The sequence below is a fragment of the Camelina sativa genome, chromosome 20 (genome assembly GCF_030686135.1).
Source record: "Camelina sativa cultivar CO46 ecotype springtype chromosome 20, ASM3068613v1".
Taxonomy (NCBI): domain Eukaryota; kingdom Viridiplantae; phylum Streptophyta; class Magnoliopsida; order Brassicales; family Brassicaceae; genus Camelina; species Camelina sativa.
Window position 1 is genome coordinate 15,897,621 of NC_141899.1, and position 142,606 is coordinate 16,040,226.

The 142,606-nt window shown below is 35.5% G+C and overlaps 11 protein-coding genes, 1 long non-coding RNA gene and 11 pseudogenes across 23 annotated transcripts; 12 read left to right on the forward strand and 11 right to left on the reverse strand.

The window, feature by feature from the left end:
• The first annotated feature begins 9,164 nt into the window (after positions 1-9,164).
• Positions 9,165-10,096, forward strand: LOC109131203 (F-box protein At5g25290 pseudogene; annotated as a pseudogene).
• A 1,018-nt stretch (positions 10,097-11,114) lies between these two features.
• Positions 11,115-18,601, forward strand: LOC104772588 (putative L-type lectin-domain containing receptor kinase V.1 pseudogene; annotated as a pseudogene).
• A 40-nt stretch (positions 18,602-18,641) lies between these two features.
• LOC147918953 (uncharacterized) lies at positions 18,642-19,815 on the reverse strand. The gene is made up of 4 exons (XM_087506646.1): positions 19,669-19,815; positions 19,160-19,585; positions 19,028-19,068; positions 18,642-18,935 (listed from the first exon to the last, which is right to left on the reverse strand). The coding sequence occupies exons 1-3, from the start codon at positions 19,684-19,686 to the stop codon at positions 19,042-19,044; spliced, it is 471 nt and encodes a 156-aa protein (XP_087362772.1). The 5' UTR covers positions 19,687-19,815; the 3' UTR covers positions 18,642-18,935; positions 19,028-19,041.
• A 233-nt stretch (positions 19,816-20,048) lies between these two features.
• LOC104772589 (rop guanine nucleotide exchange factor 5-like) lies at positions 20,049-22,770 on the reverse strand (annotated as a pseudogene). Its single transcript, XR_015592257.1, has 8 exons — positions 22,619-22,770; positions 22,284-22,549; positions 22,078-22,194; positions 21,835-21,989; positions 21,677-21,751; positions 21,318-21,588; positions 20,844-21,235; positions 20,049-20,755 (listed from the first exon to the last, which is right to left on the reverse strand). The product of XR_015592257.1 is annotated as a rop guanine nucleotide exchange factor 5-like (transcript).
• Positions 22,771-24,282: 1,512 nt separating this feature from the next.
• On the forward strand, positions 24,283-27,306 carry LOC147918954 (F-box protein At5g25290 pseudogene; annotated as a pseudogene).
• Positions 27,307-28,456: 1,150 nt separating this feature from the next.
• Positions 28,457-29,679, forward strand: LOC147918955 (F-box protein At5g25290 pseudogene; annotated as a pseudogene).
• A 1,035-nt stretch (positions 29,680-30,714) lies between these two features.
• On the forward strand, positions 30,715-40,256 carry LOC104772592 (F-box protein At5g25290-like; annotated as a pseudogene).
• Positions 40,257-42,273: 2,017 nt separating this feature from the next.
• LOC147918956 (putative F-box protein At3g10790 pseudogene) lies at positions 42,274-43,768 on the reverse strand (annotated as a pseudogene).
• A 3,853-nt stretch (positions 43,769-47,621) lies between these two features.
• Positions 47,622-48,941, forward strand: LOC104772594 (F-box protein At5g25290 pseudogene; annotated as a pseudogene).
• A 470-nt stretch (positions 48,942-49,411) lies between these two features.
• On the forward strand, positions 49,412-51,237 carry LOC147918957 (F-box protein At5g25290 pseudogene; annotated as a pseudogene). Its single transcript, XR_015592329.1, has 2 exons — positions 49,412-49,545; positions 49,943-51,237. The product of XR_015592329.1 is annotated as an F-box protein At5g25290 pseudogene (transcript).
• Positions 51,238-52,271: 1,034 nt separating this feature from the next.
• Positions 52,272-54,294, forward strand: LOC104771008 (uncharacterized). The gene is made up of 3 exons (XR_764697.2): positions 52,272-52,391; positions 52,770-52,858; positions 52,970-54,294. It is a non-coding gene; the product is annotated as an uncharacterized LOC104771008 (long non-coding RNA).
• A 655-nt stretch (positions 54,295-54,949) lies between these two features.
• LOC104771011 (putative glycosyltransferase At5g25310) lies at positions 54,950-58,216 on the forward strand. Of its 2 annotated transcripts, XM_010495484.2 has the most exons (5): positions 54,956-55,335; positions 55,505-55,674; positions 56,331-56,679; positions 56,771-57,372; positions 57,662-58,216. In XM_010495484.2, the coding sequence occupies exons 1-5, from the start codon at positions 55,060-55,062 to the stop codon at positions 57,663-57,665; spliced, it is 1,401 nt and encodes a 466-aa protein (XP_010493786.2). In that variant the 5' UTR covers positions 54,956-55,059; the 3' UTR covers positions 57,666-58,216. The 2 variants fall into 2 exon arrangements, with proteins under 2 accessions (XP_010493785.2, XP_010493786.2); XM_010495483.2 differs by lacking the exon at positions 57,662-58,216 and having other exon boundaries at positions 54,950-55,335; positions 56,771-57,592.
• LOC104771009 (ACT domain-containing protein ACR2-like) lies at positions 57,527-60,003 on the reverse strand. Of its 2 annotated transcripts, none has more exons than XM_087504234.1 (7): positions 59,785-60,003; positions 59,619-59,670; positions 59,378-59,492; positions 59,210-59,277; positions 58,402-59,121; positions 58,209-58,313; positions 57,527-58,135 (listed from the first exon to the last, which is right to left on the reverse strand). In XM_087504234.1, exons 1-7 carry the CDS (start codon positions 59,853-59,855, stop codon positions 58,121-58,123), a joined length of 1,146 nt encoding a protein of 381 aa, XP_087360360.1. In that variant the 5' UTR covers positions 59,856-60,003; the 3' UTR covers positions 57,527-58,120. The 2 variants fall into 2 exon arrangements, with proteins under 2 accessions (XP_087360360.1, XP_010493784.1); XM_010495482.3 differs by having other exon boundaries at positions 57,527-58,038; positions 59,785-60,000.
• Positions 60,004-64,083: 4,080 nt separating this feature from the next.
• On the forward strand, positions 64,084-65,401 carry LOC104772596 (glycosyltransferase BC10-like). Its single transcript, XM_010497194.3, has one exon. The coding sequence runs from the start codon at positions 64,129-64,131 to the stop codon at positions 65,275-65,277; it is 1,149 nt and encodes a 382-aa protein (XP_010495496.1). The 5' UTR covers positions 64,084-64,128; the 3' UTR covers positions 65,278-65,401.
• A 142-nt stretch (positions 65,402-65,543) lies between these two features.
• Positions 65,544-67,021, forward strand: LOC104771014 (U11/U12 small nuclear ribonucleoprotein 25 kDa protein-like). 3 transcript variants are annotated; one of them, XM_010495487.3, is made up of 5 exons: positions 65,544-65,937; positions 66,015-66,114; positions 66,193-66,292; positions 66,398-66,474; positions 66,611-67,021. In XM_010495487.3, the coding sequence occupies exons 1-5, from the start codon at positions 65,922-65,924 to the stop codon at positions 66,852-66,854; spliced, it is 537 nt and encodes a 178-aa protein (XP_010493789.1). In that variant the 5' UTR covers positions 65,544-65,921; the 3' UTR covers positions 66,855-67,021. The 3 variants fall into 3 exon arrangements, with proteins under 3 accessions (XP_010493789.1, XP_010493790.1, XP_087361749.1); XM_010495488.3 differs by having other exon boundaries at positions 65,594-65,917; XM_087505623.1 differs by having other exon boundaries at positions 65,680-65,917; positions 66,585-67,021.
• Positions 66,976-70,095, reverse strand: LOC104771013 (EIN3-binding F-box protein 2). The gene is made up of 2 exons (XM_087505622.1): positions 69,605-70,095; positions 66,976-69,346 (listed from the first exon to the last, which is right to left on the reverse strand). Exons 1-2 carry the CDS (start codon positions 69,627-69,629, stop codon positions 67,503-67,505), a joined length of 1,869 nt encoding a protein of 622 aa, XP_087361748.1. The 5' UTR covers positions 69,630-70,095; the 3' UTR covers positions 66,976-67,502.
• Positions 70,096-77,488: 7,393 nt separating this feature from the next.
• LOC104771015 (uncharacterized) lies at positions 77,489-80,823 on the reverse strand. Of its 3 annotated transcripts, none has more exons than XM_087505012.1 (6): positions 80,575-80,823; positions 80,333-80,455; positions 79,447-79,696; positions 78,751-78,838; positions 77,892-77,958; positions 77,489-77,806 (listed from the first exon to the last, which is right to left on the reverse strand). In XM_087505012.1, exons 3-6 carry the CDS (start codon positions 79,553-79,555, stop codon positions 77,753-77,755), a joined length of 318 nt encoding a protein of 105 aa, XP_087361138.1. In that variant the 5' UTR covers positions 79,556-79,696; positions 80,333-80,455; positions 80,575-80,823; the 3' UTR covers positions 77,489-77,752. The 3 variants fall into 3 exon arrangements, with proteins under 3 accessions (XP_087361138.1, XP_087361136.1, XP_087361139.1); XM_087505010.1 differs by having other exon boundaries at positions 79,447-79,691; positions 80,575-80,821; XM_087505013.1 differs by lacking the exon at positions 80,575-80,823 and having other exon boundaries at positions 80,194-80,335.
• A 3,848-nt stretch (positions 80,824-84,671) lies between these two features.
• On the reverse strand, positions 84,672-88,815 carry LOC104771016 (phospholipase D alpha 3). Of its 3 annotated transcripts, none has more exons than XM_087505014.1 (5): positions 88,775-88,815; positions 88,395-88,505; positions 86,339-87,551; positions 85,386-86,093; positions 84,672-85,269 (listed from the first exon to the last, which is right to left on the reverse strand). In XM_087505014.1, the coding sequence occupies exons 2-5, from the start codon at positions 88,488-88,490 to the stop codon at positions 84,824-84,826; spliced, it is 2,463 nt and encodes an 820-aa protein (XP_087361140.1). In that variant the 5' UTR covers positions 88,491-88,505; positions 88,775-88,815; the 3' UTR covers positions 84,672-84,823. The 3 variants fall into 3 exon arrangements, with proteins under 3 accessions (XP_087361140.1, XP_010493792.2, XP_010493794.2); XM_010495490.2 differs by having other exon boundaries at positions 88,395-88,498; positions 88,594-88,815; XM_010495492.2 differs by having other exon boundaries at positions 88,594-88,797.
• A 7,588-nt stretch (positions 88,816-96,403) lies between these two features.
• Positions 96,404-98,654, forward strand: LOC104771018 (ethylene-responsive transcription factor SHINE 3). Its single transcript, XM_010495493.3, has 2 exons — positions 96,404-96,856; positions 97,968-98,654. The coding sequence occupies exons 1-2, from the start codon at positions 96,777-96,779 to the stop codon at positions 98,455-98,457; spliced, it is 570 nt and encodes a 189-aa protein (XP_010493795.1). The 5' UTR covers positions 96,404-96,776; the 3' UTR covers positions 98,458-98,654.
• A 5,048-nt stretch (positions 98,655-103,702) lies between these two features.
• On the reverse strand, positions 103,703-105,050 carry LOC104771019 (putative sugar phosphate/phosphate translocator At5g25400). The gene has a single exon (XM_010495494.3). It carries the CDS (start codon positions 104,914-104,916, stop codon positions 103,867-103,869), a length of 1,050 nt encoding a protein of 349 aa, XP_010493796.2. The 5' UTR covers positions 104,917-105,050; the 3' UTR covers positions 103,703-103,866.
• A 242-nt stretch (positions 105,051-105,292) lies between these two features.
• On the reverse strand, positions 105,293-108,840 carry LOC104771020 (cyclin-A2-1-like). The gene is made up of 12 exons (XM_010495497.3): positions 108,574-108,840; positions 107,760-108,095; positions 107,507-107,660; positions 107,234-107,355; positions 107,046-107,138; positions 106,804-106,937; positions 106,522-106,597; positions 106,346-106,422; positions 106,209-106,242; positions 105,972-106,121; positions 105,755-105,889; positions 105,293-105,660 (listed from the first exon to the last, which is right to left on the reverse strand). Exons 2-12 carry the CDS (start codon positions 108,057-108,059, stop codon positions 105,601-105,603), a joined length of 1,335 nt encoding a protein of 444 aa, XP_010493799.1. The 5' UTR covers positions 108,060-108,095; positions 108,574-108,840; the 3' UTR covers positions 105,293-105,600.
• A 2,638-nt stretch (positions 108,841-111,478) lies between these two features.
• On the reverse strand, positions 111,479-113,363 carry LOC104771021 (protein neprosin-like; annotated as a pseudogene). The gene is made up of 7 exons (XR_015594105.1): positions 113,256-113,363; positions 112,999-113,085; positions 112,732-112,920; positions 112,469-112,627; positions 112,338-112,381; positions 112,096-112,240; positions 111,479-111,912 (listed from the first exon to the last, which is right to left on the reverse strand). The product of XR_015594105.1 is annotated as a protein neprosin-like (transcript).
• A 23,968-nt stretch (positions 113,364-137,331) lies between these two features.
• Positions 137,332-142,606, reverse strand: part of LOC104772598 (putative nucleobase-ascorbate transporter 10) — an 11,643-nt pseudogene continuing 6,368 nt past the window's right edge.

Sequence of the window (142,606 nt, forward strand, 5' to 3'; positions counted from 1 at the left end):
GATCTTCCTCGTCTACTGGTGGTATAGAGTCACGTTCGGTTCATGCGGAGTCGGAGCAGGACGAACTTGGTCCGTTTGATTCGATGGTGTTGTGATGCCGAGATGATTCAAGAGAAACCGTAGGTTGGTTGCACGATCGGAGTTGGATTGGGAGAGATCCTTGAGGCTGTCCCAGTCCTTTGTCGCATAGTATCCTTGGTGTTCAAGGAACTTCACGTCTCGGGAGATATGTAAGCGGCCAGTAGCTGGATCATAGCACTTATAGCCCTTATGACTCGTTGAGTAGCAAATGAACATACATTTGGTGCTTTTGGCGTCGAGCTTAGTCCGTTGTTCCCCTGGAACCAAAACAAATCACACACACCCGAAAACGCGTAAGTGGTCCAAAGAGGGTTTAAATTGGTTGTGTACCTCATATGGGGATTTTTCTTGTAAAACTTTAGTAGGAGTCCTATTGATCAGATAGCAAGCCATCATTACATCATCTCCCCAGAACCGTTTGGTGACATTGGTTTGGAACATCATCGACCTCGCCACTTCCATAAGGTGCCGGTTCTTCCTCTCGGCCACACCGTTTTGTTGGGGCGTATAGGGACAACTAGTTTGTTGGAGAATGCCATGTTTGGATAGATGAGCCTTAAGCTTGTGGCTTGTGTACTCTCCTCCATTGTCAGACCTTAGTACCTTTATTTTTGCATTGAAATGATTAGTGACATAATTCTGAAAATTAACAAATGCATCATAGACTCTATCCTTAGATGGTAACAAGGTAAGCCAAGTATACTTTGATTTTTCATCAATAAAAGTCACAAAATACTTGTTATTGTCTCTTGATAAGCATGGTGAAGTCCAAACATCAGAATGCACTAAATCAAAACAATGTTCATAAATAGTAGTTGATTTAGGAAAAATAGACTTGCAATGTTTACCAAGGATACAAGGTTCACAAGTTGAATTATCAAAAGAAACATTAGGCAACATTAATTCAAAAGCTCTAGAGTGAGGGTGGCCTAGTCTAGCATGCCACACATCACTTGAAATACTACTAAGATCCGATATAAAAGAAAACATATTAGGCGGACTCGATGAGGTTTTCTCTAGGACATAGAGATCTCCCTTAGCATCTCCTCCTCCAAGAACCTTTCCAGTCTCAATATCCTGAAAATGCACACTGTTAGGACCAAAGATAGTATAACAATTTAAATCAGTTGTAGCTCGCTTAACCGATAAGAGATTAGAGGTGAATGTGGGCATAAAGAAGGCTTTTGAGTTCTTATCAAACAATTTCAAGTCTCCTACACCCTTAACTGGTATTCTATCCCCATTTGCAATAATAACATTTCCTACAGCCGGTTTTATGTTGTGTATAAGGCTAGGGTTACTTATCATGTGATGAGAAGCACCCGAGTCTACAACAAGTGTTTTACTAGGCTGTGAGGCAAAGAAAGTGGTACCAGAATCCTTTAAAGCGGCAATGGATTTGATGAGGGCCTCCAAGTCGGATTTCCTCACAAGATCCCCAAACGAAGCCGCCATAGCCGTAGCCGCTGCACCGCCTTGGTTTGCCGCACCGGAACCTTGACCACTCGATCCTTCATGCGAGAGATGCGCCTTGAACTTAGCCGGCTTGAGGTGAGGGTGGAGAATCCAACACTTGTCCTTCATGTGTCCCTTCTTCTTGCATTGGTCGCACACCATCACTCTCCGGTCATCGTGCTTGTAGACACCTTTTTTTGCGGTAGCCAAGTCTTCCTTTCCACAAAAGAGACCAAGGGAGCCTTGTTCCTTTTGCACTTGAGAACACACGTCTTCAAGTGTAGGCAACTTGTCTCCACGGAGGATATGCTTGATCAGGTCATTGAACGTTGGGTTGAGGGTGAGCAAGAGGCCAAACACCTTGTCTTGCTCCTTTCGTTCGTTGAGGATAGCCGGATCGATTGTACTTGGTCGAAGCATCTTAAGCTCGGCCCATAACGACCTAAACTTCCTAAAATGCTTTGTGAACTCCAAATCTTCTTGATGGAGAATGTTAATCGCCTTCTTAACTTCAAACACACGAGTCAAGTTGGTCACGTTCCCATAAACGTTCGCCAGCGTCTCCCATAACTCCTTGGCCGTCTCACAATACGAGTAGGCCTCAAGGATAGGTGCGTCTAACAAATTTTGGAGAATGGCAAGCACGGTCTGATCTTCTTGGAACCACTTGACTTCCTTCTCTAGATCAGCCTCCTTGTCTTCTTCCGTTTCCACCTTACCGTCCTCCTTAGTGGCTTTCTTGGGGAGTTGGTCCGTTTTGACGTGGATCCAAAGTCCTCGGCCACTGAGTGCGGTCTTTGTGGTTCTCTTCCACAACAGGTAGTTGGCTCCCTTGAGCACCACCGGGGTCACAATAGGCTTGTTGTTGTCCATTGTCGAGTAGAGTAGAGTAGCGAATAGAATAAAGAGTAGAATAGCGAATAGAATGGTGAGCAGAGTAGATGAGTAGAATAAGGGAGTAGAATACTAAGTAGAATCAAAGAGAATGCTAGAAAAAGAAGAAGAGAAGGTTTATAGAATCATAGATCGATAAACATGCTCTGATACCATGTTGGTTTAAATTGTATAAGCGGAAGTTTGATAGAAGTAAAGAAGAGAGAGTGTGAGAAAATGTGAGATTTTACTAGAATAGATCTTTACATGGTCGGCTAAGAGCCTTAAATAGAAGGAAAACTAGGTCAACTACATAGTAAACTCGACAACTTGGTGAGAGTGACACAAAGAGAGAGAACAAGTGAATCCCAAGGGTGATAGCGACCCGTCTTGGTCTCCTAAACGGAAGCACACCCGTGACCTTATCCCCCAACGGCTATAAGGTGCCTTCGAGATCTTTCTTATGGGCTTCTTGATGGACTGGCCTCATCTCTACTCCTTATATCACTCGAACTCGGCCTTGTTGATCTCTTGTACGGACGTCCGTACGAACACTCGTACGGACGTGACTTAGGCTGAATGGAACATGGTCAGTAGACATAACTAACCCTATAGACTGACACTACTAGCTAGACTAGACAGACCTTCGAGAGTATATGCGAAAACTAACTGTATCTGAGTTGGTGGCGTTTTTCAACCTTGAACCGACTCATTGTTATACCTGTCGAGTTTACTCGGCCAGTTGGTGAACATGATGTCTTGAACCATCCGGATTTGTATGTAAACTTATACAGCAAGCATAACACAGCTTCGTTTTCTCGTAGAACGAGGTTCTCTATTGTGTTCATTGTGGCCTTGAACATGCCTGGTTAATCATGAGTGAACTTGGAGAGTATAGCCTCATATAATCTCCTAGAAACGGCCCGATTTCACACTCACAAGGTGATTTCATAAGCTGCTTGTATTTAAAGAAATATCCTGTAATTATTTCAAATATTTTACAAAGCTACATTTCAAATCATTAAAAGCATATGCTTAACCTCTAACATACAGGAAGCACTTTACATCACTCTAGGAACTGGGAAAAGACAAAAGTCTTCTAGTGCTTGTAGCAGATTCAGCTTGATTTAGTTGTCCCTTTGGACCTAGGTCATGGGGTCTCCAATCTGAGTAGGTGGGGTTACCATCAAACATCCTCTTAAGTCGTAGGCTTTAAACCCATTCCTCTTGATGATTTTATAACTTGATCTCGCGCCAAACCTTTTGTAAATGGATCCACTAGGTTTTCTTTCGTATTGATGTAATCAATCGTAACTACACCAGTTGAGATAAGTTGTCTAACAGTTTTATGTCTCCGTCTGATATGACGAGATTTGCCATTGTAATGGGTATTCCTTGCCCTGCCCAAAGCCGATTCGCTATCACAGTGTACACGTATTGCAGGCACAGGATTCCCCCACATTGGGATGTCTTCAAAGAAATTACGAAGTGATTCAGCTTCTGACATAGCTATCTCCAAAGCTATGAATTCAGATTCCATAGTTGATTTAGCTGCCAGAGTTTGTTTGGAAGACTTCCAGGACACTGCTGCACCTCCAAGTGTAAAAACATATCCACTTGTGGATTTTGAGTTTCTCGGGTCTGCGATCCAGTTGGCATCACTGTAACCTTCCAAAACTCCGGGTTCTCTACCATAGTGCAAGCCATGATCTTTGGTATAACGTAGATAGTCCAAAACTCTAGCTATAGCCATCCCATGCTTATGTCCTGGATTACTTGTGTGGCGACTAAGTACATTTACAGAGTGCGCTAAATCCGGTCTTGTACAGTTTGTCAAGTACATTAGACTGCCAATTACTCTTGCATACTCCACCTGTTGTACAGGTTCACCAGAATTTTTGGTTAAGTGAATTTGAGGATCCTCTGGAGTTTTTGCAGTCCCATTTGAGTAATGCTTGAATCGATCAAGCACTTTTTCCGCATAGTGGGTTTGAGAAAAGATAAGGTCCTCATCAGTTCTGATGATTTTTATCCCCAAAATTATATCTGCTAAACCCAAGTCCTTCATGTCAAAATTTCTTTTGAGCATGTTTTTCGTTTGAGTGATGATGTCTTTGTTACTGCCAATGATGAGCATATCATCTACATATAAGCATAATAAAATGTACCCTGATGGAGTAGTTTTGTAGTATATGCATTTGTCACATTCATTAATGCGAAAACCATTAGACATCATCATACTGTCAAACTTCTCATGCCACTGCTTAGGAGCCTGTTTGAGTCCATATAATGACTTCATAAGTTTACACACTTTGTGTTCTTGTCCTGGAATAACAAATCCCTCAGGTTGTTTCATGTAGATTTCCTCTTCTAAATCTCCATAAAGAAAAACAGTTTTTACATCCATTTGATGGATTTCAAGATTTCTCAAGGCTGCAATACCTATGAGCATCCTGATCGAAGATAGTCTTGTTACCGGTGAATAGGTATCAAAAAAAATCTAAACCTTCTTTTTGCCGAAATCCTTGCACTACAAGCCTAGCCTTGTACCGCTCAATATCGCCATTTGGTTTTCGTTTTATCGTAAAAATCCATTTACATCCCAAAGGCTTAAATCCTTGTGGTAGATCTGCCATCTCGTAAGTATGATGTTGCATGATAGAGTCTATTTCAGTTTGGACTGCTTCCTTCCAATAAGGTGCATCAGGTGTAGACATAGCTTCTGCGTATGTTCTCGGTAGATTTTCAGCTAGAAATGCCATCATCAGAAAATCATCACCAAACGATTTACTTTTGCGAGCTCGTTTGCTTCTTCTAGGTTCCAGTTCTGTTTCTACAGAAGTAGTACTCAAAGTATTGCCAGCTCCCAAAGTCGCTGCATCTCGTTGTTCACGAGTCCGTTTTTGAGTTTTCCTACAGGGAAAAATATCTTCAAAAAATGAAGCATTTCTTGACTCCATAACTGTATTCACATGGATATCTGGAATATCTGATTTATGAACCAGAAATCGATATGCACTACTGTTATGTGCATATCAGATGAAGATACAGTCTACGGTTTTAGGCCCAATTGTGACCTTTTAGGAGGTGGTACGGCCACTTTTGCTAGACACCCCCACACTTTGAGGTATTTGTACGAAGGTACTGTACCTTTCCAAAGTTCATATGGTGACTTGCCAGTAACCTTATGCTGTATCCTGTTGAGGATGTAATTAGTGGTAAGCAAAGCTTCCCCCCACATGTTCTGGGCTAACCCAGATTCCTGCAACAACGCATTCATCATCTCTTTCAGAATTCGATTCTTTCGTTCCGCTACTCCGTTAGATTCTGGCGAGTAGGGAGCGGTTGTCTGGTGTATAATGCATTTTTCTCTGCAAAATGCATTGAACGGCTCATTATATTCTCCTCCTCTATCACTTCGAACTACTTTTATAGTTTTCTGAAGCTGATTTTCTACTTCGAGGGTGAACTCTTTGAATTTTTCTAGTGCTTAATCTTTGCTATTCAAGAGATATACATAGCAATATCTTGTGCAATCATCAATGAAGGTAACAAAGTATTTCTTACCACCTCTACTTTGCACATACTTTAAATCACATAAGTCTGTGTTAATTAAACCTAGAGGTTCGGTTGTTCATTCAACGCGTGGTGAGGGAGTTTTAGTGAGTTTGGCCTGTACGCACACTTCACATTTTTCTTGGTTAGTTTTGAATTTCGGAATCAAATTCAAGTTTTGCATTTTTCGCATTGTTTTGTAATTGACATGTCCTAAACGTTCATGCCAAGTAGTAAACGACTCAACCAAGTAAGCAATAGGGTTTTCTTTCATTTCAGCAACAGAAGCAGAAGCTACAATTTTCGGATGGACTGTCGTTACAGACATTTTGATCAGTCCACCCTTAACAAAACCCTTTCCCAAATACATCCCATTTTTCTTAAGAACTAACTTATCAGCCTCAAAATTAATGGAAAAACCATGCTTGCTTAGCACTGTTCCAAAGATGAGATTCTTCCGCATGTCAGCTACGTGCTTCACGTTCTGCAAGGTGAGCTCACGATCAGAAGTTAGCTTCAGAACCACTTTGCCTTTACCTTCAATCTTGGACACCGCCGTGTTGCCCATAAAAAGCTGCTCATTTGACTTGTTCTGCACATAGGTGGTGAACATGGTCCTATCAGAGCATATGTGTGTGGTAGCACTAGTGTCGTAGTACCACTCCACTGGGTTGTCTTCCACCATGTTACATTCAGTAACCACCGCAACCATGTCTTCTTCAGTTAGGTTTGCTTGCAACTTGAGATCTTTTGCTTTGCTTTTGCAAACATCATCCTTGTGTCCAATCTTACCACAATGATGACACTTCCCTTTGAACTTCCTCTCAAGGTTGCTCTTCTTGAAGTTTGGTCCAGATGACACCTTCAACGGTTTATGAGGAATAGAGATCCCTTTACCCTTGCCTTTAAACTTGGCCTTATGCTCAGCTACATGAACATCATGCCCTTGGCTTTGAGCATCCGAATGAGCTCCACGATTGTTGTCCTCAACTCTCAACTGACGGATGAGATCATCAAGAGACATTGCCTTACGCTTGAAGTTAAGGTAATGCTTGAAATTCAACCAGCCTGGTGGTAGCTTCTCGATCAGGCAATTCGTCTTGAAGACATTGCAGATCGACATCCCTTCCAAATCGATCTCCTGAAAGATGCGTTGAAGAGCCTCCACTTGTTCCATAATTGGTTTGGAATCCACCATCTTGAAGTTCAGGAACTTCGTAGTTGAGAATTTCTGCATCCCAGACTCATCAGTCTTGTACTTGGTCTCCAAATCTAGCCACAATGCTTTTGAAGTCTTGTACATACTGTAGAGGTCATACAGATCATTGACCAAACGGTTCAGAATCTGACCTTTGCAACAGTAGTCTCCTTGATCCCAACTATCCATACTTCCAACCACATACACGTCAGTGTCACCTTGTGGAAGCGTTGGTGGATCCTCTGTGAGGTACCTTTCCATGTTCATGCTGGCCAAGTAGTAGTGCATCTTGTTTTGCCATGTTTTGAACCCAGCTTTGCCATCGAACTTATCTGGCATCATCCCTTGGGAAGCCGAAGGTGGTATTCCCATGTGGGTTGATCCATTACCGAACAGATTTCGGCGCACGTTTTCCATACCCGAATCGGTAAGCTTCGTCTTTTCAAGTTCTTTAGCAAGGCGTAAAGCCAACTCCGCAGGAGTTTCAACAGGGGTTGCAGGAACCCTAGCACCATCAACGTTGTTGGTGTTGTCTCCAGACATTTTTCTGTTTCACAATAAACAGATCTGATTAATATATTAATCAAACAATTCAAGTAATTAAATTACACTGAATAGTTTTGCAAACTCGCTTAACAAGCGTTCGCAGAAACTTGTTTCACAAACTCACTCCATTAAGAGCGTTCGTGGAAACCAGAGTGAGTAGAGAAGAAAGAATTAAATTAAAAGCGTTCTTCAAAAACTTTCCGTGTAAGCACCGAAAGATGAAAGCAAAAACAGTTTTTCAGAAGATTTTGAAATCGTTTTTAAAATAAAAAAAATTCGATAAATTCTCAATCCGTTTAAAGCGATAAGCAGAAAGCGGAGTTTTTTAATTAAGACTGTTAGGAGCGCAAAAATCGAATTGAGAAAATATGTGAATTATATTTAAATTAACGAAATCAGAAACGAATTACAACAGCATAATATAAAGCAGTAAATAAATCACGGAGGCAAGATATGATATCTCTTTCCTTAATTCAATAAATCGGCCGTAAGTGCTTTCGGACAATCACGATTTATGAATCCCAGGATACAACCGATCACGAACTATTACAGTAGCACACCAATAATAGAACTCAAGCGAACAGATCTACGTTATACTCTCGAGACTACTAAACTAAGAACTTACTTGGACTAAGCAAGGGAGAGGGAGAGAGAGATCTTCAGAGGAAGGAGTGTTTCTGTTTTTGTGTGTGAAAAATAATGAGAGGTTATGTCTCTATATATAGTGGAAGGAGGGAACTCTCAAGAAAATATTCAGTGAATATTCTCGGAGTGCTGTCCAAGTTTGCTTGGAGTTCACACCAAGTCTTTCCAAAAAATTAAATGGGCCTACATCAGTCTCAAGCGCCAAAAAGCCCAAAAATCCAAAAGCCCAAGAGACCACAGCCCGCGTCCGAGACCAGCCCGGCCGGGCCGGGCCCGGCCCGCGTCCAGCCCATCCCGCATCCATGCTCGGCCCGGTTCGGTTTGGTTCGCGTGTGGGAACCTTCCCTCTTCCTTCTACACACTTTTGAAACTAGAAGAGTGTGAAACTATATATATATATGAGTGAAAAATCAACCATATTTCCGATGTGGGATATTTCCCAAACCATCCCAAGTAGCTCACTTCACACTCTTATTTCTCATTCAAATCAACTCCGTTTTGGACGTATGAGTATACCATCTTGTAGTACTCGTTACCAGCTTTCCATTTCACTATTGACCAGACAATTCCGATCAGCCATTTGGCCGGAATTTGGCCGGAAAGTCTCCGGAAAGTCATTGTCCCAAAACCTGCAATTTTCTGAAACTTGTTTCTGAAAATTCAGTTCCAACAATTACATGTTAGAAGCTTGTATAGAGCGGTAGCGTTAGAACGAGTTTTTCTTGTCTGGTTGGAGTTGATAACGCAAAGCAGAAGTAATAACCCTATTTTACATTCTCTTGCTCATTTGCTTATTTTGTATGATAAAAGCATGAAGACTCCTAATTTTGCCTTCCGGTCGGACCTCCCTATGGACATCTTGACATCTGTGTTCAAACGTTTGAGTTTTGTTGATTTACACCGCGCTAAGATTGTGTGTCTCAATTGGTATTCGTGTTCAAAACAAACGTTGCTCTGTAAAAAAAGACATCCATGGCTGATTCTGTTTCCAGAGAACGATGTTTGTAGTCTGTATAACCCGGATGAAGGTAGGGTTTACAAAACAAAAAGAGACTTTTCAGGGATCAGATTCTTGGAAAACTCAGGTAACTGGTTCTTGGTTCTTGATTCCAAATCTAAGCTCTACATCATAAATTTGTTTAGCGAGAAACATATCGATCTTCCACCTTTAGAGTCGATGAAGAGGGATCACTATAGTCTTGAACGAGTCGGAGATAATGAATTCAAGGAGGTAGTAGTATTCGGATTTGGACGTCCCTCAGTTACCATCCTCAATGCGAAAGATCTAACAAGAATGATGATACCCTTATGCCATTTCGTCCGCGTGATTATGTTTATGAAACAATTAGCTATAACATTGCAGTTACAACATCAGGAGAGGTTTTGTTGGTTGAGATCTACTTTTACAAAACAACAATGCAGAGGAGGTTCAGTCTTTTCAAGAAGGATCCTAATCCAGACCCGGATGCTATTTTGAACAACCCGAACCCGCTTGTTGAGGTATATTCTCTAGGTGATGAGGCACTGCTTCTTGATTTGGGCATCACCGTGCCTGCTGACCATACCCTTGGCATCGAGCCAAACTCTATCTATTTTACCCGTCATGACCGTGCTTGTAAACGTGGCTTGGAACCTTCATGCCTTGACATATGTGTGTTCAACCTTGCAACAAAGAACCTCAAACGCTTCCCCGGTCTCTCCAACTTGTGGCTCACGGATGCTCGATGGTTTCTCCCGTCATGATCTTGATTTGTTTTACTTTTCTTGGAGAGATCACACTTTTTCTCTTCTGTTATATTTTAATTTTATGTGTATCGAATAAGCTTTGGAGACATATTCAACACTGGAAACTTTTTCTTTTTGCAGTTTTGTTTTTAACTGACATTAATCTAACCCATATATAACAACAATCTGAATAAATGCCACCAAAATTTATGTTTTTTTAATCGTATTTTTAGATAATTTTCCAAAAAAAATCTGTAAAAAATTCTGATTGTGTGTATTACGAAAAGTTGCAATTGTTCATTTGTTTTTTTTGTTGTAAAACATCAATTGTTCATTATAGAGTTGTGTATCTTCGAATATTCATATATTTTGAAATATATATATACTAGATTAGGACCCATCCGATGTGCGGCTTTAGAGTTTATAGAATAAAATTAAATTTAACAAAGAATATAAAGTAAATATTTTAGTAAATAAAAACTATCTATAAAAGTAAATAGATACACCGAGGTGTCTAATGTGATATTTGGTGTAAAAGGTGCGACTATGCGGTTGAGATTATTAATCACTTTTTTTTTGAATTCTCTCGGTCGTGTGAAGTTTGAGATTTATCTCCGACTCTAGTCTCGTTTGAGGGATTTCCATATGAGTTGGTGTAATCGAAGTTGAACAGGGTGATATTGATCAAGTTTTTCAATTACCATAGATTTTATGGGCAATCTGGAAGGCCATAAAAAGTTTTTCAAGGTTTAGAGATTGAGACAAATGATATAATTAGTCAGGCTTTTGGCGATAAGTTAGCCTGGGAAGAGGCGCTCTCTTTTGCGGCGGTCATGTCAGCTCCATCTCCGACTTTGGATGTCCAGGTTTTTTCACCTTGTTGTCAGATTGATGGTTCTTGGAAACCAACCAATGTGCATTCAGGATTGGGATGGTGGTGTTACGTTGGTGAGGAGCGAACCTTGTTGTTGGGGGCCAAGTGTCTAAGATAGAGCCCCTCTCCCTGCATTTGGAGTTAAAAGTGTTGTTGTGGGCAATGGAATGGATACGTGCTGCAGGGATTGCTTGTCAATATTTCGAGACTAATAGTGCTGAGTTACTCACTATGGTGCAGTACCTTGAAGACTGGTCGTCCTTCTCCAACCTGCTCAATGAGTTTAACTCACTGGAGTCCTTCCCACTATTCTCCATCTCTTGGATCCCGCGTGCATCAAATACGAAGGCAGATTGTCTTGTTCGTGCTTCGCATTCTCTTATCTCTATAGTTTCTTTTGTAAACCCCTTCTCTCTGGCTTGTGCAACTAACCGAGGAATTTCCTTTTAATTTATTGTTTGGTTGAAAAAAGAAAGTAATATAGATACACTTTTAGTTAAAGAAAATAGTTTTAGATGAGTTCAAAGTTATTAAAATTAAATTAAATTTAACAAAGAATATATGTTTAATTCTTTTCGTAAAGAAAAACAATATATAAAAGTAAAGAGATAAACTTTTAGTTATAGAAAATAGTTGTTTTTTTTTTGCTATAATACACTAATGTATAACCATTTACAAATCTACTATCTACATTACCACTAAAAAAGTATTTGTACAAACAAATATATTTTACTGTTAAAATATACTCTTTAGTCTTTACTACTACCAACAAATTATTTGTATGAACACATTAAATAACCTATTATATATCTCTTCACTTTAACATTTTTATAGTTACAAAAACGCATATGTATTCTTACATACTCTTATCTTATATATTACATTAGCAGTCTTTTTGAATAAATTATTTGATTGGTGAATAAAATATGAGACGATCTATTTTTTCTTTTTTTATTTTTCACTTCAACAATATTTTTCTTTATGTAAAGGTGAGTATTTACATTTTTTTAGAAACATTAATTAATTGTATAATTTTCACAGTCATTTTTTTATCTTATATAAAAAGTAATCATTTTTCTTATAAAATTAGCAACTTAAAATTAAAATAAGTAAACATATTATAATTTCAAATTTTGTGATATATATATATATATATTTATAATTTCCTTATAATGATCTTTTCTAAAATTTAAAGCTGTTTAAATTTTATAATTTTTTATAATTGCCTTTTAATATTTTTAGAACTGTTAAAAATAAAACTTTTGTTTTACATTTGGAAGTTTACAAAGGTTTTTTTCTTTAAAGGAATTTATATAAAATTAACTTTTCTTTTCTCTATTCTACTTTTATGTAAAACCTTTTTATGGTAGGTTTTGAATTTTAACATTTTTATTTTAAATTTTTCTAATAAATTTAGAATTGACATGTGTTAACATCTGATTGATACAATTGACACGTGTCACGATCTTATTTTGACATCAAGCTTTATATAATAAGATAGGTCTGTTTGAACTGTTTTTTTTTTTTTTGCCATGACTAAATGAAAATAATATAAATTTTCTAACTTATTCTCTAGAATTCATTCTTTTAAAAGCAAAGAAATTCCTCCTATTCTTAATTTAACAAAAGATTTTTGGAATGATGAATATGATTTATAACTTTTAGTTAATTTTAAATATAAAAATTTAAAAAAAAATACCTAGAGTTTTTTTTTCTAAGAGTTAGATGGATTATATAGTGAGTTTTTAGATTTGACTCTTGAGTCTTGTATAATATGACAAGTTTTTTTTTCAACTTTTCTTATCGATGTGACATTTGACGTTTTATTTTTGCGACACATGTATTTTACGTTAATTTGAAGTTTGATCCTTTAAATTTATTTACTTAGAAAAGTATTCATTTCTTTTATCTTCCTTTACCAAATCTTTAATTATTTTTGGTTTGTATTGTTTAGTATTATTTCATAGCAAGAATCTATATAGTTTACTTTGGTCCAAGAAAAAGTAATCCATCTTACAAGAATATATTTCATCTATTTTAATTTATACCATTTATAAATTCCTCACTAATTTCTCTTTAAATTTCTTTACGAAGAAAATTGTTCATTTATTTTCTTTTCGTCTACCAAATTTTTAATTATTTTTGGGTTTTTAATTTAGTATTACTTCATAGCAAGAATCTCTAAAGTTTACTTTTGTTAAAGAAAAAGTAATTTATTTTACAAGAATATTCTATTTTGTTTTTACAATTTATAAATTCCTCACTAATTTTTTTCTCACAACTTTAGCTTTATTACCAAACTATTTTTATCGGTTTCACTTGTCAATATTTACTATATATTAAACTATAATAAAGTATATTTAACTATATATGTCATTATGAGAAATTTTCGTTTGGCACCACTCAATTTTTTTAACATGTGTCAATTTTTTTCTTAATTAAATAAAAATACACATTATTGCTAAAACTAAATTGTCTACACACATTTATTTAGTTTGGGACATTTTATTTGTTCAGTTTCTTTAGGTTACATTTACTTCGCTCAATCAATTACCTTTAAGACATTATGCATATGACAAAATTAATTACAATTAATATGTTTTATAACTGTATTTATTGTCATGAATGTGTTTACTCAGAGTAATGTGTCAATGGAATTTTTTTTACAAACTGCAAACAATGTTTAGTATTTAGAGTATAAGATTAAAAGCTCGTGACAAAAAAAAAAGATTAAAAGCATGATGCTAATTTTAGAATTTTAGAAATGATGTGATAAATTTAAAAACAAAACTTATTTTTATGCAATTTGTGAAAATTGTCCATCTTTTAACACTCTTCTGTAACGCCCGTGTCTCCAAAAAAAAAAGAAAATTTGTGTGTATGTCGGGAATTGGAGTAAAGCTGGTTTAATTTTAGTTGGTTTATTAACTTGATTGAGTTATTAATTAAATTAGAACTGGTTTAATTAATTCTTAGTTTAGTTTAATTGTGGTTTAATCGATTTAAACCAAGAAACCCTATCGTTCCCTTTAGAAACGGTCTACGCCTATTTTCTTCTCGGGGGGGGGGGGGGGGGGGGGACGTTGGTCGATGGTCGCCACCAGAGAGATGAAAGGAGAGAGAAGCTCGATGGTGGTAAGAGGAAGAGAGGGGATGAGTTCGGTTTCGGGGTTAGAGAAAGAGCTAAACTATGGTTCGTGAGAGGAGAGAAGGGCGAGGTGGTGTTGGCGTGTGATGAAGAGGGGATCGAGACTGGACCCTCGTTGCGTACAGCTTGTGCCCTCGTGTGTAACGTTTTCACCGGAGAGTAAACCGGTGATGCCGAGAAAGGTAAATGGCTTAGCTCGATTGTGTTGCCGTTGTGGTTTGTTATGTTGTTCGTGTTGGTTGCCGCCGTTTGTGAACCACGAGACTCTCGTTGTGAACAACCTGTGTCTTCGCGTGTCACGTCTTCATCGGAGGGCAAACCATTGTTGTGAACAACCCCTTAACTCTCGTGTATGTTGTTGTGTTATGTGAGTCGCTGATTTGTGAGTTTGGTGGTCATGGGAGAGGATCGTATTTTCTTAGTGGTCTGAGTTCGCTGATTATTAAAGTGATTATGTAATCGTAAGAGAGAAAGTGTTTTGTCATGATTGTTCTAGTTGCCACCACCGTTGTTGTTGTGGCTGGCTCGTGTTTGTAATAGTCAGTGTATGTAATGGCTTACGTTGATCAATGTTTGGGTAAAGAGATAAAAGGCGTAGAGCCTGGTTTGGTGGTGATGTAAGGAGGAGAGGGATGAGCCGTGCGTGTATATCAGTATATGCATACATGTAAGCATCTCCTTCTCCATGGAGTTGTTTGTGTTCGTGTTGTCTTCCGACTCAAGAGGAGGAGAAGCAACGTGAGTCCTACAGCAAGGGATGTTGTTATCAAAAAGGAGAGAGAGACGCGATGGATGAGCCGTGCGTGTATATCAGTATATGCATACATGTAAGCATCTCCTTCTCCATGGAGTTGTTTGTGTTCGTGTTGTCTTCCGACTCAAGAGGAGGAGAAGCAACGTGAGTCCTACAGCAAGGGATGTTGTTATCAAAAAGGAGAGAGAGACGCGATGGAGTCATGACGCATATGAGAGAGAGAGACGCGGCGGAGGTGGGGAAGCCTCTTGTGGGTCTGGATAGTCATGTTATGGCTGTGTAAATCTTCTCTAGTGATGGGAGAACAGAGCAGAGTGAACAGAACTGAAGAGGAGAAAGAAAGTGAAAGAAGGTTGGAGATAAAGGCAGTGTGGAGTAGCACTTTGTAGGCTCGCCAGAGCCGGATCTTATATTGGTTTGGAAAGGTGATTATACTGGCGTGATCTCCATCATGCCAAGAGTCAACAGAATCTGAAATATTTTCATTTGGAGTTGATATCGTGGAGTTATGTTCGTGACTTCCTGGACAAGTAATTCGCTGAAACTGTGAAATCTGGGGCAAGTATGAACCTTAGAAACTGTTCCGAGATAGCTCTTTCTAGGCGGCATTTGGCGGTTCAAACCTTGTCTGATCGTGAAGAAATTTGGTAGAGAGACTCGTCATAGTCCGGGCTTCATATCCAACGGTGGAACTCCGATTTCAACGGTTAGTTTATGAATTATTCGAGTGTTTATATAAGCTTTTGTATGGATTGAATTGTGTGAAGTTGTGTTGTTGGTTGAACCAACAAGCTCGGTTCGAGCTAGAACCTCTGTAAGCTTATGGAGCAAGGTCATGGTGGTTGTAGAACCAAGTTAGAGCTCAGGAATGCCGGGTTAAAGCTAAGACGGTGAATCGATGGATTCGTCGGAGAAGTGTTTCCGTGGCTGGACGAAATAAAGTATTCCAGCCCACCTCTCTTGTTACTCGGTCGCTAGGGGTGGTTGGTTGTGCGACTCAGTAACTAGATGAGGTGGTGTTTGGGATACATGCTTAAGTGGCTTGTTCGGGTGGATCATGAAGTGGCCAGTTGGAGGAGTAATCAGAGTCTATAAATGTAAAATGCTTGTGGAGCTGAAGTACGTTTGTATGATTACTATTAGTAGCTGGAGAGTATGAAATAGTTTGCTTTAGCTAGTATTTGTGGAACTTTTAAGTAAGAAGCGGTTAACGCCGGTTGTCTTGTCAGAATTATGGGGTTCCGATGAGAATGTTTACCGTGTGTCCGGTGTAAGGATTGGGAATCCGGGTGCGGTTGTTTCACCTTCATAATTATAACTTATATATATTTAAATTATTTTCAAGGAATATATAAATAGTATAAGATTAAAAGCATGATGCTATTTTAAGAATTTTAGAAATGATGTGTTAAATTTTTTTGGGGTACGTTAGATTTAATTGGTATATTTAGTTGTAGTGTTGGTACACTTATGGTTAAAGTAGATTAATTAGATAGATATATGATTGCGTTAGATTAAGTTGGTAGAGGAACTGCCTTTGATGATAGACTTATGTGTTGAGCGGGTAGATCGATAGACTTAAAAGGTAGGGAAGATATTTATGGTAGACTAATGGCCCGTTGCAACAAATATATGTGACAGACTTAGTCCTTAACAGATATTTTTGGTATACTTTCTTTGTTTTTTGAAATAGTTTTAGTAGTGTAATGGTAGACTTCTAATTTGTGGTAGATTAAGTAGGCATTTGTGACAGCTGTAAGTCTTACCAGAATAATACGAATTTGTTTGATCAAGCAAAGACAGTATAAAGTTGCGATAGACTTATAGGAGGATCTATATAACTCACTTTTTATAGGTTTTTAAGTTAGAAATCAGATGTTGAGATGAAAATCTATAATAGTTGAGTAAAAATCCCACAAATGAAACAAAAAAAATAGACATAAGTCATGAAAAAATAAAGTGAGGCAGGAGAAATTAGGGTTTTCAGCCGTATGTTAGAAGTAGAAGACGAGGATATTCTGGTAATTTTGGGTTCATTAAACCTAAAATCGAACGTGTACGTACATATAAACGTGTACGTACATATGAACGCATACGTACACAAGTTATGAACGCATACATACATATGAACACACAAATTGTTTACAAACAAAACATTCAAAACATGTACGTACACAAGTTATTTTAATGTAACATTCAAAACAAGTACTTATGTGAGAAACGTGATAGCAATCATCATAAAGCGAACTATGTCATTCAATCTTGTTTGAGACTAATTAGGGAGATAAGTGAAACAATCACACATAAAGATATGTATAACTAAAAGGTGTATTATCACATTCTCTCACCATATTCTCACAATGACAATTAAATCCACCGTTGAGTATAGTTATAGAAGTGTCAAACCCACCATTGAACATAGTTATATAGGTGTCAAAAATATAAGATATGCATGTTGCAGTTTGGGTGTACGTACATAACGTTTTTTTGTTTAATGTATGTTGCAGTTTGGTGTATGTACAAACGTTCTTGAGATTAGTGTACGTACATAATCAGGAGTCATCATACTCATCATCTTCAGTCTCAGCTTATGGCTTTTCCTGAAGAGGAAGAAGCTACTAGAAGTTCTTGAAGACTGGGAGGTATAGTTTGGTCCTCATAGGTTTGCTTTTAAAGATCTACACACTGCAACAAAGGGTTTCAAGGATACTGAGATTCTCGGTAAAGGAGGATTTGGGAAAGTCTATAAAGATACCTTACCAGTTTACAACGTAGAGATTGCGGTGAAGATGGTTTCTCATGATTCAAGACAAGGAATGAGAAGTTCATTACTGAGATTGCAACCATTGGGCGTCTCAGACACCCTAACTTAGTTTGGCTACAGGGTTATTGCAGACACAAAGGTGAACTCTACTTGGTGTATGATTGTATGCCAAAAGGAAGCCTTGATAAGTTCCTCTACCACCGACAGATAATGAGTCTTGAATGGTCACAAAGATTCAAGATTATTAAAGACGTAGCTTCTGGACTTTGTTACTTGCACCAACAATGGGTGCAGGTGATTATCCACATGGATATTAAACCAGCCAATGTCCTCCTTGACGCTAATATGAAGGCAAAACTTGGTGACTTTGGTCTCGCAAAGCTCTGTGATCATGGGATTGATCCTCAGACCTCTCATGTGGCAGGTACCTTTTTGTATTTTGCTTATTTCTGTTAGTCTCAAAAAGGATCTTTCTTTCATAATGTTGTTGATTTGAAGGAACACTTGGGTATATTTCACCTGAGCTCTCAAGAACAGGAAAGGCAAGTACAAGTTCAGATGTATTTGCACTCGGTGTAGTGATGCTAGAGATTGCTTACGGGAGAAACCTATATTGCCACGAGCATCGCAAATCGAGATGGTACTTACTGATTGGGTGCTAGAGTGTTGGGAGAATGGAGATATCATGCAGGTTCTTGATCATAAGATTGGAGATGAGTGTGTTGAGGAGCAAGCAGCACTTATTCTGAAACTCGGCTTACTCTGTTCACATTCGGTAGCAGCCATCAGACTGAATATGTACAGCATCGTTAAATTCTTGGACAGTGTGGCTCAGCTTCCTGATAACTTACTTGACATTTTCTAAGCTCGAGAAGTTTATCCAGGTCTTGTTATCTCAGGTGAAACAACTGATTCTCCTGAGTCCAGTTCCATTGTTCCCTTGACCTTCACTGAATCTTTCGTCTCTCATGGACGCTAAAAGAAACCCATATGGTCTTGTAGGTTCTTGATTTATCTTGAATATGTAAGTCTTAAAACTGATTGTAATAATTTTTCTAGTGTGTAAGACAAATATATACAAAAAAGAATAACAGAACTCCCAGGAAAAAATCATATGATTGGTATATAAGTATGGTAATAACATCATCCTCACGTTTATTATATAAGAGGAAAAAGGTGGAGACAGTTTGGTATGGTCATGGTCATCAACATGTTACCTCCTTCTGTTTCTCTGTTGTCCTGTTGCTTTTTGATACAAAAGATGAAGAACGGTGAGAGTTGGAATCTTTTCTCTTTGTGCCATCTGATTTTGCAAGTCTGTTTCAGGACAAGAACACAAATTTAGGACTCAAAACAAGACATAGAAAAGTTCTAGAATGGTGATGCATGAGCAAAGTGAGTTTCAATACCTGCTATTTTCTGACTAGTAGTACATTTTTTTTGCAGGAACCTGGTTTAAACGTACGTTGGTAGCGTTGATCAACGTTTAGTTACTAATTAATAGAATCTTTACCACTTGATGAAACACTATTAGACTATACCTGCTTTGGAGATGTATTTTGTCCATCACCAGAAGGTTTAATTTGGTCAAACCTCTTCTGAAAAGACTTAAATGCACGTCTAACAATGTCCTTATCTCCCATTCGTTCCATGATCAAGGATTTTCTTGTTGTTGCAATGACAGTAGGATCAGAGCCTGGCTGATCTAGATTGAGAGAAATGGGCAATGACTTTGTAGCGGTGTGTCTCTTTCTCGGTAGAGTCGACACAGTTTCCTTCTTTACTGAAGGGCGAGAAGTAGATATTGAAGCTGGCTTGGACACTCTTAGAGTTGAAAACCCTGAAGCCTTTGAGACAGTTGATGCTGCTTTATTTACTTCCTTTGTCAGGCTTTTCTCCTTGCTTGGTTGATTTTTCCTAGTGGTTACAACCTTGCTCGTTCCCGGTTTCTTAGTCACCTGACTAGGCTGTAAGACACAAGACACAGTCATTTGAAGAAAATATGAGAAATCACTCATTCAATCATATAAGGAAGCTAATGGTATTTTACCTTAGGAGAGCCTCTCATATGGTTTGTTTGCACATTTTTATTTGTCTTCTTGATTGGATTATGATTTTTCTATTTCTTTGTCTCCTTCCTTGGATCGAATCAGTTTGAATCCACCAGTTAATATTCCAGATAAAAACACACATGTGCCTAACTCAGACATCAAAACTTAAATCAGAAGCCAAAACCAAAAAGATTTACAAGTACCATATCAAGCATAAGAATCATTCTCATTTCTCCATCACATCATCATACAAACATACCTAAATCCTAACTGTATCAAATTCATGGAACCAAAAAAACAAAACCATGTTTCTAACGAGTAAAAGCATATAACATAAGAGACACATAGATAAAAAGTGTAGAAGGGACCAGAATCAGAGTTGGTGAGAGTCTGTTACGGCTACTTCCATTCTTTAATCTGGTTTGGTTTGCAAAAGTAGACACACTTTACCATTGGAAATAAGACAAACACACTACAAGTAATAATAATATCAAACAAAACAAATCCATGTCTGCGTCTATTATACACTCGTCTCTATTGAGTTGCTAAAAGGTCTTAAGAGACGGTGTACTTTGGAGGACCTTTTTGATGTACTAATGTTGAGTTTCTTTTCTTCTCTTCTTCACCTTTGCTGATCTGGTTCATCACACTTGTATCTGAACTATCTGAAGGACTCACGCATATTTTCAGTTTTGATTCCATGCCAAGATAATTGTTCAAGACTCTTCTTATTCCAAATCCTCGAGAAGGAAGAAGACCTTTCTCACTGACTTTGTTAGTGTCCTTGCTGGAGTAAGGTGTCCTCCTCTCTCCTTTCTTGGTGCTAATCAATGAAGGTGAGAAGCCTGGTATTGTTGAGAAGCTTGTTCTGTATGGAGTTCCTAATGCGGATATTAGATAAGGGATTGGTACCACTTTCTTGTGAGCTATAATGCTGCTGACCGTTGGATTTGGCAACATATTGTTATCCTCTGATTGTTTTGTTAAGTCATCCACGTAGAGTAAATCATCGATTCGTGCTACGATGTTTGATGCTAAGCTTTCAACTGTCCTCGAGTAGCTTTCGAGGATTGATTTCCTAATATCCTGAAATATTTCAAACGACAGTTTATATAAGTAAGAACAAGCAAAGCCACTCTATAATGTAGACAGAGAAAATGATTGGTTTTTGGACCTTGTTCCATTGAATCTTGCTAATGTCTAGAGAAGTCTGAGTTAGAGATGGAAACCCCTGTTTCAAGCAACGTAAGAGAGTTTCAGATCTCTCCACAAGCAACCCCCTTTTGTCACCAGTAGCCATACGTTCTTTGACCATATCCCATGATAACCTTGGAGTAGTAGAGCCTGCAGTATTATTGTTGTTGTTGACTCCAAGTTTTGTTTCTACTCTTCTGCGCCAAACATATATCGAAGCTTCCACACGGTTTGCAATATCAAGAGAAATATGCTCAAAGGACAGATCAAGGCAGTCAAGTAGACACTCAGCAGAAAACTTCTCAGATGTTATGTACTTGTAAATAACATCCCCAAGACAGGACCTACCGTTCTGTGCCAAAAGTTTAATGTCAGAATACTAAATTTCTTCAAAAGATTGTTTAAAAAGGATGCTCTGAATGAAAGATATAGAACCTTTGGAAGGATTTCAATTATGATTCGGGAACATCCATTTCGGTTAAAACAAGGCTGTTAATTGCCATTGCAGCTTTAAGTATCTGCGTTGCACATTCCCTCTTGTGATTCAATTATGTTCTTGCTTCTTCAGTAAGACCATTAGGAGCTAAACGAGGGACAGACAACCACCATTTCTCCTCTTGACGCTGAATCTTTCTGCGGAAAGAAGCTGAGCCATCGTTTTCAGAAGCTACAATCCCTTGATCAACGTACCAGAACTCAGTTTTCTTGAAACTCGCCAATATATCCTATTGCAAACATAAATTTATATCTGAAATCAAGAAAAGGTTTCACTTGAGAAGATCATCTGTATAAGAAAGGTTGAGTGAAACTCACGAGAAGCATATTGTCCAGTTTACGAAGAGCAGGGAGGTTGATGAAAATATCAAATCTTGGTCGACAAGTCATGACCTGAAGAAGAAGATCCACATACTGAATCATTTAAAATTCCAGTAAATGCAATTGCAATAGTTTACAAAAATCAAATACTTTACCTCAAACTTTTTGCCGTCTTGGTAAGTTTGTGTTGAAGGTGTTAACTCAACGATGTGATCATTAACACTAAGTATCCACTCCATTTCTCTTCTCCACATCTCCTTCTTTTCCCTCGGTAGCGGCTCTAACCTCCATAGTTGCCCAAATATCGTAGCTAAAACAAGAAACATTTATTTCAACACTTTGAAATATCTTGAGTTCAAACAAACAAAGACAAGATAGTCTTTTTTTTTTTAACTTACCACAGAGATTAGTGATAGCGTTGGAGATGGCTAAAGCCGTACACACGCCTTTACTAGAACCTGACATATCTTCACCAAGCAACAACTTTGCAAATCTCTCCTTCATAATATCCACATCTAATTTCAAAATCAAGATCTTAAGAACATTCTCAACTAAAATTCTGAAAAGGAAAAAAGTTTCAATTTTTATTTTGTTCCACACTAACCTGTAACAGTCATGTCTTTCCCTTTAAAACCAGAATCATCGTGAATGGTCGATGTCTTATGATCTAATCTAACATTCTCCTTAAAATTCTTTCGAAACGAAGCTTTTCTAATAGGCCAACCAAGAATCTGCGACGGTGGTGGCGGAGAAGATGAAGCGACGGTGGTGCCGGAGGAGGAGGAGGAGGAGGAGGAGCTCTCGCAGCTCGTAGTGCTTCTCTCCTTTGACTATGTTGTTACTACATCTTCCACAACCGAGTGAGTCAAACTGAGTCAAACTGCTTCTTTTCTTCTAGAAGTGGAAATCTCGCAACGGGCTCTCTAGATCAGACCTCGCCTGTTCCTATTATTGTTCATGGGAAGATCACAAATCCCAATTACACCAAACGGCGCCGGAGAAGAAGAAGAAGATGATGATGATGGGTTAAGTTGATTCGATAACAAATACTCCAGCTTTGGGGTAACAGCAAAGGCGTTAGAAACCGCCATATATTCCGAGTTTATAAAGCAAGCAATCTCAGTTAATCGTGGTAATTGGTATACGGGTCCGCCTCCGAGTCGACTCCAGAGAACCGCCGCTCTGCAACACATGTCCCAGCCACCATGGATGCGTCACTGCCGCGTTGCTTGTCAGAAACCCACCGCTGCGCTGACGGGAGTGAAAGATTGCTCACTCTTGTTGTTGCTGCTCCGACGATAATTCAGGCAAAATAAAAACTAGATCCGAAACTTTGTTCTCGAGAGAGAAAGTGAACAGTGAACCCATGGAATATTTGTCAAGCTCTGATAATTTTGTTTCTTTTGCCATGATTTTATCAAATTAGAAGGAATCAATCTGGTGTTTTTTGCCAACCCAAATTTTAGAGAATCCCAAAAAAATCAGAAATCTATCCTTCAAGATTTTTGTGTTCCTTTCTCTTAACAATCAAAGACAATTTTAAATGTAAATGACATTACTGTAATAAAAGAAACAACCTTGGTTTAGAAGTAATAATCAAACTTTTCTGTATTGTTTTAGTAACTCGGTTTTCATAACGTGTTATTATTGTAATAAGACTACTTTTTAGTAATATTCTAGCTAATTTAGCTTTTTTTTTTTTTTTTTTGGGTAAACATTAAATTTTCGTAAAACTTTAGGAATCTCTTCTTTGAGTCAATTCTAAGTTCAACGAGGTTTCATTAATTCGTGTAATGATAATTGGGTTTGTTTGTTTCAAACAATAGCATAGGAATTATATATGAATCCCTTGGTTCTGAAATTACACGTTGTAGCTTACGTATATAACGATAGCGTTACATAATTTGCTACAACTCAAGCCATAGTTTGCTCCAGGAACAATAATAATAATGTCGGTTGATTTTATAATTCCCGGTTAAGTTGTAAACCCGGTTTAGTTTTGGTACAGTCAAGTGACATCAACCCACTAGGGTTATGGTGTGCGCCGTATCCTAAAATCAATCAAAGAAGTATTTTCTAAAATCTCTCTTTACTCTGTCACTCAACTACTACTATCCACCTTGAATCCAGTAGCCTCGAGGTGGTTTTCTTACTTCATATCATCTCGGTGAGGACCGATTCGGGATCTATCTTGCTGTTTCATAGTTGTACGACTCATGATTCAAATATGATTGTTGATTTTAATGGTTCCCTATCTAAGTTTTGAAGATTACTTTGAATCAGAGCTAATGAAGCTTATATAGAACGATTACATTCTCTTGCTCGTTTGCTTACTTTTGATCAATGCATATTTTTCGAGGAACAGATAATAACCCTATTTTACATTCTCTTGCTCATTTGCTTATTTTGTATGATAAAAGCATGAAGACTCCTAATTCTAGCCACTGGTCGGAGCTTCCTATGGACAAGAAGGTTTCAAAAATTTGCCATTTCCTCCGTCAAATCCTGGGCGTGATTTTTATGAAAAAACAATTACCTATAACATTGCTGTTACGACATCAGGAGAGGTTTTGTTGGTCGAGATCTACTTTTACGAAACAACAATGCGTAGGAGGTTCAGTCTCTTCAAGAAGGATCCTAATCCAGACCCTGATGCTATTAACAACGATCCGAACCCGCTTGTTGAGGTACATTCTCTAGGTAATGAGGCAATGCTTCTTGATTTGGGTATCACCGTGCCTGCTGACCATACCCTTGGTATCGAACCAAACTCTATCTATTTCACCCGTCATGACCGTACTTTTAAGCGAGGCAAAAAACCTTCATGCCTGGACATATGTGTGTTCAACCTTGCAACAAAGAACCTCAAACGCTTCCCTGGTCTCTACAACTTAAACTTCACAGATGCTCGATGGTTTCTCCCCTCATGATCTTGATTTGTTTTTCTTTTCTTGGAGAGTTCACACATTTTCTCTTCTGTTATAATTCTTTTTATATTCTATGTGTATCGAATAAGCTTTGAAAACATATTAAGGACTAAAAACATGATATACCTCCAACTTAAAGCTCATGGATGCTCGATGGTTTCTTCCGTCTTGATTTGTTTCTTTCTGCATTCCTTTGTAGTGTTCTTAAGAGATTTTTTACACCTTATGTTTTTAATGTCTAGTCGTCTTTTCTTTTTGATCTTCTCAAAACGTACAGGTGAATATTGAAACATTAGAAATCAAGATATTATAAACATTGACACTGAACCTTTTAGCTGCCGGAAATGTGTTTATTTTATTTTATTTTATTTGAACTTTAAAAACAATCAATTACTTTTCTTCTATAGACTATATAGACTTCCCATATTCGTATGAGTTAATTTAATTATACCACCGGTTCTGTATATTTATATTCTCTAAATCGGTTTAATTACTACCACCGGTTATGTATGTTTATATTCTCTTAACCGGAAGATCATCACGTATCCAGTATAAATATACTCTTTGTATAGATTATACCTAACAATATAGCATCTTTTTATCCTTTTTTTTTTGGCAAAACAAAACGCACCGTAATTACGCATCTGTCTCTCTTTCTACCAACCCAAAAAAAACCCATGAAGCATAGACAATTTTGAGTTCTTTGATCATCACTTCATTACAGTAATTGCGGATTCAGTATCTTCTGTGTTTTGAGGTTATTTTTTAGAATTCCAAGGTTTGTTCTTCTCCCAGCTTGTTTTGTTCCTTGGTTTCGATTGATATCTTAGGGTTCTCGATCGGTTTTTGCTCGTTTCACTCTGATTCGTGTTTTTGATATTTGGGTTTGGTTCGTGCCATTGGAATTATATGCATGTTAGAAGCTTATACATAGCTATATGAGGGTTTAGAGTATAGGGCCTCTAGGCTCATGCATAGCGATTTAAAGGTTTAAGGTTTATGCTAATCATAGCGAGCCCCTTCCTATTACATGTTAATTAGAACGATTTATTCTTGTCTGGTTGGAGTTGACAACGCAAAGCTGAAGTAATAACCCTTATTTACATTCTCTTGCTCGTTTGCTTATTTTGTATGATAAAAGCATGAAGACTCCTAATTTTGGCTTCTGGTCGGACCTCCCTATGGACATCTTGAGATCTGTGTTTGAACGTTTGAGTTTTGTGGACATCTTGAGATCTGTGTTCTTCTCCCAGCTTGTTTTGTTCCTTGGTTTCAATTGATATCTTAAGGTTCTCGATCGGTTTTTGCTCGTTTCACTCTGATTCGTGTTTTTGATATTTGGGTTTGGTTCGTGCCATTGGAATTATATGCATGTTAGAAGCTTATACATAGCTATATGAGGGTTTAGAGTATAGGGCCTCTAGGCTCATGCATAGCGATTTAAAGGTTTAAAGTTTAGGCTAATCATAGCGAGCCTAATTTTGGCTTACTTTGTATGATAAAAGCATAACTCCTAATTCTGGCTTCTGGTCGGAGCTCCCTATGGACATCTTGACATCTGTGTTTGAACGTTTGAGTTTTGTGGACTTACACCGCGCTAAGATTGTGTGTTTGAATTGGTATTCATGTTCGAAACAAACGGAACTCTGTAAAAGAAGATCTCCATGGCTGATTCTGTTTCCAGAGAACGATATTTGTGCTCTGTATAACCCGGATGAAGCTAGGGTTTACAAAACTAAACGTGACTTTTCAGGGATCCGATTCTTGGCAAATTCAGGTGAATGGTTCTTGGTTATAGATTCTAAATCCAAGCTCTATATCATAAAATTGTTTAGCGAGAAATAGATTGATCTTCCACCTCTAGAGTCAATGAAGAGTGACTACTATAGTCTTGAACGAGTCGGAGATAGTGAATTCAAGGATGTAAGATATTATTCCTCATCAGCTGTCATGCATTATAATGCGGAAGAGCTAAGAGGTCTTTTGTGGCTAGATGAGAAGAAAGACGAGTACATCGTAGTATGGTACTTCAATAAGAGTTACTTGCGTATGATTCACTATATAGCCGTTTGCAAGAACGGAGAAGATCATTACCGTGAGGTTTTAACAGGCATGTGGTTACCAGACTTTTGCCATATGGTGGTACTCGAGCGTGGTGGTGATAGTCTTTACGTTTCAATGAGTTATCATGTCATTCAAAAACTGGATTTGTTTGGACAAGAAGATTCCGAATATTCGAACGAGAAATATAGATTAGTACCATTTCATTCGCCAGGTCCTCTGAGTGGTGATAAAAAAACAGTTAGCATTAACATTGTTGTTACAATATCAGGAGAGGTTTTGTTGGTCGAGAACATCTTTTGTGGAAGAACAATGCATAGGATCTTCCGTCTATACAAAAAGGATCCTAATACAGACCCCGCTAGTATTATCGAAAACCGGATCCCGTTTTTTGAGGTTGATTCTCTAGGTGATGCGGCACTGCTTCTTGATTTGGGTATCACCGTGCCTGCTGACCATACTCTTGGCATCGAACCAAACTCCATCTATTTCACCCGTTATGACCGTACTTTTAAGCGAGGCAAAAAACCTTCATGCCTGGACATATGTGTGTTCAACCTTGCAACAAAGAACCTCAGATGCTTCCCTGGTCTCTCCAACTTAAAGCTCACGGATGCTCGTTGGTTTCTCCCCTCATGATCTTGATTTGCTTTCTTTTCTTGGAGAGTTTCACAATTTTTCTCTTCTGTTTATAATTCATTTTATTTTCTATGTATAAAATATGCTTTGAAAACATATTCTGGACATGGTGACTAAAAACATCAAAAATATCAATTCTTCATAGACACTGAAAACTTTTTTTGCAATTTTTTTTTAACTCGCATTACTTTAATTTAATCTTATACTCAATGTCTAATCTATCTAAAAACGTCGTCATTGCCCCTTTTTTTATGCGGAATCAGTAACTATGCACCGCGAACATGCATGGTGATACCAAGTGTGAGATCTTATGTATCGAGAGGTTAGTTGTTCAGCCAGCTTGTGCAATTCTAGGTACTGAAATATACATGTTAGAAGCTTATACATATAGCAACTATTCAATTTGATGATTACTTTGAATCAGAGGTTATAATGAAGGGATTGCATTTTCTTTAATCAGGGTTCTGAAATTACTGTGATTTTTTTTGGGATAGATTCTTGTTTTGATGTTATGCTGATTTTTTTTACTTTTGTCTGGTTTGATTTGAAAACGTACAGCAGAAATGGTGTAACCAGGGACACCTTCTCTTGCTCGTTTGATTCCTTCTGTTATATATTACCTCTGTCCAAATATGTAGCCTTTTGCAAGAACGGAGAAGATCATCACCGTCACATTCCAGCACGAAGCAATCTTGACTTGAACTTACAGAGCTTATCTGATATAGTACTCCATGATGGTGACAGTCTATATATATATATATATATATTAACTAAGTATCAGTTCATTCGAAGACTTGAATTTTTTTGGACAAGAAGGTTTCATGGACGTATCCAACAGACCAACAGTGATACATTTTCATTAAATATGGACACAATGGAATACATTTTAGCATGTGTTAGCAATCACATTGCTGTTACACCATCAGGAGAGGTTTTATTGGTTCAGAACTTTTTTTGCAGTGTAAGAAACAAACTGAGAGAGAGAGAGAAGTCTTAGTTTTATATATTGACTCTTTCATGCCGTACGTTGGGCTTGTTTACGAGAGGCCCAAATGCTTTACGCATTCTACAAAATCGCATATTGTTTGAAAAAACCCTAGTTCTGCATTTCTACTCAAGAACTCGATCTCAGCAGCAACACATTCTTCTACACCCCTTGTCTCCTTAACCCTAATTATGGCCGATGTTCGTTGGTTGGATCTTCCTATGGACATATTAAGATGTGTGTTGGGACGTTTGAGTTTTGTCTATTTCCACCGCGCTAAGATGGTATGTTCGAATTGGTATTTGTGTTCGAAACAAACCTCGCCTCGATTAAGCGGATCTCCATTGCTTATTATGTTTCTAGAGAGTGGTGATTGTCGTCTATACCACCCGGAGGAAGCTAGGGTTTATAAAACGAAGAGAGACTTACCAAATATTAAATTCTTGGCAAACTCAGGTAACTGGTTCTTGGTTATGGATTCTAAATCCAATCTCTATATTATAGATGTACTTAGCCAGAAAAAGATCGATCTTCCACCTCTAGAGTCGATCAAAGGTTGTCAATATAATCTTAAGAGGGTCGGAGATAAAACATTCAAGGAGGTAGGAACCCATCGCTGTGTTATCCAGAAAGCGAGAAATCTGAGAGGTCTTCTGTGGGTAGACAATAAGAAGGAAGAGTTCGTTGTTGTATGGTACTTCCATAAGAATATAGTCCGCAAGTATATGACTGAGTATTTAGCCTTTTGCAAGAATGGGGAAGATCATTACCATGAGATTCCAGCACGCTTTGCCTTACGAGATGTGTCTGATATGGTACTACTACCTCGTGGTGACAGTATTTACGTCTTAACGACTAGTAATCACATTCGAAAACTCACATTTGATTCGTCTGGACAAGACGGTTTCAAGAATATTTTATCACCATTTTGTTTACCAGGTCCTCCGATTGAATTAAATCATCATGATGATGAGTGTCGCTATAACATTGCTGTTAGACCATCAGGAGAAATTTTGGTTGTCATGAGCATCTTTTCCGAGTCTTCAAGGCCTTGGATGTTTCTTCTTTACAAGAAGAACCGTTATCTATTCCCGGGTAATAGTTTGTACAACATGCTTGTTGAGGTAGATTCTTTAGGTGACGAGGCTCTGCTTCTGGATTTGGGTATCACCGTGCCTGCTAATCCTGACCTTGGTATCCAACCAAACTCTATCTATTTCTCTCGCACTCGCCATGCTTGTTTCTCTTTCCAGAAACGTTCATGCCTTGACTTATGTGTGTTCAACATCGCAACAAAGACCCTCAAACGTTTCCCGGGTTTCTTCAACTTAAAGCTCAAGGATGCTCGATGGTTCCTTCCGTCTTGATGATTTGTTTCTTTCTGAAACATTAGCAATCCTCCTATTATTAAAATGGAAGTACTTAACATTTTATTTGCAAGCCTTTACCATTTTAATAAATATCACAACTTAAAGTTATTATTTGTAATATCATAATTTAAAATTTATCAAAAATGCCACAATGTATCAAAAATTTATCAAAAATGATGTATCAAAAATTTATAATGTATCAAAATTTATTTTAACATATAAAAATATTTAAAATATTATATTAAATAAAATTTAACCCTTGCTACAGCATGGGTATTAATCTAGTCAAAATATTATAAACATAGACACTGAACAATTAGCTGCCGGATTTTTTTTTTTTTTTTTATTTGAATCTAAAAACAATCAATTACTTTCTTCTATAGACTATAGACTTTCCCATGATCGTATGAGTTAATTATACCACCGGTTATGTATATTTATATTCTCTAAACCGGTTTAATTACTACCACTGGTTATGTATATTTATATTCTATTAACCGGTTGAATTACTATTCATAACCGGTGATATAATTAACTCCAATAGTTCAGCATCCAATATATACTTTTTGTATTCATTATTAACAATTTAACATCTTTTTTATCCTCTTTGTTTTTTTTGGCTGCTCTCTCTTTCTAGTTTCTACCAAAAAAAAAAAAAACATCTCTCTCTCTACTTAAGGACGAGAAGCATAGATAATTTTGAGTTCTTTGATCATCACTTCATTACAGTAATTGCGGATTCAGCATCTTCTGTGTTTTGAGGTTATTTTTAAGAATTTCAAGGTTTGTTCTTCTCCCAGCTTGTTTTGTTCCTTGGTTTCAATTGATATCTTAAGGTTCTCGATCGGTTTTTGCTCGTTTCACTCTGATTCGTGTTTTTGATATTTGGGTTTGGTTCGTGCCATTGGAATTATATGCATGTTAGAAGCTTATACATAGCTATATGAGGGTTTAGAGTATAGGGCCTCTAGGCTCATGCATAGCGATTTAAAGGTTTAAAGTTTAGGCTAATCATAGCGAGCCTAACTTTGGCTTACTTTGTATGATAAAAGCATGAAGACTCCTAATTCTGGCTTCTGGTCGGAGCTCCCTATGGACATCTTGACATCTGTGTTTGAACGTTTGAGTTTTGTGGACTTACACCGCGCTAAGATTGTGTGTTTGAATTGGTATTCATGTTCGAAACAAACGGTGCTCTGTAAAAGAAGATCTCCATGGCTGATTCTGTTTCTAGAGAACGATGTTTGTGCTCTGTATAACCCGGATGAAGCTAGGGTTTACAAAACTAAACGTGACTTTTCAGGGATCCGATTCTTGGCAAATTCAGGTGAATGGTTCCTTGTTATTGATTCTAAATCCAAGCTCTATATCATAAATTTGTTTAGCGAGAAACAGATCGATCTTCCTGAAAGTGCATCAGAGCTCTGAAGGTGACAGGAGCTTGCGAAGTGTCTCAGAGTGCTGGTATGCTGACATGGCAGATTGGCTGACGTGGAAGAAGATTATGGAAGTCGTGATAAGAAGCGTGAGAAGGAATGAAGAAGAAGATCAAGATATACACGAAGATATTGAGGGTATATTTGATCGAGAGAGTTAAGGGAGGATATTTCTTAGGATAAGGAATATTTCCTTTTTGTTAGGGATTCACAAAGATCTAGGTTAGAGATCGTGTGTGAAGGGTTTAAAGAGACGAGGGCTAGCTGCAAAAAGAGTTAGCACTCGTGGATAAAAGTTGTGAGATTTTGTAAACCTTCACACAATCAGAAAAAACTTTGAAGGTGAGTGTGTTCATTTTACTCTCTTAGATCTACACAGGGTGTTGTGATAGATAGACAAGAGAGTAGGTTTAGATTCATAACTTGTAAAAGGGAGTTTTTATAAGTTTGAATAAAAGCGTTTGCTTGGCGCGTTTCCAAGCAGTTTGAGTGATTTGTTGTCCTCTATACCTTTACAATTGGTATCAGAGCAAGCACCTGATAAAAAGTTCTGATATCCTTTTTCAACAGGTGAGATCTTGCGGCAAGGGTATGGAGAAATCACTGGATTTTGTTGCGGTTCAATCACCATTGAAACTCGATCCTGAGTGCTTTGGTTTTTGGAAAGTGTCAATCAAGCAGGCCATCTCAAGCATCGACATGGAAGCTTGGTTTGCGGTGGAAGATGGTTGGTCACATCCGACGGAAAAAAATGAGAAGGGAGACATGGTGCCTAAGCACAAGAAGAAATGGACAGCCGAAGAAAAAGCGGAGTCCAAACATAACTCACAGGCTCTGTCAGTTATCTTCAAGTCGCTGCCTAGGGACATTTTCAATAAAGTTCAAGGGTGTGAAGCTGCCAAAGAAGCATGGGACATTCTGGTAGTCACGTTTGAAGGCACAAGTAGGGTCAAACATACAAGGCTGGACAATCTCGCTTCAGATTTTGAAAACTTGCACATGACAGAAACTGAGTCAGTTGCTGATTACAGCAGTCGTCTGAGTGGTATTGCACAAGAAGCTGTAGTTTTGGGTAAACGCTACAAGGACAAGAAGCTGGTGAAGAAATTCCTCAGGAGTCTGCCGGATAAGTTTTATCCACACAGGTCTGCTATTGATGCTTCACTGAATTCTGATGAGCTCAAGTACAATCAAGTGGTTGGGATGATGCAGGCATTTGAGATACAGCTGAAGAAGAAGGAAAAGATAAATGAGAAATCATTTGCCCTTAAAGCCATTGAGGAACAGAAGATTGCAGAGTCTCAAGAAGTTGCAGATGAAGAAAAAGTCGGCTTGTTGGTTAAGAAATACTTTCGCAAGATGGAAAGAGGTCAGCGGAAGGGAACATCATCGGTCTTGAAATACGATACTGATAAGGAGATCAGGAAGGGTGACAAGCAAGAACGACAGTGTGCTGAATGTGAGGGTTTTGGGCATTACAAGTCTGAATGTCCAAACAACAAACGAAAGAATTCTTTGCAATGCTATGGATGTAAGGGCTACGGTCACACTAAGTTTGATTGTCCTTCACGAGAAAACAAGCAGAAGTCCTACATCACTTGGAGCGAAAGCGACTCAGATGAAGAGGTCAGCAAAGGAGAGGTTCTTAACAGCTTCCTGGCACTGCTTGGTGTCATTGAGGAAGATGAAGAAGACGATGTGGTGCTGGAAACCAAGGACGTAGATGAGAAGGTGAATTCTGATTCAGATGGAGAAGAGGCTGATTTGTCAGTAGAAGATCAGATAGAGCTTCTCATCAAGACGGTGGTTCAGAAGACTCAAGACAACACACAATTAACTTCTGAGAGTGATACCTTACAGCTTCATGTTGCAATGATCTCTAAAGAATTAAGTGAAGAAAAGGCAAAGACTTTGCAACTTGAGAAGCAGTTAGATGAACAGCTGAAGAATATTAGGATGCTGAATAAAGGAACCAAAGATCTGGATACACTGCTTAGCACTGGAAGATCCAGCAATCTGAAATGGGGTCTGGGTTACCAAGGAACAAACACCAACCCAACCACTCAATTTGTCAAAGGAGTGGAGTCTGAACCAGAGCTGAAGGAGAGGAAGTTCTCTCAGACGACTAGAATGTATGATCAGGTTCCTGTGAATCCGAATTCAAGAAACCCAAGGATGGTGGTGTTCCCTGAGGTAAATACTAGGCCGCCATATGCCTCTAGTGGGTTTCGGCAGACGACTCAAAGACCTGTTCAGCGTAGTAGACGGAGAGGATGTTGGTATTGTGGGCATCTAAATCACTACGAAGCCCAATGTTATCAGTTCCAGAATCGTGTGTCTAACCTTATGCAACGTGGTGAGTTTTATCCAGCTGTAAGAAGAAACACACAGGGGTATGTCAGGAAAGATGATCTCTACTGTCATGTGGCTTTCACAGCAGAAAAAACAGAGGTTGATCAGGCCAAGTGGTATTTTGACAGTGGATGCTCCAGGCATATGACTGGTGCCCGTGATAATCTATAACATCTAGAAGGTGTTGCTGGAGGAAGAGTTACTTTTGGTGATGGAGAAAAGGGTACAATCCTAGGAAAAGGCACAACCGGTGGTGATTCTCAACCATGTGTTAAGGATGTCTTCTTGGTTGAAGGGTTGAAGGCAAATCTGATAAGTATCAGCCAGTTGTGTGATGAAGGTCTGGATGTCACATTCACCAAGAAGGGGTGCAAGGCTGTGGATCAACAAGGGTCAATACGACTTAGAGGCAGGAGATCTGGTAACAACTGTTACATGTGGAAATCATCAATACAATGCTTTAACACGACTGCTGAGTTGGATACAGAACTGTGGCATCAGAAGCTTGGTCATCTCAACATTCGCACAATGATGAAATTGGCTAATCAAGAGGTTGTGCGTGGAATTCCTAAGCTGAAAGGTGATCCACATTTCATATGTGGTCCTTGCAACAAAGGCAAGCAAGTCAAGACGTCTCATGGGCCTGTGACAGATGTTCGCACTAGCCATGCACTCCAGTTGGTACATATGGATCTGATGGGTCCAATTCAAGTTCAGAGCATTTCTGGGCGACGGTTCATCTTTGTCATGGTGGATGATTTCACTCGCTACACCTGGGTGCGATTTCTTCGTGAAAAAGCTGATGCTCTTGAATGCTTTCGCATTCTTGCCCTGCAGATTAAAAGTGAAAAATGTTCCATCCAAGCTATTAGGAGTGATCATGGAGGAGAGTTTCAGAATGACAAGTTTGATCAATTCTGCGGAAATCAGGGCATTGTTCATCAGTACTCTGCTCCGAGAACCCCAAAGCAGAATGGTGTTGTTGAACGAAAGAACAGAACACTGCAAGAGATGGCGAGAGCTATGCTGCATGGGAATCAAGTGCCACATCGGTTTTGGGATGAAGCTGTCAACACTGCTTGCTACATTATCAATCGGGTGTATGTCCGACCAGGGACCAGCAAGACTCCCTATGAGTTATGGAAAGGAAAGTCCCCAACTGTAAGCTACTTTCATGTGTTTGGCTGTCTATGCTACATTCTGAATGACAAGGATCAGTTGGGTAAATTTGACTCAAAGAGTGATGAAGGGATCTTTCTTGGTTACTCCGGACACAGCACTGCCTTTCGTGTCTACAACAAACGCACAAGATCAGTTCAGGAAATGGTAAATGTTGTTTTTGATGATACTTCGTTTCAACGAGTTGATATGGTGCCTGTTCTCTCTGACAAGGATCTGGTAACTGATGATGAGAAGTCTGAGCAAGCCTCTGAGAGTCTTAGTGATCATGCCAGCCCTGGACTATCAACAGACGAGCTTCCTCCATCTTCTCAGGTTCATCAGAATCACTCCTCAGGCGATGTTATCGGTGCGATTCAGGGGGGTAGAGTTACCAGGGGCAAACAGATTGACTTTGCTCAACTGGCTGGAAGGAAACAGAAGACTGTAGTTCTAGACACTGTCTCTCAGGACTCTGAGATCGTTCAATTTGCCTGTTTTGTTTCCACTATGGAACCAAAGAATCACAAAGAGGCTCTTCGGGATGAGTTCTGGGTTGCTGCAATGTAAGATGAGCTGGAACAATTTGAGCGCAGCAATGTGTGGGAACTCACTAAACGGCCAGCTAATGTCAATATAGTGGGAACGAAGTGGATCTTCAAGAATAAGAGTGATGCCAGTGGATGCATTGTGAGGAATAAAGCAAGACTTGTGGCTCAAGGTTACTCTCAAGTCGAAGGAGTTGACTTTGATGAAACCTTTGCTCCGGTAGCAAGGCTAGAATCCATCAGGTTCATGTTTGGTATGTCATGTGCTCTCAAGTTTACATTACATCAGATGGATGTTAAAAGTGCATTTCTGAATGAGATTTTACAAGAAGAAGTGTTTGTAGAACAACCAAAAGGCTTTGAGAATCCACACCATCCTGAGCATGTGTACCGTCTGAAGAAAGCACTATATGGTCTCAAGCAGGCTCCAAGAGCATGGTATGAGAGGTTAACTACGTTTCTTCTGGATCAAGGATATGTTCGTGGAAGTGTAGACAAGACACTGTTTGTTCTCAACAGCAACAATGCCTTGATGTTTGTTCAGATCTATGTGGACGACATTATTTTTGGTTCTACCTGTCAATCTCTGGTGCAAAGGTTTGTGAAAAACATGTCACAGGAGTTTGAGATGAGTATGGTGGGAGAGCTGAAATACTTCCTGGGTCTGCAAGTAGAACAATCAGCTGATGGGATCTTTGTGTCTCAAAGCACCTATGCCAAAGAATTGGTACAGCGGTTTGGTTTAGGGAAGAGTAAAGAAGCTAAGGTACCTATGGGAGTCAATGACAAGCTTTCAAAAGATGAGGAAGGAGAGGATGTGGATGAACGACTATATAGAAGTATGATTGGGAGTTTGCTCTACCTGACAGCGAGTAGGCCTGACATTTGTCTGTCAGTAGGGATATGCGCACGGTACCAGGCCAAGCCCAAGATGTCTCACTTACTAGCAGTCAAGAAGATCATCAAATACATCAAGGGGACAGTGAACTTTGGTATTTTCTTCACCAAGGATACCAACACCAGTCTGAGCGGATACTGCGATGCTGATTGGGCAGGTTCTGTGGATGATCGCCAAAGTACAAGTGGAGGATGCTTCTTTATGGGCAACAACCTAATTTCATGACACAGCAAGAAGCAGAACAGTGTTTCACTGTCAACCGCTGAGGCAGAATACATTGCCTTGGGCAGCTGTTGTACACAGCTCCTGTGGATGCGTCAAATGTCCTCTGACTATGGTATGAATTCTGACATTTTGTTAATTCATTGTGATAATTTGAGTGCTATAAACATCTCTAAGAATCCTGTCCAGCATTCTAGAACAAAACACATAGATATTAGACACCACTTTGTTCGTGAACTTGTTGAGGCGAAACTGATTGAGATAGACCATGTGAGAACTGATTTTCAACTGGCTGATTTGTTTACTAAGCCTCTAGACTTCAACAGATTCATAAATCTGAGGAAGTCCATTGGTGTCTGTGAACTCTAACTATTTCTCTGAGTTGTGTTGGTCTAAGGCAGGAACTGGAGCTAGAACAGATCATAGAAATCCTGGAATATATAGAAGATCAACATCTGAAAGAGTGTGGGAAATAGCTGCCTGTCATGCCGGTCTGTCCGTCCTGTTAAACGTTGTCATGATTAAGGAGGTCAAAGAGCTGTGAAGAGACATGCACAGTCATTCGAAGGTTTAATAACCTAAGAAATGATGAGTTCCGAATCAGTGGCTGACACAATCAAATGATGTCATTGAAGCTCAAGATGCTGAAGCAGTCATCATAAGGCTGTTTGGAGAAATAAAAAAAATAAAAATAAAAAAACAAAAACAAAAAATATTTTGTGCTCTTCAAAGAGATGAACTCCAGCTGCCTTAACATGTTGGGATGGACTGAAGACTAAAGGCATGCCAGTGTGAAAGACTACCCACATGCAACAGTCCTCTGATCTTCGACAATTCAAGAGGTTGTGATAGTTTCTAGTGAAGGTTCTGAACAAGTGGCTGATACGACAAAAGTCTGGTTAGTGTTCGGACTTCTACACTGTTTAATATTTTTACAAAAAAAAAAAAAAAAAAAAATTAATGCTCATGTGTGTCCCTCAGAATCTGTCATTAGTGGCTGTGTGTATATGTGTGTTTGATTCATGAATCTGTTAATTTGGATTGAAAAAGAGGAAGAATGAGATTTATTAATGCACTAATATTAATTTTGATTGAATGAATTAACGATTGTCCGACTCAGGTGGATCAAGTTCCCTCGCCTTCTCACGGGAACCAAGAGACCTGCGACTCCTCGTCTTCTCCGCCGAGAGAGGTGACTTCTTGATTTCCGGTAGTAGATCTTACCGGGGATGCGCCTGTACCTGTCCTGCCATCTCAAGGAGTCTCATCCCCTTTACGCAAAAGACAACCGCCTGCTGATCTAGACAGTCGTGACTCCAAGCGCCCATCTCTCCACAGAGATAAGGGCACGTCCACCACATCTCGAGGAGCCTCGTCAAAGGATTTCGATGCCAAACGGTTCATCTCCTCAGAAGCTGTTCGACGATATGGGTTCTTTGCCTCTCGAACGCTCGCTCCAGAGGTCTGTTATCCACTCGATGCTGCAGACAAGACTAGAGAGTTCATAGACAAAGTTGGGCTGCTTAAAACCGTTACTCAGATTGACTCGTACGACTCGGTGGTGGTCTATGAATTCTGGGCGAATCTTCCAACGGTCAAGATTGAGGGGGAGTCTGTCGACGTGCTCGTCCGAGACTGGGTCTATGAGTTCTCTCCAAGCCGTATCAATGCCCTGTTTGGTCTGAAGTCTGTGGATGTGCGCGAACAGAGATTGCAGACGGCTGCAATTCTGGAGGAGGATCTGGCTCTGTTTCTCTCTGATGGAAGAGTCAAATCCTGCAAGCAGCTGGTGTCCACTGCAATTAAGAACCCGGTGATCAAGGATCTGCATCGGATATGCTGTAGCAACTGGTCTCCCACGGTGAACACGGGATACATCTCGACGAATAGGGCTTTGGTGATCTACATGATCATGCATGGGATTTCGTTCGATTTTGGACGGATGATCTACGACCAGGTCATTCAACTGGGGTTGCAAGCTCAGTCTGGCTTCCGGTTGCCGTTTCCCAGTCTCATCTATCAGTTGCAGACTGCTCAGAGACCTGTCGCGGGTTTGTCATCAAAAGATACAAAGAAGGCAAAGGGGAAGAAGACAGCATCCGTCCCTGTTGACCCTGTTTCTCCAAAAGGGTCATCTGCAGAGCGCAAAGCCATCCGGTTGGCAATCAAGATTCTGCAAGATGCTTTGGACGCTGGTAAGTAGCTTCTCACTTTGATGTTCGTCCCAATGTCTGGTTTAGGTTCTTGGTATTTTTGACTAAACTGTGCCAAACAAGCAGGGGGAGATGAGTCTGTTTCAGAGGCCTGAGGGGGAGATTAAGCTATGGGGGAGCAGTTGTTATTGTTGCTCACAGTTTTTGTTGTTTTTATGTGTTTCTCCCCTGTTTAAAACTTGAGACTTGTTTTATTTTGTTTCTGTTTTGGCTTTGAACAATTTATTTTAACAAGTCTTTATTGGTTAACCGTCTTGTGTTGATTGCTGGAATATTTTGCTAGTACGGTTGTTTTCTTGTCTTGGCTGTGTTGTCTGTGCGTTTTCAGGTTTGGTGCTGCGGTTGCTTGTGTGGCAAGATTCAGTCAAAAAGGGGGAGATTGAAAGTGCATCAGAGCTCTGAAGGTGACAGGAGCTTGCGAAGTGTCTCAGAGTGCTGGTATGCTGACATGGCAGATTGGCTGACGTGGAAGAAGATTATGGAAGTTGTGATAAGAAGCGTGAGAAGGAATGAAGAAGAAGATCAAGATATACACGAAGATATTGAGGGTGTATTTGATCGAGAGAGTTAAGGGAGGATATTTCTTAGGATAAGGAATATTTCCTTTTAGTTAGGGATTCACAAAGATCTAGGTTAAAGATCGTGTGTGAAGGGTTTAAAGAGACGAGGGCTAGCCGCAAAAAGAGTTAGCACTCGTGGATAAAAGTTGTGAGATTTCGTAAACCTTCAAACAATCAGAAAAAGCTTTGAAGGTGAGTGTGTTCATTTTACTCTCTTAGATCTACACAGGGTGTTGTGATAGATAGACAAGAGAGTAGGTTTAGATTCATAACTTGTAAAAGGGAGTTTTTATAAGTTTGAATAAAAGCGTTTGCTTGGCGCGTTTCCAAGCAGTTTGAGTGATTTGTTGTCCTCTATACCTTTACACTTCCACCTCTAGAGTCAATGAAGAGTGACTACTATAGTCTTGAACGAGTCGGAGATAGTGAATTCAAGGAGGTAAGATATTATTCCTCATCAGCTGTCATGCATTATAATGTGGACGAGCTAAGAGGTCTTTTGTGGCTAGATGAGAAGAAAGACGAGTACGTCGTAGTGTGGTACTTCAATAAGAGTTACTTGTGTATGATTCACTATATAGCCGTTTGCAAGAACGGAGAAGATCATTACCGTGAGGTTTTAACAGGTGTGTGGTTACCAGACTTTTGTCATATGGTGGTACTCGAGCGTGGTGGTGATAGTCTTTACGTTTCAATGAGTTATCATGTCATTCAAAAACTGGATTTGTTTGGACAAGAAGATTCCAACTAGAAATATAGATTAGTACCATTTCATTCGCCAGGTCCTCTGAGTGGTGATAAAAAAAACAGTTAGCATTAACATTGTTGTTACAATATCAGGAGAGGTTTTGTTGGTCAAGAACATCTTTTGTGGAAGAACAATGCATAGGATCTTCCGTCTATACAAAAAGGATCCTAATCCAGACCCCGCTAGTATTATCAAAAACCGGATCCCGTTTTTTGAGGTTGATTCTCTAGGTGATGAGGCACTGCTTCTTGATTTGGGTATCACCGTGCCTGCTGACCATACTCTTGGCATCAAACCAAACTCCATTTATTTCACCCGTTATGACCGTACTTTTAAGCGAGGCAAAAAACCTTCATGCCTGGACATATGTGTGTTCAACCTTGCAACAAAGAACCTCAGACACTTCCCTGGTCTCTCCAACTTAAAGCTCACATATGCTCATTGGTTTCTCCCCTCGTGATCTTGATTTGTTTTCCTTTCTTGGAGAGTTCACACTTTTTCTCTTCTGTTTATAATTCTTAATATTTTCTATGTATTTAATATGCTTTGAAAACGTATTCTGGACATGGTGACTAAGAACATCATAAATCAAGTCAATTCTTCATAGACACTGATAACACTGAAAACTATTTTTTGCAATTTTTTTTTAATTTTATACTCAATGTCTAATCTATCTAAAAAAGTCGTCATTACCCTTTTTTTTGCGGAATCAGTAACTATGCACCGCGAACATGCATGGTGATACCAAGTGTGAGATCTTATATATCGAGAGGGTAGTTGTTCAGCCAGCTTGTGCAATTCTAGGTACTGAAACATACATGTTAGAAGCTTATACATATAGCAATTATCCAATTTGATGATTACTTTGAATTAGAGGTATAATGAAGGGATTGCATTTTCTTTAATCAGGGTTCTGAAATCACAGTGATCTCTTTTTGGACAGATTCTTGTTTTGATGTTATGCTGCAATTTTTTTACTTTGTCTGGTTTGAATTGAAAACGTACAGCAGAAATGGTGTAACCAGGGACACCTTCTCTTGCTCGTTTAGATTCTCAATCATTACTAGATTATAAACATTTAGACAGCAAATCAAGCCACGTACAGGTGGAGAAAACTCATGATACCGGTTACAACTGACAGTATGATGATCAGAAGTTAGATCCTCCTGAGAGAAAGAGTGGAAGACCTGCTTCTCCCTGTCTCCACGGTCGATTAGTGAGAGAAGAATTGGCTGAGCCAAAGATCGATTCAGGTACAAGTTGGTGAAAACTTTGCTCCGTACTATCGATGACCAGGATTTAGAAACGCTGATTTACTTGGAGATGTATTTTCCTTCAATTTCATGAGAATCTCCTCTTTCATTTCTAGAGGCATACTTTCCAATGGATAGGTTTGGGACCTTGTCAAAGGTGGTGAAGTGTTAGACCTCCTCTCTTTCGAACCAAGCCGGATCATGGCTGTTTTCAGCTCCGCTCACTCTTTTGGTTGTTGAAACCCTAATCTCTTTACAGATTTTGGAGATTTGCATGTAGATAGACCTCTCACTTTTCTTTTGTATGGTGGACAACAACACCTTAGCACCTAATCATAGATGCGGACGCGTTGACGGATATACCGATAATATTTATTAGATTCTCATTACGCGTGGCCAGATCTAGACCGATAATTTGATTAGATTCTTATTTTGAAAGTTTGAAAATATATATAACGACTGATAGAAATTTTTAAGTTTTAGGACAACACCTTAGCATCTAATCATATACGCGGACGCGTGGACGAATATACCGATGATATTTATTAGATTATTATTACGCGTGGAGGGATCTAAACAGATAATTTGATTAGATTCTTACTTTGAATGTTTAAAAATATGACTGATAGAAATTTTAGTTTTAGGGAACAAAAAACTTAAAATGAAAAATCTCAAAAATTAGATTCAATTATCTAACTTTTCAATTGCTAAAATATAGATTTTCAAACGTAGACTGACTTCAATTGATAAGACTAGATTTAGATCAAATTAAACGTAGTATAAATTTTATGCGGAGAAAGATTTGATTTAATTAACTTTCTAGAATGGCCAAAATGTAGATTTTCACATGTAGAATTGATTTCTAACAATAGGTTAAATAAAAACATAATGTAAAGTTACATAAAATCATCGAGCACAAATGTGTGTGATGGTTTAGTCAAACATAATTAAAAAAGATTTAAAGTAATTATTGAGGTAATTTTGCTCTTACGCAAAAGATTTATAAGATGGGTTATAAAAAACATCTAGCCAAAGGTAAGTCCTTAATGCACAAGGCACCATCACACCAGAGATCGAGTCCTGCTCCCTACATTCGTAGGAATTAGGCTAATGGGCCGGCCTGTTGTGGCCCAATGGTTGACAAAAAAAAAACATCTAGCCAACAACACTAAATTCATCATTCTCGCCAAAATAAATCAAATTAAAAGAACCGAAGCAGTATAAGCTCCACAAAAAATCATAAATTATTTTAAACAAGTCATAAACATTGCAATTGCATAAGCATACAGTTGATCATATTCCAATAAGGATTAGTCTTAAACAAACAATATCCGACAACTTAATTCAAAAACTTGAAAGAAAAAGAAAAAAAAAGAAAGAAAAAGAGAGAGATTAGTTCAGCAGACAACAACACCAAAGAACTAGTCATCAACAGATGATTACCTTACAGTTCCAGAAACATAGGACTCTCAACATGATCAAGATAGATATGTATATGCGTTAAGTGAGTCCCAATTCCTTCGATCTGGATTTTTCTAGCTCTGTTTTCCTTGAGATCGTAACATAGTATATAGAACGGGTCTGTGACAAAGACCGGTGCAAATACAAGCTCGCCAGTGCCAAGTCTACCCCTTAACGTGAAACAATCAAACTGATCATATGAATCTGTCCAAGAAGGAATCACGATTGAAACTTGTGACCAATGTGATTTGCTGGCATCTTCAAGAACCCACATGTCAAATGTACCGGTGACTAATATATTCGCCGCAGCTATCTTTTCGCCGTAGTGCGACAGATATTGGACATACCCGTCACTGGGTAACTTAATGACACTAAACTTTTCAGAACCAACATCAAATCACATCAGAGAAGGAACTTTCCCTATCCAAGCTATATAATACACAACCCCATTGCTGCATAGCCATTGAGTTCTAATATGAGCAAAATGGGGATGCTTACATTCGATCTTTCTCCATTTCTTTCTCCTAGCTCCTAGAGTGAAAACTTGATGCTCCTGCAACACAAGATCGCTTGATGTACTATTACCTGGCACCGTCATGACAACACTTTGTATTCACCATTAATAGGATCATATCCAAAGGAGTAGCTTATGTCTTCCCTCACAGTTTGGACTCTCGGCAAAGTAATAAATTGACAAGTAGTAGGATTCCCAGTCATCACTCTATTATTATCATTCAGACAACACAGCAAGCCGCGGACAGGTGGATAAAATTCAAACCAGTCATCGTGATTCAGAGGGTGACAACTGACCGTTTGATGATCAGAAGATGGATCCTCCTGAGAGCAAGAGTAGAAGAGCTGCATCTCATTGTCTCCACGGACGGTCAATGAGAAAAGGATATGTGGTGGAGCCATAGATTGATTCAGGTACAAGTTGGTGAAACGTTTGCTACAGACTATTGATGACCAGGATTTAGAAATGCTGATGAACTTCGAGATGCATTTTCCCTTCAATTTCATGAGAATCTCCTCTTTCATTTCTAGACGAATCCTCTCCAACGGGTAGGTTTGGGACCTTGTCAAAGGTGGAGGTGGTGAAGTGTAACACCTCTTCTCTTTCGATCCAAGCCGGATCATGGCTGTTTTCAGCTCTGCTCACTCTTTTGGTTGTTGTTTACTCTGAAACCCTAATCTCTTCACAGGTTTTGGAGATCTGAAGATAGACCTCTCACTTCTTTTTTTATGGTGGACAAGACCTTAGCACCAAATCGTATACGCAGACGTGTGGATGAATTTAGACCGATGATACTTATTAGATTCTCAATAGCGTGGACAGATCTAGACCGATAATTTGATTAATTCTTAGTTTTGAAATATGACTCACATCAATTTTAGTTTTAGGAAACAAAAAGTAAAGTAAAATGTCAGATTTTGGAACTTTGTATCACATCTTTTTTAATTTAATGGTCGACAAGCGCTTATAGCATCTAATCGTATATGCGGACGCGTGGACGGATGTAGACCAATGAATTTACTAGATTCTTAGTTTGAAAGTTTGAATATATAAGCTAGTGACATAAATTTTTGTTTTAGAAAAAAATTAAGATTATATTTAATCAACTTTCTAAATGGCTAAAATGAAGGTTTTCAAATGTAAAAATGATTTGAAACTATAAGTAAAAAAATAAAAATAACCTCACAAATTAAGATGTAATTTTGGATTAAAAAATAATGTTTAGACATTATTTTGAAATGCATAAGATTTCAACTTATAAAATTAAAATAAATACTTTGTTTAAAATATGCCTACAATGCGGTGTTTGGATATCCTCATTTACATCATTGTCCACCGTGATATATAATGATCAGCCTTTACATAATACAAGATTAGAGTGTCTCACCACGACATACCTTCACCCAAACACCGCATTGTAGGAACTTTATGTTCTTCGTTTATACATCCTTAGTTAGACACTTTATCCTACTATCACATACACTCCTACTTATTATTCTTTTAGATTTATGGGTTTAGTAGGCAATCAATCATAGATTTGCTAAATGCTTGATAAGATTGAAAGGCAGACATGTAATTTGGCTCAATATTTCAAATGAAAGTAATAATAGTTCTATTGTAAACGATTTAGTTCAAATGTAAAGCGAAAAATTAGAAAAAGAACAAAGAAAAAAAATTATCACTATTTTTATTTTATAAAGTAAACTATTTTCTCTAAAAATCATTGAGCTTTCCCCCACAAAATTGAAAAATAAGAAAACTGAGAGGTCTTCACATCAAGGATTCACCTGGAATTTGTAACAGAGTAAGAGACGTTTGTCTCTTCTCTTTTAGAGAAAACAGAAATGAGAAATAAACTCTAATTAACTGAAACTTGTTATTTACATCAACTACAACACTGAGGTATATAGAAAACAAACAAACACTACTACATCATAATGAGGTGTGTCTCTTTGTACTTGTGACTTTTGGATGAAACGACACAAACCAAAACGTCACGACTTAAAAACGTTGTGACTCTACAAACTCAATTACCGACCAACAGTAAAACTCAAAGAGGAGAACCATGAAATTGAAAGCGACAAATTAGTTTACTTTATAAAATAGAAATAGTTATATATGAGAGAACACTTGGAATATCGTAACTGATGGTGGTATATCTACGGAATCAAAGGGAAAATCACAACTACGATAGCCGGAACAATAAAGCAATCACTGGACGGGTAAATGCAAAATGAAGTTTTTTAAAAGAAGAAAACAAGGTTTGTTAATTAGGAAGCTCTATATATGAGAGAACTAAGGTGTGTGATGCTTGAACGAAGCAGTTCACAATATATGAGACAGCGAAGGAGTGTGATGCTTGAACGTAGCAGTGTGAACGTGTGACCGCAATCCTTGGCTTGGTAGGGGTGAGAAGAAAAAACTATTTTCAACCGTAAGATCAATTTTCTTTTTATCTAAGCCGTTAGATTTAGCAGACCTTAAAAAAATGGCTTTGCTATTATATATAGATTACCTCTGTCCGAATATGTAGCCTTTTGCAAGAACGGAGAAGATCATTACCGTCACATTCCAACATGAAGCAAGCTTGACTTGAACTTACAGGGCTTATCTGATATAGTGCTCCATGGTGGTGACAGTATATATATATTGTGACAACCCGTCCCGTTGACCCCACTAGCCCACTGCTAGCTTGCCCCCATAGGCCCGAAGCTAGCCCTACAGGACATCGATCCTAACCCCTCACCGTGGAATAGAACTATTCATCCAAATCTACCAGTAGGTTATTGGTGCGCCAGGCGTTCCTCGAACCCTAGTCCCCACCCTTTAACAACCTTCCCACAGGACAAGCTGTCACCAATTGAGCTGCAGATCAATTGGTGACAGCTTGTCTTGTGGGAAGGTTGTTTAAGGGTGGGGACCAGGGTTCGAGGAACGCCTGGCGCACCAATAACCTACTGTGGATTTGGATGAATAGTTCCATTTGCCCAGTGAGAGGTTAGGATCGATGCCCTGCAGGGCCAGCTTCGAGCCTATGGGGGCAAGCTAGCAGGGGGCTAGTGGGATCCACGGGACGGGTTGTCACATATATTAACTAAGTATCAAAAAAAAGTATCAATTCATTCGAAGACTTGAATCTTTTTGGACAAGAAGGTTTCATGGACGTATCCAATAGTGATACATTTTCATTAAGTATGGACACAATGGAATACATTTTAGCAAGTGTTAGCAATCACATTGCTGTTACTCCATCAGGAGAGGTTTTATTGGTTCAGAACTTTTTTTAAAGTGTAAGAAGATATAGGATGTTCCGTCTCTATAAGGATTCTAATCCAGGCTTTCAGAACTCAATGTTCCAGGTTGTGTCTCTAAGTAATGAGGCCCTGCTTCTGGATTTGGGTATCACCATGCCAGCCGACCATACCCTTGGTATCGAGCCAAACTCCATCTATTTCACCTGTAATTACCATGGCCATAACTGTGGCTTGAAACGTTCATGCCTGTGCATCTGTGTGTTCAATCCTGAAACAATGGAACACACACGCTTCCCCAGTGTTAATGTCTTCGACTTAAGGCTCAAAGATCCTCAATGGTTTATCCGGTCTTTGATTTTGGTGTTCTTTAAATTTTCACACTTTTTCTCTTGTTTTTTTCCTTCTATTTCTATCTCTAGTCAGTAGCCTTTTTAATATTTTCTCTCTCTTTTTGGTGTGTTGCATAAAAACATAGCATAAAACTTTCACCTTACCTTTGTCCAAAAACAAAAAAAAAAAAAAAAAAAAAAAAAAAACTTTCACCTTACCCTTCGTATATAACATGTTTCATATAAATCTAGGTTGCACTATTGAACAAATTTTCGAAATATGAAGAAAAAATTTCATGTTACATATAATTTAGAAATTTATAAAAGAATATATAGTTATCTTTGTGAATTGTGATGAAGACTTCATAGTTTTATCAAAACTTAAAAATTTAGATGAAGAATTTTGAATTTTTTAAGATTTTCTAGACATGTATACGAAGGACATACATAACTTTTTTTTATCAACATTTTTTCTTTATTATAAAGTTTTATACAGTATATTGTTTATTTGTATTTTTGGGTCAAAAGTTCTAAATCTTCCATAATTGGTGTAATACCAAATAGTGTTGCAGTATTAAATTTTGATCGATGGTACGAACTACAAAAGATAGAAGTATAAATAATGGTGATACGAAATATCGCATTACAAATAGATGTTATATACGAAGGACTATCGCACCGGGTGTAGCCGATGTTATCATGACAGTACGTTCAAACATGGGTGGGTTGAATGCCTTTGTTTTGTAATACACAGGCATTTCATGTAACATTAGAGACATAACAATCCTAACCAGTTACGATTGGTAACATTAGAGATATTACAATCCTAACCAGTTATCAGTACCATTTCATATAAACCAATCAATTAAAGCTTCAATATAAAATGACTTTACAAAACCTAATCTTTTGACTCTTTGATGCCGTACGTTGGGCTTGTTTACGAGAGGCCCAAATGTTTTACAATAAAAGCATTCTACAAATCGCATATTGTTTGAAAACCCTAATTCTGCATTTCTGGTCAAGAACTCGATCTCAGCAGCAACACATTCTTCTACACCCCTAGTCTCCTTAACCCTAATTATGGCCGATGTTCGTTGGTCGGATCTTCCTATGGACATATTAAGATCTGTGTTGGAACGTTTGAGTTTTGTCTATTTCCAGCGCGCTAAGATGGTATGTTCGCATTGGTATCTGTGTTCGAAACAAAGCTCACCTCAAAAAAGCGGATCTCCATTGCTTATTATGTTTCTAGAGAATGGTGGTTGTGGTATATACCACCGGAAGGAAACTAGGGTTTATAAAACGAAGAGAGAATTACCAAAGATTAAATTCTTGGCAAACTCAGGTAACTGGTTCTTGGTTCTGGATTCTAAATCCAATCTCTATATTATGGACATATTTAGCCAGAATAAGATCGATCTTCCACCTCTAGAGTCGATCAAAGGTGGCCAATATAAGCTTAAGAGGGTCGGAGATAAAACATTCAAGGAGGTAGGAACCCGTCGCTGTGTCATCCATAAAGCGAGAAATCTGAGAGGTCTTTTGTGGGTAGACAAGAAGAAGGAAGAGTTCGCTGTTGTATGGTACTTCCATAGGATCAAGTATATGACTGAGTATTTAGCCTTTTGCAAGAATGGGGAAGATCATTACCATGAGATTCCAGCACGCTTACAAGACGTGTCTGATATGGTACTACCTTGTCGTGACAGTCTTTACGTCTTAACGATTAGTAATCACATTCGAAAAATCACATACAAAGGTTTCGAGGATATTTTAGCACCATTTTGTTTGCCATCTCCTCCGACTAGATTATCTTTTGATGATGAGTGTCGCTATAACATTGCTGTTAGACCATCAGGAGAAATTTTGGTTGTCATGAGCATCTTTAACCGGTTTTCAAGGCCTTGGAGGTTTCTTCTTTACAAGAAGAACCCTTATCGAGTCCCGGGTAATACTTCATACAACATGCTTGTTAAGGTAGGTTGTTTAGGTGATGAGGCTCTGTTTCTGGATTTGGGTATCACCGTGCCTGCTAATTGGGACCTTGGTATCGAACCAAACTCTATCTATTTCTCTCGCACTCGCCATGCTGGTTTCTCTTTCCAGGAAAGTTCATGCCTTGACGTATGTGTGTTCAACATCGCAACAAAGACCCTCAAACGTTTCTTGGATTTCTTCAACAACAAAAACCTCAAGGATGCTCGATGGTTCCTTCCGTCTTGATGATTTGTCTCTTTCTGCATTCCTTTGTGGTGTTTCTTAAGAGATTTCTACACTTTTTGGTTTTATGTCTAGTTGCCTTTAGTTTCCATTTTCTTTAGAAAATAGTTTTGGGACCTGAAAGGTTCTCTAATTGGCAATTTTGACATGGTGAATGAAACATTACAAACACAGACACTACTTAACAATTAATTGGCTGCCAAAAAAAAACAATTGAAAAAGATATTAATCTTTTTATTTTAAATCATACCAAAGTCTATTTAGAAAATCAATTTTACTAAATAATATAACTAAAATATAAAAATATACGACATAATTAAATAAAAATATTTAAAAAAGAAAAAAATAAAGAAATATTGATTATACATAGATTTTCTTTTTACAATAAGTTTAGAATTTTTACTTTTTTTAATTTTTTTTTGTTTTTTTCTTATTTTAATAAATTTAAAATTGTCACGATCAAGCAATTTTGAAAACAAAATTTTATATAATAAGGTACGTACTTAACATCTTTTATCAACTTTTTATTTTGGCAAAACTAAACGCGTCGTTTTAAGCATCCCTTTCTCTATTTAAGGACGACAAGCAGAGATAATTTTGAGTTTTTCTTTCATCTTCACTTCATTACAGTAATCGCTGAATTGAGTACCTTTGCACACAAATCTCGATCGGTGATCTCCTCTGTGTTTCAAGGTTCTTAATTTCCTAGAGTTCCGAGGTTAGTTCTTCTCCCACATTGTGTTGTTCCTTGGTTTCGATTGATATTTTAGGGTTTCGGTGTTTGCTCGTTTCGCTCAGATTCGTGTTTTTGATATTTGGGTTTGTTTCGTGTGACCGTTTCATTGGAATTAGATGCATGCTAGAAGCTTATATAATTCGTAGCTACATGAGGGTTTAGAGTTTAGGGCCTCTAGGTTCATACATAGCGATTTAAAGGTTTTAGGATTTAGGCTTATTTATATAGCGAACCCCCATTGTTATTACATGTTAGAAACTTATACATAGCGATTGCGCCAGAAAATAAGAATAAGTAAAGCTGAAGTGATAAAACTAAAATGCAACAGTGACATCAACGTTTACATTCTCTTGCTCGTTTGCTTACTTTTGTTTGGTAGCTTGACTGAAAAAAATATGAAGGCTCCTAGTTCTGGCCGCTGGTCGGAGCTCCCTACAGACATCTTGAGATCTGTACTAGAACGTTTGAGTTTTGTTGATCTCCACCGCGCTAAGATTGTATGTTCCAATTGGAATTCGGGTTCGAAACAAACGTTGCCTCGAAAAAACGTATTTCCATGGCTGATTCTGTTTCCAGAAGATGGTACTGGTTGTAGGCTGTACAACCCGGAGGAAGATAGTATTTACGGAACAAAGAGAGACTTCTCAGGGACTAGATTCTTGGCAAATTCAGGAAATTGGTTCTTGGTTCTAGATTCTCGTTCCAATCTCTATATCATGGATGTGTTTAGCGAGAAGATGATTCATCTTCCACCTCTAGAGTCGATCAAAGGTGGCCATTTCAGTCTCGAGCGAGTAGGAGATAAAATATTCAGCGAGAGTTCAAATGATTGTAACGTAGCTTTAATCCAGCACGCGGAATATCTGAAAGGTCTTTTGTGGGTAGACGAGAAGAAGGAAGAATACGTTGTTGTTTGGTTTTTTGGCATGGTTTCCAAATATATAGCCTATTGTAAGAACGGGGAAGATCATTACCGTGACATTCCTACACGAACCAATGTTCCCAGGGAGTTACGTGGCTTGTCTGATATAGTACTCCATGGTGGTGACAGTCTATACATCTTCACGGCTCGTCAGCTCATTCGAAAACTTGTATTTTTTGGACAGGAAGGTTTCATGGACGTATACAAAAGCGATACATTATTATTACGTAAAGTCACATTGGATCACATAAGTGGAGGAAGATTTCACAGTAGCATTGCTGTTACAACAGCAGGAGAGGTTTTATTGGTTCAGAACTTTTTTTACGAGATAACAAGGTATAGGAACTTCCGTGTCTTCAAGAAGGATCCTAATCCAGACCCTGATGCTATTATTGACGACCCGAACCATATTGTTGAGGTACATTCTCTAGGTGATGAGGCACTGCTTCTTGATTTGGGTATCACCGTGCCTGCCGACCATACCCTTGGTATCGAACCAAACTCCATCTATTTCACCCGTGATGACCGTGTCCACAACTGTAGATGGAATTGTTCATGCATGGACATCTGTGTGTTCAGTCTTGCAACAAAGAAACTCAAACGCTTCCCTGATTTTAGTCCCTCCGATATAAGGTTCAAGGATGCTCGATGGTTTCTCCCTTCTTGATTTTGGTGTTCTTGAGGGATTTCCAAACTTTTTGTCTTCTATTAATTTATTCTATTTCCATTTCAATTTTAATGCTTTTTTTTTTTTTTGGTGGCTCCTAAAACATTTTCTGGACATGACGGTTATACGTTTTGAAATGGTGATGAGTGGTACATCTCAGACCAAAGTCATCTTTTGATTGTATATACAGTATATTACATATCATATTTTGAGTTGTATACAACAATAAACAAATTTTCTCTATATAAGCCGTGAACTTTTTTTGAAAAAAAAGGGTTACTTATTTGTTCTATAAGATAGAACTTACCGACTTTTCCATGTAATGTTTAATATCATAATTCATAACCTATAAACATACGTTCAATTCTTCTTAGCCTAACCAGATGGTGTTTCTCCCATCTTGATTTAATCTATTTATTTTGGTGTTCTTGAGAGATTTCCACACTTGTTCTTTCTTCTTTTATTTGTCTTTATTTCTATACATAGTCGAGTTTAAAAACATATCATGGACCTGAAAACTCTTGGTCACAACTTACAAGCCTTAAACATGGTGAATGATACATCACAAATCGCAAACCAAGTCATTCAAAATAATGTATTTTAATTATTTTCTTTAAATATTATTATATATTTAAATAATAAATCAATATTAAAAAAATTGATCAATTATAAACTGTTATTAGAGGAACGATTCTTCCGATGCCTGCTAAAGAAATGTTTCTTACTTTTTTATTTGCTTGCTAAATTGATCAATTATAAACTGTTATTAGAGGAACGATTCTTCCGATGCTTGCTAATTAACGATTCTTCCAATTCTTTCAATGCTTGCTAAATCCAGATATTGCGTCCAGATTACGAAACGAACAGCACCTTAGTATTATTTTTTAATTTTTGGTTGAGAGTACCTTTAAGAGTAACAATCAGTAAAAATGCTATCATAGTTATTATGTATGTAGGTAGTTATAGAAACCATAACCTATGAAGATACATGCTACAACATTCATCAATTAATAAGCCTAAAAAATTAACTTGTCTAAAATTTATGTATATACCTTAGTTTAACGGGCTGGCCGCTGGCCCGTTTTGAATATATTTTGTAAAAACAAACGGCGTCGTTTTATACATCTCTTCTTTTTCTTATTCTTCTTCTTCTTCTTCTCCTCTTTAGTATCTCTTCTTCACTTAGCGGAGGCAATCTCGAGTTCTTCGAGCTTCTGTGTTTAGGTTCCGACTTCCGAGGTTAGTTCTTCACTTGTTCTCCCAGCTTGTGTTTCGATTGAAAGAATTAGGGTTCTGGGTCTTTTTTTTATTCTTTGATTGAATTTCACTAAAATTCGTGTTTTTGATATAGTTTTAGGGTTTGTTTCGTTTCGATCAAAATCATATGTGAGTCCATTGGTTCTGAAATTACACGTTAGACGTTGCTTATAGAATATGGCATAGGCGCATAGCTCTATATAGAAAGATTGAGGATTAGATTTTTGAATCAGAGGTGGTGTTGTAATTAACAAAGACCTAGCTCTTGTTTTTGGTACTGTGACTGAACATATATGAGCTTTTGATCGAATGTAACTATAGTTTATATGTATCGATGATGCTAAGAATTTGATTTTGCAGGATGATGGATTCTGAATCTCAGCAAACAACTGTAACTCAAGAAGAGGATTTTACATCAGTAAGGGGAGAAGCAAATGTCAAAGAAACGAGTAAGTGCCAAGAATAGACACTATGGTGTAGTATTTAGTAGTGAATAACTTAAGACCATATGGTGTAGACTCTGGAGGGTGTAACAATATAATTAATATTCTCTGTTTCAGGAACAGATAAAAGAATGAAGACTGCTAGTTCTAGCCGCTGGTCGGAGCTCCCTTTTGACGTGTTAGGATCTGTGTTCGAACGTTTGAGTTTTGTGGATTTTCACCGTGCTAATATGGTGTGTTCGAATTGGTATTCGTGTTCGAAACGATCGTTGGTAAGAAAAATCGGATCACCATGGCTGATTTTGTTTCCAAAGGATGGTGGTTGTGCTCTCTACAACCCTGATGAAGCTAGAGAGACTTTTCAGGGACTCGGTTCTTAGCAAACTCAGGCAAATGGTTCCTGGTGCTAGATTCTGTTTCCAATCTCTGTATCATTGATGTGTTTAGCGAGAAGAGGATTCATCTTCCACCTCTAGAGTCGTTCAAAGGTGAGCTTTTTTGGTCTTGAGCGAGTAGGAGACAAGAGATTCAAGGCGAGCTTGGTTTATGGTAGCAAAGTTTACACCCAGAGTGCTGAGAATCTGAGAGGTCTTTTGTGGGTAGACGAGGAGAAGGAAGAATACGTTGTTGTCTGGTTCTTTGGCTTGGGTGCCCAATATTTAGCTTATTGGAAGAATGGGGAAGATCACCATAGTAAAGTTTCTACACAAATCGATCGCAAGGACTTAAAAGGCTTGTCTGATATGGTACTCCATGGTGGTAACAGTCTTTACTCCTTGAACACTGATCAAGTCGTTCAAAATCTGATGTTTTCTATAGGAGGTTTCTTTTACGTGGGTGCGTATCCTCTCTCACAGAAGGAGCAAGATTTAACAATAACATCGCTGTTACAACATCAGGAAAGGTTTTGTTGGTTGAGAGCATTTTTAACGAGAGAACAAGGCGTAGGAGTTTCCGTCTCTACAAGAAGAAGAGTAACTATTTTCCAGAAATAAATGATCTTATGTACAACTCGAACCGGACTGTTGATGAGGTCTACTCTCTAGGTGATGAGGCCTTGCTTCTTGATTTGGGTATCACCGTGCCTGCTGACCCTAGCCTTGGTATCGAACCAGACGACTATCTATTTCACCCGTAATGACCGTGCTTGTAAACGTGGCAAAGATTCGTCCCCTGACATCTGTGTGTTCAATCTTGCAACAAAGACCCTCAAACGCTTCTCTGGTCTCGGTCTCGATCTCTCCAAGAACAACTTAAAGCTCAAGGATGCTCGGTGGTTTCTCTCATCTTGAATTTGATTCTCTCTCTGCATTTTGTTGTTCTTGAGAGGTTCCCACACTTAAAATTCTCTTTTGTTGTTCTAGTCGGGGTTTGAAAACATATTCTGGACCTCAAAGGCTCCTCCTTAGCAGTCTTTGTGAATGAAAACATCACAAAATCAACTCATCTCTTCATAGACAAAGTAGCAGGATGACCAAAAAAGTTTTAAATCTTAAAAAGATAATAATCTTCTCTATATGATCAGCAAACTTGTTTTGAAAACAAGAAACTTATTATCATTTTGTTCTATAACATTTAGAATTTATAGACTTTGTCATATGTTCAGCATGAATCAGCATAACTCGATTTATAAAAATGTAGTATTACAAAAATAACAAAAAAACACTTGCCGAAGTACAAAAATGGCAGTCCATATATTAATACGAATAAAAACTGTAGTAGACTAGTAGTAAATACGAAAATAGTATAAAGTGAAATAAGTTCATTTATTTCAGTTTATGAAAGACAAAAATAGTGGAATAAGAATTTGTAGATTTCTTTTCCATGTAGAGAAAAAATCTACATAAAGATATAATTAAATAGATCGAATGGTCAAAAAAATATGTACAAAAGGTATTCAAATATATTAAATATAGTCACACTATACATTGTATTAAAAAAAAATATATATCAAAAACACAGTACAAATTATCTGGATCATGAACACCGAAGTTCAGTGACTGAACAAATCTGTTTTATAATAATAAATTGTGAAAAAAATTCCTAATTTATTTTAAAAAACTCCATTAAAACAAACTTTGGCACATACCTCTCCTTCTCTCCGCGCCTTTTCATTTCGTCACTCTCTCTCTCTCTCTCTCTTTCTCTCTTTCACTACTCTCTCTTTCTCATTCTCTTTCTAAAATTTTTCCTTTCTCGGAGAAATCATGGATAAGTTTCAGAAACGGTACACGAGATTCGGATTCGTCTCGATTTGTATCGGATCGATCGCGCTCGTTCTATTGTTATCTCGTTGCTCGACTTCGTTCTTCGATTACTCTCTTCAGAAATTCGAATTCTCGTTCCCAGACACTGAGCTTCTCCGAAGAAACGTTTACACTACTAACGCCGGCGAAGAAGAAGGAAAAAACAGAGCCGCCGTCGATTCTCGCGATGTTTCTCAACAGATCCTCTCACTCCGATCTACTAATTCCTCCGTAACAGTAAGCTTCTTCTTCAAAATTCGAATTTCAAAATTTCTCTCTCTCTCTCTCTCTCTCTCTCTCTCTCTCTCTCTCTCTGTAACCGTAAATTTCAAAATTCGAATCTGAGTTTTTCTCGTCATTGTCATCTTCATCTTATGATATATATTTTTGAAATTGTTGAATTCAGTTACAGAGTAAACCGGGAAAACCAAACCGGAGAAATTTAGTGGAAGAAGGATTAGCGAAAGCGAGAGCTTCGATTCTAGAAGCTTCGTCGTCGACTCGTAACGATACTACATTGTTCAAAATCGATCTTCCAAACCCAGAAATTTATCGTAATCCTTCAGCTTTACATCGGTAAATTCTAAGTTTCCATGATTTTTTTTTAAAAAAAATTTTAATTAGATTCCAAAAATTCGAGTTTAACTTTTTTGAAACTACTTAGCTTTAAAGTCACTGCGCACGGCTAATTTTCGTGGATTTTAGTTTTAACATTTTATAAAAGATTCTTGTAATTGACGCTAACGAATCCCATGAATTTGAATACACACCACTGGTTTTGTATCATAGTTTCTGAAAAAAAGCATGCATACTTTTTTATACATGATGATGAACACCTGCTTTATGGTATATACACTAAATCAAAGATCATGATTTATATTTTTTGAGCCTTTCTCAAGCAATCAATACATTAAGATTAGAGATGATTATGTGAATCAAAAATCAGTCTGTGTGCAAAATATTTATAATACTAGGCGGTGCAATTAAGGTTAAGGTCTGTCTGTCATATGTCATTTTCTCTATTAAATTACTGCGCAAGCTATATAGCTTACAGAGTTACAGTTACACTAATTTAATATATTTGTATGGTCCATAATCACTTCTAGTCTATATACTTACAAAGAGTGTGTCAGAGAGTTCATCCCTTTTTAACAATGATTTTATCATACGTACGTACAGTTTAGTTTATTTATTTATTGGGAAGTGTAAAGATGTTGTTACTATTTCTGTAGGAGTTACTTGGAAATGGAGAAGAGGTTTAAGGTGTACGTGTACGAAGAAGGTGAGCCGCCTTTAGTTCACGATGGACCGTGTAAGAGTGTGTACGCGGTTGAAGGGAGGTTTATACTGGAGTTGGAGAAAAGGAAGACGAGGTTTCGTACTTACGATCCGAGCCAAGCTTATGTTTACTTCTTGCCGTTTAGTGTTACTTGGCTGGTTCGATACTTATACGAAGGCAACTCTAATGCTGAGCCTTTGAGAACTTTCGTTTCTGATTATATCAGATTGGTTTCTACTAATCATCCTTTTTGGAATCGTACTAATGGAGCTGATCACTTCATGCTTGCTTGTCATGATTGGGTAATAACTAATTAACAATTTCATCATCTCTGTTTTTGTTTTGGTTTATACAGAATTTGGTATGAACTGTTTTCTTTTTTTACTAATGCAGGGACCTCTCACTTCACATGCTAATAAGGATCTATTCAACACATCGATTCGAGTTATGTGTAATGCTAATTCATCAGAAGGGTTTAACCCTGCAAAAGACGTAACTCTTCCTGAGATCAAACTCTATGGTGGTGAAGTTGATCCCAAGCTCAGGTTATCTAAAACCTTATCCGCTTCTCCGCGGCCTTACCTCGGATTCTTCGCAGGTGGTGTCCACGGTCCTGTTCGACCGATTCTCTTAAAACACTGGAAACAGCGTGACCCGGACATGCCTGTATATGAATACCTTCCTAAACACTTAAACTACTACGATTTCATGAGAAGTTCAAAGTTCTGTTTCTGTCCCAGTGGCTACGAAGTTGCTAGCCCTAGAGTCACTGAAGCCATCTACTCCGAGTGTATCCCCGTCATTCTCTCTGTTAACTTCGTGTTGCCCTTCACTGATGTTCTTCGTTGGGAGACTTTCTCTGTTCTGGTCGACGTTTCAGAGATTCCGAGGTTGAAAGAGATTCTCATGTCGATCTCTGATGAGAAATACGAATGGCTTAAGCGAAACTTGCGGTCTGTGAGGAGACATTTCGAGCTTAATGATCCTCCTAACAGGTTTGATGCGTTTCACTTGACTCTTCACTCTATTTGGTTACGTAGACTTAACTTGAGGCTTACGTAAGGATATGATGACCACTCATAGGTAATATTCTGTTAGATTTTGTAATCATATATCTCAGAAATGTATGTAAACCTTAAAGTCTAGATTGAATGGAGAAGAAGATATATTTGATGTTATAATTAGTTAATGAATTATTGCAACTTTCTAAGTCAATTAAAAGATCTAAATCTTTTTATACCATACCCATAATTACTAACTATCAATCATTTGGTTGGGACGAAGTTGAGTGAAAGGCGTTCCATCTGTGATCGAAGGATGTCACCAAGGGAGAGACGGTGAGGTTGCGGTTGCGGTTGCGGTTGCGGTTGCGGCTGTGGTGCGGCTGAGACTGTTTGTTCATCTGGTCCAACTGTGTCTGTTCTTGTGTCTTCATTCTTGACCTCGAGATGGATCGGTCTCATCTCTTTCTTCACTGATTCCACAAACTCCATATCGATTTTGTTTCCTGAAATATCTCTGACGTAGAAAGCGTTGAGGGACTTCTGACCGTGCGTCTCCACGTCTGCTCGGACTACTGTCAAGCCGTTTTCACGGAGGACACGGGTTATGTCAGAGAGTAAGCCTACTCTGTTCTCTGCGCATAACTCCAACTTCACCCCCTGCATTAGCCACACACACCAACACACCCAAATTGTTTTACCATTCTTAACTAGAATCCAAACAGTTTCGGTGAATCTTCCTCTAAATTTCTTCTGTCTGAGACATCTCAAAGTTAGTAATTGTGTAGATTGATCTTTTCTGGTTAAAGCATATAGAAACGTTCACATACCTCGCAAACCCGACGTTCTATTGCAGCCTCTAAGCATTTAATCACTCGCTCTTTCTCGCCTTCCGTGTTCAATGCCCTTCCATCTATATGCCTTATGAAGTATTCCTACAAATTTCAAAACATATAGATAAACATTTGAACACTAATGATCTAATGGTTTCAAGGAATCTTTATGTATTAATTCTTGGCCTACCTGAAAAGCATCAGCTCCATCAGACCGTAGAGCAGCGTGGAAGATAACATATTGCATGTCAACTAAAGTGCATATTGTATCAAACATGAGCCTTCTTCGATCCTTAGACTTTACTGTCACAATAGAGTATCCTCTCTCTTCGCAATTAGCAATCGAAACTATCGTTGTCTTCCTCTCCTTTTGATCACCGTACAATAACTTGGATGAAAATAACGACAATGGTGAAGGCTCACAAAACGGTTCGTCAAAGTCTCTCACAGATAGCATTAGCTGATGCAACCGTCTCTCTACGTTACTATTCATACACCCTTTGCCTTGTCCCGCAAGAAACCCATCAGTCTCGTTCTCCTTGTGACCCACGTGTGTAGAGTTTGAGGCAGGATCCGCTGTGGCACGGATCACAGTACTGAGGTGGTCCTCAATGGAAGCCAAGCGGCTCGGGTCATCGATGGGAGCGTGAGTGTTGTCGTCAGAAACGTAGGCAATGCAAGCCAAACGAGCATTGTGGCTCCAAGCATGAGCTTCTAAAACATTGCAACGTAAGTCCGCGAAAGCAGCGAATATTTCTGAAAAGAGTCCAGGTCGGTCTGTCCCGGTCATCTCTATTGCTGTGTGTTCGCCGTGATCAGCCAGTGGAGGTTCCAAGGCATTGCTGTTTGGGTTGTTACTCGCTTCACTAGCCTTTATAAAATCTGATTCTCGCCTACTCGTACCAATGGCCTATACATTATCAATCTCATCTAACTCATTACTACACTCAAATCAAACATATATATGATTTGTTCAAGGATTTAAGTTTAAGACAAACATGTGCGATGTGATTGATGACGCTTTTATCAGTGAGTTTATTGCCATGCTCATCTTTAACATGGAAAACTGCATATATAAAAGTAGGAGTAAGTTTTCATAGGAAATCTCCTCAAACTAGTCTAAATTGTAAGGAAATAAAAAAAATGTGGATATGTGTATGTTATACCATCCATGAACCATCCACCATCGGAAGAGATGTAACTCTTGATGATAATAAGATTCATGTCTGTCAAGATTTGCACCACTTCTAAAAGAAGTCCTTGTTTGTTCTCGCTGTTCACCTTCATTATCAACCGTACGTTTCACATTAATTAGAGGACACCCCAACCAGATATGCACAATGGAACCACAAAACACAAGAACAATTCGCGCAAAGAACACCATTGGATCCAATATTTTCTGTGTACCTTCACAACAGTGCAATCTTGGATGCTGTCATTGTCAATGTAGACCCTGCACCTGAAAATTACACACACAAAATAAAAAGGTGATGATGAGAAAATTTATACACATGCACTCATATATACATTTCTATTGAACGGATCTATTAGAGATGAAAATAAAAAAGCTTACGGTGGTCCGTATATGCGTTCACCGAGATTGTCAAAGTCAGGATCAAAGTAAGGCCAGCAAACTTTCTGCATCGTCTATATCACACGATCTGTATTAGAATTAGGTCAGGAGATATATGTGTTTCCCGCAGATTTGAGGGTTTTTTTGTTGTGTATATATGAAACCGTATAGCTAGGCAAGAAGGTTAGATTGGTGTCTTAGACAGAGGAGGCTGTGAATGAAAAAGAGATTTCAACCTTCTAATACAGAGGATTTAACAAGATGGTCATTTACTAAATTTAGCTTGGGGATTAAGTGTGAAATAACGTGTGGAAGAAGTTATTCTAGAGATAAAACTTTTAATAAAAATCTAATAGATATTCTATTATAGATACATCGAGGATAATGATAAAATCACATTATAGAGTCGAATTCAAATATAGTGTAGAATTAGTAGTATAGGTCAAGAACTTATCAAAGTCAAATACTAAGAATTGGTAAGAGACTCAAGTGAAATAAGGTGTTCCTTGTTTTCTTGCTTGTTCCTCTCTTCTTATTCTTTGGTAACCTCCACATGTTTTCCTAAGTTTTTGGGAGAAACTAAAGTTGCAAAAATCTCTGTTTCGTAATAATACTAATAAAATATATTTTCCTTAAGTTTAGTAGAATCGAGAGCATTAACTCCATGTGACTAATTTAGAAACCACATACACAAAAACGTGTGACCTCTTTGAAACGGTCTCCAAACTTCACTAAATATTGAAAATTTCCCTCTACAAGATTTAGTAAATACTAAATACCACAAAAATGAAGTTGCGTGGCGCAAAAACGACCAATGGTGACTTCACTCAGAGAGGTCGTTTTTGGTTTCCCCATGTTTAGATTTAGATCCGTGATTCAACGAAGAAAGGGATGTGTGATCGGTAAAAGTTCCTAATAGTACCAAACCACAGAGGCCCTGGTCATCTTCTTCTTATTAGCAATCAAGTCTTAGGAAAACACAAGAGTTTACCAAACAAGCTGCGAGGCGCTAGCTATCCTGTATATCATTAAAGCTTCTTTTATAAACATACACACTAATCACATGAACTCCTACATCAATCACAAAAGTGACTTCTTCTTCATTTAAGATATGAAAATTTGTTAGGCGTTAATCAAAGGTTTGATGCGAACTTGATGTTTAACTACAAAATTGGAGAAATTCTTAAACTTGGCAACTTCTCCAGTATATGATTCGCATTGAGCTCGCACTTGTTCCAGTGAAGAAGTGGAATATAAAAAATGAGGCCACAAATAAATTTCATGTTGTTCACTGGATGTTTCTTCCCATAGTTCACACATGTTAACAGTCATTTATTTTTTACACATGATCATTTATTTTTTATAATAAATTCTTTCCACAAAATTGGCAGTTGTACCTGTAAAATTTCTTTTGTAGTAATTTTTATATTTTTTATTTACCATTTTATTTTTGGTGTGCCGTTGATACACCAAATGATTATCTCGATTTTCCCACGCCAAATTCACCTTTGAGTGTAAATTATTATGCCCTCTCCAGTCCTTGTCTTTGTGTTTGCTGATCTTAGACGGGTGTCTCTTCTTCTTTTTTTCCGTGGCACCCGTCCAAGCAATACGTCTGACTCCTCCAGTCCTAATTGATTTAAGAAAGTACCATGACAATTGTATGCGATAGTGTTAAAGCAGATGCATGGAACATGTACAAACACCGTATGCAATTGAGAGGTGTATTCCTCGGGTAATTCAACTTTGCTATAAGCCTGCCACTTAATCTGAAAAAAATATAATCTAAGTATTTAATATAGAACAAATGCATAATGACAAAGAGATGAGATTTTGTTAGGTACCTCATCTTCCTTCATGTTTAGAAGCATCTCTTGATAGTGTCCCACACTTCCTTTGGCACAATATTTGGTGTACGGTTTATATATCTTTGCCCACTCAACCATTAAAGGAAAACTGGATGGAGATGATTGTTGAAAGACAGTAAATCGTTCTAATGCAAATACCTACACGAAAAAATAAAGAACAGTTAACATTATACACATAATCAACATCAACATAATTAGTTTTTGTAAAGACACAAATATTCGGTATTTTAATATTAAGTTAGATATGTAAATTTAGAGTTTAATATTAAGTCATCCAATATTATTAGTTATATGTGTCTTTGTGCCCCATCCAAAAAAAATTTGGGGCATTTTTAAAAATGCCCCTTTTTCCATACCCCTTTTTTAAAATACCCCTTCATGTTGACCATTTTTAAAACTACCCCTCTTTATATACAAAATGACCAAATTACTCTTTTTTGAGTGACAGCAAGAATGTACAGTCATCAAAATCAAAAATATTTTCCCGCCAAAAAAAATTCCCGCCAAAATTTTTTTTTTCCTGTCAAAATGGAAAAAAATTTCCGAAAAAATTATTTTTTCCCGCCAAAAAAAATATTTTCCCGCCAAAATCGAAAATTTTTCCCGCCAAAAATATTGAAATTTATACCTTTTAAAAACATTGTAAACGCTTTTAAAAAACTTTTAAAAGTGTTTACAAGGTTTTTAAAAGGTTTTTAAACACATTGTAAACGCTTTTAAAAACATTGTAAAAGCGTTTACAAGGTGTTTAAAAACCTTTTAAAAATCTTTTTAAAAACCATTTGAAAACCTTTTAAAAACCTTTTAAAACCTTTTAAAAATCTTGTAAAAGCGTTTACAAGTTGTTTAAAAAACCTTTTAAAACTCTTTAAAAAATCTTGTAAAAGCCTTTACAAGGTGTTTATAAGGCTTTTATAAGGTAGAAACCTTATAAAACCTTTAAAAACCTTGTAAATTTTTTTTGGCGGGAAAAATTTTGGCGGAAAAATTTTTTTGTCGAATTTTTTTATCAAAAAATTTTGGCGAGAAAATTTTTTCGAAAAATTTTTGGCGGGAAAATTTTTTCGAAAATTTTTTGGCGGGAAAATATGTCGGAAATTTTTTGGCGGGAAAATTTTGTTTTTCTTTTTATTGAATAAAATAATTTTCATCTAAGGGTAAAATGGTCATTAAAAATTAAAACAGGGCAAAAATAAAAATGGCCAGAAAAGAGGGTATTTTTGAAAAAGAGTATATCAAAAAAAACATTTTTAACAAATTCTCAAAAAATTTCTGCATCCACCACTAAATTATGGATGGGGCACAAAGACACATATAACTAATCATATTGAATTTATATTATAAAGTGTTAAACAAATATATATTTGATAATATTGTTATCTTGCATTTTTCATAAATTTAAAATTTTGAATTAAAAAATGAACGAAAAGTTTTAAGTGTTGCTTATATTGGTTTATATACTTAATTACTTATATTAGATATATATTTAATTTAATAATAAGAAAATACACATTTACAAATTTAAAATTCACAATAAACTATAAATACATATATTAAATCTAAATTTACATATCTAACCATATCACACAAATTAAACTCTAAATATAATAAATGAGCTACAAAAGAGATAAGAGAAAAATGTTAGTAAAGCTAGTATATTAGTAACATTAAACAATATTAAGTCATGTATACTATACAATACAAATATATGAATTAAATTTGTTAAAGTTAAACTGGAAATAGAAAAATAAAATAGAACTGAAAGTATATAATTTTGTCTAAGGGAAAAAACTAGAATTAAAAAATTCATCCAGTATTAAAGGAATAAAAAGCAAAATACAAACTCGGATTCGAACTCGCGACTTATGACTCGCACCAGATGTTCCATTGCCAACTGAACTAAAGAAGCAATCGATTTACATGTACCGGGTAAATTTTACAAACGGTATGATCACGTGCTCCACCTCTCTCACGTAGATCCCCCCCTGTTTCTTGGTCTTAAAAGATTTTAAACCACACAATGCTCAACCACAATGATCCCATCAAAATCGATTACTTTGATTATGAACGAATCTTAAAAGGCTCTAATTAGTACGTAGTCTTGTGGTAGGTACACTAGGGTTGCAGATTTGCATGGATACAAAACTCGAATTTTACTTTATAGTTTAACATCTTTGTAACATAGGTGAGAGTGATTTCATTTCAAAGCAAAATATTAAAATCCAAAAAAAAAAAAGGTTAAGAAGTTTAAATGTGAGTAAAGCATCGGAAAAGAGAGTATGTAACAAGACCCAAGGATCACGTTTTAGTAACCAAATAAGCTATAAAAAACCGCAAAACAAGCAAAGCTTCGTACCATACGAACAATGTGAAGAAGCACATACCATCTACGTTTTCCATTTTATTTTGTAACATTTTATTTTTATAAACCAAGGATCATGTTCTAATACATACTGTTCATAGTAAAACTTATGCGATGATACATTGTGAGATCGTAAAAAAATTAGTCATTCAACATATAATATTGGCCTTATATATCATTCTACTCGTCTGCGTTCCCTTAGGTGTCATCCTGACTTTAATTACGGCTCCGCGACTAGCCATCAATGTGGCCGTCACTCAGCCAGTCGTCTTAGAAATACAAAATTCCAAAAATAATCTTACATCTCCCCGAGTAATTACTTCACAGCCACTAGATCACGATGAGTTGTTCCTACGTCAAGCTTCTAAAGTCGACGCAAACCCTTCCCGTCAACTTCCCAAAAAACTCGCTTTCATGTTTTTAACAACAACATCTCTTCCATTAGCACCGCTTTGGGAGTTTTTTTTCAACCAAACATCTGATCACAAGTCTCTTTACAATGTCTACGTCCATGTAGACCCGACTCAAAAACACGAACCAGATTTCTTTGGCACGTTTCATAACCGGATCATACCATCCTCAAAACCGGCTTACCGGCATACCCCAACACTCATCTCAGCCGCACGCCGTTTACTAGCTCATGGGCTTCTCGACGACCCGTCAAACTACATGTTTATCCTTCTCTCCCCTTCTTGTATTCCGCTTCACTCCTTTAACTTCACTTACAAGACACTAGTCTCCTCTACAAAGAGTTTCATCGAGGTTCTCAAAGAGGAACCAGGATGGTACGACAGGTGGGCTGTGTGTGGACCCAAGGCAATGCTCCCCGAGGTACCACCCGAGGCGTTTCGAATGGGCTCACAGTTCTGGACATTGACACGCCTCCATGCGCGGATGGTAGTGAGTGACGTTGAGATATGGTCCAAGTTTAACAAGTCTTGCGTAAGAAAAGACATGTGTTACCCCGAGGAACATTACTTCCCTACTCTCCTCCACATGCGAGACCCACAAGGGTGTGTTTCCGCTACGCTAACGCACGTTGATTGGAGCGTCAATGTACATGGTCATCCTCGGACATATAAACCTTCGGACGTTAAGGCTGAGCTTATACAAAATTTGAGAAATGCACGGCTTAGCTACGGGGATGGCAGCCGAACGAGGAATGATACGTTTCTGTTCGCCAGAAAATTTTCTCCGGCCGGGATCAGTCCGCTGATGAACATAGCTCGAAACGTCATTTTTAACGATTCGGCTCTAGTGTAAATTAGACAATACGTCATTTTAAGTTGACACTTGAGGGGACTTGATTTAGTTAAGTTTATGAATTTTCTTATTTCTAATATATGCGTGGATATACAAATTTAATAATATGAAAAGATTCTTCTAAGGGTGTCGCTATAAGTCCAAAAGAGACTTCAAAACTTTTGCACGGAGACTAAAAATATTACACGGTTCGATATAATTAGCAAAAGGAAATAGTAAAAATAGTAAAAGAATGATTGAAGGAGAGAAGAAATCACAAGAAACACGGCTAACCCTAACTTCATCTTCAAGGAAACTAGGCAATAGCAACAAAAATAAGCAAGTGTAAAAAAACCTCCATCAACGCAAAATTTGGTCGTCTGATTCGAACACCATACGAATCAGACAATAGTGAGAGACATCTCCTTTGAAGATACCAACCTTCATCCTTTGATTCGAATCCCAATTACTAAGAATAAACCCTAAAATTCATTATCTTCATAGTCATCAATCTTGAAACCCTGATTCCATGGTTTCTAGATTTCCATTGATCTTTGTTACAAGATAATGGGAAGCTTTCATCGCCGGACCTTTTCTTATGATAAACTTCCGACCAAACCCATTAGGCTCTCCGTTCTCAAACTAGATGGCTCTTCCTTCAGTAAATGCATCATCATATTTGTAATGTTTGGGTCATTATACTTATTAATTCTCCTTATTTAGCTTCAATTTTAATATATTTTTTTTACCATTTGAAGATGTATACGTAATGACCTCAGCAACCGTTGGGGATCTCAAGCTTGCCATAGAGACTGCCTTTAGTCATGTCCCTAAGAAGGGACCCTCCAAGATCTCATGGTACATATATTTCAAATTTTATTACATTTTATCTCCTATTGTAATGGTTACTGACTGAAAGAGTTTGTAATGGTGAAGGTCACATGTGTGGGGGCATTTTTGTTTGTGTTACGGTGGTCAGAAGTTAATTACCGATACGGATTGCATCGGAAGTTATGGGATGAAGGACGGTGATGAGGTTTTTTAGCCAGTTTTTAAACTCATTTCATGATAAGTGATCCTAGAGGTTTAGGCATGAATGCGATTTAGATAAAAATAACAAGATGTTACATAATTTTTTCAGGTAAGGTTTAAAAACCATGTGTCAGGCAATGCAGTATTGAGCAAGGGATATTCTAGGAAATCAAAACAAAAGAATTTGTAAGTCTCATTCTTATACTTTTCTCATTGAAAACATACATTAATGTGGTGCTTCCAACTCATGGGTAGAGTTCGGAGATGCATCATACATGTCGGTCCATATCGTAAAGAGTTTTGTTTCTCTGTACCAATACAGAGAGAGGATATTGCTAAATGATGGAGATGGAGAAATGAATCGAATAGAAGAGATTGATGACTCTTGGGATGATCTCGAGAAAGGAGGCATCGTGAGGTACAAAGATGATGACATGGACGCTTCTTCAAATGAAAGCACTAGGTCTGTACGAGGTTGCTGCTTTGCTTTTGGTTTAAAGGAGCTTCTTGGGTTTGGTAATGAACGAGCCTATTATTCTTTAAGAGATACTTGGAGAGACGATTAAGTGTCTTTGTTTCTTCTTCTTCTTCCAATTTTTGTTTTCTTTTTATATTAGCAATAAAGATTTTGTAATCACGCAACAAAATGATCCAATGAAGGATCAAGTTCTGATACAAAGGGTAGTATTATGTTCAGGAAAAGCTTTATATATAGAGTACAGAGTTACAATGATTCAGTAGTACAGATAGTGCCTTAAACAAAACAAGTGGGAAAAAAACAGAGCTTTTGGCAGAAACAAAACACAAAAAAACAACTCCAAAGAGTTGTAATGGCGACTAGGATGTTACACCGCCATTGCCAAAAGCTCTAAAGTGGAAGAAGAAGATAAAGGCACTATCACGAACCTAAACCAAAAGAACAAGGGACTCCTACAAGAACTTTACTGAACAACTCCAAAAAGATGGTCAAGACTATAACCCTAAATAGATTACCAGAACTCAGTGTCAGGATTCACAGGAACACTAACAGTTGTAGAAACAAGCTCCTTTATTTAGAAGGAACCTGCCAAAAAAATTTAAAAAAACAACTGCTGCGTGCGTCCTGGGAAAGAAACTAAGCTCTAGGTAGAATCTACGGGTATTTAGCGACCAAAACCTAGGAAAAAGACTTGACTGACGATGATGGTACTAAGGTTTTGCAGAAAAAGTGGGATTTAGTAGAGTATATCACACCTCCATAGTTGTTCCAGAAAGGTATCCACAGTGCTGCTGCTGATTCTGCCACAACGTTGGATGTTTAATCCCAAAAGCGTGCGGCCGAGTTTTTGTATACATGCCTTGCTTTTGTCTGTAATCGCTGAGCACCCGCCGACGGAAAGAACCTGAAGGTTCAAATGGTTGGGAGAAGATGCCAAAGCCTTGATTCCGTGATCTGAGACCAAAGTATTTGAGATGTCAAGGTCATTGACTGAGTAGCAGTTCTTGGCTACTGCGACAAGGCTGGCGTCAGTGATGTTCTTGCAGCCGTCGAGGTTAAGAGACTCTAATGTGTGTCCGTGGCAAACGGAAACTGCAGAGACTGTGCTGTCTGAAACATTTATACATCCGCTCAGATTCACTTTCACTAGACCAACGTTGTTGCTCTGAAGCAACTCGCGCACACCTGCATCAGTCACTCCATCCAGTCCACAGAGTTCAACATCCTGAAGCTGATGACAGAAGTTCCCCAAGAAAGCAAGACTTGCATCCCCGAACCCAGGGCAGCAACGGATGGACAGAGAACGTAAAGAGCTGCAACTGGTTGATGGTAGAGGTGATTCTGCGTTGAAGTCCCCGATCCCCAGACAATTTGCCAAAGAGAAAGCCTTCAACTTTAAGCCAGAGTTCATAAGAAAACCCAAAAGACCAAACTGGTTGATCCTGTGGCATTCCTCAAGTTTCAAACTTTCCAGCGACAATGCAGATTTGGCCAAAGCGACAAGTCCTTTGCCAGAAACTAGCAAGCATTTGTTCAGAGAGACGTGCTTCAGATCAGGGCAACCATTGCCAACAGCTTCGAGCCCAACATCTGTCATGCCTCGGCACGACACTACTGAGAGATACTTCAGTTTCTTCAGCCCTTTTGCATTTCCCATCACCCAGAAACCTTTCTCGTTCACACCTTGAAGGCCTTGAAGCACAAGATCAGTAACTGCTGCTCCGTAGTGACCAAGAACAGCAAGAGACATCCCAGTTACATTCAGCATCTGAAGTTTCACTTTCGTCAAGTAAGAACCAGCTTGAGCCAAGAGGAAGGCAACACCTTGATCTCCAATGCGTGGGCAGCTCCTGATAGAGATAGATCTCAGATTGGTACAGCGTCGTGCAATAGCCCTTAAACCCTCATTGCCAACACCAGAACACGAGTCAATAGTCAGATCACTCAGATTCACACAGTTCTCAGCGATTGCAACCAAACCACTGTCAGTAATCCCTGGACATCGTGAAAGATCAAGTTTTTCAATCATGGGGCATGACCTAGCGATCTCAGACACACCCACATCACTAACTGCAGGCAAGTTCCAAAGAGAAAGAACCCTAAGAGATGGACAACCATGAGCAATAGCACCAAGACCAGCGTCAGTCACATTGCTTTCAAACCCACTCCCACGGATATGAAGCTTCCCTAACCCACCACGAGACGACGTCCCAACTGAAACAGCAGCCAGCCTCAAATCCGTAGCCTTCTTACCATCCAAACTTCTTGACAAAAACCCTTCACCCTCAAGATCCTGAACAGACTCAACCACTTCATTCCTAGTGATACTAGTCAAGAGATGAAGCCAATGCTTGGAGACACAAGCGCAAGCACTCCTCTCTTTCCCTGAAGGCAAACGTCTAAGGATCTCAAATAAACACTCATCTGGCAACACATCGATCGAAGTTTGCTTCTGCTCAAACCCGCTGAACACTGACGTCGCGGCAATACGTAACCTCTTACGCGCTGGGAAATAGACACCGGGACAGCTCCCTGGTGATAGATTATGCATCGATCCCCCAAGGAAAAAATCTTCATCACCTATCATAATCAAAAATCAACCCCATTATTCTCAATTCCGATCTCAATCATTCGTGAGAAGAACACTAAAACCAAAACCTAATGTACACAAAAAAAAACAGAGAATGAGACTAAAACAGAACAAACCCAAAATTCAGATTTTTATCAAATCTAAGAATCTAAATTCCTAGAAATCAAGCAGAGTAGTATCAAATGATCGAAGATGATCAAAACCCACAAAACAAAATCTAAAATTGGACTAAGATTGAGGAAACATACCACTAAATCCGAAGATTCCAGACATGATTTGAACAAAGTTTGAAGAAGAACGAAGACGAAGATTAATAGAGAAGGAAGACTAAGATTCATGAAAGAGCAAAGAAGAACCCTAGAAAGATAGGGCAAAAAAAAGAGAGAGAAGATTTACAGAAGAAGAAGAAGGAAGAAAAATTTGAGATATGAAGAGGAAAGCAAAAAAAAAAACTGAGAAACGTCTATAATGGAGAGAGAGGTGTACGGTGGACGTTAATGTAGAAGATTATAACTTCTCAAGTTCAATGTATAGACGCGAAAAAGTCGGATTTGTTCTCCACCTTCTTTGTTTCTTAAGTCCCACCGAACCCTCCCCCAAATTGTTATATTGTTTAAATCATATTTTATTATTCTGACATACAAAAACATTATTATAAAAAAGAGTATTTTTATAACATAAAGTTTTTGAAATGCAATGAAGGGTGAGAGTGGTTTGACGAAAAAGACTGAATACATTGAAGGAAGAGAAAAGCGAGTTACATGCATTGTTGACAAAATACATTGAGAGAGGTCGATTTCGTTGAATTATAAAAAAAAACATGGGTGTGTTACAACATGTCAACATGAGTGTTAGTTTATTTGAGAAAAAAATAATAAGCAAGTGTTGGATATTATCGTGACATGTCTTTTTAATGATGTATATGTTGGAGCCTTGGAGGATAACATTAGTCCAAATCCAATGTTTAATCATGTACTCCAAAGTTCTTCTTAGCATTTTGATTCGTGAATTATTTGAGAAATTAATTAAATAGGGAGAGTATGATTATACTTCTTAGATGTTCTTATTTTCAAATACCATTTAATATTTTTGTTTTTTTTTCTCAACATTGAATATGTTTTTTTTTCCACTCCAATCTTCCAAATTAATTTTCCATCAAGAGTGATATAGAACATGTATATTTTTAGTGGCGTAATTGAAGACGAATGACTAAAATAGCGTACGTTTAACATTTATGTTGTAAATTAATATTTTTTATTACTATAATAAATAAATAGTGAAAGCATATATATGTACCATCTAAAAATTAAATAAAATTGATAAATGTGTATAATAAGCATCTTTCAAAAAAACTTACTAGCTTTATGAGAATCATCTTTTAATAAACTTACTAACTTTATGAGTTTTTGACAATTTCATATGTGTTAAAAGTTTTTTTTTTAATATGTATGCTATCGGAATGTAGTATCTTTCATATGTTATGACATCTCAATACATATGGAATTCACAAAGCATTACATAATATATGTATTATAGAGTTTCACTTCGTTAGTTGAGTTGTTTTGTTATATGTTCTTCATTGATACACTTATATTATCACTTGCTGAATTATATCATTACAAGTTGTCAGAAAGGAAATGCTGGCGAGGATTCAAAAGAAGGAAAGCAAAATAATAGAATTGTCTGAATGCAATGAAGGGTGATAGTTAAAAGTTGACAAAAGTGGTTGAATACATTGAAGGAAGCAAAAAGTTGGAATACAGTGCATTGTTGACAAACCATTTTGTTTGTTTGATAAACATTCTTGACAACACCTTGGGATGTTAAGTTCGTTGAATGTGTATAGATTATCTTGGATTGAATTTGAAGTGAAAAATAACATGATTGCTACGACATAACTTTTTGTTTTTTTTTTTTAAAAAAAACTACTGGTTATATACTTTTTTCGTTGATTTTATTTGATTTCTTACGAAATTTTGATTCATAACACGAATCATAATAATTGAGTTTAGGGGATATGGAATTGGATTGACCAATGTCCTTTATATATCGTTCTTGATCTTTCTAACCTTTAAAATTGAGATCATAACACGTTCTTTCGAGACGATAACTTTGATCAAATCTCTTGTATATCACTTAAGATTCAATGTAGTTCTCCTAGCAAAACAACGATAGTATGGATGTACGTTTAAACACACAAAGTTGTTTCGCATCAAAAGAGTAACGAAGACAAATAATGGTATTAATTACTATAGTAATTATGGAACAACAGAAATCTATAATTATGGACATGAAAAGAGACGATATTAATTATTTTACAGTCTTCGGTATTTATGTAACAATAAACGAAGATTCGTTACAACTTATACTATAACACATATTCTCCTCATTGTGTGTATTTGTAACGTTCTAGGGAATATATTTGATCCTTCGTTGCTCTACATTATGGCATTGTGAGTGTTACAATACCATGTGCTTGATCAATTGTTTGTTCAGTGAACACTCTCCAAAGAGAAATGGTATTTTTTGCCGGTCAATAATATTTTATAAAGCTTACATACTTGCATGATCATTACGTAATTTTGAGTTCAATGTTTTATGTTTACAAGTTGTTCATATATCCAAACGACTTAAACAAATCATGAAGCTGAAAATGACGTTAAAGGCATGAAAAATAAAAGTTATTTTGATATAAAAGTCACAAGTCTACAATTCTAAAAGGAATTCACTTTCTCGCCGATAATTGAATTTGGTCGAATTTCATAGGTACAATGTACCGTACATTCCCACAAGAAAAAGTCATAATCAGATTTATTTTAGAACAATACTTGGGTTGACTCATACATACAGGTCAACCTCTCCATTCACCCCTTTATAAAATAAGGAAATAAAATCTGTATACATTATTATAAAATTAAAAATTTAAACCGCTTTAGACCTTTAAGTAGTGGCTTAAAAATCTCTGGTCGCGGGCTTAGGCCCAGTGGGCTAGTCAGATCACTGTGTGGTCTGGACACTGCGTTATCAAAAAAAAAAACTTAAACCGCTTTTTAATAAACCCAAACCGACATATATGAAATCTAAACCCTAACCATCTCATTTGTGAACCCAAACCGACATATAATTTTGTTCTACTTGTAAAATTTAACCCTAACCATCTCATTTGTGAACTCAAACCGACATATAATTTCGTTCTAATTGTGAAATCTAAGCCTTAACATCTCATTTGTGAACCCAAACCGACATATAATTTTGTTCTATTGTAAAATCTAAACCCTAACCATCTCATTTGTGAATCCAAACCGACATATAATTTCGTTCTAATTGTAAAATCTAAACCCTAACCACCTCATTTGTAAATCCAAACCGACATATAATTTCGTTTTAATTATAAAATTTAAACCCTAACCACTTCATTTGTAAACTCAAACCGACATATAATTTTACGAAAAATTCTTGGGTTCACCCCTAGGGGTGAACCTCTTATATTCACCCCTAGGGGTGAACCTCTTATATTCACCCCCTCTTAATTAACCAATCAAAATACAACAAAACGACATGTCATATATCATATTTATAAAATAAATCAAAATTAAAATAAAAAAGACAAAACAAATAAAGGAAACAAATTCTGTAGATTTTTTAATAAGGAAATTATGTCGGTTTAGGTTTATAAAAAATGATTAGAGTGTAGATTTTACAATTAAAAACAAATATATGTTGGTTTGGGTTTATGAAAGAGTGATTAGGGTTTAGATTTTATAATTAAACAAAATTATATGTCGGTTTGGGTTTACAAATTAGTGGTTAGGGTTTAGATTTTATAATTAAACGAAATTATATGTCGGTTTGGGTTTATAAAAAAGTGGTTAGGGTTTAGGATTTAGATTTTACAATCAAACAAATTTATATATCGGTTTGGGTTTATAAAAGAGTGGTTAGAGTTTAGATTTTACAATTGAAGAAAATTATATGTCGGTTTGGGTTTATAAAAGAGTAGTTAGGGTTTAGATTTTACAATTAAACAAAATTGTATTTCAATTTAGATTTATAAAAGAGTGGTTAGAATTTAAATTACACAATTAAAAAAAATTGTCGGTTTGGATTTATAAAAAAGTAATTTGAATTTTGATATTATAATTAAAAACTATAATATAATATTTAGAATTAACAATTATAAAATTAATTGATATACAGATTTTATTTCTTTAATTAATCATTTGTTTCCTTAGTTAATAGGGGATGAATAAGAGTAGGGGTGAACCCAAGAATTGTTCTCTCGTTTTAATTTAGGTTGCTTTTTAATTTAATTTTGATTTATTTTTTAAATGAAATATTATATGGAAGATTTTGATTGACTGAGAGAAGAGGGGGTGAATGGAGATGTTCACCCCTGGGGTGAACCTAAGTATTTTTCTTTACTAGGTGCTTCGTGGTCTTTTTCATTGAAGATTTTGATTGACGCGTTGCGTAGGTTGTAGTGTAGTTGGCACTTTCTTGTTTTTTTTTTTGGTCTTTTTCATTTTCTCTTTTGTATTATTTCGTTTTAATTAGGCATATACGGGCTTTGCCATCACTTTTATTTATACACTATATGTTTATACATTTCGTTCAGATGTGTATAATTGTGGCGTTTACTTTTTATGAATTATGAAGATGTTGTTTCTTGCTTTTGAGGATCCAATCTTATCATTGACAGATATTGTTTCTAATACATTTATTGTATTATAGATTTTTTAATTAACTGCTTATGTAAACCCTTCATACGTTGATGTTGCAATAATAAGTTATTTTTAAAAAATATCTTTCGTGTAAGTGATTATGTTTGTATGCCCATGTTTTGGTCTAATATCAATAAAATCGTTTCTGTTTTTCTTTAGTTGGCTTTGAAACCAATATTGAGTTAAGCAAATAATGGGTCGAATTATAGTGTTAATAAGTAATATAAATTCTTATGTATATATATTGTATATATGTGACTATAAATTTAGCTAACTAAAAAATTATGTAATATTTAAATACAATCTTGAACATATATATATATATATATATATTTTTTTATTTGTGGGAGGAATGTATGAAATTATTGGATAGAAGTTATTTTTGAGTTAAATGACCTTTAATGTCTTTAAAGTGAGTTAAATATTAATAAATTTTTATATGTGTCTTGACTTTTTTTAAAAGGAATACCAAGTGTTTCCTTCCAAATTTGAAGTGATATAGTATTTTAGTTTTTTTATATGATTTTATGAACTTCAATGTAAAAGTTTTTCAAAGTAATAAGTACACTCACTGATTGAATTATAAAATTTGGAGAAATGTTTATTTCGTTTAATCATCTGCTCTTTTAAATAATTTAAATAAGTATGTTGTTATTCCTACAAATAGGACAACATATATTATAGTTTAACCATGGAGTTAAGCAATAGAAATGGAACTTGTGATTTGCAAGACAAAATGCTTATATGTTAAACATTGATCGTTTAAAAATGAATAGGAACATCTAATTCTCAAATAAAGTTGATTGTTTTGTTAAAACCAACATATGTGAATTTAAATTTAACTATGCAAATTTAAAAAATAAATATGAATAGATTAGAAAGGCAAGAAATATAAAAGAAATATTTTTTTATATAAATAAAATAAAAATTGAAAACAATGTTAAATATATATAATACTTTCTACATTAAAATATAGAATCAAACTCTTACAAGTTACAACACATATGAGATATAACAATATTTGATATTGGTAGGAAAGGAAGAGAGAATGTTTACTATAAGATGGTAATCCAAATTAGATAATGGAGATGAATCTTTAAAAAATAGAACAATGTAATATATATATATATATATATATATATATATATAATACTTTCTAAATTAAAATATAGAATCAAACTCTTACAACACATATGAGATATAACAACATTTGATATTGGTGGGAGAGGAAGAGAGAATGATTACTTATAAGATAATAATCCAAATTAGATAAAGGAGATACATCTTTTAAAATAAGAACAATGTAAAATATATATCATGTAGTCTCTAAAATTAAAATTTAGCATTAACAATTTACAATGATATTTCATTTTTTTTTTTACAACCCATACAACAAAAATAAGAAATCAAAAATAACAAAAAAAAAATGAAAAATGATTTGAGGTATTGTAGAAGAGAATGAGAGAATGTGAAAATGAGATAGTAAAAGAATGTCAATATGAGAGAATGATAGATTGAGAGAATGCTTATTTATATGATAAGAAATGATGGAAGTTACATTTAGAACTATGAAGTTACAATAGTAATTTATTGTGTTTGAATAGAATTGAGTGGTAGAATATGATTAATGCATAATTTATTTTATTTTCAGTTATAATTTTATGTTAGTGTGTGAGTTAAATGTATTGTGTTTATTGGATCTTAAATATTGTTTAAAGCAATTAGAAAGCAAATAAAAAATAAAAAAAAATTAGAAAACATTAAATGAAAATCAACCAATAAGGAGAGACCAAAACCTTACTTTTATATATATGATATATTGCTTTAAACTTTGAAATGAGAAATATATTATAAACAATAATTTTACATGAGAAATATATTAATTTAGCTAACCAAAATATGAATATAAGTTTAGCCAACCAAATTAAATAAAAAATATTAAAATTTAACCAAAAATAATTTCTCTTGAAAGATAATAAGTTAGTAGGAGGAATGAATTAATGTACAATTATTGGATAGGAGTTACATTTGAGTTAAATGGAGTTACATGTCTTTAATTATAAATAAATATTTTAATTTTTTATAACCTAAAATAAAAGGAATACCAAGTGGCTGAATCAAAATTCACATGATTTGGTTGTTTGTTGATATAAACTCAACACTTACACATACTATTTCAAAATAAAAAATATTACTTTTTAAGTGATAAACTAAATTAGTTTTCTTATAAAATTATATGAATTTTTCAATCTCAATAATTTTTAAAATCCCAAGGATAACTAATATTTTTTTGGTTTTCACTCATCAATTTAATTTATAGTGCTAGATTTCATACTAATGGTTTCATCTTTAGAGAATTTAGTGAAATGATATTTTAAAAATTATATTATATTTTTATATTTAAGTTCCAGTTGAATATGTTTTGTTTATTGGATCATTTTTTATTTTGATTAAAGACACAAAAAACCAATTGTTTAATTATGTTCTTTTTGTTTTCAAAAACCTCAAATCATAAAAAATATATATATATATATATATATATTATATTGATCTCTGCAGATTTAACAATTGGATCACAAAACAAAATAGTCTTTATAAATGGATAAATGGATAATTATATTGATCTTTAAATATTATATTTATCTTTATAAATTATTTAAAATGATACATGAATATGTGAGATAACCAGAGACATAATAGATAATTACATATGGATCATTTCAACTTTATGATCTTATTGTGTGGTGAATATTGTAAGGAAGTATGAAAATAATGACTTATAAGATGTTCATATAAAATAGAAAATGGAGATAAACATTTTAAAAGATTAAAATAAATATATAAGATATACATATCATACAAACTCTAAAACTAAGCTTTTACAATGATATTTGATTTGATTTTTTATAATCCATACAACAACAATAACAAAAAAAAATACAAAACAAAACAAAACAAAACAAAAAAGAGATTTGAGAGTAGTGGAAGAAGATGAGAGAATGAAAGAGTGATAGACTAAGAGAATAAGATAATGAGTATTTATAGGAAGAGAAATGATGAAAAATTACATTTAGAAAAATGAGAGTTACAATTCTAATTTATTGTTTTGTTTTAATACAATTGATTAATACAACTTAGTGGGAAAATAAAGTTAATGCATAATTTATAGGGAGAAGCTATAAAGATTTCAGTTTTATATTATGTGAGTTAAATGTGAAAATTAATTGTTTTAAATTTGTGTTTTAATATAATTTTTTTTTTGTTAAAATTGCATTGCCAAGTGGACCAATAAGGAGAGATTGAAACTCTACTTTTATATATATGATTTTATCATCAACAAAACATGTGAAAAGTATAGTAACACAATTCTATCGAAAATACTAATCAGTAATCACCGACCTGCTTAGAAAATAGCTGAAACCACTTTTGTCATAGTATTACAATTCCGAGTGTAATAAAAATCGACGTAATAAATTGACTATTACACAAAGACCAAACAAACAAAAAAAAAGGGGGTCTAAAATCGTGTTTTCGAAATGTTCCTTGAGAGTTTTTACTTTCAGGAAGCTAAAGTCTAAAAATCCAAGTTCTGGAAATTTGTTTTTTCTTCTTTTGATTACACACATAATTAATAAAAAAAGATGAGAAACTAATTAAGTTTCAAGAGTTTGCAACTTAATCATACAAGCCTTCTTGCTCCCACACATCAACCAGAAAATCAACCATTTCCTGCCATAATTATCATAAATTTAGAAAAACGAACCTTATATCAAATTTATAAGATACTAGATTAACTACTGAGAAAGTTGCTTACAGGGAGAGGTATTGGACGAGAGAACCTCTTGTTCATACCCAACAAGCTCTCATATGTTGCATTCCAGCTGCAGAAAAACGAGTTATTAACTCACAAAGTTTGATATTGAAGTTAACTCTTAACTGCAGAAAACGAGTTATTAACTCACAAAGAATGAAACAAACATTCATGACCAAAAGGCTAGAGAGTATCTACACAACTGCACTTCAAATCATCGTAAACTCTCTGACATAGAAAACTGTGAAAACCTCATGACTTCTATAATCTAAGAGCCTAAAGGACTATAGAGAGAAGAAATCAATCTCAAGACACTGTTCTTGTAACAAGGTAGAATAGATCTCAAGACACTATTCTTGTAACAAGCTTTCAAGCGCTGTCTTTGGATGACTTGCTGATGCAAATTTTATTGATGGTAGCAAACTCGAAGAAAATTTCAAATGAATGGTGTCACACAATTTTTACTCATGGATCCATGAACTTTTTGTATTAAGAATATCCTACACTTGGGTTTAGAAGTTTAACTACTATGTTACGAAGATGAGAAATTCGTTGTGCCTTTGCTTTTACCAAAAAGATTACAAAGATATTGATGGAAAGTGAGAAAACTATTGATGGTAGTACTGATAGAGCTCACAACTGAAGTCATGAAATAATTGGAAGCTTATTTATGCATGTTTCTTATACATACAAAATGTATACAAATTAACTGCACAACATAGGACATGAAATAGAGCAAATGATTTTTAAAAAGGAGAAAGACAATCCAAACTATCTCAAACTTGTAATCTGTTAGAGCACATTAGTATTGCAATCAAATGCAAATGCAGAAGAGAAAACAAAAACAACAAGTTTCACCAACCTTATTGTAGGTTCTCGAAGTTTGGCCTTTTTTTGAGAAGTTCCATTTGCAAGCCACTGTTGCCTAGTTTGGTTCCAGTGGTTCAATCCTAAACAAGAGGAAAGAACAGAGACAAACTTTTTTAGAGAAAATAACAGCAGTGAAGAACCAAAATATGAGTAAACAGAGCAAAGCATCATGAAGTAGTAAAACAAAGCAATCTGAAAGCCAAAGAACTAATATCTGAAGATGCAAGCCAAAACATACCAATACGCAAAAAAAGTGGAAGAAATATTATTTAAATTTGTAGCATAGATCCACTGTCAGGAAGCTTATTATGCACAGGTGAGGTTAAATTCAAAGTAGGTTTGATAGAGATTCATCAGTAGCTAACATCTACGTATTCATGAGACGAAAGTTTTTTCGTTGAAACAACAAATACAAAGTAAATCCTAGAGAAATGTGCCTCCAAATGTACTTCTCGAAAGTCAATCATGAATGAGGAATCTTCCACTGATTAAGAATAAATGAATATAAACAATATTATAAGCCAACACCCACTTACATAAAAGTAACCATCAGTATGAGTAAGCTAATACCATAAGTAGATAGATTGAAAGTTGAATAAGTAAGACGAAATTTTTAGCTTGAAATGGTGCTCAAGTAAGGCGAGTAAGGATCATTAATAACAACAATGTGTGGAAATATACAACTCACCGTTGTTTACAAATTCTGAGGGGTTGCTTGTACTTGCAGAAGTAGAAGTGTTGTTAGTGAAGCTGATAGAAGAAATGCTTCTCTGTGACTGAAGTGTGCTGTTGTCCATCTCGCAGGTGCTTGTGCTCCAGAAGCCGTCTGATACACTTGGCTTCTTCACTAAACGACCTTGAATCCTTAACCCTTTAGACGGCTCATCCACTGCAACTATAAGCGGTGGTTTATTGCAGCATCCAAAACAACCTCTGTACTGTTGCAAAACCACAAAACAAAAAAAATGCCAGTGAGAAGGATTTGACTAGAGGATTGCAGACAAAGTGCGAAAATCTGTTCTCAAAAGTAAAAAAAATGCAAAAATTAAGGAATTTCACTTGGAAGACTAATTGCACATACAACCATAGATTCTACAGAAAGAGAGATCAAAAACAATGAAGAGAAAGGGGCACAGGAAAGTTCCTATATATACTCTTAAGATTATGAAGTAAAGTTTCTTTGATGATCTCAAAAAATAGGTATTGATATTAAAGACACTCAAAGCAATTGGTTTCAAGCATGATACAAAAAATCTAGAGCAAAACTAAAACCTGAGAGATGCTTTGATTTGATACCATTTTTGGCTTAAAATGCAAGCAATAACCATAAATATATCCACATAAGCAATAGGGTAGCTATATAGAAAGCAAACCTAACCTACAATTTAACTTATAAAACATATAAAAGTTTAGAATTTAAAGTCCAAAATTTTACACTCCAGTTTCATAAGATTCCTCTTCATTTCTCAGTCACACAGACAAGGCTTCCAAAACAAAACAAAAAAAAAAAGACTGAGACTTTGAATTAGAAGAACACACAAAAGAATTGAGGAGAAAGAAAGATCCTCACTCACCCCATGCAACCAAAGAACTGGTAGATCCAAGAGGGAATAATTTCACGGAGATGCATCTACAACAACCAAATTAGAGATCTTCTTATCAAGACCCTTATTCCTGGTAGGAGAAGTCTCACAATCCTGCAATTTTTCAAAATACCCAAATTCCATTATTCCCTTAATAATCTAAGCACTGAAATCCAAAAAAAAAAAAAAAAAAAAATCACTTTTTGGAGATGAGAAAAAACAGAGAAAATAACCTCAAAAATGGCATATTCGGGGCAGATTGGGATTAGGGTTTTGTTCAACCACCTCCCCTGCAGCTAAATCTCAAATCTTTTCTTCTTCTTCTTTTTTATTCGACCTTTTTTTTTGCTTTTTTTCTGGGTTCGTCTTCTTCTTCTTTTTTGTTTATGCGTGTGTGTGTGTGTGTGTGTGGTGGTTCTGCAACTCCCAAAAAAGAAGGAATAGAAATATTCCCTTTTTTATTATTATTATTTTAATTTCACAGAGAAAATTGTCTGTTACTTATGCTTTATTAATTGTACTTGAATAAATTAATTAATTAAAGTTTAAAGTTTGGGACCATATTTAGGAGAAATTTTTTTTAACTAATCTGATTTTACTAACTCGAAAATTCCCTTTTTCATTATTAAATAGTTTTATAAATTAGAAAAATAAATAATGGTTATATATATATATTATCCAAAAATAAAATATTGTTGGTTGAAAATATGATTTAAAAGCATTATTACTTTAATTTATTCCAAAAAGTTTAAGTTTTTGCTTTTTTTTTTTATATATATTTTTTTCTTTACAGAAAAGAAAAGAGAGATTCGTGCATGTGGTAGCCAATTGTGATACTGAGAATATCAAAGCTAAGTAATCCTTCTCCTCTCGAGTGTAAGAGAGGACATTGTTTTGTTCCTTTTTTCGTTGGTTGGTGGATTTGGATATTAAAACAATTTGGGAGTATTATAGATATCTACAAATTCGTTAAACGTTAATCGGATGTTCGAATAGAATTTAGCGTCTACCCAGCTAATAGGAAATTTGTATTATAATACTTTCGTTTTTACAACAGCTGTGTTGACATTACAAAAAAAAAAAAAAATATATATATATATATATATATATATATATATTTTTAATTAACCCTAGTTTTATGAAACGGGAAAACTAAAGATTATTATAAAAAAAGTTTCATGAAACGGCTAAACTAAATATTATACCACTAAATTATTTAGTAATTTTTTTTGTTAAAATGTTAAATTTATTAATCAACAAAAGAAAAAGTATGTACAAAAAGGTTTGGTAGAGCTTGGCTGGACTTAGGACCTGTTGTGGAACCTAAAATACTAAAATAGAGCCGTACAATAAAGCTAATAGAATAGGAAAAAAAAAGGAAAAAAGATACTCAGCTACACGAATTATTGTTCAATACATAGCCACATATCTCAATTTTAAAAATATATCGCCAACTACACAAAGTATATGTATTGCATGGTCACATATACCAACTATATGATGACATGTGCTCAACATCACAACCATCTTATTCCGGTACACCGTTTATCAGAATCCGAGATTGACCAGTATTGACCGGCGTTGACCGATATTGACCAATAAAAATATGCAAATTTTTTTATTTTTAATATTAGAAACCAGAAAACAATATTGTTTACATCTTTAATGTATTCACTCTTATAATTAGTAATTTTAATTTTGAAGCTAAACTAATAGTTAAATAAAAATTATTAATAATTATTTTGAATTTATATATATATATATATTAATTATATATGTATATATTAATATTTCTACAGTCAAATATATTGTTTTGCAAACTCAATTTTTTGGATCTTCTATATATTAAAAATAAATATTGTGTGTTTTTGTTGTTTACAATCAAATATATTTCATTTATTAAATAACAAAAAACATTGTATTTAAATAAATCAAATAATATAATGTTTTTGATTGCAATAGGAAAAAAACTAACTATTATAAGACTGGATGAATTAATAGATATATAATATATTTTTATATTGCAAAAATTAATAAAAGTGAAATGAAAAATCATTAATAATTTTTTCAGATATTAAAATTTTTATTTTACCATGAGTATTTAACATTTTTCAATAATTCTAATGATTTTGATATGTATTGGGTTTGGTTCTAAGTATTTTTGTTGTAGAAATATTTTTTGTGGTTGAGAATATAAATAATATTAATTTTATATTTAGATAAATTAAGTAAGAAGTTGATGTTTTTAAATTAATAAAGTTAAAATAAATAGTTTTCTTATTTGATTTATTATAACAAGATTATCTGGTTTGAATTTAAGTTTTACTATCTTATGAATGAATTTTATTTCAATTTTAGTTAAGTTTTGAAATTGAAAAAGATAACTATGAATATCATAAGACTAAATTAATGGAATTATATACAATATATCTTTATTTTGGATCCATATATGTTTTACATTATAAAACACTATAAATGATTCCTAAATAATTCAGCTAATTTTTTTTTTTGGTTTCTAATATTAAAAACCAAAAAAAATTGCATATTTTTATTGGTCAACATCGGTCAACGCCGGTCAATACTGGTCAACCCGGATTCTGATGAACGGTGTACCGGAATAAGATGGTTGTGATGTTGAGCACATGTCATCATATAGTTGATATATGTGACCATGCAATACATATACTTCGTGTAGTTGGCAATACAATTGTAAAGTTGGGATGTGTGGCCATGTATTGAACAATAATTCGTGTAACTGAGTATTTTTTTTCCAAAAAAAAACTAGTTTTGGACCAACAAGAGAACCAAGATCGAGATAATGTTACCGATTGGAGTTTGAGCTGCGAAGAGACGCCCCATCGAGCCGAGAGCGTGTGGAGCTTCTTTCTTATTAAAAAGATTATTTATTAATTATTAATTATTTATAAATTATTCATTGTTAACCATATTTTATGAAACGGCTAAACTAAATTCTTCATTTTTTAGTAATTGTTTATAGATTATTTATTTTTAACCATGTTTATGATACGGCTAAACTTAAAAAAAAAAAAAAAGAAAAGACAACTGAGTTTTCGTTAATCAATTTGACTAGAATGAAGGTGGCATTATGGTATGGACGTATTTTAGTCTTTTAAAATCCATATATATATATATATATATATATATATATATATATATATAAAGAACAATAAACATTAATGAGTGAATATGATATATGGATATTTTGTGTCGGCAATGGGAAATACCGAAATAGATAAGTTGTGTTGTGTCGCATCTCAATTATTGATCAAATGAAAAGTGTGAAGAGTTTTCCTTCGGTGTTTATCCATATATGTTTTAATCAAAAAGGTTAATTGAATGATCTACAAGTATAGTACTAGCCTACTAGATTCAAATTAAAGTCAATTTGGACATAATCACTATTATAAGCCTCTAAGTTGTAAACTATTTGGATTTAATATTTTCTTAACTCATCTAAATTTGATATGTAACACTTGATTCTGCAAGAAGGGTTGTTGGACATTTAAAACCACAAGTGGATGAAAAGGGTTCAATAATCCATATGACAACTTCTTTGACAAACCAAATTCAAACTGCAATGTACATGTGTGTATATTATTAAGCTACTACTACATGTTGATGATTCGTCTTTCAAGATTATTTAATAGCTAATTTTTGAAACTTGACCAGTTTAAAATAAATTCTAGTAAAAATAAGATTTATCAAAATAATTAAATTTTCAAAGTGATTCCTTTTTCTTTGTTGGGCAAAACTCAATTAGTGATTCCATATTAAGAGAAATTAAGAGTGAAATGCAATCTGGCTAAAATTTTCGATCATGACAACACTATGAGAGTTCTTTTCTCCTAATTTGATGTCTTAGACCATCATTACTTCAGCACCGTTCTGAACGATTCTTTAAAAAAAAGAAAAAAAATTATTTTAATCACAATTAATTATAACCAATTAAAAGTCAACATCTGTTGATATTTGTTGAGAACGGTTACTTCTCCAAGTAATAGAAGGCACGATACTTTTCTTATTAGACCAAATAATGAATTTTTTTATTTTGTTTTTGGGTCCCACTTATAAGAGTAATAGTGAGAGTATCTCCCAGTAATGATGCTCTTAGGATTACGAAAATTAAGAGAACTATTGTATATGCAACAAGTTGAGTGTTTCACTATATTAACTCATATATGGTTAATTATATTTTGACAACATATAATGTTGAATAAGTTGTGGAAGCTCAAATCCAGCAAATAGCTCCATTCCAACAATATAATGTTTGATTATATTTCTTATTATACTGTTGGTTTGGAATTTTGGATTTCTTTTGTTAAATAGGTGTACCTCGTGGTTTTCGAATGATTATCTACAATGATGTTGTAACTTATTTATACAGGGCATGCATGCACAACATAGCTATAAATCGAAAAAACACATTCTAAGAGTATACAATAAAAGTGTTATATATATCACCTAAGAAGTGAGGATTGGAGGAAGATAATTAGATTTTTCGCCTACAACCTTTGCGTTAGTATCAGGAAAGAACTCAGTCCCAGCAAGATTTGTTACTTCCCCGTTGCTACCAATGCTAATTGGATAACTAAGCAAATGCCCCGGCAAATCCTGATCTCGAGGGTACTCTTGTGCTGAGTATAATCCCCATAGCTCGTCTGCCTTTGCATTTACCATTCTTATACACTCTTCGCTTTCCGGACACTGAAACGCGTTAGTTATGATCCGTAAGTGTTCGAGCCATAGTGATATCCTAAAGCTAAACACTTGACCCGTCGGCCTCATATTATTGGTAGATAGTAGATGGCTAGGTTGGTATGCTCCCATTGCAATCTCTGAGTCTCGCCCTCCATCCATAGACCTTTGGTTTATATTGGCTGATCCTATTATTATGTATTCATCATCAACTACATAGAAATAAGAACCATGTTAAGAGCTTTTGATTGTTCTTACTTCTTATAAACACTACATTTCCTTAAGCGAAATAAATATGATAAGTCATGGAAGAAAGATTTTGACATACCAATCATTATTTTAGAGTGAACATAGATCATGAACCGACGAGATTCTTGAGCTCTTGCGTAATCAGAATTCGGCTCTGGTTTCTCCGGAGGCAAGTATTCACCGGCTTTGCCAACTTCCCGGTTCCCAAGGCAGAAAAATGATAGGTAGTCTCTAGGGTTTGCATCTAAACCTTTCTTGCTAAGAGCAATGATGATATCTGTATACATCATCTCCATTGTTCTTCTTTGCCAGTCTAGTATTGCTTGAACCGAAGCAGAACCAGGTTTGCCTTCAGGCCATAACGGTATCACGATATACGCGGCAAACCTCTCACCTGCCTCAATCTTGCTCACGATTTTGAGAGAAATTTCTTTGGGAATGAGTTGTAATGCATTGATCTCATTCAAATTAATGTCTCTAGAGTTCCATCCAAATGAGCTTCCAAGAAAATATTGGTTCTCTATGTAGATGAAGTGCTTGGCTCTCCTTATGGCATTAACGTACGCGTCTTGTATGCTTCTTTCTATCACGTTATCTTTCCCGCTTATAAGTCCTACACTTGAAGCTTCACGTGGATCCTCAGGAAACCCTTCAACTGCACCATTATCTATTGACCGGAAAACTTGAACTGTCCAACCTTCTTCATTGTCTGGTTGTACAATTGGAAGTGGTGGAACAGTGATCTCTGCGAGTTGTGTCATCGAGATAAGGTACCTTCTACCACTACCTGTAAACACACAAAATTAGTTTCTAATGAATCAATGATTTAATGAATTTTGTTTAGGGTTACCATTTAAAAAAATGTAAACGCCAAATTCAAACAAATTTTTTCTTCCCGTTAATTAGCATTTACATTTAGGAGAAAAATGCTTAAAGTTATAAATGTTATAAGGTAGATGCAAAAAAAAAAAAAAAAAAAAAAATTAAACACAAATAAAAAACCATTGAAGCCTAATTATTCAGTTTTAGTACCTTGTTTCATCCACCTCTGCTCAAAATTGTATAAAACATCCCACGCGGCAGGACCATCCACCTTGCAGTGAATATCGTGCCATGGCTCACGTGGACCGCCTTTTCTAATTGAAGCGCCATCAAAGTTTGGCTGGTGAAAGTCATTAGCATGAACACCATTCAAAGTACCAAACAAAGGATGCTCCACAGTGTCGTATCTCCCATCACAAAGATCAATCCCTCCAAGAAAACTCACTATCCTTCTCTTGGTTCTTGACCCGTCCACTTCACCGTCCACCACAATCGTTTTTTGATGGTGAGAAAACATGGTAGCGACTTCGAACCCTTGCACAATGCTCTCACCATTATCCGGATTCCGCGGACAGAGAACGCAACGCACTTTCGTGTTCTTGAAGTAATTGTAAGTTTCTTGATCATGAGTCATCATCAAACCGTCTCTCCTAAACACTTCGTTAGACGTTCTATCGTCCCACACAAGCATCAGAACGGTCACGTTTTCGTCCGCTTTCTTCTTCAGCAATTCCCCTAACTTCAGGTTCCCTCCCTGTCTAGATTGTTTAGGATCCCTGATCAATGTTACGTTGGTGTATACTGACCAACCAGCTATGTATATCAAATGTTTTGCATCCCATATCGCATCGAAGATCTCTTCCCAACAACGATGATGCTTATAAATCACTTGTCCTCCCGCGAGAGTAATATCAGGGTATTCGCTAAGAACGTGAGCGTCTTGGTAAAGAGTAACTTTGCAACCTTCTCTTTGGTTGAAATACGCGTTAGGAACTCCCTTGAAAGAAGGTAATATGATTCCTTTGTTCCAATTCACGTCCTGTGTCACGTGAGTGAACTTCACACGGACATGGATTTTGGCATCTCCTTGGATTGGTCTCCGGTTCTCGTCTAAGATATCAAGCCATCGGTCTATAGGTTGTCCGGTGATGACTTCGGTGACAGGTAAATAAGCTCGACCGATCAAACTTGCACTGACTGGTTCATCTTCTTTAACCGTGAATACGATTTTAGAGATTGAATGTGCAGTGTAGATATAAAAGGATTGTAACCATCTAGGATGACGTCTCATCATGGTTCGAGCAACCCTTGACCTGTCTAGGTCAACAGTTGCGTAGAGATGTCCTCCAAACAAATTTGTGCATGAGTCTGTTAGTCTCTTTATTTGGGATTGAGTCCTTTTACCCGTCGGTTCCTTGTTCCCCTATGAATCATTTTTACAAGTTAAGTAAGTAACCTTCGTCTAATATTTCTTATTCCTTAAATTCCTGATACAGTAGAACCTCTATAAATTAATACTCTTTAAATTAATACTCGCTATAAATTAATAAATTTTTCCGGTCCCGAATTGGGCCGGTGTAAAAAATGACACATTTCGATAAATTAATAAGATAATATTTTTTTTGGAAATCCTATGTAAAAATATAGTCCCATCAATATCATAAATTAATAATCAAATAATATTAATATATATATATATATATATCTAAGAAAATCTAGTGAAATACTGAAATATGACTCTATTGTTGTTTGCATATTCTTGAATTTGCATTCTTATTGGAGCTCATCTCTAATATCTTTCATTGTCGTATTCTCAAATCACATCCAAAAATTACGAAGAGTTCTAAATGAGATAATTGCTTCTTTATATGTAACTGGTTTTAAAATTACCGCAATATCTTATTCAACTTCATCATTACCATGAATGATACTAGTAGAAATTTCTTCTAAACTCTAAACTTCTAACATCTATCATTTTTACCTAAACTCTAAACTTAGCAATTACAATAGACAAGATAATAAATTAAGAAATTTTTTTAAAAATATGAATGATAACAAAAGTATCTTATTTTGTAATACATAATTTTCAAAATTATGAAAATTAAAAATCTCTTCATAATTAATATTTTATTAATTTATCGATAAATTAAAACCTCTTTAAATTAATAAAATTTCATGGTCCCGACCTTATTAATTTATAGAGGTTCTACTGTATATTGCATCTTTTCGGTAGAAAAATATTACACTAATAATATTCAGAGGTTACCTTGCCGCATAAATTAAATCTTGAACGTTGATGCAACTTATCGATCCTGTAGATCTTCACTTCAAGAGTTCCATGAAGCAGCAACTGTTCCGTCATTTATTCACCTGCAAACTTTAATAATATATAACGGATGTCTTTTTTTTAGTGGATGACTAATAAAAAACCAGAAGACGTATATATTAATAAGAAAATAGCAAACCACAATTTTTTTTTTTTGAAATAGCAAACCACAATTGGTCGAGAAAAATCTCCCTTTTGAGGATTTAATATGTTGAAAGGTTTCCAACGGCTTAGCAATTAGAGTATGTAAACGTAAAGTCAGAATATAAGGGAAAAAATCGAATACGAATACGAAACGTTTGGATTAGGTTGGTGATTACTTTGGAAGACTACATAGGATTACAATAAGAAAGGAAGAGATGAAGTCTTTTATGGGTTTTGAGACCATATACGTCTTAAGTAAAACTTTTCTTGTAGGCCAAACCCAAGACAAGGCAAGTCCAAAACGGAATATTCTTTGGATTATAATCTTTTCTTTACTACTCACGTCTACACTTTTCTTGATGTATTAGGAATACACTTTATTCCATTTCATTTCATTAATATGTTTAGTCGATGTAGATGAGTTTTGTAACTTCTGACGACTTTTGTATTTAACAAAAAATATATAACTATATAGTGACCACTTTTTTTTAAGAAAAAAAACTAAACATATCAAAAATTAGAGAATTAAAATTTTTGACGAATTTCCAATAATCACGGAATTTTTGAAAAAAAAATCGACTCAAATTTTGACAATTTTCGACTAATTTCCAACTAATCTTTTTTTTAATCCACGGGGAATTGGAAGGCCCGAAGCAAAAAGAAAAATAATAATAAGGACTATTATTTTTAAGTTCTTGAAAAAGACAATGAAGACAGAGGTTGGGAATTCAAACTGTTTACCTATTAGGTACAGAATAGAGAATACACCCTTACCACTAGACTACTTGAATTATATTTTCATCAAACGGTCGATTAAAATTAAATGGGGTTAAATCCATTATATATATATATTTTTTTTCGAACCAATCCATTATATTTAATTTAAATATATAATGGATTTAAACCCACAAGCATGTGTACTTCATTTGCTTGGCCTCATGGCCAGTTTGCTTGTAAGTGATACTAACACATTTAGGTTACATGCATACTCTAGAGTCTTTGTTACGCTTATAAGATGAGGAGTTCAAGCCAAATTTATTTTTACTTCACATCTAATCATATATATAAAAGTAGAGTTTCAGTCTCTCCTTATTGGTCCACTTGGAAATGCAATTTTAACAAAAAGAAAAAAATTATATTAAAACAATTAATTTTCACATTTAACTCATATAATATAAAACTGAAATCTTTATAGCTTCTCCCTATAAATTATGCATTAACTTTATTTCTCCACTAAGTTGTATTAATCAATTGTATTAAAACAAAACAATAAATTAGAATTGTAACTCTCATTTTTCTAAATGTATTTTTTCATCATTTCTCTTTCTATAAATACTCATTATCTTATTCTCTTAGTCTATCACTCTTTCATTCTCTCATCTTCTTCCACTACTCTCAAATCTCTTTTTTGTTTTGTTTTGTATTTTTTTTGTTATTGTTGTTGTATGGGTTATAAAAATCAAATCAAATATCATTGTAAAAGCTTAGTTTTAGAGTTTGTATGATATGTATATCTTATATATTTATTTTAATCTTTTAAAATGTTTATCTCCATTTTCTATTTTATATTAACATCTTATAAGTCATTATTTTCATACTTCCTTACAATATTCACCACACAATAAGATCATAAAGTTGAAATGATCCATAAATAATTATCTATTATGTCTCTGGTTATCTCACATATTCATGTATCATTTTAAATAATTTATAAAGATCAATATAATATTTAAAGATCAATATAATTATCCATTTATCCATTTATAAAGACTATTTTGTTTTGTGATCCAATTGTTAAATCTACAGAGATCAATATGATTTGAGGTTTTTGAAAACAAAAAGAACATAATTAAACAATTGGTTTTTTGTGTCTTTAATCAAAATAAAAAATTATCCAAAAAACAAAACATATTCAACTGGAACTTAAATATAAAAATAAAATATAATTTTAAAATATCATTTCACTAAATTCTCTAAAGATGAAACCATTGGTATGAAATCTAGCACTATAAATTAAATTGATGAGTGAAAACCAAAAAAATATAAGTTATCCTTGGGATTTTAAAAATTATTAAGATTGAAGAATTCATATAATTTTATTAGACAAAAAAATTATATTAAAACACAAATTTAAAACAATTAATTTTAACATTCAACTCACATAATATAAAACTGAAATCTTTATAGCTTCTCCTTATAAATTATGCATTAACTTTATTTCTCCACTAAGTTGTATTAATCAATTGTATTAAAATAAAACAATAAATTATAATTGTAACTCTCATTTTTCGAAATATAATTTTTCATCATTTCTCTTCCTATAAATACTTATTATCTTATTCTCTTAGTCTATCACTCTTTCATTCTCTCATCTTCTTCCACTACTCTCAAATCTCTTTTTTGTTTTGTTTTGTTTTGTATTTTTTTTTGTTATTGTTGTTGTATGGGTTATAAAAAAGGGGCATTCTCAAAAATACCCCTTTTTCCATACCCCTTTTTAAAAATACCCCTTCATGTTGACCATTTTTAAAACTACCCCTCTTTATATACAAAATGACCAAATTACCCTTTTTGAGTGACAGCAAGAATGTACAGTCATCAAAATCGAAAATATTTTCCCGCCAAAAAAATTTCCCGCCAAAATCGAAAATTTTTCACGAAAAAATTGTTTTTCCCGCCAAAAAAAAAAATTTCCCGCCAAAATCAAAAATTTTTCCCGCCAAAAATATTGAAATTTTTACCTTTTAAAAACATTGTAAACGCTTTTAAAAAACTTTTAAAAGCGTTAACAAGGTTTTTAAAAGGTTTTTAAACACATTGTAAACGCTTTTAAAAACCTTGTAAATGCTTTTAAAAACCTTTTAAAACACCTTGTAAACGCTTTTAAAAACTTTTTAAAAGCGTTTACAAGGTGTTTAAAAACCTTTTAAAATCCTTTTAAAAATCTTATAAAAACTTTTACAAGGTTTTTAAAAACATTGTAAAAGCGTTTACAAGGTGTTTAGAAACCTTTTAAAAATCTTTTTAAAAACCATTTGAAAACCTTTTAAAAACTTTTTAAAGACCTTTTAAAATTTTTTAAAAACCTTTTAAAAATCTTGTAAAAGCGTTTACAAGTTGTTTAAAAAACCTTTTAAAACTCTTTAAAAAATCTTGTATAAGCCTTTACAAGGTGTTTATAAGGCTTTTATAAGGTAGAAACCTTATAAAACTTTTTAAAAACCTTGTAAATTTTTTTTGGCGGGAAAAATTTTGGCGGAAAAATTTTTTTGTAGAAATTTTTTATCAAAATTTTTTTGACAAAAATTTTTTTGGCGGGAAAATATGTCGGAAATTTTTTGGCGGGAAAATTTTGTTTTTCTTTTTATTGAATAAAATAATTTTCATCTAAGGGTAAAACGATCATTAAAAATTAAAATATGGCAAAAATAAAAATGGTCAGAAAAGAGGGTATTTTTGAAAAGGAGTATATCAAAAGGGGCATTTTTAACAAATTCTCTATAAAAAATCAAATCAAATATCATTGTAAAAGCTTAGTTTTAGAGTTTGTATGATATATATATCTTATATATTTATTTTAATCTTTTAAAATGTTTATCTCCATTTTCTATTTTATATTAACATCTTATAAGTCATTATTTTCATACTTCATTACAATATTCACCACACAATAAGATCATAAAGTTGAAATGATCCATATGTAATTATCTATTATGTCTCTGGTTATCTCACATATTCATGTATCATTTTAAATAATTTATAAAGATCAATATAATTATCCATTTATCCATTTATAAAGACTATTTTGTTTTGTGATCCAATTGTTAAATCTGCAGAGATCAATATAATATATATATATATATATATTTTTTTTTATGATTTGAGGTTTTTGAAAACAAAAAGAACATAATTAAACAATTGGTTTTTGTGTCTTTAATCAAAATAAAAAATGATCCAAAAAACAAAACATATTCAACTGGAACTTAGATATAAAAATAAAATATAATTTTAAAAATATCATTTCACTAAATTCTCTAAAGATGAAACCATTAGTATGAAATCTAGCACTATAAATTAAATTGATGAGTGAAAACCAAAAAAATATAAGTTATCCTTGGGATTTTAAAAATGATTGAGATTGAAGAATTCATATAATTTTATAAGAAAAATAATTTAGTTTGTCACTTAAAAAGTAATATTTTTATTTTGAAATATTATGTGTAAGTGTCGAGTTTATATCAACAAACAACCAAATTATGTGAATTTTGATTCAGCCACTTGGTATTCCTTTTATTTTATGTTATAATAAATTAAAATATTTATTTATAATTAAAGACATGTAACTCCATTTAACTCAAATGTAACTCCTATCCAATAATTATACATTAATTCATTCCTCCTACTAACTTATTATCTTTCAAGAGAAATTATTTTTGGTTAAATTTTAATATTTTTTATTTATTTTGGTTGGCTAAATTAATATATTTCTCATGTAAAATTATTGTTTACAATATATTTCTCATTTCAAAGTTTAAAGCAATATATCATATATATAAAAGTAAGGTTTTGGTCTCTCCTTATTGGTTAATTTTCATTTAATGTTTTCTAGTTTTTTTATTTTTTTTATTTGCTTTCTAATTGCTTTAAACAATATTTAAGATCCAATAAACACAATACATTTAACTCACACATTAAAATAAAATTATAACTGAAAATAAAATAAATTATGCATTAATCATATTCTACCACTCAATTCTATTCAAACACAATAAATTACTATTGTAACTCCATAGTTCTAAATGTAACTTCCATCATTTCTTATCATATAAATAAGCATTCTCTCAATCTATCATTCTCTCTTATTGACATTATTTTACTATCTCATTTTCACATTCTCTCATTCTCTTCTACAATATTTCAAATCATTTTTCATTTTTTTTTTGTTATTTTTGATTTCTTATTTTTGTTGTATGGGTTGTAAAAAAAAAAAAATATCATTGTAAATTGTTAATGCTAAATTTTAATTTTAGAGACTACATGATATATATTTTACATTGTTCTTATTTTAAAAGATTTATCTCCTTTATCTAATTTGGATTATTATCTTATAAGTAATCATTCTCTCTTCCTCTCCCACCAATATCAAATGTTGTTATATCTCATATGTGTTGTAAGAGTTTGATCCTATATTTTAATTTAGAAAGTATTATACATATATAGATATTACATTGTTCTATTTTTTAAAGATTCATCTCCATTATCTAATTTGGATTACCATCTTATAATAAACATTCTCTCTTCCTCTCCTACCAATATCAAATGTTGTTATATCTCATATGTGTTGTAACTTGTAAGAGTTTGATTCTATATTTTAATGTAGAAAGTATTATATATATTTAACATTGTTTTCAATTTTTATTTTATTTATATAAAAATATTTCTTTTATATTTCTTGCCTTTCTAATCTATTCATATTTATTTTTTAAATTTGCATAGTTAAATTTTAATTCACATATGTTGGTTTTAACAAAACAATCAACTTTATTTGAGAATTAGATGTTCCTATTCATTTTTAAACGATCAATGTGTAATATATAAGCATTTTGTCTTGCAATCACAAGTTCCATTTCTATTGCTTAACTCCATGGTTAAACTATAATATATGTTGTCCTATTTGTAGGAATAACAACATACTTATTTAATTTATTTAAAAGAGCAGATGATTAAACGAAATAAACATTTCTCCAAATTTTATAATTCAATCAGTGAATGTACTTATTACTTTGAAAAACTTTTACATTGAAGTTCATAAAATCATATAAGAAAACTAAAATACTATATCACTTCAAATTTGGAAGGAAACACTTGGTATTCCTTTAAAAAAAAGTCAAGACACATATAAAAATTTATTAATATTTAACTCACTTTAAAGACATTAAAGGTCATTTAACTCAAAAATAACTTCTATCCAATAATTTCATACATTCCTCCCACAAATGAAAAAAAATATATATATGTTCAAGATTGTATTTAAATATTACATAATTTTTTAGTTAGCTAAATTTATAGTCACATATATACAATATATATACATAAGAATTTATATTACTTATTAACACCATAATTCGACCCATTATTTGCTTAACTCAATATTGGTTTCAAAGCCAACTAAAGAAAAAAAGAAACGATCTTATTGATATTAGACCAAAACATGGGCATACAAACATAATCACTTACACGGAAGATATTTTAAAAAAATAACTTATTATTGCAACATCAACGTATGAAGGGTTTACATAAGCAGTTAATTAGAAAATCTATAATACAATAAATGTATTGGAAACAATATCAGTCAATGATAAGATTGGATCCTCAAAAGCAAGAAACAACATCTTCATAATTCATAAAAAGTAAACGCCACAATTATACACATCTGAACGAAATGGTATAAACATATAGTGTATAAATAAAAGTGATGGCAAAGCCCGTATATGCCTAATTAAAACGAAATAATACAAAAAAAAAACAAGAAAGTGCCAACTACACCACAACCCACGCGTTGCGTGGGGAAGCACCTAGTATTAATAAACGAAAGGATTACCCCCGGCCCCTTCTTCCTTTTCCGCATCGCCCTGTACTATCTCATTCATGTGGCTGTCACATCTTTATATACATATCTCAAACTTATTTATTTGATTTTGTACGTTTTGCATATGTTGGTGAATTCATTTATTTAAGCTGAATGTTTAATTCGTTCTTGTCTCCTTTAGGTTCATAACATTTAATGCGCAACTACTACTTCAAATATCTGTGGACTTTACCACGCGACGCACCGACGATAATTTAGCTTTTCATTAATTAATCAGTAAAAACTTCGACAATTGATTTGATCTTATTTACAAAATTACAAGTTAAGTCATTTTTTTTTTTTGAAAACAAATGTTAAATTAGATTTCAAAAGAAAATAACGTTTTTACAACAAGTGCAACCTTTAGTTTTAATCAACATCAAACAGAAAGATAGCTATTTAGTCAGGGACAAATCTCATAGCAAGCCAAAGACCCAACCCGTTCGTATATTGCAAGTCACCACTAAGCTGGAGAGCAAGTAGCTGATCGCGGAGGAGGCGGTCTATCCGGTGAATAAGCTGTACTTGGGGGATGGGAGTGGTGCCGTGACGACGATCATTCCGCTCCCTCCATAGTGTGTAAACAACTGCCTGCAGAATGTAGCGTGCAAGGGAACCCTCTTTTCGGTCCGACCAATGACTTGAGGCACAATCAAGAACAGTGACCGTGTGTCGGTTTGTGTCAAATACGAATTTGAAAATGAGAGATAATATACGAGTGAACCTTGTTTTGACGTTGTAATTTCTCGTCATTTTTATGGTATTGCTTGTAAAATTAATAGCATTTTTATATGAATTTCTATGTAATATCATTTGGGGTGTAGAGGTATATTCGAATGTGATCGATCTTCATTCTATAATCTACAAAAAAAAAAGAGAGAAAAACCAGTATAAATAGAAAGCCATCAATGAATAATTGAATAATTGAATACACACAATACATCATTATCAAAGACTGGAGAGTGGATGTTACAAAAAGTAAACGACTTGTGCATTATTAGTTTACCAAAACCCCACTATGCTTTGTAATTGGCTCCAAAAAAGTGCCCTTTCCTATAGTTTACCTAAAGCCTTGCTATTAATATTCACATAAATGAAGAAAACAGACAAATTGATAGTTTTTTTTTACGTTCCGTAAGCAATAAGAAATATGATCACTTGGTACCATTTGTGGACTAGACTGACATCGAATAGACAAAAGATCAATTACATATGTTGTAGAAAACAAAGAAGTATTTATTTTGCTTGGACTGTAAATCTTTTGTTTTGATATGAATCTTGACATGTACGGTATAACAAATATAACCAAATAACCCCATGACACGGGAGAGAGAGAGAGGGGACAGACAATAAATACCATAAAAATAGTAGAGAGGACGTGCGAAAAGAGCATCGAAGTTAAGTGAGTGGTTGTTAAGTAGAGAGAGAGATCAGACTAGAAGTGTCTCTCTTTCTCTTTCTATCTTATTCTTTAGTTCATGCTGGAGATGTCTTGAGTTGTGTCAGAAGAAACACAGGGAAATTAAGGAATCCGACTTTAAAACAGAAGTATGGTACATTCGAAGAAGTTCCGAGGTGTCCGCCAGCGTCAGTGGGGTTCTTGGGTCTCTGAGATTCGCCATCCTCTCCTGTCAGTTCTCTCTCTCTCTCTCTCTCTCTGGCTCAAACACATTAACACATAAACTACAAATATGTATATTGTTTTGCATGATGGATTTATATACCGATATACAAGTCCATCTATGTGTGTATACATGCATATACCTTGATCTTTTTCTAGAAGCTATCATTGATTATACTACCAAAGACTACTTTATGCAATCCCTCAAGAACATGCGTTTTTGTTTAAGTCGTTTTCCTCCGGTTATTAACGTACACATACGTTTGTATTTGTAAATTTGCGTGTATATAAATAATATTTTTTAATTCATACAGTTGAAATGCATGTTTTTCTGTAGTCAAAATGAATGTATTTTTGTGTTTGTTTATACATTGTTTTATGGGTGACTACGGATCGTATATCCTGGCCTATATAATATGTGGGCATATCCTATGATCCTTTCTCTTTCTCTTGAATTGACATCTTTAAAATTGTATATTCTCTGAAGCTAAGCAAATATTAATTCAACAAGATAAGCAATCGACTATGTTTATTATATTTTTTAAAAATTACATAAAAATTAAATTAAAACGAAAATTGCAATATGCGTATATATACTTTTTCTCAAATATTATTATTTTTTAGTTAATTTTCTGGATACAAATTTTATATATTACACAAAAAGAAAGAATAAATGTCTCTTTCAAATACTAATATTTTGTAATTTATTTTGTTCAACGCTAATATTATTGTTTTTAGTACCTTTGTTTTGCTCGGTAGAGTTGAGTTTCGTATCAAATTTAAGTGGATATGAATCATAATCAAAGGTGGATAACTTGAGTATCCTCTTTGGCTAAATGCCTCAATCTGTTACATATACATATAAAAATTTATTACACATACGCAGTATTAGACTATTGGGTATACCGTTTATTTAATAACTGAAATAACCTTACTAGCAAATACGGGAAACACTAACTATAAACATTTGTCCGAAAGAAAAAGAACTTATTATCATTAACTATAATAGAACGAAAAATAAGTCATGTGCTTTGTGTTTTTTTTAAGTTCTTTGATAATGAGTGTTTTGGTTGTTAATACTTTAATTATGTAACTAATGTGTGTTTCTCTGACCTATCAGGAAGAGAAGAGTATGGCTCGGAACATTCGACACAGCCGAAGCAGCGGCTAGGGCCTACGACCAAGCCGCAGTTCTAATGAACGGTCAGAACGCAAAGACCAACTTTCCCGTCATCAAATCCAACGGCTCAGATTCTCCGGTCGTTAACTCTACGTTAAGGTCGCCAAAATCGTTGTCTGAACTCCTGAACGCAAAACTAAGGAAGAACTGTAAAGACCAGACACCGTATCTGACGTGTCTCCGCCTTGACAACGACAGCTCGCACATAGGCGTGTGGCAGAAACGAGCCGGGTCGAAAACTAGTCCAAACTGGGTCAAGCTTGTTGAACTCAGTGACAGTGTTAACGCGCGTCCCGATGGTGATATTGGGATTAATAAGATAAAGAAACGAGACGACAGCGTTGAGGAAGAAGATCAGATGGCGATGCAGATGATCGAGGAGTTGCTCAATTGGACCTGTCCTGCTTCTGGATCCATTGCACATGTCTAAAGATTTATAACATAGAAGAAGAATTATAAATAATGGATGGTATAAGTTACATATATAACTTTGATTAATACTTTTTCAACCTATGATAGCCCTATTGATAGTAGAAATAGTACCTATATACATAAGCAGTGTTTAAATTAAATAAATGAACATATGTTGTGGTTTTAATGATCAATTAAGAAAAACATTTTGAAAAAGAGAGTTCATTTTTTCTGTTGAACTTGTCGACATGATATTATTACATAGAGGAGATAGTGAACAATGTTTAATGTGAATGAGATTTTTCAAACTCATCTGCGAATTAGATTCTTCTGATCCGAATGTTAGTCCTACCTCGACTAAGAAAGCTTTTACTATGGTTGCTGACCTAGGTGGGTAAAGTTCGTCTCATGTTCCATTTTTTTGTTTAAAATTTTAAATCATACGAGAATGCATTTCTGTATCTTAATTCCTTTATTTGTAACTCTCCCATTAAAATAACTAGGATTCAGACCCCCTTGTAAGACCCCAACCGTAAAATTCCGTACCAACTCGTACATGTCCGTTTATACAATTTAGGACCTGTCAATTTTTAACTCGTTCATTAAACAATATGTGACAGCTGTTAAGTAAAACGAGTCAAATAACTCTTAAAATATGCATCCAAATTCATTATGAGGTTCTAGTACAACAAAAGTCATGAAAATAGGCTAATACTTGTACCGCTATCATGCAAACTAAATAAAATCCTTTTGTTTTCCAGCTGTTGAGATCTCAGTATCAACATGTGTCGTAGAGATATCACTTCCAACAGACCTATCAATTTTCTAGAAAAAAAAATATAGATTAGCAAAAGAAAAATATACATTTGTAAGTAATTATAGATTTATTCTAGAATCGTTCCTAGGAAAAATTAGGAATTTCATCCTTAAAATTCGTGATATTCATCATTTCTATGATTTAGAAAGGTCTTCCTAAATATACATGATAACCTATCTAAAAATTTATATTAAAGAATCTAACCTTGTGTGTTTCATGTGCAGTCAAATGTGAACTTCCTATAGAGATCAGAATAGGATCTCTAGCAGCTGGCAAAACAAATGAATTATTTGTTTTTTTCTTTTTTAAGCGGTTGAGCGTGTATCACTATGTGGCGTAGAAACTGGAATGTCACTACCAAATGAATGATGAAATTCCTACAAAAATAAGCAAACATAGTTTAAACTTACATCACTGTGAAGAATTAAGTTTAAGAAAGTTACAGTTAAAACAAAAGTAAGAGTCATGTAGATATTAATTAGCAATACAAACGTGCTATTTCAGAATTTTCTTTTATCTTTTTGATGAAAGTGCACACTTGGCGGTTATTGCGAATAAAGATTGGTCGAGAATCTTCTACCATTAACTTAATCCTTGGAAGTTCATAACTGAGTGTAATCTCTTTAACTAGACCATCAAGTCCGAAATCTTCAAAAACAGTGTCAACTAAATCCTTGTATATGATATTCTCAGCAACTTCACAAAGTGATCCACCTTTTTTTGTATCAATAAAAATCTCCAATGAAGTTTGGCATTTAGTTTCCACTCACCAAAAAAAAAGTATATCTCCACCATACTTACACCATACTTATAATTACATACACAACTTAGACAAACCTTCAAAAACATCATAGCACCAACTAGAATATCAACAAGTTGATGTTTTATTTCTGATAACAACCACAAAAATGCTTCACTTCTATTCTCTATTCACTTAGACAATATCAATTCTATTCTTTCGTTAATCAAAACAGAAAAACTTACAATTATATCAGAGATGAGTTGCTTGAAGTTGGAGGATGCTACTTTCCTGAAAACGCACAATGCTACAATCAAGCTAACGCAAAACGAAAATTACAAACATTAAGACTACAAAATCTACAAGACATTAAGTTTGTTTAGACATTTGTTTGGCCTTGGTGGTGGTCCTTTGTAGGAGATTTCTTGACCTTAGAGGCGGCTCTTGTGTGGTCATGAGGTATTCTAGTGAGGGAATATGTGGTTGGTAGGACATTGTGAAGTTTTATGCGAGCCACAGGAGGGATACATGGTTAAAGATAGGACTAAGACGTGTTTAGAATTGTTTGCTCTAAGGAAAGTTGGTCCTGAATGACTCTTTGGAGAGCTTTAGTTCTCCTAGTACCGTTATATTCTAAGACTTTGTGGGTTGAGAGTATGGCTAGTATATCGAATTTGAATGACGATCTGGGGGTGCGCTGTTGGGTGGCAACCCGAGAGATGAATGTTGGGCTTCCCTTATATATTATGGCATGCAGACTTAGGTCCGATGAAGAGCGAATATTTTGACATGCCGGCTAAGGCCTGAAGAGCCAATAAAAACTCAAGGTTGAGACCTACAAGTAAAGGAAAGTCCAAAAGTCAAGGGTAAATAATGCATGGAACGTGAGTCTATTGCCTGGAGGTATCCTTCGTAGATCGGTCGGAAGAGGTGCTGGCCATGGAAACAGTTGCATGGGAGTCCATGGCTGATGATTGTTCGAGATTTGAGGACGAATCTATGTTGGTGGGGGAATATTATAACATCCGCGAACCAACTTTTGGTGGTTTGGGGTGTGTGTCGATCAACACAAATATTGTGTCAATCGACACCAACAATTTCTGGTTTGCTTGGTTTGGTTTAAATCGTCGAATTGGAAGCGGTTGGGTTTAGGAAGACCCTAAACCGAAGTATATCAGTGGAAGTCGACCTAGGTTATGGGATTAGCCTCATTTATCGATTCCAGAGAGAAATAGAAGAGATAAAGTTGTTCTTGAGCGTTTATGGAGATTTCTAGCTATTCTTGAGGGATCTGAGGCTGGAAAGATTGTAACGCCCGCATCCCACGATCCTAAAGGGAGGCAATTTGTTTTAAGGAAAATGATAGCTAGATGAGCTTAAGTAGCTAAGTTACTAGCTCAACCAACTAGAATATGAGCTGCATGAGCTCAACAAACTCAGTGAACCAACTAGCTAAGCTGCAGTTAGCTACACCAACTGGTACACTAACTAGCTCATCTGGACGAGCTGGCTGCCTACTCAACTTAGCTTGGTCAATTGATCCGGTGCTAACCCAGCTGGGTGGTCCAGTTAGCTAACACTCGAGCTGGAGGAGTATGGTAGCTCGGTAGCATGAGCAGTCACCATCAGAATAGTGCGACTCTTCAAAGAGACGCGACCCATCGAAAAGTGGCAAGGAATGGGCATGTCCTTTCATGGAACACACCCATTGGCGTCCTATATAAGGGATAGACGCCCAGCCCATTCAACACACACCATCATTCATCCATCATCCATCCAACACACCATCGTCCATATATCGATACTCGTCTGAACTGATGCGTATACTACCTCTCTATCGAAGGTATGATGAGACGAGCGATGGTTCGACAATCGGGTCGAACCAATCGAAGGATAAGCGGCAGTTCGACAATAGAGTCAAACTGATCGCAGGATGATCGACAGTTCAATCATAGAGTCGGACCGATAGAAAGGTCATCAACGATCCACGCCAATGGACGGATCGATGAAGGATTGATCTATGATTCAATTGCTAGTCAGATCGCGTGATCGAATGATTGACGATTCGAACCGTAGGTTGGATTGACTTGTCGGATGGTCTACAAGTTGTTCGAAAGTATCGGCCTTGTTGGTGTTTACATTCAGCCAACCATGAACGTAGGGATAAAGAACAGAAAATAAAAGTAGAATCATAATAAATGAAAATTTTGTATGTTACAACGAGCTGAATGATAGACACAACAGCTACCTCACAAAAAAAAAAAAAAAACCTATGCTACAAACGGACCAAACAAAGATAACAATTAATAGTGATATAATTACAAGATCAAGGAACCAACGTTGTAAAATATACACAATGTGAATGTGAAGCAATGGACTATATTTTGTATGCACTGTGCTATAAAGTAATTTCAACATCAACTCAGCCAGACAACCAGCTCCATCTCAAAACCAAAAGACCACGCCGAAGGAGAAAACAACATCAGCTACACAATCTCATTTTCCATCAACCACATATTACAACCAAATAATACACATTTCAAATATATATATAACTTCTATCTAACCTCCCATGATATCAGTGAAGAAATATCATGTGATAATCAATATGTGACAGATTTTATATAAGCGGCTATCTTCTCATTAGAAAACTCACAACCATTGAACGCTTTCTTTAAAATTGAAGATCACAATCCAAATGGTACAAAAAGACTTGTTGTGGAAGTAGTAATACAAGACCTAGAAATTACACAAAGTCAAGCCACAAAAGAAAAAGACAGTGAATGCTTGATATGTTTTGAAGATCTACAAGGACTTTAAAGTATTAACACACAATCTTGCTATCACTAATTTCACCATAAATGTATTGCAATTTGGTTACATCACAAAACAACATGTCCTAATTGTTAAAAAAAAAAAAACAGAATAAGCTCTATTACATTTTTAAATTCAATAACACAAACATGATTAGAAAAATTACTTTTTGAAAATCGGAATGGTTTTTAGTTCATTGATAATTTGGATATTAAATGGTGTGGCTGATTCTTTGATGTTTAAATTATAGTAAATGAATAACACTAATACTTCCAAGTTCGCCAAAAACCAATATAAAATATACAAAAAATGGGAAAGGAGGAAATAAGTTCATCCTCAAGTAAGATTTACATGAAATTTAAATTAAAAGTACTGAAAAACCTACCAATAAAATTTTATAAAAAAACATAAAATTAAATAAATTAAAAAAATAAACAAATCTGTGCAGCTCACGAGAGTACTCCATCTAGTTATTAATATAGTTGACTATATGTAACAACAATTTGTTACTATGGATCATAGTTTTTTTTGTCTTATTTTTTCAAGTAAAAACCTGAAAAAAATTACTAGAAGTATCATTGGGAGGCAAAGAATAAAATCAACTTCAGTGCAAAACTTATCAATCTGCAATATGTAACGCAATATATAATCCATTGGTAGCCAAACTAAAAACAAGTAATCTGTAAATAAAAGGGCAAAACCTCAAACTTCATTGGAAAATGTTGGTAAATAACAACACTCACAACCATAAATAAAGAAGGAAAAAAAAAACAGAATATGAAGAAAATTCACTACCTAAGATATTCCCATACGGGTATCGATAGATCAGAACCTAACCCGGATTCACCACTAAGGCAAATTGTGGAAACATAGGAAAAAACTAAACAAAACCAGTTAGACCAAATGCCATTCTTACGTCTCATAATCATAATCATAATCATAATCAAAATGTGTTTGGCATCTACTATAACCTTCAAGCTCTTATTCCAACAAATGTATATTAAGCAGTAAAAAAAAAAAAAAACTCAAATTTTACCAAAATCCAATTCTTCACCTTTTTAATCTTGTGGCTCGTTCTTCCTCCCACCTTCATTTCCTTCCCTCTCTTCCAAAAGCCGACCACTCTCTTCATCTACTTGCTGAGTAGTCTTCTGAGCGTCTTTAGCCTTCAATGCTTGTAATTTGGCATGATTGTAGTAGGCAACCCCCAAGAACGCGATCCCATACCCGAAAAGATTAATAGGAGTGACAGTGTCCTTAATCACAGACCAAGAAAAGGCGATCAAGAGCCAGTCCTTAACCACACCAGCAACATTCATTGTCAAGGCAGAGGTTTTCCCAACAAGAAGGAACACAGCAAGATTCAGAGCAAACGCACAGAACGAGTTCGTCCCAAAAATGAGGTAATCGAAATGGAAGCTAGATGTATCTCTCAAGATGGGAAACTCCACGACGATCCAAGGGATAAACAAGAAAGCTAAGCAACAAGGAGCAACATAATAGAGAGAAGTGATGGGATTCAAAGTGATTCCTTTAGAAGTAAGCAAGATCTGAATCATAACCAACCGTGTCGCCTCGAAAGCAACCGCACCTAGCTGGAGAATCACACCCCAAACATCGAATCTAGCTTCACCGTAAGCAGCAATGGCTACACCGAAAGAGATCGAAAGCATGTTAATCATAGTCTCCGATTTGAAACCCTCTTTCTTGAAGAGCACGCCAATCGAATAAACCGCCACAGGCATCAACGCTTTGAGCATCTGAATGAAGGAGACAGAGAGGTAAATGTAGGCCGAGTTAGACAGCCAAAGAGAGAGCGAGTACAAGGCTCCGATAGGCACGACGGATCTGAGGTAAGTGTCACGTGACATTGAGACAGGTTCGACGAATTTGAAGACCTTGATGAGGAGAAAAGCTAGGGTTGAGCAAAAGGACATGTGGATCATTGTGAGTGTGATCGGGAATGGCCAACCGTACATCTTCTTGTCGAGGATGTATTTGTTGTAGACGATGACGGTGAAACTTAGGAAGATCCATATCGCTACGTATGTGTAGGAGATGATGATGTTCTTAATCACGCCTTCGCTTAGTGATCCGCCTTTACCCATAATTTTGTGATATTTTTCACTCTCTTACTACGGTGGTTCTGAGGCGGAGACGTTAGCGATGGTGGTGGTCTCTGTGAAAACTTTGGGAATTGAATTTGGTGAGATCCTGAAAAAACGTTTTTAGACTTTGTCCTAAAGACAGACCACGTAACGGAAGTGCTTCACCAATTTATAACTTTTTTGTTTTCTTTTTCTTGAGTAATTTAATAATTTTCTAAATTTGTAGATAAGCATAGATATTAATTTATTAGCAAATAAATATTTTAAGCAGTGTTATTCAAAACTGAGAATAATAATAATTATAGCAAATTCATTTACTTAAATTATTTTAATGAAATATACATGAAATTTTGTTGTATAGTACTCTACAATGAGATGGCTCATGAACACTTGCTTTATTAAAGAGTCTACAAAATTATGTAACATTTACTGTAAAGGACAAATCTCATGAGATGTGTCAAAATTGTGTTTGGTTTTATACAATGATGTTCCATGAGATGGCCACTGCTTTGGAAGCACCTGACACCAAACAACAGTTACAGACAAAATAGACAGATGACTTACAAAGAAACTATTCCATAACTGTAGAGACCAAAAATGATGTCTGAAACTAGGATTGGTCTCCTGATGCCAAACTAAGAGATGTGCTGACTTGGTCATATCAGGAGAATCCAAAAATCTGTTTCATCTTGAGAAGAGTGTAGTGACACGTTCAGGAGATGTTAGTGTTGCCACACTTTTGAACTGTCAAAAATATTCATATATATATATAGAATGAGAGACCAAATTCAATGTCAGCTTTGATTGACACTTTCTTAGATTTGAATTCAATGTATACCTTTTGTTGGTTATATTTGGTCCTTATAGCAATAAGGGTGCTTCCACTGGTGTTGAGCTGCAAATCCTCCATTGCAATTACTGTGGTTTTTAGAGCAGATGCCTCATATCTTGTATAGTGCTGCAGAGTTGGGTTCTGTATACCATTCATATCAGCAAGATTGTTTTCCCTTAAAAGTAAAAACATTCACAATCAAGAAATGTGAGTGAACACTCACCCATGGATGGTTATATTGGTCCAGTGTCCATCTTGCTAAGAAAACCGCTGAAGCGGCAATTTGAGACGGCTGGAACCTTAGGAAAGTATATTCCACGAGAGTTAATTCCGCGAAATAGTTCGCTAAGAACTCCATCTCAATGAGGGGAACCTGTGAACCAACAAAATCAGTTTAATGATTCCAAGTTCATTGAAAATGCCGAGAATGGCTACTGAAATATGGATCAATGTAAACCACCTTGTCGGACGCTTGAGCTGCTAGAATGAATCGCCTGAAATGCCGAAGAAGAAACTGATGTGTTAACACTGTTTTGTAAAAACTAAGAGTAAAGGTAGTAGTGAAGCATGCATTTTAGCGACTTTTAAGTGTTTTACCTGAGAAAAGTTTTGGTGGTTGGAACTGATAACCGAAAGTGCAGAAAGTTTAAAACTTGAACCTCCATACTTAGTACCTGAAAAATATAGTATTTGGTTTTTTGTTAATCTTTGATCAAAACTGAATCCTCTTAGATGACACTGATATAGATGGAGTGTGTATGTTAATTACGTACTTCTAGTCTTGTGTATGTATTGTCTGTAATGAAGCAAAACTCCTCCAACCGAGGTGCCATAATCTCTTCGTATTTTCTGTAACAAGACGGTACAAGGAAGGATACCTTAGTTAGTTAAAATGCATTTCAGAGCTGCAATTATGGAATGAGACCAAACATGTGTTCCTCTGTATCCATTTATACTTCAGATTTATATTCATTGCAATGTGAATGGGTACTTAATAGAATTGTGCTTCTCTAACTTGAAATTAAAGGAGAAATTAAAAGTTGTAGGTAACTCACGAGGCTATTAGCATGCAAGTGACACCAAGCAACTGAAGCCTATGCTTTTCAATGTAATTATGAGACATGAACCGATCAATTAGATTCACGGTAAGGTAAAGTGTATCTGAAGCCAGCTTGTACTCTTCAGAAACCTGAAAGAAGTAACAACATGATTAGGGATTCTTACTCTTAAACAACTGTTTTGGATTACTAGCACTCTTTCAAGTAAAGCTATTGCATAGCATATACTATATACCTACCTCTACAAGCCAATCAATCAGAATACCACGCATGGTTGGATCGATATCTCGCTGTACTAGCACCATATAGCTAGTTGAAGGTCTTTGTTCAAGCTGTACACAGGTTGTGGTAATAATAATAAGAACTCAGAATCTCAATATGCCAATTTCTGTAAGAATAAAACAAGATCAAGTATATGGATTCAAACCTCTGCAACATGAATGCTGTCATATATACTTGCAGCATATAAGCTACAATACTTAGGATCTTGGACATTGGCATCTATATCTACAACCTTATGACAATCTGTGACATCAGATCCGTCTTCTTCTGCACAATCCAATGAACCTTGAGTAAAATTTGAGAAACATACACTTTGGTATATACTTTCATTTAACAAGATTATCTTAAAAGGTTTGATATATGATATGTTCTTCTGATTACTATATTCACAGCATTTTTTAGTAGTGAAGTTACTTACTTTTCTTAGTAACTTCTCTATCTTTAGAGTTTTGAGCAGATTCAACCATCCTAATCTTTGACAAGTCTTCTGCTAATTTCGATTTTTCAGCATCCACATCTACCAAACCTTCTTCTGCTATCTGCTTAATCTCTTTTTGACCTCGCTTTGCAGCCTGTTACATTGTATTAGTAAGAAGATATTCTAAAGGAAAACAAACACCAATCAATCAAAGAATTAATATGCAAACAAAGCATCAGAATTCATCCACTACCTTAACATTGCCATGTGTACAAACTATACTTTCTGCCAAAGTATTAGTCACATCCTTAAGCACTGCGCGTCTCTTATGACTACAAACTTTGGTATTATCTGATGCCATTCGTTTGTTACTCGGTCTAGGAACACGCCTCGGTTCCTGTTTAAAAGCTGGTTTTGATGGAGACATTGACACTCCTAAAGTCTTAGCTCTTGATCTAGTGACTCTCACATTACTATCTCGAATCTTCATAGTAGAATTTGTTTCTTTCTTCACATCAGACTGCCTAGAAGAAGAAGAAGAAACTCTATACATAATTTTAAACCAGAATTCACCACCGATCTGCCAATCCTGCAGGGTAATATAGATTTTTAGTCTTCACAAATTGTTACATTAAACAGAAACAATCGTAATGGCTTAATTTCAAATTCAGTTATCAGTTTCAAGAAAGCTCTAATGCTCACTTTGTTATGTGATCAGATCTCAACTTGTGTAAAATTCTGGAAAATTGAGTGAAAGAGTTTGAACAATTAAATCTAATTTAATTACATCTCTGGATCCAAATACATTCTATACAAAAAAATTAACTTTCAAAATCATATGTAACCAAAAACTTCATTTTTTTTTTCTTAAAAATTCCGTGACATAGATCAATCACTGTCTGAATTCAGTAGAACATAGGTAGAAAACAAAAACAGAGAAAGAAAGAAAAAAAACACGAGGATAGAACAGTCACACAACAGATCTACAATCCAAAAAACATCAAAATTATGAACCCAAAGAAAAAAACAAAAATCATCGATCCAAAAGAGAGAGGCGTAGAAAATACCTTAAGCTTTAGAGTATCGAATTGAGAATGAGTTGAAGAGAGAGTGAGTTGAAATAGGGAGGAGCGTGAGCGAGCATGAGCGGGATTTTTCTGTGGTCTCGTTTCGAAATTTTTAGATATTAAAATATTTTATTAGTTTTCAATTTGAAAAAAAAGTAAAAAGAAAGAGACTTTGGGATTTGGACAAATGATAATAATTTGGAGTTTTTATTGGGAAGTAAGTGACAGAACAGAAGTGGTCTCTGACTCTCTGACACTTTGACGTCTGGTCTCTGTGGTTAATTCTCTCTTTGAGATCTTAATCAGTCAGCCGTTACGCGCTCTATTGCATTTGATTAAACCGCTTCATAACCTAAAAGCCCATTCAAATAAGCCCCATAACTCTTCCACCTTAAGAAAAGAAAAACCCCCATCTAGGATTACATTTACATTTTTTTTTGGTGTGAAGGATTACATTTACTTATTACTCTTTTTTTTCTTAAACACTTTATTTACTTATTACTCTTGTCAATAATATTTTACCATCAATTAAACAAATTTTTTTAATTAATATGTTGACCTAATAACTTTTAAATATTTATTTTATAATTATCTATTGTTTATTTAATTACTAGATGAGAACACGCCTGATGTGCGGATTTAAAGTTTTATAAATTATATTAAAATTTATTGTACGTTATTTATAAATTTTATTTTTGTTATAATACACTGAGTTATATCCATTTACAAATCTTTTATGTATGTTACCACTAAAAATATTTTTTTTACATCTAAATATATTCTATGTTATAAATATATTCACCCACCTAGAAAATGTATGTATGAACACATTAAGTCAACTATTTCACTTTCACTTATGCATAGTTTTTTAATTACTAAAATTGTTAGCTCAAAACATATCAAATGAAAAATATATTACATAATATACTAATCAATGATGTATCTATCACAATAGTGTATGACCACCATGGAGAAAACCTCGGCTCTGCCCTCATCTCTTATGGAGAGAACCTTGCGTCCAACCTCCTTCACCATGGAGACAACCTTGGCTCCGCCTTCCTCACTTGGGGAGATAACCTTGCGTCAAACCCCCTCCACCTTCCTCCCTTGGGAAGATAACTTTGTGTCCAACCTTCTACACCATAGAGAGATCCTTGGCTCTGCCCTCCTCTTGTGTGGAGAGAACATATTCACGTCTTTTTGCTATCTCAAAATGGCTTGTTCCGACAACCAATAAAAGTGAAAACTTTTTTCTAATGTCACAATTTTTTTTTGATAGTAACTAATGTTAAATTTCCCAATGTATTCGTGGAGTGTCTTTGACACACCATGATATAGCCTCTGTCTCTGTAACACCTTAACCGTCACCTTGCTTAGTGAGCCCATATCCACTCTCAGTCCATGGGCTCACTTTCTTAAGTGGGCCCTACATATTTTCCCGGCTTGTGGATCCACCCATATTTGATGGCCGGTTTATTACGTCAAGGAGACTTTAAAAAAATAGAAAATAAAAATCACGATAATATATGAATCCCAAATTAAATAAAATAATCGAAAATACTATAATAAATTTTAAAATACAGTATTAAGAGAAGTAGACGCATATATTAGTTTTTTTTGGGGTCAACATATTAATCTCATCTATTTCCAACTGAAAAGAAAGAAAGTAGGAAAAATTTTGGTTTTAGAAAATAAGAAAAATTTCCCTTTACATTAAAAAAAATCCCAATTAAAAAAAGTTGAAAGCAATGTTTTAGAATAACTTAAAATTAAAATAATTAAATAAAATTATAATTTCAAATTTTATGAAATATATATATATATTATTCTTATAATTATTTAAAAAAATTTGTATTTTTTTATAAATTATTTTGTAACTTTTGATAATTATATTTTTGCATTATTAATATGTTTTTAAACAAAATATTTTATTTTTGTTGTAATCAAATTCTTCTTCTTAAATATTAACTTTTACACATGTCAAAATCTGAGATTAATAACTTGACACATGTCAAAATTTTATTAATGGCTAACTTTCAAAACTCAACTTTATATAATAAGATGTTAATGTGCGTACTTAATAATTTATCTATGATTGATACTATTTTTTTGAATTTTGATTCAAAATACTTAGATACTTTTAGTTAATAAATGATAATGTGATACTCTCTGTGTATCATTTTACATGATGTTTAAGATTTTTGCACATAATGTTTTAAAAACACGCATTTGTTATACCTCAATTACGTTTAGAGTGACTAGCTCTTATAAACACGTTCTAATATATTTATGAAATTAAATTTAAAGGCTTTAGTATGATATTTGTTGATTTTTTTTTTTTTTTTGCTTTAACAAAACTTCAGTAAAATGTCTTAATCATATTTTGAGTCCAAATTTCTAATCCAAAACATTGATCACAATTTAGATGACATGACGAGAAAATAACAATGCGATCATAGGTTCACGATGTTGATGTTAAACGAGTCAAATTATTAATTATAGTAGAAAATAAAATAATAAAATAAATGAAAAATTGGAGAAAAATCCAAAAAAATATGTATATTTTGAAAATACTAATATATTTTTGAAGTTATAGTTAATTGAAAATTTTCAGTTCTATTTTTTATTTTGGCAAAAAGAATATGAGAAAATAAATGTTGTGAGTAAAAAAGAAAGAAATTTACTTGTTCTTAACAAACTGAAAAAGTTTTTAATATTTACAAGTTTAAGTACATTAATCTCATTATTTTTTAATATTAAATTTTATATAATAATAGTCAGTCTTCTATATTTTAAATAAAGTTGCTAGCAGAGAAGTTAGACAAATAGATTGAGAACAGATAAGAGTCAAGTAATTTCATTGTGTAATATAGAGTTTCATATGATTAATTAATTATAATTATAATTAAATTATGAGTCTAATTATTACAATGTAAAATGTTAAACTCCACAAGAGTGTCCTCCCGGACCACCATAATTGAAAAAAAAACCAAGTCGTGTACGATGAAATGGTTGCACCTTACCAATTCTTATGTTATAGCATTGTGGACTATCAACTATAATCTCCGTAGGAAAATGATCCATTTTATGACTGCTATAGTTGGAGTCCAAAACTTCAATATTTGTAAACATTGCTGAATTTTTTCGGGTTCCAACTGGAAAATTACCATTACCCATCGGGGGACTTGAATTCTGAGAAGCACGAACTATACCTCCAACTCCAACTATATTAGCACTCTTGTTCAAAATGTTAAATAGTTCTTTGGGCCAATATCCAATATCTACGCTGGGTGCATTTTTTATGAGTTGCGTAAGCCACCAATTTCCTGTTACTTTATCCTTTTTATACATAAAAAGATGAAACAAATAATTTCGTAAAAACAAAAGTATGCTACTAAAATTAAATAAAAAACAATTATTATATAATCAAATACATGTCAATCACTAATATGATTCATAAATAATTAATTTCTAAATTCATAATTTTTCCCATGAAAATAAATATATAAACTGAAGAAATACCTCATGGATAGACCAACGCGACCAATCAGGGTCTCCTGGGTTAATGTTTATGGGTTGGACTATAGGAATTTTTCTTGATACCTGAATAAACCCATCACATGCTGTATTGTAACATCCTTTTCCATCTTTACCTTATTGAAACCATGTTCAATATTCACATGTTATTTGATTAAAGGATTAAATATAAATAATTTTACGAAAAAGCTAAAAATAACAATGTTCACATGCATACCTTAAAATATCCATATGTCCAAAGTTGATCGGTGCCAAAGAAACTTGGATTTATCTGTCAAAAACGACTTTGTACACTTCAATACTATCAAATATTTACAAACAAATTTTACAGAGAGAACCACTAAAATGTGTAACTTACAATATAACCGGCTTGGATAAAATTGACTTGGTTATTCAACCGACTACCTATATACATTTCACTATATGAAGCCTGGTTTCTTTCAATGCTTAGCTTATATCCATTATACCAAGCTTCTACTCCACGATATGGACCAGCACGCGATCTTACTCCAACAATCTACCAAAAGCCAGTTATATTGACATGTATATATATAGATTAATACTTGAGATACATATAAAAAAAATTAGATTTAATGTATAGAGAGAAAATTAAATGTTTACATGTACTCCAGGAGTATCGCCTGTTAGCGGATGTAAATACTTCTCGGCGAAAAATTGTGCCTTGGTATTGTATTCATTTGAGATTCTCAATATAGGAACGGTTCCATCTGAACACCCTATTTTCTTCGAATATGATTTGTTGTTTTCAATGTGATTCTTTAGTTCATGTCTTGAAACTGATGGTTTCATCTTTTCAAAGAATAACTTGTATGTCAAATTCAAAATTCAAAATCATGTAGGAGACAAATATTTGATATGTCAATGCACCTGGATTGTGTGGTTTTGGAGCAGATGATGACCAAGTCCTGGTTGCTTGTTGATATCTATGCAATCATATGTAGCATTTTCACCTATCTGCGAAAGACAAAAATATGCAAAAAAGAAAAGAAAATAAAAGAGAAGACATAGAGGTGATTTTGAATCAATCCTTAATACAAAAAGAAGAAGATAATACTGAATTAGTTAAATGGATTTACATAATAAGAGAGACATGTGTCTCAAGTTATAAAATTAGTAACGCTAACCTTGAAGGATCTGATCGGCAACACACTTTGATTAGAACGAACTGACGCTGTTGAGAACAAAAGATGTAAGAGATTCAAAACCAGAGTCATCTTAATTAGTGAAGACATTTTTTTTTTCCTCAAAAAAACGTTATGTCACTTATATATACATACAGTAGCACTTTGTTAGTTTTTTCTAATAAAGAAAATACATACAGATTTTTGACTGTAATTATTACTTTGACCAGAAATTAAAAAGAGATTAATTTTTTATCTATACTAGTATTTTTGCAGCAGTTTTTTCTCAAAAATACTTTTTGGAAAGTTTTTACATTTAATGCATTGACTTTAATATTAGTTACCAAAATTTCAAAATTAGTTATAGGTAAAATTTTAAAAAATAAGGAAATCTTTCTACCTCATTCAAACATAAATATATGATTCTCTTTCATTTTATTTAAATTTATATTTGAATTATCTTGAATTATTCTGTAATACATTTAGTTAATGAAATTGTAGTTTTTTCCTGCATATGATGTAATACAAAAATTTAAAAACGGACATATATTACTCAATAGATGAATAAAAAATACGGGTACAATATCCCATATCGTCTAAGAAAATTAGCAATGGTTTAGAGTCATACTATAAAAGAGACCAAAATGATTCTGAATACAAATGAGTAGAAACCTTGATTTATCAGACATTCAAACTTTAAAAAATTTTATTTGGTTTATTCCGGTTCTTTATTTTAAAGATTTTTAAAAGGTTAAGTATGAAAAATATTTAAAACTTTTAAAAAATTAAACATGATAAATATTATACCGTAGATACACAATAAATATTAAAAATTAAGATGATATAGTGTGAGTTAAAATATCTCGGGACGGGGTTATATAGCGGGACGGATTTTATCGATATTTAAATAAATTAAAAAATATCATTAATTCGGTGTTACACGGGTAAAACATCATTTCATTATTTTGTAAATATTATGTAAAAAATAAATTATATTGATTAAGTAAATATTATGTAAAAAAAATTTTAAATTGATGTTTATGAATATAGTCACGAATAGACATATCTAATTAAAGTGATTAAGTAAATATTATGTAAAAAATAAATTATATTGCGGTATTATATGGTTTCTTTAACAATTATTATATAATTATAACATATTTAATCAACAAATAAAATTTATAATTTAAATATTTTAGTTATAAATAATTTTGCTCCATGCTGTACCGCGGATCCTACTCTAGTTCATAGTGTATAATTGCAGTTAATGTGATATAGAGGGAGTATTTATTAATAGTAGGTTGGACTTTGGTCCATTTCTTCGGTTATCCTACTTCCTCATTTTCGTATCACGGCACTAACGGTCTCGAATTTGGGTATTCTCTTTGCCTTCCAGATGATGGAGCAGCAGTATGGTGAAGTAGATCACGATTGAAAATGTTTGGCAACAATGATTGCTTAGGTTGCGATCTTGAGCAGATCACATACATGCGGCAAGCTCTACGGTCGGTTAAAATTAAGTCACAATCCAATGCAACTGACTAGTTATAAGAGTTTGAGATGGATTTGGAGAGTTTAGAAAACACTTATACCTATTTTGTCCCAAAACAGGTTAAAACCGAGAAAACATTGTTTAGAAGCTGTAAACAACTTTGTTAGTGTCTTTAGGGTTAAATGAGTCACAACCCAATGCAACTGACTAATTCTAAGAGTTTGAGATGGATTTGGAGAGTTTAGACAACACTTATACCTTTTTTCTCTCAAAACAGGCTAAAACCAAGAAAACATTGCTTAGAAGCTGTAAACAGCTTTGTTAGTGTTTCTAGGGTTAAAATGAGTCACATTCCAATGCAACTGACTAATTATAAGAGTTTCATATGGATTTGGAGAGTTTAGAAAACACTTATACCCATTTGTCCCAAGAGAGGCTAAAACCAAGAAAACATTGCTTACAAGCTGTAAACAGCTTTGTTAGTGTTTCTAGGGTTAAAATAAGTCACAATCCAATGCAACTGACTAATTATAAGAGTTTGAGATGGATTTAGAGATTTTAGAAAACACATACGCATTTTGTCCAAGAAAAGGCTAAAACCGAGAAAACAGGCTAATACCAAGAAAACACTGCTTAGAAGTTGTAAGCAGCTTAGTTAGTGTTTCTAAGGTTAAAATGAGTCACAATCCAATGCAACTGACTAATTATAAAAGTTTGAGGTGGATTTGGAGAGTTTAAAAAACACTTATACCCATTTTTCCCAAAACAGGCTAAAACCGAGAAAACATTGCTTAGAAGACATGTTTAAGCGGCTTTAAAGACTTTTTACCGTCCCTACAAATCACCACATGATCTTCCCTGTGTTTTGTCCTCACTTGCACAGTTCCGACAATCACTTCGTGAAAGGTCAACCATTGCAGTTTGGTGACATAGGTGGCCATATCAATTCGTTAAAAACCTCTCCGTAAACCTAGGTTTCACAATTCACCCCCAATAATAGACCGCAACATCCTTGTTGCACACCAAGACAGTCACCCCGATGGTGTAAGCGTACTCGAGTCCACACTCGTCTGGGTTCGGCTCTAATACAACTTTTAACCAGCCGACCGCCACCTCTCAGTGGGCCTCATGTCCACTCCTGACCCATAGGCCTACCTCGCTTAATGGGCCTCATGTCCTCTCCTGGCCCATTGGCTTACCTTGCTTAATGGGCCTCACGTCCTCTCATTAGACTTGTGAGCCTATCCATATCTTAGGTCGGTTTTCTACGTCCGGAAGGCTTTAAAGACTTGTTTACTGTTCCTACAAATCACCACATGATATTTCTCTATGTTTTGTCCTCACTTGCGTAGTTTCAACAATCACTTTCTTGAAAGTCGTCCACCCTAAAACTACTCTAGCTCAAGCACTCTTAACTCTAGAGTTCTCTCATGATCCTTGACCGAAAAAATAAGTGCACTGTGGTGACATAAGTGGTCAAATCAATTTTTTCAAACCTCTACGCAAAGCTATGTGTCACAATTTGTAACGCTTGCAAACCGGATTTCTGGTTCGTGCATCGATCGACGCCAGGGCAGTGCATCGATCGATGAAATTATAAGGGTTGTACGCGGTTTAGTTCGATTCTCTCCGATTTGGCACGGTTTAGTTGATGGAAAAATAGGGCTAGAGTATATACGGAGAACTCGACACCTAGAGTGAATTTTTAATCCACTTTGTCGTTCTTAAGAGTTAGAAAAAGAGAAAAAAGGTTTTCTAGTGAGATCTGTGAAATTCTTCCTTGGAAGAGGAGATCCGAGGTTGAGGACGTGTTGGGGCTTGTTGTGGTGTTGTTTCCTTGTTAGTGGTTTTGCTATTGCGGTATTCTTGGAAAAATGGTGATGTTGGTGGACGAGTTGTGGAACAACCCGACCCAATTTTTTGTTTTTAATATATTTTTAAATTAGTGGTCCCATACTCACTAACAATCTAACCCCAATCAACAACAGCGAATAACATAAACGATACCATCAAACCAATAATCAATAAACCAATGATCAATTTATGGTAAACAGTAATAAACCATCCAACAAAGTCATTAAACGTTAAACCAGCAACATTCTAATGACTCGACTCTACCAACCTAACAGAACCCAGACAAAGACATCAACGAGCCACTAGAACATACTCCTCTTCATCGCCTTGATTCCACGATCACACTTTTCCTTTACCTGCAGCACAACACATATGAGATGCATGAGTATTATCATAAATACTCTGTAAGCTGATTCTCCCATCTATTGGGCTATACACACAAGCAAAAAGACAATCACAATCAACATATAAAACAAGCAAACCAGACAATGCGTAACTCCGCGACCTTGCGTCAACTGATACACGCCTTGCGTCGACCGATGCAATCCTCCGAATCCCTAGATGCATCAACAGATGCAACTCCTTGCATCGTCGTCAAATCTCTAACTACATCAACCGATGCAAGGAATGCATCGGTCGATGCAGTCGCGTGACACAACGCCGAATGCGAGCTCCTCCATCTCCTTTCGGCTCCAGTACACTAAAATCGACCTCCAAAGGCCATAAAACTCACAAGGAACATTTACAAGCAATCAAACAAGCAATTAACAACCAAAAATCACGTAGAACAACCATCAATTAGCTTAGATCAGCCATAGTCCCGAACTCACCTTTGAGAATGACGAAAACTGGATTTAAACTCATGAAAAAGCCACCAAGAAAGCTCCTACCAGAATCCCAGCCACAGATCTCCACTCCACATGCAAGATCCCTCAAGAACAGGCACCAAAACTTCTATCTATCCTGTTGCGTTTAATCTTGTGTTTGAGTGATTCTTAGCATTGCTAACATCAAAGGATTACTCAAATAAACAGCAACTAACTATGCGATTTCTGGGCAAACACTCTACAGACGCAGAGGGTGTCGACCGACACCACTATTGGTGTTGCTCGACACCACCATCACAGATGAGGTAATCCAATTTTGGTTCAAGCTTTCAATACTTTCATTTTTTTTTTTTGCCAATCTTAGGCTTGATAACACTGAGGATAGTGTTGTTTAAGTCTGGGAGAGGCAGTTACTAACTATGTTTTTGGTTTTGAAGAGTCAGTCCAAAAATTGTTTTATTGAGTCAAAATTTTTTGTTTGGAAACTATGATTTTTCTTTTTAGTGTATTGACTTGGTTGATTAGTGCTGCATATTGAATCCAGAATCCGACTAATGAAAAATTCAAAGGCTGACCAGTGAACCAGATACATCCAAATTTCCAGCAGAATCCACAAAAGCCTGAGCTAATTTTTGTGCTCTTCATTTAACCTCATCAAGGAGACTAATGTTTATAGAGCTTGACTCCTCGTTCATACCTGACAAGTAAGATTTCAGAAAAAATGGTACTCCTCTCCCTTACTCAAGTTTGAAAGATTTTCCAAAGAACTTTCTTTAAAAAGAAAAAAGAAGAGAAGATTAAAAGATGAGATGATTTTGATCAGTTTAGAGGGATAGGTAAATTACCTGACCCATTATTCTACTCTTGAGTCAGATGATCACACAAAGCTTGCAAGCGAGGGGTAGGTAAATTACCGATGACCCTACTATTCGCCTACACCTTTGATAAAAAAAATAATAAGAAAAAATGAAACCAAAAACAAAGCAAGGCTCAAAGGAAGTTAATAATAGAATAAGTCTTGGGGAGAGAAAGAGTACCACATGTTGTAAAGATATTGTCTTGCTTGTTATGATATTGAACGGGAATGAGTCTAGAAGGTTCTTGGCATTGATCAAATTGATTAGACCCAGCGATGAAGGCTAAATAGTGGATGTTATGGAATTTGGTTTGAATTTGGGATGCTGTGAATGTCTATTGAGAAGTACATGGTGGTTCGATTTGGATTTGTCTGCTAAGCATATGGATTATGGTTTGGATGATCATGGCATTACTTAAAAAAAAAAAGAGTTTCCGCGTTTTCAAACCTTTTCCACAGATTAAGTTATTGATTTGCTTGAGGGCAAACAAAAACTAAGTCTGGGGGAATTGATATATCAAATTACCAAAGAATAAAATAAAATATAGAGAACTACAAAACATACATGTTATAAAAGATGGAGAAATTGCTTGATCTTGATTTCCAAACAACCACTACAAAAAGAGGGAATGAAAAATTAGAATCCGATGAATCATATAAAAGACCAAAATTATAATACAAAAAGTGAAAAACTGATGGCATAAAGATATGAATAAATTAAGGGGAATATTAAATCATTAACTAGAATTTATTTGGATTCTTTTACAGATTTTTTAAAATCTGTAATAAATATTTCTTGTTATAAACCACTTAAGGATGGACTCCATAACCAAGCCCATACATGGTCCATAGGCTGTCGAAGACAAGGAAGCCCATCGGCCATTAGTCTTAGCTTATGTCGTTCTAAGTGTTTTGTGTTTCCTATTGTGATTAGGCCTAGACTTTACTATATACTAGATGAAGACCCGCCCGATGTGCGGGTTTAAAGTTTTATAAATTAAATTAATTTAACAAAAATATATTAAAATTTGTTGTATGTTATTTATAAATTTTATTTTTGTTATAATACACTGATTTATACCCATTTACAAATCTTTTATGTATGTTACTATTAAAAATATTTTTTTTACACCTATACTCTATGTTACAAATATATTCTTTATCACCATCTAGAAAATGTATATATGAACACATTAAGCCAACTATGTTGCTTTCACTTTTGCGTACTTTTTTAATTACTAAGATTGTTGGCTCAAAAAATATTTTGAATAAAAAATATACTAATCAATGATATATCATCACAATAATATATGATCACCATGGAGGAAACTTCGGCTCCACCCTCATCCCTTATGAAGAGAACCTTGCATTCAACCTCCTCCACCATGGAAAGAACCTTGGCTCCGCCATCCTCTCTTGGGGAGATAAACTTGCGTCCAACCTCCTCCACCTTCCTCTCTTGGAGCGATAACCTTGTGTCCAACCTTCTCCACTATATAGAGAACCTCGGCTCTGCCCTCCTCCTGTGTCGAGAGAAAATGTTCACGTCTTTTTACTATCTCAAATTGACTTGCTCCGACAACCAATGAAAGTAAAAACTTTTTTCTAACGTCACAATATCTTTTGATAGTAACAAATGTTAAATTTCTCAATGTATTCGTGGAAGTATCTTTTGCTGTAGCCTCTGTCTCTGTATCACCTCAACCGCCACCTTGCTTAATGAGCCCATGTCCACTCTCAGTCCATGGACCCACCTTTCTAAGTGGGCTCTACATCTATTCCCGGCCCGGGGACCTACCCATATTCGATGACTAGTTTGTTACGTCTGAAAGGCTTTAAAAACTTGTTTATCGACTCTACAAATCAACAAATGATCTTTTCCTGTGTGTTTGTCCTCACTCCCACAGTTCCGACAGTCACTTCTAGGAAGGTCACACATCATGAAGTTCTCTCAGGACCCCTGACCAAAAAATAAGTGCATTTTGGTGACATATGTAGCCAAATCAATTCTTTTAAACCTTTCCGCAAACCAAAGTGTCACAGTCTTTGAGCTCATATGGATCTATCAACAATGATTTGTGTTTTCCAATCTATCTATCTATGTTTGTTGTAAGCTTGTGTTTGATTAGCCTATTTTATCCATCCATTAGGTTTATGAACTTTTACTCGTTATCTCCCTTTGGGATTTAATAATGGTGACAATTATGTTTGCAAAAAAAAAGAAAGGTTTATGGCCAACCAATCAAGGCTGAGAAATTAGAAAAAAATTAATTTGACATAATTAAAGAAACAATATAAAATTATAAGCACGATAATATATGAATCTCAATTAATTCAAAGATGAAAATATAAATTAAATAAATCAATCTAAAAATACTACAATAAATTTTAAAATACAGTATTAGGAAAAGAAGATGCATATATTAATCTTTTCTTTGGGTCAACAAATTAATCTTACCTATTTCCAACTGAAAAAGGAGAAAGTAGAAGAAAATTTTGGTTAAAATTATAAGAAAAATTTACTTACCATTTAAAATTTTTTTCCCAACTAAACAAAGTTGAAAGCAATGTTTTTGAATAAACTATTTAAATATGAGTATCTACAAAATTTAGAATTAATAATTAACCGTATATTTTATTTAATCTCTTTTTATATATTTTGTAGAATTAATAAATTAAAATTAAAAATAAGTAAATAATATTATAATTTTGAATGTTATGAAATATATATATAATCTCCTTATAATTATTTAAAAAGACTTTGTGTTTTTATATAAATTCTGTAATATTTGATAATTATCTTTTTACATTATTAATATTTTTTAAAACAAAATATTTTATTTTTGTTGTAATCAAATTCCTCCTATTAAATATTGTAACAACCCGTCCCGTGGACCCCACTAGACTCACTGCTAGCCCGCTAGCCTCACTGCTAGCCGCCCAAACGGACCCCAATCTGGCCCTGCAGGGCATCGATCCTAACCCATCACTGTGGAAATCCACATCTACCAGTAGGTTATTGGTGCGCCATGCGTTCCTCGAACCCTGGTCCCCACCCTTTAACAACCTTCCCACAGGACAAGTTGCCACCAATTGACCTGCAGATCAATTGGTGACAGCTTGTCCTGTGGGAAGGTTGTTAAAGGGTGGGGACCAGGGTTCGAGGAATGCCTGGCGCACCAATAACCTACTGTGGATTCGGATGAATAGTTCCATTTGCCCGGTGAGGGGTTAGGATCGATGCCCTGCAGAGCCAGCTTGGGGTCTGTTGGGCCGGCTAGCGGTGGGCTAGTGGGGTCCACGGACGGTCCGTTGGGGCAGCTAGCGGTGGGCTAGTGGGGTGCGCGGGACGGGTTGTCACATAAAAATCAATTGGTGACAACTTGTCTGTGGGAAGGTTGTTAAAGAGTGAGGGACCAGGGTTCGAGGAACGCCTGATGCACCAATAACCTACTGGTGGATTATGTGAGTTAGTCCACAGTGATGGGTTATGATCGATGCCCTGCAGGGCCAGCCTATGGGGGTAACTAGCAGTGAGGCTAGTGGGGTCCACGGACGGGTTGTCACATAGACCATGAATTAAACCACACTTAGCGACCAAATAAAAACGAGGAGAGACTTCTGGACAATCATAAAACCAGTGACAATAGTGATAACCAAAAAGACAAGAAAAAAGCAAGCAAGGTTTTATTAAATTTCTGGTAAAAGTGGTACAACCACAACTAATCGAACCAATACAAAAGCACCCAAGTAAATGACTTTTATTGAACAAAGTAGGCTCATATCTATATGACTTGGTTTAGTTTGGAATTGTTTGTTTTTAGGCTTTCATTTGGCGAATAACTCGTATTTACAGTAAATGATAAAAACTAAAAAATTTGGATTTTGTAATATATCTATTTTTTCTGGTTCTTTATAGAAAATAATATTAATAATAAATAAAACGACACATAATTTTAAATTTGTAAGTGTAAAGAAAAAAACTATAAAAATTAGACATCTAGATGAAAAAAGGTTTTACAATTATGTGGCTAAGGAGATATTTAAATTCAAATGTTTTGGTGTGCTTTGAAAAATAAATAATCATAGGATAAAATGAGAAATGTTGTAAAACAAGAGGATTCAAAGTCTAGAAACTCTTATTTTTATTAATCATTATCGAATAGAGGTTACATATATATAGTAAAGTCTAGGCCTTATCACAATAGGAAACACAAAACACTTAGACCGACATAAGCTAAGACTAATGGCCGATGGGCTTCCTTGTCTTCGACAGCCTATGGACCATGTATGGGCTTGGTTATGGATTCCATCCTTAAGTGGTTTATAACACTCCCCCTTGGATGACATAACCATGCCGATGCCAAGGGATCGATGCAATGTGCTTGGGGATGCTGCCTCATTAAAACCTTACCAGGAAAACCCAATGGGACAAAACCATGGTGAAGGAAAAAGAGTACATCACACATTGTTCCCCCTGTTCTAAGCATCCCTGAAGTCCTTAAGTCTCTGCATCCCAATCTGGTGCATGAGCTTCTTGAACGTTGTTGCCGGCAATGATTTGGTGAAGAGATCGGCTGAGTTGTCGCAGGATTGAACTTGAACCACTTGAACTTCTCCGGCCTTTAGTAGTTCATGTGTGAAGAAGAACTTTGGTAAGATGTGCTTCGTCCGATCTCCCTTGATGTAACCTTCCTTGAGCTGTGCGATGTAGGCCGTATTATCTTCATGTATGAGACCATGAATACATAGCCTGTTTGAGACCATGAATTGTGCAGATCCGACAAGTAACCTGCATCAGCAAAACCAACTAAACCTTCCTTGTTATAGTTAGTATAAAATAAACCAAAGTCTGTCGTTCCTTGTAGGTAACGCAGAACATGTTTAATATCGTTCCATTGCCTTTTGGTCGGACAATAACTAAATCTTGCTAGGAGGTTCACGGCAAAACATATGTCTGGTCTAGTGTGGCTAGCTAAAAATATTAAAGCTCCTATAGCACTGAGGTATGACACTTCAGGACCAAGAACTTCTTCATTGTCCTTCTTTGGACCAAATGGATCTTTATCCAAGTCAAGGCTTCTTACAACCATTGGGCTGGTCAATGGGTGAGCTTGGTCTATATTAAACCTCTTGAGTACCTTTTCTGTATATGCCATTTGATGCACAAGGATTCCATTATTTATGTACTCAAGATGCAGCCCCAAACAGAACTTAGTTTTACCTAGGTCTTTCATTTCAAATTCTCTCTTTAAATACTCTACTGTTTGAGCAATTTCACCAGGGTTTCCAAATATGTTTAAATCATCAACATACACTGCTATAATAACAAACCCTTTGTTTGCAAACTTCTTAATAAAAATACATGGACTGATTGGGTCATTCTTATAGCCTTCTTTAGCTAAATATTCACTTAATCGGTTATACCACATTCGACCACTCTGTTTCAGTCCATAAAGGGATTTGTTCAGCCTAATGCAGTACTGTTCTCGAGAACCACTCTTATCTTTGAGCTCAGTACCCTCTGGTAATCTCATATAAATTTCATTATCCAGTGGACCATACAAGTATGCCGTTACAACATCCATTAACCGCAAATCCAGTTTTTCTCTTATAGCCAGACTTATTAAGTACCTAAATGTTGTTGCATCCATCAAAGGGGAGTATGTCTCCTCATAGTCTATTCCTGGTCTTTGAAAGAATCTTGTGCTACAAGCCGTGCCTTTGAAACAAGTATTTAATATAGTGGGTGAATGATGGTGGATGTATGCAAAGATGATATATGAATGGAATGATGGATGGGTGTTTCAATTCCCCTTATGCTATTGCAGTACAAGAGGTATCAATCCTAAATGAGTGTTTGTGAACAGATAAGATGTGCATATGAATCTAAGTTAAGACAAATGTAATGATTGTTTGTCACTAACAATCCTAAGATGGAAATGTAAAGATGCAGAAAGTAAACTACAAGAACCAAGAACTAAATGCAAATGAAACTAAATGATTGAAACTGTAATGAAGCAAGAACAGAAACAGAAACTACTACTAATGAACTAATGCAAGACAATTAATGAACTGAAAGCTAAATGTATGCAACTGGAATGAAACAGGAATGAAATAAGACAATCACAAATCATAAACCAGAGTTCTGGGGATGAACTCGAGCAAGCACTCGACCGAGTGTAGGTCGAGTGAGAGGTCGAGTTGGCTAAATCCGGAAAACAGAGCAACACAACAAAAACAGAGCAACACTAAAACCAATCAAACAACAAGCAAGCTACAAGATTAAGACTTAGAAATCAATAAACGAAGAAGGTTCCTGAGGATGGATTCATGGGAAGAACTAATCATTGTGGTCATCTAACTTGGTCAACAAATCTCAAGCAAACTTTGAGCTAACCTCTAGACATATAAATCTAAGACAAGTTTCTCCCACTCTAATGGTCAAGAAACAATCAAACCTATGCAATCCTAGACTTGTTCTCACACAGTAAAGAATCTACACAAGCAGGCATTAAGCAATACATCTCAAACCAAACAAGACCTCTAATCTCTTAGCAAGCCTAATGGTAAGCTCTAGATCTAGCCTTATCTATGCTCCTTAAACATTGGTGTGATGTTAAGGAGCTTGAAATCAGATCCTAACCTCTCAGTTCAAGATCAGCCTTAAGAACATCTAGCCTAGAAGAGATCTACAGCAATCAAGCTTGACCAAATCACATAAACCACAAGATGAATCCTTCCTAACCCATCCTCAAGATCCTAAGAAGACTACTCACAACAAGACATGATGAAACAAATCAAAAACCCAGAAAATATTGAAACTTGCATTATTAGAAAGATAAAACTGAGATCTTTAATATTAATCAAAGGATGAAACTCAAATTCTCAATATTAAGAAAGTTATTGAACCAACAATATTGAAGAATCTAAGAGTTTTCTTAAAGAAGTACCAAATCTAATAAAATGCAAAAGGAATAATGCTAAAAAAGGTAAAAACTAGGTTTTTGGGAATATCTAAAAGTCTGGACGCTTTGGTGGCTGCAGGTACAAGGTCTTATATAGTGGGGAAGTGGAAGCCCTAAAAATAGAAAAAGTCAAAGCAGTCAACGGCTCGGTCAACTCGACCTGTGCTCGGTCGAGCTAGGGGTCGAGTTGGCTTCTCACGTGCAATCTCCACTCGGTCGAGTCCTCCTCAGCACACGGTCGAGTGTCTGGTCGAGTGTGCGGTCGAGTTGGACTCTGGACCTTGGTTCTTCAGCCTTAACTCCCTTGTTTCCTCCTCAAGATTGCTTCACATCTCTTCTCCATTGCTTCCATGCTCCTTGAGCTCCAAAATCACCTGTTTATGCATGAAAAGATGCAAATGCAATGCAACTAAACCCTAATGCATGATTAGTGCTACACAATAATGGCCTAAATGGATAGAAAAAGATGCAAAAGATGTGAATAAACTAAGGGAAAACAAGGTAAAATATATGAACATCAACACCCCCAAACTTAGTCTTTGCTTGCCCTCAAGCAAATAATCAAAGACATAAGAAGGTGAATGAGGTTTGAAAGTGGGATCTCAGCTCCTAAAGCTTGCAAATAGACCATCCAGAATCAATGTCCAAGTTACTAGTACTATGATGCAAGTTGAATGAGCTGGAATTTAAAGACTTTAGACAAGCATATCACCACCTTTATTGATTTGAGCCTAAGACATCCACATGCATTCAAATCAACCATTTCCTTTAACATTCATTAAACAAGAACATGAATCAACTCTATGCAATGCTTAAACTCATTTGGCTTGGTAATAAAGGGTTTTGAGACAATGATGGTCTCTTTTTAGAGTGGGGCTTATCAATATCAAGGTTCTCTCATGAAAATGGATTGAGCTTTAGAAGAATGCTAAAGGTAAGAACACCTAAACTCATACAAGAATAAAACCTTGTCTACCCAAAAGTACCCAAAGTGTTTATCCTAGCAATCTAAACCCTTATGATCCTAGTGCTACCCTTTGCTTCTTCTTTTCTCTTTAACCCTTTTCTCTTTTGGTTTTCAAGTCTTAGGAGATGTTTCTTATTTGATCTTTCTAGTGGAATGGGGGATTCTTTCTTATTGCTATGGTTCTCTTTTCTTCTTATTCTTAAGACATAAAAGCATTTTGCTAAACATTTCTTTTCTTTCTTTTCTTTTTCTTAACTAGAACCATCTTAATCAACACTTTACTTCCCATCCTTTCACTAGACTTTACTTAAACACAATCTCCTCTTAAAGACTCTACCCTTTTTCTTTCTCTTTTTTTCTCTTTTCTTTTCAAAACAGCCAAGTCCCAAACCCAACAAGTGAACCACCTAGTCCTATCTAGTTTGAAAAATGCAAACTAGAACTACACAAGGTCTTACTCTTGTCAGTTCAAACCTAACACTTTCTACCAAGCTCAATCCCAAAAATAGGCCTCACACACTCAAGAACAAACAAGGCTTGAAAGAAGGTATGGTTTAGGGTAGGGAAAATGATTCTCAATGAGGAAATCAGCTACTTGGATCAACAAGAGTGGTGAAAAGGAGAAAGATGATCCAAGTATGTATATGGTATCCATGAGTTTAAAGCAATGCACATATTGATAATTAAAAGTCAATATTAGGTTCTTATAAATAGGAAATGGTTTCACAACATGCTTCAATTTAGATCAAATGCAATGCAAGAATTCAAGCTTGGTTCAATCTTATGCTTCCTACTACTCAACTAGCATCAAAGTACTAATAACTTGGGCATTGATCCTAGTCTAGTGAATAGGCTAGCTAACAAGGAAATACTCATCATAGATCCCTAATGCAAATATTATACAATTCTACATGAAACATGCTAAACAAGATCCTAATATGCAATGCAAACTACATGAACACTCTTTTTTTATGAAGATTTTTTCAAAATTTTTCAAATTTTTATGGTTTTTCTATGCCTTAGATGCTAATGCAAGTGCTAACATAATGATGATAAAAATTTGAAATAAGAACACAAAACACAACATCAAATGCTATCTCAAACCCTCCCCCAAACTTAAATCACACAGTCCCTTGTGTGAAAAAGTTGTGAGAGGATTCAAGATTTAAACACAACACAAAACACATCATGAAATGCAATGATATAAACAATGGTAAGGTGATAGTGGTACCTTAGGGATTGTGGAAGAAGTTGTCCACATCCATCTGCATGCTATCATAGGAGTAGTTGGGGTCAGGCTGGTGGCTTGGAGAAGGACTTTGGGGCAGCTCGACAATTCCAATCGACCTTGACTCGGTCGGGTGCATGTCCGAGTGGGTGGGGTCGAGCTGGACTGCGAGTCTCCATATCTTGAGTCTTCTTCTTCTATTCAGACTCCCTAGCTTTCCTAACCATGAAAACACCAAAGCAAAAATCAAAATACCAAAATTCCAAAGCAATATATACAGAGATACTTTAGGGACTTCCTCCCTAGTGAGCTTGTTTAAAGTCACTAAGCTTGACTTTGATGCCTCTTCAGGCTTGAGTTGGAGACCAAGGAGGTGATGAAATCCCCCCTGGTTCTACTTGAAAACATTTGTGTTCCTTATTGATCACTACCTCCTTAGCACTTGAACCATGTTTCTTCTTATCCTTGAGCTTTGGCCTTGCTCTCTTCAAAGTCCTTTTGTTCAGCTTGACTTGGAGATCCTTGACTAAAGCAGTCATTCCTTGAACAAAATTCTTAAGCTTCTCCACTAAATCTTCTTGAAAGGTTAGCTTACCCCTTGAAGCAGTTTCCTCACTTGAGACCTCATGATCCTCCTTTCTTTTGATAGTGTAAGGTGGATCATATTTTGAAGGCAGATTAGTGGGATTGTTGATGTCAAACTTCATAGTGAAGTCTTCAGTCAGGTGGAGCTTGATAGTCCCCATCTTCACATCAATAACTGCCCCAACTGTAGCTAAGAATGGCCTTCCCAAGATAAGAGGGTCTTTAGGCTCTTGTTCCATGCTCATGATTGCAAAATCAGTTGGGATCCTTGCTTCTCCTATTTTGATAGGGAGATTTTTAATCACTCCAACCACATCCCTCTTGGATCCATCTGCTAGACTGACATAGTAGTTGCTGTCCTTGAAGTCCTCATACCCCAACTTCTCAGCCACTGAGTATGGCATCAAGCTCACTGAAGCTCCTAAATCACAAAGGCACTTACTGAAGTGCATGTAGCTGATGGAACAGGGTAAATTGAATGAGCTTGGATCTTCAAGCTTTGTTGGGACAATAGCTGTCCCAATCTCTTTCAAATCCTTCATATCTTGGTCATTAGCCCTCTTCTTTGACATCTCAAGTAAAAAATCCTGATAGAGAGGGTATGGAGCATACTGTTCCAAAGCAGGTCCTCTCTCTTCTTCTTGGTAAGCAATGATAGTCTCTTGTATAGCCATTACTTCCTTCAAGACTTCCACTTCCTCTTGTTGCAAAGCAAGCACTTCCTCCCTCTTTTCAATGACTACCTCCTGTTGTATGGCCATTACTTCCTTCTTTTCAATGACTACTTCTTCCTTCAAAGCCATCACTTCCTTAATGACAACCTCTTCTTTCAAGGCTTTCTCCTTATCTTGTTGCAAAGCTATCTTCTCTTTTTTCTCAATGATCTCCCTGAGTTCTCTTATCTTTTGTGCCTTGAAACGTCCTGGGAATGGTAGAGGCGGTTTGTAAGCAGGAGGAATGTATCTAGCAGGCTTAAGAGCTTATGTGTCTGCAACTCGATCAGTCACTCGATCATGTACTCGATCGTGTGTGTGTGGTCGAGCACCTGGTCGAGTGGTTTCTCTGCCTCAGTCTGCTGAGTAAAACCTTCACTCTGGGCTTCAATTAGTGACCAACCCTCCCCACCTTGAACCTCACTGTCCTCAGTGACATATTCCTCATGGAGATGGATAGCTTTAACAGTGATCTCCGTTGGGTATGGTATAGCTTGTTCAGGAAGTTGGTGTGGATTAGGAGCTGAAGTAGAAGAAATGGAGCTCTCCATGCACTGGAATGAAGAGGTCAGACTCTCAAGCTGGTTACTCAGGTCATGAGAATAAGAATCCAATGTGTGGTTCAGCTCTCCAAACTGCCTTGCTGCCTCAATCTGCTGATTGGCTTGCCCAAGCAATAATTGTTGCATCATAGCTCTTAAGTCAGGTTCTTGGGCTTGGTATGTCTGAAATGCTGGAGGGTGACACCATTGAGGCTGGAAACTTTGTTGTTGGTGCATAGGTGCATAATGGAACTGACTGCCTTGAAACATGGTTACTGACTCAAACAGAAAACACAAACGATTTTTTTGCCAGGCAAACGACTGAGCACAGGCTCAAGTAGGAGGTCAAGTCGACTGGAAACTGATGGTTAAAGAGATCCGGGGTCTGGCTCGAGCAAGTGCTCGACCACGAGTCGGTCGAGCTGGGGTCGAGCTACTGGTCGAGTGGTACCTGAAATGGAACTTCAACCCAGCAACAGAAGATTCAAGTACAGCAACCTCACAAGTGTAAAAACGAACTTAATCTTAGACTAATATGGATCCTAAATGTCACAAAAACACACTCAAATGGGCAACGGCGCCAAATAGTGGGTGAATGATGGTGGATGTATGCAAAGATGATATATGAATGGAATGATGGATGGGTGTTTCAATTCCCCTTATGCTATTGCAGTACAAGAGGTATCAATCCTAAATGAGTGTTTGTGAACAGATAAGATGTGCATATGAATCTAAGTTAAGACAAATGTAATGATTGTTTGTCACTAACAATCCTAAGATGGAAATGTAAAGATGCAGAAAGTAAACTACAAGAACCAAGAACTAAATGCAAATGAAACTAAATGATTGAAACTGTAATGAAGCAAGAACAGAAACAGAAACTACTACTAATGAACTAATGCAAGACAATTAATGAACTGAAAGCTAAATGTATGCAACTGGAATGAAACAGGAATGAAATAAGACAATCACAAATCATAAACCAGAGTTCTGGGGATGAACTCGAGCAAGCACTCGACCGAGTGTAGGTCGAGTGAGAGGTCGAGTTGGCTAAATCCGGAAAACAGAGCAACACAACAAAAACAGAGCAACACTAAAACCAATCAAACAACAAGCAAGCTACAAGATTAAGACTTAGAAATCAATAAACAAAGAAGGTTCATGAGGATGGATTCATGGGAAGAACTAATCATTGTGGTCATCTAACTTGGTCAACAAATCTCAAGCAAACTTTGAGCTAACCTCTAGACATATAAATCTAAGACAAGTTTCTCCCACTCTAATGGTCAAGAAACAATCAAACCTATGCAATCCTAGACTTGTTCTCACACAGTAAAGAATCTACACAAGCAGGCATTAAGCAATACATCTCAAACCAAACAAGACCTCTAATCTCTTAGCAAGCCTAATGGTAAGCTCTAGATCTAGTCTTATCTATGCTCCTTAAACATTGGTGTGATGCTAAGGAGCTTGAAATCAGATCCTAACCTCTCAGTTCAAGATCAGCCTTAAGAACATCTAGCCTAGAAGAGATCTACAACAATCAAGCTTGACCAAATCACATAAACCACAAGATGAATCCTTCCTAACCCATCCTCAAGATCCTAAGAAGACTACTCACAACAAGACATGATGAAACAAATCAAAAACCCAGAAAATATTGAAACTTGCATTATTAGAAAGATAAAACTGAGATCTTTAATATTAATCAAAGGATGAAACTCAAATTCTCAATATTAAGAAAGTTATTGAACCAACAATATTGAAGAATCTAAGAGTTTTCTTAAAGAAGTACCAAATCTAATAAAATGCAAAAGGAATAATGCTAAAAAAAGGTAAAAACTAGGTTTTTGGGAATATCTAAAAGTCTGGACGCTTTGGTGGCTGCAGGTACAAGGTCTTATATAGTGGGGAAGTGGAAGCCCTAAATATAGAAAAAGTCAAAGCAGTCAACGGCTCGGTCAACTCGACCTGTGCTCGGTCGAGCTAGGGGTCGAGTTGGCTTCTCACGTGCAATCTCCACTCGGTCGAGTCCGCGTATCTGGCCTTAAATAAATCTCTTGTGGTTGGCTCAAGATACTATATAATAGTGGGAGACTCATATCCAACATATATTCCCATCCTCCTTTGAGGTCCCATCTTAGTTCTCTGTGGTGGAGCAATAGGTACATAAACGGCACATCCGAATGTTTTGAGATGGGATATGTCTGGCTCATGACCCGTTAATAGTTGAGATGGTGAATATTTGTGTTCACTAGATGGCCTGATGCGTATAAGCTCTGCTGCATGTAAGACTGTGTGTCCCCAAGCCGACACAGGGAGATTCGACCTCATTAGCAATGGCCGAGCTATCAATTGTATTCGTTTAATGAAGGATTCAGCTAATCCGTTTTGTGTATGGACATGTGCCACAGGATGTTCCACACTCACCCCCATGGACATACAGTAATCATTAAACGCTTGGGATGTGAATTCACCAGCATTGTCTAGACGTATAGTCTTAAGTGGAAAATCTGGAAAGTGTGCTCTTAGCCTTATAATTTGAGCCAACATCCTAGCAAATGCTAGGTTTCTCGTGGATAACAAGCAAACGTGTGAACATCTAGTTGATGCATCGATCATAACCATAAAATATCTAAACGTCCCACAAGGTGGGTATATTGGTCCACATATATCACCTTGTATCCTTTCTAGAAAGTTTAAAGTCTCTTTAGTGACTTTTACTGGTGATGGCCTTATGATAAGTTTCCCTTGTGCACATGCTACACAAGTGAGATGTTTAGGGATAACTTTTCTCTCTTTAAGAGTGTGCCCATTCGAATTCTTAATCAATTTACGCATCATGTTCGAACCCGGGTGGTCAAGCCGGTCATGCCATAGAGTGAATTGTTCATTGAACATTTTGTGCTTTGCCATGTTAGCTTCTATCATATTGATCTTAGCATGGTATAAACCAGTGGCTAGTGCAGGTATAGTCTCTAGGACCTTCTTATGTCCTTTCACAATTTTTATAATGTATAGGAATTCTTTATTTCCTTCACCCTTAGTTTCAATATGATAACCATTCAATCTAATGTCTTTAAAGCTCAATAAACTTATCTTAGAGCTGGGTGAGTACAAGGCATCACTTAGTTCAATATGTGTGCCATTACGTAATAATATGTGAGCTTGGCCGTAGCCTTCTATTAAGCTTGCTATACCCGCAATTGTACTAACATATGCACTTTTCATTATGAGGTTTATGAAATATCTTTTGTCCTTCAATATTGTGTGGCTGGATCCACTGTCCACCACTAGTACACTCATGTACTCGGCCATTTCTATATATAGGACAATCTTTTAATAACACAATTATATAAAATAAAATCTTTGAATTTAAACCAAAATAATTATCCAATACATAAACCGAAATTAAATCATAAAAGCATAGAAATTAAACCGAAATTTAATCATCATTCTTAAGGCAATGGAAGTCTCATATGCTAGTGAGTCATCATTCTCATAGTCGAAGTCTCCTTCACCATCGAGATGCACATATTTGGCTTCTGGGTTCTTCTTCAAGACCTCTTGATATGCATCAATAAGATGTTTGGGTGTTCTGCAATTCTTGGCCCAATGGTTAGACATACCACATCGGTGACAAACCGATTTAGCCTTGGATTGTGGTTTAAATGACCCACGGCCTCTACCACCACGGCCACGGCCTCCACGGCCATAACCATCAAAACGGCTAGCTTGGCCTCCTCGACCACCACGTCCTCTGCCACCACGGCCACGGCTATAGTGTCTTTCTCTGTGGACATAGTTGGTATCCTTAGGCTCTTTAGGCTCTATAGAGTTTTTCTTTGCCAAATCAACCTTGTGTGCTTCTGGTAATGGGGTTGTACCAGGAGGTCTCATAGCACTATTCATCAGCAACAGTTCATTGTTCTGCTCAGCTAGTAGTAAACACGAGATAAGGTCCCCATAGTTGTCAAAACCCTTTTCCCGATACTGTTGCTGAAGGACTATGTTGTGAGTGAAAAAGGTAGACAATGTCTTCTCTAGCAGCTCTTTCTCGGTCACTTCAGTACCACACAACCTAAGGAGTGAGACAATCCTAAAAAGCTCAGAGTTATACTCATCCATGGATTTGTAGTCCTTGATCCTTTGGTTTTTCCAATCAAACTCAGCCTTTGGTAGGAGCACGGTCTTTTGGTGTCCGTATCTGCGTTTAAGTGCTGTCCAAAGGCCAAGAGGATCTTCTATGGTGAGGTACTGATTTTTGAGACTCTCAGCAAGGTGATGGTGTATGTGCTGAATGGCCTTGTACTTTTGCTTGTCAATACACTCATAATCTTCTTCAATACATTCAAACAAGTCCTTTGACTTCAGATGGATCTTAGTGTCCAATGCCCATTGCAAGTAGTTGTCTCCAGATGCATTCAAGACACCATAATCTAAGTTGTTGAGCCTTGCCATCTGTATAACACAGAAATAGACAACCGATCATTAGCATTCGGTAATAAGAGACCGATTCATGCAATAAATATTAATTCAGGTCATGCGGTATTTGAGACCGAAACATGCCTTAGGCCATGCGGTATTTGAGACCAAAACATTCCTTGCCTCTTACAAAATTTTGTGGTTTAATTCATGCATGCAAGACAATAAATCTACTAGCATACAACAATTTCCTTTTTACTTGATAGAATTTCCTTTTCTTAAGTTTTCCTTTTCAAACTAGGATTAAGGCAAGTTTTAGTAAATATTTTTCTTAAATTTAGGATAATTACTTGAATTGAATTTAGAAGTTATCCTAATAATTCTAACAGCCTAGAACAATTTTATGTGTTCGAGTTTTATAGTTTATGCAACCGAAAATTTCACATGAACAGTTTATGTTATAATTGGATCAATATTGTTTCTATGTAAGTTCTGATTTTAACAATCCTAAAATAAGTCTATCCAATTTGATTTTAGGGTTCATGAAGCTTGATTATATGCAGAAACAGTTTATGCAATAAACAGTTCTATAATATCCTATACATGATCCAATTTTCTTATGATGCATAAACAACCAAGCAATAACAATCAACCAAGTTTTAATCATAGTATAATTTGGTTTAATTCTCAAACAATCTATGCAACCCTTAAGTTTTCAAAGTTATAGGGTTTTAGCATAAAACTTGTTTGTTGATTGTATACTTTGTAGTTTTAGGGTTCAATAGTTTTAGATCCAAGTTCGATTATATGGTTCTATAAGTTTCGATTTTACCTTAACACCAAAGGGGTCTGACCGGTTTTGATCTGGGAGCTAAAGACCTCAGATATCTCTCACGCACCTCGAACTTGGATGGACCACGAACCTCGAACAGAAACCGCAACAGCTTCCCACGAACGGATCTCGGACCGCTCCTTGTATCGCTCTCGTACCGGAACCAAGAACCTCGAACAAGTTTCGGATGGAACTTAATCACGAGCACAGGCTGCTCAAACTGATTTCGAACAAGAACTAGTCACGAACAAGGGTTGATCGTGAGCTAGTAAGGGAAGAAGGGTTCGGGAAGAACAAAAGAACAGAGGCGGTGGTTTAGGGTTTATAGGGTTTTACTCAGCTGGATCTTTAGGGCAATCGTGCTGATAACGTGTTGTAAAACAAGAGGATTCAAAGTCTAGAAACTCTTATTCTTATTAATCATTATCGAATAGAGGTTACATATCTTATTACATAAAGTTGGATTTTGAAAGTTAGCCATTAACAAGATTTTGACATGTGTCAAGTTATCAATCTCAGATTTTGACATGTGTAAAAGTTAATATTTGTGACAACCCGTCCCGCGGACCCCACTAGCCCACCGCTAGCTGCCCTAACGGACCGTCCGTGGACTCTGCTAGCCCACCGCTAGCCGTCCAACAGACTCCAAGCTGGCTCTGCAGGGCATCGATCCTAACCCATCACTGTGGATATCCCAATCCACCAGTAGGTTATTGGTGCGCCAGACGTTCCTCAAACCCTAGTCCCCACCCTTTAACAACCTTCCCACAGGACAAGCTGTCACCAATTGACCTGCAGATCAATTCGTGACAGCTTGTCCTGTGGGAAGGTTGTTAAAGGGTGGGGACCAGGGTTCGAGGAACGCCTGGCGCACCAATAACCTACTGTGGATTTGGATGAATAGTTCCATTTGCCCGGTGAGGGGTTAGGATCGATGCCCTGCAGGGCCAGCTTGGGTTCTGTTGGACCGGCTAGCGGTGGGCTAGTGGGGTCCACGGACGGTTCGTTGGGGCAGCTAGCGGTGGGCTAGTGGGGTCCGTTGGACGGGTTATCACAGTCTACCACGAGACTATGGGTCCGGTTGGGGTTTTTCAATTTTTTACACCTGCTCGAAATTTTTGGTTCAGGCTTCATGGCCACTTTTATTTGGGCCCAGTTGGACTTTGCAGGTATTGGACTGTTTCAATATATTGGGCTCTTGTTGGTTTCAGGATTGTTTTTGTGGTTGTCTACGAGTTTCTTACTCTGTTTATCTTCCTGAGGGCTGGGCGGATAGACGTGTGACACAACAATTGGACTTTATTTATGAATATTATTAGTTGGAATTGCCAAGGCCTGGGTAATAAGGCAACCACTGGTAATCTTAGGGATTTATGGCATAAACATCGGCATGATTTTTTATTCTTGATGGAGACAAAACAACCTCGCACTGTTTTGGAAAAATATGTAGGGCATTTTGGGTATAAAAATTTAACCACGGTTGACCCTATTGGTTGTAGTGGCGGTTTGGCGCTTTTTTATAATCAGGAGGATTTTAACGTCTCTATTTTATTCGAGTCTAAGCGGTAAATTGATATTGAAGCAGCATATAAAGGACGGGTCATCTATTTAACATTTGTTTATGGTGATCCTGTACCCAAGAACCGTGATATGGTGTGGGAGCGGTTACTGCGGACTGGTGGGTCTCGGTCATCACCTTGGTATTGGCCAGCCATGCAGATTTAATTGGCCAGCCATTGGTTGTTGAGTCTGGTTTTCGGGGGCCACCCTTTTCTCTTCCCATGTTTTTTATAGGCTTTCGTTGTTTCGTTGATGGCTCTTGGAAGTCAGGCGACCGTTTTGCAGGAGCTGGCTGGTTTTGTATCAAGTCGCAGGATCCGACGCCAAGCATGGGAGCTACTAACTTTCGAAGAAGTCTTCCCCCCCCCCCCCCTACATGCTGAAGTCGAGGCATTCATTTGGGCAATGCGCTGCATGATCGGGCATGATTACCGTGAAGTGGCGTTTTACTCAGACTGCGCTGATTTGGTGAAGATGGTGTTTTTGCCACACGACTGGCCGGCGTTCTCCACATATCTCGAGGACATCACGATGGACGGGGAGGAGTTTTCTTCTTTTTCCTTATCCCTTATTCCTAGGACTGCAATTGTAAAAGTGGATCTCCTGGCACGCTGTGCGCGCACATCTCCGCATAATGTTTTGTATGTAAACAATTTCCCTCCGCATTGGCTCATCTGAACTAATCTTTTGTTGACAAAAAAAAAAAGACATGAACCAGGACAATACATCCTTCCTACCAGATTTCCGGAAAGAAAAGGATATGTTTGGAAATGAACATGTTACAAAAATACTCCACAGTCTAAGATGTGCCACAGTCTAAGATCTGAGACAACATTAGTACATGAAGATGGAAGTTTGTTTTAGTTTCACTGATTATGAATCTGGAGGAGTCCATTCAACTAATAGTTAACAGACTCTTTTATTTTCTTGTAAATAGTTGTTTGTTTCTCATATAATAGTTTTGACTGTCAAAGTAATTTAATTAATACGTTAGACGTACTGTATTCGTGAAAAAGGGACATTAATCTGTTAATTGAAAAAAATTCAAGCTCCATTCTAGTTAGCGTGTAACAACTTTAAAAAGAAAACAAAAAAAAATCTTTTGGAACATTATTTAGTAATAATCGAACAAAATATTAAAGCTTAGAAAATATCAAAGTACTCAAAAATTCTAGGTAATATGAAGAAAGAAGAAGGAAAACATCCAAATGAAAATATTTGTGAAAGTTTTCAATGAGAAGGGAAGAATTTGTTGAGGCTGCAAGGTAGACAAAAAACTCATCGTTTCGCACATCTAGGTTGTATAGTCGAAACTTTTCCCACCATTTCAGCCTGCAGTCTTTCTTGACTTCATCGGTCTCACGAGACAGTGTGCAATCAAGCACTATCGCTATAATTGCCGCAACTGTTGTGTGCGACATGAATATCACTCTTATCACATCTTTGGACTGTTTTGTATTCATGAAATAATTCACAATTTAACAAGTCACAGAAAAAAGAGTATTTGTGATTCTAAAAGTGTGTCTCAAAGAAGATGATGAGCTTACCCAATTCGAACGATGATCAGACCGTCAACCTCCATTGTAATATTCTCTGAAATATTGAGGGACTGAAACAGCCATGAAAAATGAAAATCCCAAAATGAATTTGGTGCTGAAGCTATTGAGGTTGCAGAATTGTAGAAAGCTAAGTCCCACAGAAGCTGCAATTTATTGAATTGAATTTATTTTTTTGTAAGTGATGTTCATATATTTTACCTTGTTTTCCCTTAGTTTATTCACATCTTTTGCATCTTTTGCTATCCATTTTAACCATTATTGCATAGCTTTAGGACCAATCATGCATTAGAGTTTAGTTGCTTTGCATTTGCATCTTTTCATGCATAAACAAGTAATTTTGGAGCTTAAGGAGCATGGAAGCAATAGAGAAGAGATGTGAAGCAATCATGAGGAGGAAACAAGGGAGTTAAGGCTGAAGAACCAAGGTCCAGAGTCCAACTCGACCGCACACTCGACCAGATACTCGACCGTGTGCTGAGGAGGACTCGACCGAGTTAAGGATGCACGAGAGAAGCCAGCTCAACCAGCCACTCTACCGAGCACTGGTCGAGTTGACCGAGCCGTTGACTACTTTGACTTTTTGTATTTTTAGAGCTTCCACCTCCTCTCCTATATAAAGCCTTGTACCTGCAGCCACCAAAAGAGTCCAACTTTTTAGATATTCTCTAAACCTAGTTTTTACCCTTTTGGGAATTATTTCTTTTGCACTTTTATTTTTCTTAGATCTTGTACTTGAAAAAGACTAAATTCCTCAATATTGTTGGTTTCATAACTTTCTTAATATTGAGAATTTGAGTTTGATCATTTCATCAATATTGAAGATCTTTGTTTCATCTTTCTAATAATGCAAGTTTCAATATTTTCTGGGTTTTTGACTTTGTTCATCATGTATTGTTGTGAGTAGTTTGCTTAGGATCTTGAGGATGGGTTAGGATGGATTGATCTTGTGGTTTGTGTGATTTGGTCAAGCTTGATTGTTGTAGATCTCTTCTAGGCTAGATGTTCTTAATGCTGATCCTATATCTTAGAGGGTAGGATCTGATTTCAAGCTTCTTAGCATCACACCAATGTTTAAGGAGCATAGATAAGGCTAGATCTAGAGCTTACCATTAGGCTTGCTAAGAGATTAGAGGTCTTGTTTGGTTTGAGATGTATTGTTTAATGCCTGCTTGTGTAGATTCTTTACTGTGTGAGAACAAGTCTAGAAATGCATAGGTTTGATTGTTTCTTGCCATGAGAGTGGAAGAAACTTGTCTTAGATTTATATGTCTAGAGGTTAGCTCAAAGTTTGCTTGAGATTTGTTGACCAAGTTAGATAACCACAATGATTAGTTCATCCCATGAATCCATCCTCAGGACCTTCTTTGTTTATTGATATCTTAGTCTTAATCATGTTGCTTGCTTGTTGTTTGATTCGTATTTGCATTGCTCTGTTTTTATTGTGTTGCTCTGTTTTCCGGATTTAACCAACTCGACCTCCCACTCGACCTACGCTCGGTCGAGTGCTTGCTCGAGTTCATCCCCAGAACTCTTGTTTATGATTGGTGATTGTCCTGTTTCATTCCTGTTTCATTCCAGTTGCATTCATTTAGTTTTCAGTTCATTACCTGTCTTGCATTAGTTCATTAGTAGTAGTTTCTATTTCTGTTCTAGTATCATTACTGTTGCAATCATTCAGCTTCATTTGCATTTAGTTCTTAGTTCTTGTAGTTTACTTTCTGCATCTTTACATTTTTATCTTAGGATTGTTAGTGACAAACAATCTTTACATTTGGCTTGACTTAGATTCATATGCATATCTTAATTGTTCACAAACACTCATTTAGGATTGATACCTCTTATACTGCAACAGCATAAGGGGAATTGAAACACCCATCCATCATTTCATTCATATCTCACCATTGCATACATTCATCATCATCATTCATTCACCCACCATACAAACCATGTTTCAGTAAGACATGATATATATTACTAGAGTATTGTGATGAAAAGACTTACACACAAAACACAAGACAATACAGTAAAGAGATGCTATGATTGGTAATGCTATGGACGCGAAAAAAGCTCCAAACTTTCCTGCATTTTGATCAAAATAAGACTAGATTGGTAATAAGTATTCAACAAAATCAATTATACATTTTAATAGGAATATAAAGGTTTTATAGTAAAAAATATTACCAAAAATGGAGAGAAAAAGCATGAAGGCAGCTGATATTTGTATCACTCTTCGACTCCCAATCTTAGTCATTGCCAAAAGTCCAACATTTTCTCTAAATATTAAGTTACGTACACCCATATCAAAACCATATCATTAGCTTTTAAAAACAGCATAAGGGGAAATTAAAAAAAAAAATGTAATGTTGAGATGAGTTTTGTTACGTTGATGTTGTGATCCCTGTGATACCTCCAAGCATGCCATTGAGTAATAGCTGTAATACTCCAATTCCCTACAAATAATTTTAAAAATTCATGAGATGATGAAATAAATAGTTAATAAACGGTAAAATATTGGTTTTCTCAAAAGTGACTTGACTGAACTAATGTTAGACTAACCAGACAGCCAATACCACGACTAACAACTGATGGTGGGATGGGCGTCGCGCTTCCATATCTTGCGGATGCGTAGAACAAACCAGTAGACTAACATAGTACATAAAACTTATCATTCTTCATGCTTAACAATAGTAAGCTAATTAAAATATTATATTCTTTGATTTTTAATAGAAATTTCATATATAAAAATAAAAGGTTAATCTCAAAGAGAGTAACGAAAGACACAGCCATCATCGCGAACGAATCAGTTATGTTGAAAGTTGGGCTTTCCCATTGAAATGGATATGGTATGTATATCCTATTGTTCACATAAAAATAATATATGAATATCAAAATATGTAGTAAAATCGGCGGAAAAAAAAAAAAAAAGAGGAACAAACATTTGAAATAGAAGAACTGACCAAGGAGTGTGGGCTATGAGACCAGTGAGACTTGTGGTCATAAACATCACTCGATGTGAGTAGTTGAGCGAACAACCATACCAGTGGAATGCATAATATTATCCCATAGCGGTCGCATCTGTTTCCATCCCAAAGCATCACCCCTTTCTTCATCTTGAGACAATGCGGTAAGTACTAAACACCACATAAAGTATATAAAAAAAAATTGTTAATTATGCCAAATCCAGGAAAAAAAGAAAAGATGCGAACTCTTAACAAGGATATTTTCTATAAAGCATGACAACCACATAAGTTAGCGTTTTCCAATTATTATACTTTAGATGATCAGTTTAAGTAAATGATCCTTTATTTTATAAAACATGTGTATGGATTTAAAAGAAAACAATTAAAAGATTAGGAAGCAATGATTAGAGATTTACCTGAGTGATAAATACAAGTATTAGCAATCCAGGAAGTCCCAGTTCAATCTTGCTAACTGAAAACGAAAGATTTTTAAATCATATAAATGAATATTATGTAAGGCTATAATTACAAGTCTTTTTACCAACAAAAAAACAACAAGTTTTACTATAAATGACCAATATTAGTATATATACACATATACCAAAGGGAAGCCGATATGGTATAGTCACAGTCCGGTAAATGTTGCCAAAGGAGCAATAGAGAGTGGTGGGCTTAGAAATCTGATGGTCACCAACCAATTATATCGTCATGCCTGTTTAATGGTAGAGTCCCAAACCATTATAGCAAAACAATATTAATTATTTACCTGACAATATTTCTCCATATGCCTAGAAAAATAGACGACAACTTGGAAACATCCAGTGATAATAAGAGCGCCTTGTATGCTTCTCATTGTTCTCACAAATCTCTGATTTATTTTAATCATCAAAATTTTTTTATTAGTACAAGATATATATATACGTTAATAATATTAATGCTAAGACTTACTTCAAAAGGATCAGTGTAGTAACTAGTAAGTGAATCGAGTTGAAGAAATGATGGTAGTGATAGGTATGATATAGGCATAAGAAGCCGCAGTGATTACAGGCAATCGATTTCCAAAGAAAGACTGAAACATTGATGTTAATCCAGACACAAATAGTAATGTTTGTATTATTTTAGCCTTTTCTGCCTGAAAATGTCAAAACATATGTATATAAAATTAAAATATTTATTTAAATTCTTGAATTTTTTTTTTTTTTATAGTTTTTATTACAATTAGAAATTTTCATTTTTAAAATCATGTGTAATTATGCGATGTTAAATAAAATTAAAACGTTTTATATAACTTATGTAGCAATTTTTTTTTTTTTTTTTTTTTTTTTTTGGTAAAAAACATAATTTGTTTGTCTAACCGAAAGAGTATGACAAACCAAATTTAGAAATTATGGTTATCAACTAAAGAAATAAAAATAGTCAAAATCAAAACTTTAAAATCAAAATCTAGTAGAGAGCATATTTATTTTTTGTGTTAAGATTTGTTAAGAACATATAGTAAATAGTCATATACTTACATCGCCACCTCCCATGAGTGGGACTAAGACTTGGAATGAGAACTGTGATGCCAAGACTCAGCAAATAATGCTGGAAACCCAACACTAAGTTTATTTTATTTTACCAGTTTTTCATTTGCCATAGAAAAAGCCTACCAAATTTTCATTTACTAACTAAATGCAGGAAGTATATATATATCATATAATATAAGAAAACCACAACAATGTCCATATAAATAATTAATGATGAGGGTTAATGCCTAATGCGCATCAAATATATCGACCTAATGATGATCTTGTCTAAAGGAAGAACGTCCTATCAAAACGAAAAAAAGGGAAAAAAATTTATCGTTATAATTTATTCTACTCATACATGCATGTGTTTATTCCAAGATATAGTCGTTCCAAAAATGTATCTCTTCAAATGTATTGTTTTTGTCGTCTACCTAATTCAATACACACAACTCCAGAAAATCTATATAGTAGCCCTCTA

Coding starts and splice junctions, on each gene's coding strand:
- LOC147918953 (XM_087506646.1), bottom strand. Junction 19,069..19,159: donor AAAATACATCTCCAAAGCAG/GTATAGTCTAAT, acceptor CGTTTAAACCAG/GTTCCTGCAAAAAAAATGTA.
- LOC104771011 (XM_010495483.2), top strand. CDS start 55,060: ATGGATAAGTTTCAGAAACGGTACACGAGATTCGGATTCGTCTCGATT. Junction 55,336..55,504: donor CTACTAATTCCTCCGTAACA/GTAAGCTTCTTC, acceptor TGTTGAATTCAG/TTACAGAGTAAACCGGGAAA. Junction 56,680..56,770: donor TGCTTGCTTGTCATGATTGG/GTAATAACTAAT, acceptor TTACTAATGCAG/GGACCTCTCACTTCACATGC.
- LOC104771009 (XM_010495482.3), bottom strand. CDS start 59,855: ATGCAGAAAGTTTGCTGGCCTTACTTTGATCCTGACTTTGACAATCTC. Junction 59,671..59,784: donor GAACGCATATACGGACCACC/GTAAGCTTTTTT, acceptor TGTAATTTTCAG/GTGCAGGGTCTACATTGACA. Junction 58,314..58,401: donor ATGGAGCTGATGCTTTTCAG/GTAGGCCAAGAA, acceptor TGAAATTTGTAG/GAATACTTCATAAGGCATAT.
- LOC104772596 (XM_010497194.3), top strand. CDS start 64,129: ATGATACATTGTGAGATCGTAAAAAAATTAGTCATTCAACATATAATA.
- LOC104771014 (XM_010495488.3), top strand. CDS start 65,824: ATGGGAAGCTTTCATCGCCGGACCTTTTCTTATGATAAACTTCCGACC. Junction 65,918..66,014: donor ACTAGATGGCTCTTCCTTCA/GTAAATGCATCA, acceptor TACCATTTGAAG/ATGTATACGTAATGACCTCA. Junction 66,115..66,192: donor GGACCCTCCAAGATCTCATG/GTACATATATTT, acceptor GTAATGGTGAAG/GTCACATGTGTGGGGGCATT.
- LOC104771013 (XM_087505622.1), bottom strand. CDS start 69,629: ATGTCTGGAATCTTCGGATTTAGTG. Junction 69,347..69,604: donor TGGAATCTTCGGATTTAGTG/GTATGTTTCCTC, acceptor TGATTATGATAG/GTGATGAAGATTTTTTCCTT.
- LOC104771015 (XM_087505010.1), bottom strand. CDS start 80,388: ATGCATCTCCGTGAAATTATTCCCTCTTGGATCTACCAGTTCTTTGGT. Junction 77,959..78,750: donor CTTCGAGAACCTACAATAAG/GTTGGTGAAACT, acceptor GTTTTTCTGCAG/CTGGAATGCAACATATGAGA. Junction 77,807..77,891: donor CTCGTCCAATACCTCTCCCT/GTAAGCAACTTT, acceptor TAATTATGGCAG/GAAATGGTTGATTTTCTGGT.
- LOC104771016 (XM_087505014.1), bottom strand. CDS start 88,490: ATGACGGAACAGTTGCTGCTTCATGGAACTCTTGAAGTGAAGATCTAC. Junction 87,552..88,394: donor GATTTAATTTATGCGGCAAG/GTAACCTCTGAA, acceptor AATGATTCATAG/GGGAACAAGGAACCGACGGG. Junction 85,270..85,385: donor TCACTCTAAAATAATGATTG/GTATGTCAAAAT, acceptor ATTTCTATGTAG/TTGATGATGAATACATAATA.
- LOC104771018 (XM_010495493.3), top strand. CDS start 96,777: ATGGTACATTCGAAGAAGTTCCGAGGTGTCCGCCAGCGTCAGTGGGGT. Junction 96,857..97,967: donor GAGATTCGCCATCCTCTCCT/GTCAGTTCTCTC, acceptor CTGACCTATCAG/GAAGAGAAGAGTATGGCTCG.
- LOC104771019 (XM_010495494.3), bottom strand. CDS start 104,916: ATGGGTAAAGGCGGATCACTAAGCGAAGGCGTGATTAAGAACATCATC.
- LOC104771020 (XM_010495497.3), bottom strand. CDS start 108,059: ATGTATAGAGTTTCTTCTTCTTCTTCTAGGCAGTCTGATGTGAAGAAA. Junction 106,938..107,045: donor TGATTGATTGGCTTGTAGAG/GTAGGTATATAG, acceptor TACTTCTTTCAG/GTTTCTGAAGAGTACAAGCT. Junction 106,243..106,345: donor ACCACCAAAACTTTTCTCAG/GTAAAACACTTA, acceptor TCGGCATTTCAG/GCGATTCATTCTAGCAGCTC.